At 37.6% G+C, this 144,179-nt stretch overlaps 2 protein-coding genes across 5 annotated transcripts; one reads left to right on the top strand and one right to left on the bottom strand.

Moving 5' to 3' along the window:
• Nucleotides 1–1,926: 1,926 nt before the first annotated feature.
• Nucleotides 1,927–18,916, top strand: Capn6 (calpain 6). Its single transcript, XM_028767499.1, has 12 exons — nt 1,927–2,091; nt 11,616–11,747; nt 13,132–13,340; nt 13,817–14,009; nt 14,583–14,776; nt 15,015–15,092; nt 15,188–15,374; nt 16,709–16,831; nt 17,000–17,202; nt 17,754–17,875; nt 18,070–18,206; nt 18,734–18,916. Exons 1-12 carry the CDS (start codon nt 1,927–1,929, stop codon nt 18,914–18,916), a joined length of 1,926 nt encoding a protein of 641 aa, XP_028623332.1.
• A 14,675-nt stretch (nt 18,917–33,591) lies between these two features.
• Nucleotides 33,592–138,781, bottom strand: Pak3 (p21 (RAC1) activated kinase 3). Of its 4 annotated transcripts, XM_028767475.1 has the most exons (16): nt 112,566–112,740; nt 97,802–97,902; nt 95,241–95,303; nt 93,651–93,695; nt 92,319–92,472; nt 91,440–91,477; nt 79,944–80,075; nt 77,673–77,838; nt 69,085–69,148; nt 52,241–52,289; nt 51,884–51,996; nt 50,382–50,499; nt 48,666–48,765; nt 47,989–48,185; nt 36,185–36,322; nt 34,058–34,147 (listed from the first exon to the last, which is right to left on the bottom strand). In XM_028767475.1, exons 1-16 carry the CDS (start codon nt 112,738–112,740, stop codon nt 34,058–34,060), a joined length of 1,743 nt encoding a protein of 580 aa, XP_028623308.1. The 4 variants fall into 4 exon arrangements, with proteins under 4 accessions (XP_028623311.1, XP_028623308.1, XP_028623309.1 ...); XM_028767478.1 differs by lacking the exons at nt 93,651–93,695; nt 95,241–95,303 and adding an exon at nt 138,749–138,781 and having other exon boundaries at nt 33,592–34,147; nt 112,566–112,767; XM_028767476.1 differs by lacking the exon at nt 93,651–93,695.
• Nucleotides 138,782–144,179: the final 5,398 nt, after the last annotated feature.

Genomic DNA, 144,179 nt, shown 5'->3' with positions numbered 1-144,179 from the left:
GGCTCTGAAAGGGGTGTGGGCAAATACTCAGATTGGCTCTGATGCTTAACGGAGAGTTATTACTGATGCAACCTATGCTTTCAAATACAACGCAACACACAAATATCTAAACCCCGGAACAGGCTTAAATCTGGTTAGCAGAAAGCACATTGGTGTTTCACAGTGTTCTCACAATACTTAATTTGAAAAACAATTGACAAAAAATAAGGCTATGGAAAAGTTGTGGTCACGTTCAGTCTCTAAATATTTAAATAAAGAGAAAGGGCATGTTCATTACACATATCTTGCAAATAGCCTTGCCATAAAATAACATTGAGAAAGTAGTTTTAAAGGTGTATAGTTTTCAAGTTGGGAAAGTTTCATCATGAGGCAGTGCACTGCAGTACTAAAGGACATGCAAGGACCTGATCGACTGGTGTTATTATTAGTTTTAGAAAAGATTAAATGCAACAGAAGGGTCTGGAATATGAATTGGTAAGTAACAAACTTGCTATGAGGAGTTGAATTAGAATCTCCAGGACTCATAGAAAATCAAGTGTAGTAGGGGTAGACATGTTGAATTCCAGTGCTTCGAAGACAGAGATAGATTGTAGAAACCATGGAATATGCTCCTACACATACAAACACATATATGAGTGCACACAGGAGCACTGCACTGCACTGCACGCACGCACACCCACCCATCTCCTTCACACATCCGCAGTGCTAATGTAGCCAATTTGGGGGTTTGCTTTAATTCTTTGTTTTTGCAAATTTCATGAAACTTTTTTTTTTTTTAGAACTCTGAGCCATAGGTTTTTGGTTTTAATTTTACTAAGCTCATAAAATCATAGGAATAAAGGTTTAATGTAGCCGACACCATAAAAATTTCACAACACTTTTTCATTTACTATTAAATGTCAGAGGAAAATTGTTCAGTCCATTACAAATCTATCCTTCCTTGTGGATCAAGTCATGACATAGAAAGATCTATTATCACTACAATAAATATCCTTATTTATTGATTTTATTTGAAATCAAATTTTCCTTTTAAATTATCTTCATACAAACCAATTGTTAAGGATCTCTGTATGTAGGGCAGTCTGACAGACTTTGTGTGAAAAGCCACTGCATTAATTTTGTTTAGCTATGTGGGATTTCCTTCTTTTATTTTTTCCAAAGGAAGGGAAGCAATAGTGTATTATATTGCTATGGGATTAAAAACCTATAGTCTGTCAAATTAGTGTAATTGAATTTCAGTCTGCCTTTTGGTTTTGGAGTCTGCAAATGATTCTACACTTTGAAGGGAAAAAAATCATATAATCTTTCTATGTTTTTATGTGTGTTTGGAGGCCATCTGCCGAGCTCTGTTTTATACATTAGCCCTCTTGGCCAATAGTAATACACACAAACTCTTTAAATAATAAAAAGAAAGTAGTTGTGTAAACGGACTTGTTAGCATTGAAAGAGGCTGTTTTTCCCCTCTGCACCAAGTATGTAGCACTGCAGGACACTGACTCATTCTGAACACGGTAAAGTGATTTTTCTTTCTCCTTTATCATCAGATTTCAAAACGGTACTTTTCTCAGCTGTTCCATGTCTGTGGAAACAGAAAATTACTTTTTACATTATAATGATTTATGCTTAGCTGGCAATCTTCACATCTGTTACCTATTTTCCCAATGAAACTATTAAAGTGCATTTTGTCCCATTTGGCAGATGAACATACCAAGGTCCTAAAATGGTTAGATGCTCACCCAGGATCCAACATTTATCTGAGCTTCGACTCCTCTTTTCTTGAAAGTAGTGACTTTTCCTCAATCTGAAGGCTCTGGGAGTAAGCCACTGCAGCCGCTGCCATTTGTGAAATTGTAGGTAATCCTCGAAAGCTCTGAGAAGTTCCTCCAAAGTAACAATTTTTGTCATTCTAGACCTAGTTGGATAATAATGGGTCCTCCTCTGAAGCTCTTCAAAAACCAGAAGTACCAAGACCTGAAGCAGGAATGCGTGAAAGATGGCCGGCTTTTCTGTGACCCTACCTTCCTACCGGAGAATGATTCTCTGTTTTTCAACCGGCTGCTTCCAGGAAAGGTTGTGTGGAAACGTCCTCAGGTACCTCATTTTTCTCCCCACTTCTGTCTCCTTGATTTCCTTTTAATTCGAAACTCCACGTGACCCACGATTTCACTTACATCAACTTACTATTCAGAAAATTTAGAATTCTGTCTGCTTTCTTCCTAGCTTTCACCGTTGATCTCTTTCTCTTTGTTCAGTTATAATTAACAAATTATATATATATATTACATGATGTTTTCCTATGCATGTACAATTTTAAATGACTAACACAAAAGAGATGATGTATCATCTGCTCACCCAGAGACAGTTTTAAAGTAGGCTTTAACTTGAAGAGACTAAAATTTGGTCAATCATATAAAAACGGTAACAATAGAATAGGAAATATACTGTACTTTTTCTTTTTATAACTTTGAGTAAATAATTGAAATGTAGAAAGAAACTATCCTCTTGTCTCTTTAGTTAGCTGCCTGTGATTCTGCCTTAAAGATTACCTCAGATCAATGAAGCCAATATCCTCTTAGACAGAGAGCATCAGAGAAATGATTTCTGCTTGAAGAACATAAAGGATGCTTTGGAGGAGGGAGGCTTTTCATCTGTTTATTGAATATCATTCACTTTGTCATTCTAGTATAAGCTAATGAGATTCACATATAACTGCAGTCTTTCCATACCCATTAATATTAGCTACTAATAGTTATTATTGGTCTTAATGGAATATCTATGTGCTGTGTCTCAGCAGAGCTCAACACATCTCCATAAACTGTATATGAACTAGACTCCAATATATAATAAGATACAGTGATAGAGTCTGGAAAATAATTAGCAATCTTGATTTATAGTTATGGTTGCAACTGGAAAAAAGGATAATTTAATGAAGATGTTTCCCAATGATAAGGTAGGGAGATATCATAAAGTGCAAGCTCTTGGACCTGAAGATTCCCTTTGCACAGAAATGTGTTTTAATATGTGGTTGTGAACTACCTTAGTCACTAACTCAGTGTTTGTCATCCTTAAGGAATCAACAATCATTTTGTTGCTGTTCTTGTTGCAATTTTCACATTAAAGTCTTAAATGGAATTTTAAGAGTTACTTTAGTTCATGTACATTGCCACCAGGTGGTGCCAAGATACATTGATCTCAATATCTCTTTTCTATACTTGAAGAAAGGGATGGGCCAGCTAAAGTTGCAAAGTACCTTCCTTAATATTATGGAAAATATTATATGTTTTTATGAAGAATCAAAGGCATCAGACCTGGATGCCTAGTAGCTAGTGTTGATTCACAACGAACGATACCTAATAAAAGCATAAGGCTGGAGCCTGGAACTGTAACTCAGCAATAAAGCAGAGGTTCAACCTTTAAGTTATTGGCAGATAATTTTGCTTGCTTGTAATAAAAGAAATCCAGGAAACATGAATAGAATCTGTTAACATGTTTAGGAATCCAAAGATGTAAAATATTTGAAAATAATATTTTCAAATATTATTTCAAATATTTCAAAATATTTGAAAAAAGGAGAGAGAATCAAACTTATGAATTGATGGTAATAACAAGTAGCAGAAGGAGCTAAAAAAGAAGCAGAGAAGTGACAGAAGTGTACATTGGATGGGTATCCTTTAAAAAATGAGCAGACTTGAGCGTAGTCACTGGCTAAGGAGTAAAGACCATAAAGAGTTTGAAGATGCAGGAGAGAGGATGACTGGTGAGGGTGAAGTCCTAGAGAAGACAGAAGGATATCTGGTGGGTGGCAAAGGTGGAAGGCAATTCAAAGTCATTTCTCAGATGTGAATGAAACAGACAGCATTTCTTCTGCTACTTTGGCTTTGGATGCATCGTCTCCCCTCTCTCTTGGCTGGGTTCTTTGTACTTTGTCTTCTTCTTCATCCAAATTCTGTAGATTTTATCCTAGATGGCTCCATAGGGATAAAGGAAGCTTCAATGTTAAGGACTGTGTGTATGTGTGTGTGGAGGGGCAAAAGAAATTGCATTCATGACATACCTAGTATGGACTGGATTATGTGTTGGACTTCTCTATGTATGATTTCACTTCATCCTTACTAACCATGGTTTAGCAAGGTAGGTATGTTACAAGTTCTTTGATGTGTAATTAGTGTTCCTGGTTTTAAAAAAAATAGCCTGTAGTAGGGCATGGTGGAACATGCTATTAATCCCAGCACTCAGGAGACAAAGGCATGCAAATCTCTGAGTTCCAGTCCAGACTAGTCTACAGAGCAAGTTCCAGGACAGACAGAGCTATACAGAGAAAGCTTTTCTCAAAAACCTAAACAAACAAATAAATAAGTATAACAGGGGTCTGCAACATGATTCATCAGGTAAGTACTTGCAGTCAAACTCATAGACCTGAGTTTGGTCTCTCGAACCCACATGGTGGAAGAAGAGAACCAATTTCCACAGGTTGTCAATCTGACTTCCATGTGTACATCATGGATGTCATGCATGTGCCCACCCCATCCCAAATAAATGTAGAAACAAAACAAGACTCAAAACAAGACTAAAAAAGTAGATATTTTGCCTTTCATATTGATGAGGAAATCAAGTCTTCCAGGAGAAGGTAAAGATTTACTCAGGTTCCAACCTCCACCAAGCTAAGATTTGACTCAGAACTTGACTTCAAAGCCCAAGTAAGTTTTATCTCCTATCATAATATTATTTGGGCTAGTTTTTTTTTTTACAAACACGCATTTATGTGACTTCCTTTTAGACAGTACTCACTTCATCTTCATTGTGTTGCTGCTGTTCTTCCATAAACTGATCCGTGTTCTCCCTTTGAAGAATAAGGTGTGAAAACAGAGTTAATAAACCCAAAGGAGCCAGATACTTGAAATGTTATTTTATAGCCTATCGTCAAGAAGCTACATAGAGTTTTTAAAGAAGAGTAGATCATCATGTAAAAATAAGGTTGTGGGATATTTTCTCTGAAAGCTATGGATTTTTTTTTGTTTGTTTTACAACTAGAATGGAGGGTAAGCCTGGGTTGAAGAACCATGCGACTATTCTCTGGCCTCCCATCAGGAAAGCTGACACACAGTAATAGGCTTCTCTGAATTGACTCAGGAAGAGCAGAGGGGTCGTTGTCTTTCATTGCTTTATTAGGGAAATTGAGATACTGGCTTGCTGGGAAGGGTACAGACATTTTCCCGTTCATCTTACCACATAACAAACATCACACTCAACCAGGGTTTCTCTTTTTCCTGGAAAGTTTCAAAATGGAGATGGCATGATAAACCAACTTGCCTCCTGGTCTGTACTCTACGTAAGTATAAGTGACTGGACAGGGAGCTCCATTCCACAGATTTTCTAAAATTCTATTTTGAGAAAAATCTCAATTTGTCATTCCCTTGACTCAGTCTGCAAAGTAGCTAGACTACAGGTGTGTGCAACTAAATCTGGCACACGTTTGTTTCCAGCTCTGGAGTTCAAACCCACACCCTTGTATATGCTGGACAAGCTCTCTACCATGATCCTTTACCCAATACTCTAATCTGGATGTCTCTGTTTCTTCCTTGTTCAAAGCTTCTACATTCTAAGACTACATACTCCTGAATACCATTGACATTTGAGGAAACTTAAGTCTAGGAAGCTTCCCAACTTCTTTGAGGTACAAGTGTGAGTTTCACATTATTCTTTCCCATTTGCAACTTTTCTTCTGTATTTTTTTTGAGACAGTCATGTTATGAATCCCAGGATAGCCTTATACTCATAATTCTTCCGCAGCAATTTCAAGTGATGGAATTGTAGGCCTGTTTTACTACACCTGGCTCTGGCTTGGTTTAAAGAAGCAGTAGATACACAGGAAATAAAAGACATTTTAAATTCGCTAATAGCAAATAACTATCCATATCCTCCATAGAAAACCTCTGTTTCTTTGCAAGAAGCCAGTGGCCCGATTTTCTCCTAGTTTTCTGGGTATACAAATATTTTCCATGTGCTCTTTATCTTTCTTTTATGCCTGAGAACATAAATTATCATCTTAATAATTCATGAGAAGTAAGTTCCATAAAGTTTCAGTGTAATAGTGAGTCTGCAGGTACACGTCCTAGGCTGAATTTGCATGCCAAATTCCCACAGAAATCTTTTCTCCAGTTTTCGTCTTTTCTCCAAGCACTCTGGCTTTTTTCCTGACTGACTCATACCCATCCACAATAGTGTCCCAGAGTCAGACACATCTAATCCCTGACTTACATGAAGCAAAGACTCATGGGAATTTGCACAGCCAGCTGTGGAAGAACAAAGGGCCCCTACACAAGATCTTCTGTCAACTCTCATGGTCAACTTCTAACTTCTGCAATCTACTGCCAATGGCCTTTGTTTAGTATGCCTTCATGGAGTACTCTACCCATTGGCCATTTTGTTACATTGCCTGGATTGAATGAGAGGGTAAAGAAGTACCAGGTTAAAATTATGGTCATAAGATTGGCAGGGGGAAATTTATGAAGGAAAACATACCAAGAAGAATATACCTGCTTGGGTAAAAGATATCCAGTGATGGAATAATAATAGAAGCAATACTTCTCTGTGTTAATAGAATTTCCATCTACTGGTGAACCTGGGTACAGTAGTTTGGACTTAGACTGCTCATGAGTTTCATCTGGTGTCCAGACGTTGTGTCTTTAGACAGAAAGTAATTCTAAGTGTGTTCTATTGTTTACACATCAGAATGTTGAATAGACTTGTATGCTTTATCCAAATGTTATACTAATTTTAAATTCTGTATTTCAGATAGTTTTCATTTTTCTTGAAAATGCAGTTTATATCACATGAAATTTACATGTTCGAAGTGTACAGTGTGACCATTTTTGGTAGATTGACAGAGTTGTCCAAATATTACCCCAATCCAGTGGTACAATAATAGCTGCATCAATCCAGTAACACTCTCATGTTCTGCCCAACTGAACAGGGGAAAACCCATGAGGCCTCAACCCTACACAAGTAACTATAGGCAACTGAGGAAACCTGGGAGTGGAAAAAGTAGCTTTCCCCAGGGAGCATTGAAAACATACATACAAATCACATTATACAGACTGAACAGGTTATATTTGGGAATGTATGTGTGTATACATATACATGTATGCATGCAATGACAATTAGTAAAAAAAAGAGGACAGAAATTTGAAGGAGTGAGGAGGTGGATATACGAAAGAATTGAAGGGAGTATGGAGAAGGGATAAATGATATAATTGTACTATAATCTAAAAAGTGAGAAAATTAAAAATAAAAAATCTCCAAGTTATTTCCCAGTAAGTTACTCCTTTCTCACCAGCTACCACTAATCTACTTTTATTCTGTCCAGATTTTTCTATTGTGGACTTTTCCACTAAAATGTATTCTTAAAGTTATACAGATTCTTTCATTTAGCATCATTTTACAGGTCATCCATGTTATAACATGTATCATGTTGGTCCTTCTTATTGCCTAAAGTTAACAGATATATACATTCTGTATACATGATGTATATATACATAGTGTATATATATGTACATTTATATATTATTATATGTACATTTATATATTATTAGTATATATATGTACATAGTATATATATATATATATGTACATTTATATGTAAATGTACATATATACATTAAAAAGACATATCAATTCTTCCCAGTAAAGAAGTTTTGTGTCTGTAGCTGAGTCTCATCTCATACCAGAGTTCAAAGTTTCAGATACAAATATCATTGGGTAATGATTTGTTTCTTTAGACTGGAAGTTGAAGTTGAGCGTTTGTCTGTCTGTTTGTTTCTGTGTTTTTGATTTGTTTGCTTTTGTTTTTGCTTACTGAGACAGGGTTTGTGGACCAGGCTGGCCTCAAACTCAAAGACCCACCTGCCTCTGCCTCCCAAGTGCTGGGATTAAAGATGCGCCACCACGGTCTGGCTGAAGTTGACTTTTTCTGTTGTTCTAGGTTCCGTACTGAGTTCTACTTGGAAGGAAGAGAATGTTGTATTGGTGCTAAAATGTTCCCATAGAAACAAACATTCCCAGTAGGTGAAGGCTAGATTCTTGAGAGAGCATGCAACATTGCTTTGTGAGCCTAGGTCTACCTATGAACTCCCCTTCTGGTTCAAGTTTCCGAGAATAAGATGATGGCTACTTGGGCTAGCTCACATGGTTCTCAGGTTCTCAATGGAAGTTTTATGCCAATTAGCTCCTACTCCTTCCAGGAATAGTTAATCATCAAGTACCTATTGAAGGACTGGCCGTATCCCTACCTGCTCCCTCAGCTAAACTGCACATGGTGCTTTTGAAATTGCCCCTACTCTTCTGGATGCTGGTTATATAAAGAATATTTGGTATTACTGTGGTTCCTGAAGGGAACCTGAATCTCTATGCTTTCTGCCTTCAAATGTTACTTGCATAAACAGTTGCTAAAGTTCTGCATGTAATTGTTGCAAGTAGAGTGAACTTTGGAGGGTTTTAGATCTCATAATGGAGATCCCATCAGGAATTTCTGGGAACAAGGATGAGGTGAGACTAATTGAGAAGTCCCTCAATGCTCAGCCAAGAGAATATATTTCCTAGAAAAGATCCCTTCTCTGCAGAACATTTATCTTGGGGTGATAGTATTTGGGAAGCACTCCAGTTTTTCTTATGTTCAATTTCTTAGTATTATGTATACTCTACCTAAGAAATTGCTTTGCTTTGCCAAACAGCTCAGTTCAAGAATCCCTTTAACTGTGCCAGCACATCTGGAGCCATTAGGAACACAGCATCTCCTACATCTCTCCCCTACTCTCAAGTCACCCTGATATTATGGATATGTGACCTCTTGCTGAACCTCATTCTTACCACACCAGAATGGCTCAGGCTGAAATGTCCCATCTATGCTCTGCTTCTCAGCTTGGAGTTACAGAAAAATGCTCTCAACCATCCTTCTTTAACTTCAAAAGGAAGCTATCTAGTGTGTCCCAATACATATTAAAAGTCACTTAAGAGCCTTTTCTTTTCTCTTTAATTTTCTGTTTCTTTTCAATCTATTGCTGAAAAGTTCTCACAGTGTTTAGATTTGCACTGGATTCTTCTTATCTTTTCTAATTCCTTGGCTGTTTTCTAGTCTTTTAATGTACATCCTAGGGCTTTAGTAAGGTTTCTTTCCCGTTTTCCACATCATGGTACGTGTATGTAGAACAAGCCTGATTTATACAGTCACTTGAACTCTGGAAATCAATACATCCTGGTGATTTTTTTTTCTAAAACGAGGAGCTGAGAAAATCTCGCAAAAAAATGGAGTTTTGAGCAAAGAAGAGAGTACAATATAGCGATGGATATCTGTGGGGGAGCTGCACAATATTATTCCCTTACACAGGATCATTTACAAGCTTAAAGAGAAAGGGATGGAACAGCCGAAATCTTAAGGTTCCTTTAATATTATACTTTTCTGAAGAATTAAAGGCTTTAGGCCTGGATGTCCTGGTGATTAGATAACCAGAGACTCAAGTGTCTGCCCCTATCTGATGACCCTGCTTCTTCCACTACTTTTAATATTTGATGACTGTTACTGTGTCTTAAAATACACTATTAGGTATTTGACATAAAACTTTAAAGTAATATAAGATTGTAAAGTATGCTATTGATAATAGCTATATCCAACTCATACAAGGAGGACAATAATTATCCAGTTTCTCATTTTGAATATGCTTATGTGTCTCTTTGCTCCCTTATGTGAGTAGAAGTTCACACATTCAAAGTATTGACTGGGTGTAGATTCCTGCTTATCTAAATTAAAAAATATTACAAAGTAACACCAAACCATAGTAACTCTCAATAAAACCAGCAAGGAATTTGCCTTAAAATATATAAAAGCACATTTTTTCACCTATCAATATTCACTTGGCTACTTTCTATACTAGGAAACAATCCTATATTTCATCTGTATCTGAGAAATTGGGGCATAATTTCATATCTTTATCCAAATAAAATGATAATGTCTGACTAAGGGAGGCGCAATGATGCTTCTTAATTTCATCTTGGAAAAAGCAGAGAAATAGAGAAATAGAGAAGATGCATCAGGATCTGACTCACCAAGTGCACCTGCTCCATGCTCAGTAAATGAAAAGACAAAGCAGCCGATGACCCATAAATTACTTAGTATGATAGAGGTAGTCTCCCAAGAGAAAAGGTGGTGATAAGGCACCAGACATGCGACTAGAAAATCCGAAGCTGACAATCCACCTAACCAACTCCTTTTGGCAGGTTGATGCACAATTAATCTTCAGTTTGGATTTGTCTCTGCCCAGAATGCCAATTGCTTTCCAGAGCAATCTTGGCTTTTAATAGGTATATGGAATGCTTCATTCTGTAGACCAGAGCCTTCACGAAAAATTATATCCATTAAAAATAGACATTACACACCAGAAAAATATAGCTGTTTCTATTTAATAATTTTAAAGAGTGTGCACCTAGATTTTCCTTCCATTTGCAACTGGTGTTTATTTCAACAGGATATGCAGAATTTCAACTTACAGGCCAATAACCACTTCCATGAAAATGTTTCCATTTATCAAGATTTATTGGGATTTGATATCTTTGAAGTCTTCTAGTGCTGATGCTCTGAGCCACATCATGTCTGCAATTATATGATGTCCCATATTTCTTTGCTTATGCCTGTCTCTTTTTCTGCTATGCCTCAATGTTTCTCTCCTGTCCAGTGACCTATCAGTAGTCAACTCAAGCACTCAGTCATTCATTATAGCATCCAGTCCACCACCAGATGAACTTTTCTCTAGTCACTGAATATACTTTCAAAGTGACTCCATTTTGTTTTCATTACATTTTGCTCTAGTTACATTATTTGGCTTTCATTTTTCCTACTCACAGTAGGAATGACCCAGCTAATGATATCAGAAGTAAAAATACATGTGTATTTCCCTAACAAATACTGCCCCCACTATGGGCCAGATAATTTGGAATATGCCTTGTGGGGAGAGTTTCTGTTGAAATATTCCTGTGAATGATCTATTAACGCCTGCTATTAAGGTTGCTGTCATTTGTATTCATATAAAGGTGAGGGTTGGGAAAGCTGGTTGTCACGGAAACTGCTTTGCTTTCTGTTAGAAAAGGACTTCCTGGATGATCTCCTAGCTCATTTGCCTGGAAAGGCAGATGCATTAATGTTATCCTCTATCAGACCTTGTGTCTTGAAGGTAATCACCCTTTTACAAGCACGGGTACTTCAGGGAAATATCATCCTGACAAAAATGAGATCAGAATGTATCATGCTAAGTCTTAGTTCTAGTCTTCCAATGTTCACTGCTATAGTGAAATGCCAATGACAAAGGCCTTCCAGCTGCAGATGCTCTCCTATCTTACCCTTCTCTCCTTCCATTTCTTCACCTATTCTCCATAGGGACCTTTCTCTGTGCATAGGTTCTCCACTGCTTTTTGTTTTCGCTAGAAATCTCCCCAACCTTTCCTTTATCCCATCTATAAAGCACCTAGCCTCACTCAATCGCTTCTCCTCTATAAAGGCTTAGCTCAGCTTGTAGTAACTTGAAAATCTCCTCCCTGACTACTGCATGACCAATTACTGTATTCCCCAGGACATTTCTGATGACCCCCATCTGATTGTGGGCAACATCAGCAACCACCAGCTGATCCAGGGAAGACTGGGGAACAAGGCAATGATCTCTGCATTTTCCTGTTTGGCTGTTCAGGAGTCACACTGGACAAAGGTATTACCCTCTCTGTGGAATCTTACTCTATTTCTGCTTTCTTCTTGAATAACTTGACAGCAAAAGAGTCAGCTCATAACTTTTCTAGATCATTCTGTTTCTTGAAAACAGAAATAGGTAACTTATTTCCATCGTAGGAAATTTTACAAATAAAGACAAGCTCAGATTTACAGTGAAAATCCATGTATGCTAGATTCTAACAATGACATTTTGAATAATAGCTTTGTGACATATACCAGTTGCTCACTTGCTGTCATGTCGTGTTTTGACTCAATATTTCTTCATATTGTATTCTTTGTACCAACTTGTTATTAAGCCAGTAGGAGCCAGAGAATCATTAACACATATATACATAACGGAAAAGGTGAAAAAAATAGAAAAGGATCCTTGAAAATGTTCTAACAAATTATTAATAATACAAAACTTCCTCCTTACTATTCAGATAAAATTCAAACAACAAAGAACATTTTATTTAGGACAATGAACATTTTTCAATAAAAACTGATTTGGACTCTTTATGTGAAGTTGCTATAAAAACAGAATTCCACAATTGTGATTTTTATTAATGATGTGACTAAAATCTGAATTATGTAGAATAAATCTACAAGAAACTCTAGATAGGGCAAACCAGAGTAAGGATTGTATTTGTATTGGTTTTAGTTTTTAAGATTCATTTGACTCATTTTATTGCTTATTTGTGTGAATGTGTGCAGTATGTATGTGTGGGTGCATTCTATGTGCAAGCATTGAGACTAGAAGAGGACATTTCTTATCTTCTCTTTGCTCTCTTAACCTAGTCATTTTGTGGCAGGGTCTATCTCTAAAGCCAGAACTCATGTTTTCTCCATTAATATGGAGGCCATCAGGTCCCCTAAATCTTCCTGTTTCTCCTATCTGAGGAGTTGGGGGAGCAAGCATTTACAGAGACACCTGGCTTGTTGCTTGGGTGTTGGGATCCGAACTCTAGTACTGATGATTATGGAGTAAATGCTCTCAATCAGTGAACTATTTCTCCAATCCTGATATTACTTTTAAATGTCTTGTTCATGTATTTAAACATTTGACTACAAATTTATGTAGATAGTCTCTTATCTAGTTTACTGATTATCTATGGGAACCCTGCTGACTGTCTCTTCAGAATCCTACACATTTAGGGTGGGAATGACAGATATGGTTATATTGCACACAGCAAAACTGCCCTATGGAAACAGAAGTTGTGGGGGGGGAAAATACCACACCCTAGGCTTTTCTAACCTAGACTCAAAAGCACGTGTATTTGAAAAGTTTCTGTTTGCTATATAGTTTTCTTAGGACTTCACTGTATCCTCTACATCTGGATGTAGTCTTGTAAGTAGTACTTGACTAACTGTTCTTACCTTTCCAGGCAATTCCCAACCATAAGGATCAGGAATGGGATCCTCGGAAGCCCGAAAAATATGCTGGAATCTTTCGCTTCCGTTTCTGGCATTTTGGAGAATGGACTGAGGTGGTGATTGATGACTTGCTTCCCACCATCAATGGAGATCTGGTCTTCTCATTCTCCACCTCCATGAATGAGTTTTGGAATGCTCTACTGGAAAAAGCGTATGCAAAGTAAGGAGGGGGTTGACTAGCCTGTGGTCATGATACAGGAAGAAAGAAAGATCATATTTGTCTTTTGGGCACTCATTTTGCCCTATTCAACACCACAGATAAAATTGGCTGCAGCTCAGTAAGATTAAAGACCTTTCTTTAGCCCTGGACAAGCCTCTCAAAACTCATAGATGCTTTGGTTTCTGTTAATTCCTGTCTCCTATGAAAATTTTCAGGTTGTTAATCTGAAATTCAAATGGAATTCTCATCTCCTTTTAACCCTGCCTGCAATCTGCCTGTAGGAAGAAGTTTCTACATGAACTAGCATTTATCAACATAGCCTATGCTTAGAAATTGTTAATTGTAATCTCTAAGTATTTCTCACTTCATATCCATAGAAAACCCAGCTTGTAAAGGCTGCACAAGAATTGCTTTAATTTTTGGGAGCATGTTGTCCTTAACTAATTTCACTGAGATAACTGCATACTTGCTTTCAGGCTTCTGGGCTGTTATGAGGCTTTGGATGGTCTGACCATCACTGATATCATCATGGACTTCACGGGCACATTGGCTGAAATCATTGACATGCAGAAAGGTCGCTACACCGATCTTGTTGAGGAGAAATACAAGCTGTTTGGAGAGCTTTACAAAACGTTCACCAAAGGAGGTCTAATTTGCTGCTCCATTGAGGTTTGCATTCACCCTAAACAATCACTTTATGCTCACATCTGGCACAAAAGATAACAAAATTTAGGAGGGAACATTGTACTTAACCCAGAAACTCACAAAAAGAGCCAATAATGACACTCAGAAAGCTAACATAGGCAAGGAGTCCTGGTTTGGAGACTGAGAAGATTGAATTTTTTTTATCCCTTTGAACCAGTCATTCCATTGAGGGCCACGACACTATCAAAGGTGGTGCAAATAACTTATGGTAAGCTATTACCATCATCTTGGCTCCTGGATATTGAACTTACAGCTGTTCCCTCAAAGAATGAATCTGCTTTACCACATGTTTTAAAATCACAGTTCATATTAATATAGGACAGTGATTATTTGGAATTTGATTGTTTAAAGTAAGTTGTTACGTTACATTATTTTCTCTCTTTCACTTGCTTTCACGGTAGATTAGACATTAGGATCAAATTTCCACCTGCGGAGAACTTGAATCAATCATACTGGGATGAACCAACCAAAATAGAGGGGAATCAGAACTTGGCTCTCCCAATTCCTATGACCTTACGTATCTTTATGTGCTATCAGTCTCCCAGCCAGGAGGAACAAGAAGTTGAAACAGACTGGGGTCTACTGAAGGGTTATACCTACACCATGACTGATATTCGCAAGCTCCGTCTTGGAGAAAGACTTGTGGAAGTCTTTAGTACTGAGAAGCTGTATATGGTTCGCCTAAGGAACCCATTGGGAAGACAAGAATGGAGTGGCCCCTGGAGTGAAATGTGAGTTATATTTCACTTTTATTGTTACACCTCCTTAGCTCTGTAGTTCGCCCAAATCTATCCCTCTCAATTGTTAGTGAGCTGTCAAATAACAGAGACATTTCTGGGCTTTAGTCAAGCATGTGATCTGCAATCCAGCCAGAGATAAAATAAAGAAGGCCTAGTCATCATGCATTCTCTTCTTTTGATGTTCTGGCAAGAATAATGACTTATTTTTTTATTCTTTATTTGTTTTTAGTTCGGAAGAGTGGCAGCAACTGACTGTAACAGATCGCAAGAACCTGGGGCTTGTTATGTCTGATGATGGAGAATTTTGGTGAGAAGATTTTTCTGCAACAAGGAATTTGGGTCTCTTATTAGAACTGCATATTAAGTACCATTTTCATTTCTTTCCTTATTCCCTTCATTTAGGATGAGTCTGGAAGATTTTTGCCACAATTTTCACAAACTGAATGTCTGCCGCAATGTGAATAACCCTGTTTTTGGCCGCAAGGAGCTGGAAACAGTGGTGGGATGTTGGACTGTGGATGATGACCCTCTGATGAACCGATCAGGAGGTTGCTATAACAACCGCGATACCTTCTTGCAGAATCCTCAGGTTAGAGTCAATTATTTTCCTTTGCCTTCAAGCTATCCAGCCAGTAAGAATCAGGACTCACTTTGCTCCTCTCTGGAGTATTCATTTAGCAGTAGGTTTTCAAATCTATTGCATAATATTCATCAACCATAATCCCCAGAGATTGACTCAGATGCTTGTGAGACCCAGAAGACAAGGTTTCTGCAGAAACTTACCTTGGTAATGTTTACAAATCTGAATCAATTTCTCCAGCTGCCTCTCTCTAAATGTTACAACTTAATTCCTGTCTTCTGGCGATAGTCTCAACACAGCAGAGTGGGGATCTGCTTCCAGATGCTGTCTCAGTTCTTCCTCCTTTGTCTTTACTGCCCAGTTGTTCACCTGATACATCGCACACATCATATCTTGTATTCTTTTTCATATAGGTTACCCTTCTGAAAACCATCATCATAACCTGCTTTTTCTTTTCAAGAATGAGGTCATTTTCCCCCTCAAGATGTAAATCGCTGCCCTGTCTGCTTCGAATTCAGTCTATTTACCACCACACTCATATTATATTATATGTCTGACCAGGCACATTTCAAGAAAACAACAAGACTCTCTCAAGCACCCCAAGCCTGAATTTATAATAGCCCATATGAGGATGTGCCAAGGCATAGCAGATATAACTCTGCCTCACTGTCCACGGGCATATCTCTTCTTCCTATAGATATTGCCTAGGCATTTTGGAGAACACTAAAGGTTCAGAAAACTGGTTTACTTAACTTATAATTTTCTTTTCTCTTTCCATCTTAATTGCCCGTCAGGAAACTTTATTATCGTTACCCCTTCCCTATGTAGAAAAGTTTCAGTACCTACCAAGCACCTGTACCAAACATGGAGAATGTTCAAGATTGACATTTGGAGCCCTTGCCTGGGTTGCTCAAATATCTGGGTTGGCTTTATGAATCTACCAAGGACTGTGTGGCGAAGTCTGGTTCAGTGGGATAAGAATGCTTTCCGTCTTTATGAATTCTGAAATGTTTCTGCATATAGCTTTGAATGCAAGGGTATAATAACAGGACGAAATGAATAACTTATCAGGAACATACGTATTAAAACTTACCCTCCTTGGCACCAAAACCCTAAAAATAGAGTTTTCAGTACATGCCAGATACCATAGGGAGAAGCAAGTATAATGATCTTTACTTAGTAGGGATTTAATTTTCCATTACATAATTGTCTGGTCAATAGTAAAGTCCAGAAATTAACCTGAGACTCTGCTTCCCATAAAAGAATTTTATTCCATAAAATATCAACTAGTTTATCTTAAATGAGATTGCTAATTCATCTCTTTGACTGCACCTTTCTCTCAGTACATCTTCACTGTGCCCGAGGATGGCCATAAAGTCATCATGTCACTGCAACAGAAGGACCTACGCACTTACCGCCGAATGGGAAGACCTGACAATTACATCATTGGTTTTGAGCTCTTCAAGGTAAGAACAGCATTTGGAGCAGAAAGAATACAAACATCAGAGTCTAAATTAGGAGATTTTAGAGTTAAGAGAATTATGAAGGGATAAAGAAGAGAACAGAAGTGGGATCTTCTAATATAAAAGCTCTGAGTTTAACAGAGCGCACTGCTTCATCTTCTTTGCTTCTAGGTGGAGATGAACCGAAGGTTCCGTCTTCACCACCTGTATATTCAGGAACGTGCTGGGACTTCTACCTATATCGACACCCGTACTGTGTTTCTGAGCAAGTATCTGAAGAAGGGCAACTATGTGCTTGTTCCAACCATGTTCCAGCATGGCCGTACCAGCGAATTTCTACTGAGGATCTTCTCGGAAGTGCCTGTCCAGCTCAGGTTCAGTTTTATTGTGATGCTCTTCCAACCCTTGTCCTCTTCTTTCAATTCTTGGCCTATATTCATTCCTCTATACACATACTCGATGAGATTATATGCTCAAGTCAGACCTCACTAATTGAAATGAAGGTAGTCAAAATATTTCTCAGAGTGGAGCTATGGAAAAATCCTCCAATGGAGATCTGAGATGTAGAGTCTTGATCTGGCTTGTAAGGGGAAAGAGCCAGTCTCTTAAGCTCTGCCACTTGTATTTTAACTTCAGTTCTCAGATTGGTACTATCTGTTACTGAGCTGTTGGCACTTTTCCTCGATCTCCTATCTTGTTCTCAGTGCTGGGGAGCCTAAGCTACTGTTCACTCCAGCTGTACCAACTCTAGTGTTGAAGTCCTATAAACCCGAGAAAAGAAAACCACCCTCAAAAAAAAAAAAAGCCACATCTGGGGAGGAATGGGATAGGTCACCCAGCTTCTTACATGTTTCAATAATGAATTCTATTTAGACAGGTTGGTTTCATCATGAAGTGACACATGTTTTTTTAATTAATGTTGTAGGGAACTGACATTGGACATGCCCAAGATGTCTTGCTGGAACCTGGCACGTGGCTACCCAAAGGTGGTTACCCAGATCACTGTCCACAGTGCTGAGGGCCTGGAAAAGAAGTACGCCAATGAAAGTAAGAACTGCATATATGGTTAGAATACATTACCAGCATTTATTATCTCTATTGATATTTTCAGTCTGGAGATTTCAACCCTCATAGAGAACAGAATCAGACTATGAAATCATAGCTTCTTGCCTCTCTAGAAAGGAAACTTAATCACTAGGTTTAAAAAACAAAACAACTGCCAAAATGTCACTTTCTTACAGCTGTCAATCCATATCTGATCATCAAATGTGGAAAGGAAGAAGTCCGTTCCCCTGTCCAGAAGAATACTGTGCATGCCATTTTTGACACACAGGCCATTTTCTACAGAAGGACCACTGACATTCCTATTATCATCCAGGTAAGACTGAGCAAGGGACCTTAGGCAGTTTATGTTCTCTACCACATATTAGCTTTTCCCAAGTATATCACGTTTGGAGGATACAGAGCAAGTACTAGTATTTATTTGGTTTATATTCAGAACATTTCCAATTAAACAAAAACACCAACTTCATCTTTGACTTAAAGCTCTTGACTTTATATCCCTTAGGCAGAGGACCATATGCTCATGACTATACTTGTGAGCACATGTACTATAAAGTCCCATGAAAGCACGTATTTGCTAGTTCTGTTAACCCCTATATTGCTAGGTCAATATGGATAATGTCAGTCTGGCAGTATTTCTGGCCTAACACTTTTGACCAGCTGCCTTTATGTAACAAACCCACAAATAAAAATGATCCCTAGTCTACTTTGATCTATATTATTTGTAACATTATCTTCCTAATCAAAGGGTTATCAGGAAAAAATAAATATGTCACTTGATGTACATCCTAGATGTCACTGGCTGCATCAGTCTCACAGTTGGTTGTTGATTTGTCTCTTCAGGTCTGGAATAGCAGAAAATTCTGTGATCAGTTCCTTGGGCAGGTTACTCTGGATGCTGACCCCAGCGACTGCCGTGATCTGAAATCTCTGTACCTGCGTAAGAAGGGTGGTCCCACTGCCAAAGTCAAGCAAGGCCACATCAGCTTCAAAGTTATCTCTAGCGATGATCTCACTGAGCTCTAAGTATTCATCATCAGTGAATCCTGACAGCTTTCCATCTTCTTTTGTCAGGCACTAGGTCTCAACTAGGATTCACAGTTACTGAAATTCCACATTTATTAATGTTTTTCCCTTTTCTGATATTTCCCATACCTCCTGATCCAAGTAGCATCAGTAGCTACATAACCTATATACCTCCAGCAGCTGGACAGGGGAGGTGACAATCCCATCTGGAGATCATATATACATTTACTGAGAAAAGATCCTTAGGGCTTCCAGGGGTGCGATTCAAACGGGACAATAACAAGAATCTGGACAGCCTACATGTGTCTTTGCTGTTTTCACCTGGCCAACAAATCTTCCTTGTAGGGCATTTTGATGGAGGAGAGAGGTGATCAAGGCCAAGCTGGTCTAGCCTGACATCCCAGCTCCTAACTGACACTACAGATTTTTCAGCAACATTTCACCAGTAGCCAGAGCTGTCTTTTAACAGTCCCAGCCCTTACCACCACCACCACCACCACCACTACCACCACAGTCACTACCACCACCACCTCTGGAAAGTGTGGTCCTGCCCTAACTCAAGTAACTCCCCCACAGTGTTTTACCTTCATGTTGAGGAAGCTTCCTAGGTGCTTAATCAAGAGCTGGAGTTCAATGCGGCTGAGACAGTGAGAAGGGCTTGAGCTTTAGCAATTTGGAAGCCAGCTGTGTGCCATAAGAGGGAGAAGTTGAAGAAGCTGCAGTGGGAGACAAAGCCTCGGTCCCCCACCCATCCACACACACCTACACTCACACACGCGCATGTAAGCGCGCACGAACTACCATCCAGTCAGTGGGCAAGAATAAGGACTAGTGAAGTATCATGCACACCAAAAGATGGATGAATCTATTCAGTAATAGGACAGCCAGTTTGGGGTCCCTGACTACAATGTGAAACCTCTTGCTGCTGCTAGATTTATAAACAAGCCCATTGCCCTGTGCTTCCTAATATCATTGGTACTGAAAACTCTATATGGGAACTTGAGAGGTCTGGATCCCACCTGGACCAATCAGGCTTTTCCCTCTGTTGGGAAGCTCCACTCCCCAGGGTTTGTTTTTCAGTATGTCTACAAAATTTCCTTGTGAATCAGTCATTGTATGTTCTTCCCTTCAATCTCATCTATCAGTATTCTGCCCCTATTCAAGGCCCAGCATAAATTCCACCTCCTCCATGAAGTTGTTTCACATCTTACCCGAGCCCCATCTCCAACAATATTTCAGTGCTTCTGCAATGATAAAAAAAAAAAACATAGTTGTAGTACTTAGTCTAGTTCAGCATGCATTCATTTAAACATACATTTTGTAGCTCTCTCTTTTGTAACTTGCTCATTTTCTATCACATTTTTGCAGTCTTTGTAACTTTTACAGTGCCTTTGCCACACTGCCTTACAAACAAAATCACAATAAAGTTCATATTCAATAAATTGACCAGTCTCGACTAGTTAATGGTATCGGAGGGATGGCAAGGGTGGTTATCTATCAAGACATGCTTCAGAGCTATTAGAAGCATCACTGGTGGGTGCTTTGTGAAACTGTAGCCCTGGGGTAAATCTGATGATTTTAGTCCTAACCCAAATGATCCCTTTACGATGTGGAAGCTTACTAAGTTTTTAATTAAAAGCTGGAATTCAGTGAGATTGAGACTGTAAGAGCCCAAGATCAGCTGCACTCTGGTGGTGTAGTTGTTTCAGTAGATGGTGGGTGATTGGTAGAATTGTGAAGGGCTTTCTATTTTTAGGGTGATAATTGGGGATACATATTATTGAGTCCTCCTGGAGCTATACTCAAGACCAAAGCTGTCCAAAGGAAGATCTTCTAACAAGGGAAAACAGTACTCTTCTTCCTAAGTCTTTTCCCAAGTCAAACGGATATGGATGGAGTCTTCGACTTATTTGCTTGTACCCTCAATTGGTCTTCTGCTCATCCCACGACAGGCTAGGAAGGAAGTTCTCCTCATTGCCCTTATGCTATGCCTCTTGATTTGAACAGATGCTTCTCCAGGGGAGGGGTCTTACTCAGCAAAAACAACTCTGAAAGACAACCCTCAATGTTGTTCCTTATGATGTGATCCCAGAACACACTACAGTTTTATATAGTGTATAGTTTTATTAAAAATGATGATAATGTAATCATTCTATGTGGTCACCAGATGGCACTATGATATTACAATTAAGATCAAAGAAACAACACTCTTAAGTATGAAAATTTTCCACAAATAAAAGAGAGAGAAAGAAATCAATCTTTTTGAGTATTTACTGTGCACTTCATCCTATGTTCAACTCTTTATGCAGGAAATTTTATTTTAATGTCCACACAAAGTATCAGAACTCTTCCTTCTTTAAGATAAACAATGTAAAGAAAAGAGACATTAAAAAAAAGTTGCTCACAGTTACTCAGCTAGTAAGCAACAGGTTACAGAAAATATCCCTTTGACTATCAAACCTGGGCCCCTTTGTAATGAAAGTAGGTTGCACATCAGAAAATGATATTTCATATTATCAGTGATGCATCATCAGCTTTGCATCAAGAATGGAGCAAAAGACATGCTAAATATGTTCCTGTGGAATCTTTATTCTCAACTGATATTTCATATATATTTATAATGTTTAAGTAGATTTGCATAAATGTACTAAAGACATATTGGGATGAATTTATGCAGGGTAGAATAACTATGCTGAGTGAAAAAGGCTAGATTGCTTGATTTCATCTATACAAAATCTAGGAAAAGCAAGCTACTATGATGGCAGATTAGCACCTTCTTCATGAAGTAAGGGAGGAAAGGAGTATAAGCAGCCCGAGTAAACAAATTCAAGGCAGCTTGCTGCAGGGATACCTTCCTGCGCTTATTGCAGCACTAATCACAATAGTCACACTATGCAGTTAGCATCTTGATTGCTGTGCTGACTACCTGAGTATATGTAATTTTCTGGGTTCAACTGAATATTGCTGAAAATAAATGTTTATAAAGTGAAGCCTCATAGCCATTTCATGCTCCCTCAGTGCTATTTTGAATTTCAGACATGTATATCTAAATACAAGCTCAAATGAGGGCTGGAGAGATGGCTCAGCCAGTAAGAATGCTTCTTGCTCTTCTAGAAGACCCATGTTTGAATCTTAGAACCACATCAGATAGCTGATGCTCCTGTTCTATAGGACCTAGTGTCATCTTCTGGATTCTACTGGAATTGCATGCATGTGGTACACATATATACCTGCAGGTAAAACACTCATACACATAAAAATAATACTAAATTAATTTTAAAATAATTAAAATTTCAGGGCTGGAAATAGCTTTGTGTGTGTGTTTGTGTGTGTTGTGTTCTTTCTTTTAAAATTATCGTTTGTATTTTTGTTGTTTGTTTTCCAGAGAGAGAAGGCAAGCCTTGGAGTTGGGTGAGGAAAGAGGTGGCAAGGATCTGGGAGGAGTTAAGTGAGGAGAAACCACGAGGAAAAGATATTGTGTGAAAAAATTCAATTGAAAATTTAAAAAGAGCACTTCCAGCTTTCTCAGAGGGCATGCTAGGGATCTCAGCACTGATTCAGGAGGCTCACGACAGTCTAAGGACAGTTCCACTGACAGTGATGCTCTTTTCTGGCTTCCACAGGCACCTTCCACACACGCAAGTGACAGACACTTCCTGTGATGGTTTGAATGAGAATGGCACTTATAGTTGATTGCCTGAAGTTGGTAGAACTGTTTGGGAAACATTAGGAGGTGTGGTCTTGTTGGAAAAGATGTGTCACTGGCTTTGAGGTTTCAAAAGGTACTAAAATTGTAGGAAAACGATCCTTCAACAATTCTTACTCTCTTTCTGAAGGTAGAAGTCTACCTGTATTTTATTTAAGTGATTTGAAGCATGCTAATCCCACTACTTAAAACCATTTAAATTTGAAAGAGGCTTTAAGTTCATTGGCTAATATTTGTCCAAGAGGGGTGGGGGAGAGAGAGAGAGAGAGAGAGAGAGAGAGAGAGAGAGAGAGAGAGAGAGAGAACACTCACTTATGCTTATTATAGAATTTAGTTGTTAATGACCTCATTCTATACTATAATATTGTTCAGTGTAACATTGTCTTCTGACTTGTCAGATAAAGCAATTCAGTTTTACAGTTTCTAAAATTAAAAGCTGTTTCTTGTTATAAGTTTTATACTTATATGACACTGTAATCCATCCATGCTCACAGGGGAGAACTCAAGCTATTTGAATGTTCTCTGTCTTCTCAGCAAGACCTTGGAAGCACAGAAAGACAAATCTTATTACTTAATATAGTTGGGAATGGTGACATGTGGAATTAATACGGAAGTCTCTGACAGAAAGGTGATCAGGAGAAGCAGTAGATCTGGCACTGGGGCTGGGCATAATATCCAGCCTATGTCAAAAGAGAAGTGCCATATAATGTTTATTGCTTTGATTACTACACACCCTGTTGAGATCTGCATGTAATTGTAAAAGGTGATCTCCCTCTCCCTCCCCCCCCATTCTCCCTCCCTCCCTTTCTCTCAGCATTTCTCTTTGATGTCAATGTAGTCTTGCTTCTTTTTTTGTGGGGGATGTATATTTCTAGAAATTAAGACGTGGTGGTTTGAATGAGACTCATCCCCACAGGCTTATTTGTTTAGATATGTATAAATCTATGGATACATATGGTGGAATTGTTTGGGAAACATTAGGAGGTATGGTTTTTTTCTTTTTTTTTTCTTTTTAGAGGGTGTGTGTCGCTGGAAGCAAGTTCTGATGTTTCCAAGGCCATACAGTAACCCAGTTAGCTTTCTCTGCCTCACACTTGTGGATCAAGATGTAATTGCGCAGTGATGCTGGCTCAGGATTGGCAGATGGCATTAGTAGTGGTGGTATTTAATATATGTGTGTGGCAAGCAAATAGATGCCAACCTGGCACCTTGGAGCTGATGCCTCCAAGAATATACAGTACAACCACAATTTGTAGTTAGCACTTCAGGTTTTAGACACATTCTACTCCAGTACGATGTGAAAGACACAGACAAGACTCGAGTACCAGTATACAAACTAGCAATACTAAGCCGCAAATGAAGCTATTTGTTATTGTTTATGCTTTATTTGTCTAAGTTGCTGTGGTAAAAAAAAAGAATGCCATTGATTTTGAAAAAAACTGGTAACTTTTTAGCTCATAAAATATTCCATATATTTTTTGTGGCTTTGATTTTGGGTAGGCCTTCTGCTGACACCTCATTTTCAAATTCTCTATCTTCCTCCACATCAGAACACTTATTCCCACAGTACCCCGCCCTCTCAACTTCAACTATGCCTGCACTTTATTATGTCCTTAAGGTGGCCAGTTTCTAGGTCTTGGCTTTCTCAGGTTAAACATACAAAGGATTCAGAGCTAGGATCTACATATAAGAAAGAATAAATGACATCAGTCTTTCTGAGCTAGGATGATTTCACTCAGTACATACTTTTTCTAGTTCTATTCACAGATGTGCAAATTTTATAATCTGATTTTTCATTCTGGTTAAGTCATATTCCATTGTGAATATGTTCCATATTTACTGTATCCATCCATCAGCTGTTGGTCATCATCTTGGTTGATTCTGTTTCCTAGCTGTTGTGAATGAACCATTGATTTGCAGGTATTTCAATAGCAAAATATAAAATCCCTTGAGCATATACTTAGGAGTGATATAGTTGGATCATGTGGTATAGATCTGTTTATACTTTTTCAGATGTTTCTTGGCTGATTTCTTTAGTGGCCTCTCTCATTTACATTCTTACCAACAGTGTATAAAGGGTTCTACTTTCTTCACATGTACGCCAGCATCTGTTGTCAGAGTCATGACTTGGGCTATACTTTATCTAATGAGATGGAATCTTGAAGGAGTTTTATCTGCATTCCAACCCAAGAAAAATTCAACTAAAAGGAATAGCAGAAAACAAGTGACATGAAAGAAGAGGGACTTTATACTCAGGGTTAAATGTTTAACTGGAGCTAGGAGGCTTGGGGAGTGGGGAATATAGGGTGTGTGAGCCAAAACCAAGAATAGACAAAGCCTTATGGAAATCCACTAGTGTGTAAGCATTTATGTATGTAAATATATATATGTATATATATATATGTATGTATGGGTGGAGTTGGATAGAAGTACCTGTATTGGTAGGCAATACTGGTCCTAGAATATATAGACTATTAAATGAAAATGTCAGTGGCAGGCACACAGGCTACCTCTTTGTGAGCTGCTGGTCAGAACGGCCCCAGCACACCCCTTACTCTGCCAAAAAGCACAGGATATTGCCATTGCTATTGGTTTTCCATTATAAAGAGATGAGACCCCATTGCTGAAGATAACACTTTGGATGCAAGGAATGGAGAAATCAACCTCAAACTTACCAAAAAAATTCTCTACAAGTTGGCTAGCTTACAAAGTGTCAGAAAGTCTACTTCCTGTGTGCAAGCTGCTGAGAGAGAAAAAGGCATCAGTGGGTTTACTCAGTGCTGGACACAAAATGCTACACTATTGACCTGCTGGCAGTGGCTCCACTGCTTCAATAGTTATAATGAAGGTTATAGGGGTGACCAACTGCTTTTGATTGGTTATAAGGTTTCTCCACTGGAGGGATTTCATGGCTTGCACTGTAAACATAGCCAAAAGATCATTACTAAGGAGATCGTAGCCTCTAGAAGGAACCAACTCTTACTGATTTTGCTAAATGACAATGCTGTCAGACTGCAATTCTAAACATTTATGTTCATAGCCATAGATGTGTGATCCTCTCAACTATGGCTAGAGAAACTTCTTTTTGCAGTGAATAGAGGTAAATGCAGAGACTCATAACTAGTCAAAGTGTCGAGCAGAAGTAACTATGAGTTCTCATTTGTGGATAGGTCATTTGTATCAACTTCCCTCTAGCCAAGGCCCACTGAGCCTCTCAGAAGTTCTGCTTCTGTTTGCAGAGGCAAAAAGAGTGTTGAAACCTGGCAGGTGGGGAATAGGGCTGTGAGATACTGACTTCTGGATGACATGGCAAGATGTGATGACCTGCATAAGACCTGAAGAAAACCAAGGCAAGCAAAATACCACCACACACTGGGATGAGGATCCCAAGGCCACACCCATATGGGAAGAGCTTTTGGCTGCTGATGGCTGCTGAGGGAGGGACAGTCGCTCTTCTTTGCTCATTCCTCTGTGGAGAGTTATCCACCCATGAGTTTGTGATCAGCACGAATTGGATGTGGGGTTAACAACAAAAACAAACTAGAAAGAAGATGAACTTGGGAGGAAGATAAAGTAAGGTAAAGTAGGAGCTAGGGGAAGGTAATGGTGGATGGATATGATCAAACTACATTGCATAAGCATATGAAACTTACAAATAACAAAAATACTATTTAATATTATTTCTATTTCACTAAAGGGCAAGGGGAGACAACTTGCTTTAAAAGACGTTTACAGGGATAAGAAGCTAACAGTGAAAGAAGCAACACAATGATTCATACACATTCTTATTTATTCAAATTTACAGTAAATGCCTCCAACCGTCCACATAAAAACAACAACAAAAAAATGAGGCCTGTATGTAAGTAGCAGTGCATTAAAAATCAGCCAAGTGGCATTTTAAAATTACATTTATCTATCTGTGTGCATTTGTGTGGGTGTGTTGGGGCACCCCATATCATGGGAGTCCAGGTCTAGAAAACAATTTTGGGGAGTTGATTGACTCCTTCCACCACATGGATTTCTGAGATCAAAGTTAGGTCATTATGCTTGGAGACAGGTGCCTTTACCTTAGGAGTCATCTCAAAGGTCATCAGCTAGCATTTGTGAGGAAGATGAATGTTGTTGTATCGACTTACACAAAGGTATAATACTTCGCATACCCACTACAGCAAGAACAATAAATGCAAAGAAATGTGTAAGCGAATGAATAAAGATTCTCAGCGAGGCTGTTTTGGAATTTCTTTAATCCTTTGAAGACTTTGATATGAGGAGGAGCTAGAGAGGCGGCTTAGCAATGGCAGGTGCTTTCTGCTCTTGCAGAGGACTGGAATTCAGTTCCCAGCACCCACACCTGGAGGCTCACAACTGCCTGTAACTCTGCTTCCGGGAGTTCTCATGTGATTATTTGGCACTCATTGGCACCCACACACATCTGTGCACAATGCAAACACACAAACACATGATAAAAATCTTAAAAAAAGATGTAAGGCAAATCAGACCATCATGAACATGGTATTGCATATTAAGAAATTTCCAAGCAGAAAGATGATCAAAATTGACTTGTTGGTTACCTGTAAATTGTTATGGTGATTTTCCTTCATCTACCTTTGAAATCTACCAAGTTTTGCTTTGTTTTGAATATACACACTTACTTTTTGAGCTAGTCTATGTAAATGTCAGATAGAGAATCTGAGTTATTCAGTGGAAGATTCCTTGAGGCAAATCTTGTATTGGTAGAACGTTGGCCATTTTATCACTTCTATATTTTTAATAGAGTAATGCCTTCCAAGATGTGAAATAGGCAAAACAACAACAACAATAACAACAAAAAACAACTGATGAGATCAGGGTCTGGTGGGAGAGTGACAGAAGAAAGAAACAAGAGAACACTGATGTTTGTCATTTTATTTGCAATACTTTAGGTCCAAGTTTCAAACTGCAATATTTTTACACTCAAGACACAGTCATGCACAATCCATATTTCAAATTTCTATTGCTTCAACCACAATTTAAAATAACAATATCAGAAATGAAAATCCTCAAAACGGTCAGCAGCTGAGGGCAGAGGGATGGAATCATACCATCAGCAAGTCTACAAAAGAAACAACTTACTTAAAAATCAAACAAACATAAGACCATAAATATCATTAATCCAAAATTACAGAAGAATTTCACTACACATGGGTTAACAAATAACAACACATTTTGACAAAAGTAATGCACAGCCAAATGAGATACAACTCTGATAAGTGGTGAAAACTGAAGATCCTCCTCAATCTAGTTTATCTGGATGTTAGGAGTTCAATCCCAGTAGACATCAGCATCCATGTAATCTGGCAGCTACTGTCAGATGTACTGAGATTTGTAAACTCAACCCATTAATGGTGAAAGATCTTACCATCACTAATGAATATAGTATATGCGGGTCCAAAAAGCACACCACACACAAGCACACACATTGAACTTGAATTTCACACTCCGGGCTGGTTGGCACTCTGCTGTAGGCAGGCAGTAGGGACCATCCACCAAACTAACTCCTAGTTTCTCCTCTTTTTCAGCGGCATACTCATATAACTAGCCAATTGCTGTGGGAATTTTCATGAGAAATGTTTTCTTTGATCCCAACAGTTAATTTGTCAGCTAAAAGCATGCAATTGCCTTTCTGTTCCTCTTTTTGCAACTTGTCAGTACATAGGTCCACTCTGTGGTCTTAGCCATTAAAATGTTTGGGTTCTGCCATCTTGTGCCATTTGTACTTTAATGCTCTAAGCCCCATAACTGCTTAATAGGAATAGAGAGGCCCAAGTACAGTTTTATTCTATGAAATGTGACAGTGAATTTCTGTTTTAGTAGCAAATGCTAGCCACAGTTTAATGGAAACCAGACTTTACGTACAGTGTATAGAAAAGGAAAACTGGGAATGTTCAGTGGAAAAAAGACATTAAAATAAAAACAAAACAATTGTGAGGAAGTTGGAAGGTTTCCATGAGTTTGATCAATATTCCCTGGTGCTGTTAACTTCATTTACTTGAGTTTTTCCATTGTACATGGTTGTATGGAGCTGCAACGTAAGAGATCCAGGCTTAAGCTTGTGATATTTGCCATCACTTTGGCAGGCTGAACTTGCAAGGCAAACTGTTGCCCCACACAATGTTAGAGCTTTTGGAAAGACGTTGAAGAACAGTTAATTCAATGTCCTTATTTTATAGATGAATAAAATAGAAGGTTTAAGTGATTTTCTCGAGGTCACACAGCAAGTTAGGTAAAATACCCATGTTAACATCTAGCTCTCCTTCCTGGGGATGGTTACTTCTGTTACATCTGCCTTATTCTCTAGCATTACTGTCAGTTTTTGCCTAGGTACTGAGTCAGATGAACATGATAATTGCCTTACTGTTGGTATAATAGGACAGGATTCGCCTGATGGTAGCTTCTGTGGAGAATGTGGTGGCACTAATTAGATTTTCTAAGTTGACCTTGCAAGTTCAATGGACTTAAGTGGCAGTCAATGCTACAAGTTGGTAATATTTGTATAGTCAGAGGTGTGCACATGGCGATATCTCAATTCCCACATTTGCAGATTCAGTGAGATACTGTTTGATGATAAACAGACATTCCCATGCATGAGAAGTTGGTTAGATATATTTGTTCGCTGAAGGAATGTAAAGCAGAAGAGATAAAACTGAAAGCCAAACAACCTGAAATTATAGTAGAAATAAATCTTTTATGAAAAACTCTTTCGTAGGAGAAACATTTCCCTTATTCCCAAGGCCCTACTTATTTCCTTTCCAATCCACATGCAAATATATGTTCAGTATTGTGTGTTAATGTTATTCCAAATCCCAGGCCCATTAGACTGTCAGTTTACAAATGCTGAATTTCAGGCTTCTTCTTCCAAGACTGGGAGATGTTTATACCACATGCCATTCGTTTGTTTCAGTGAATATTAACTTCAAAGAGCTCAGAAAAGGACAAGATTCAACCAGGATGGCAGGGTTAAGATTTCCATATGTATTATGAATAGCTAAGTAATTCCCTTTGAGTTTTCTGGGGCTATGGTCTGCTTTTGATGACACTGTGTAACATACATTAGTAAAGTTCTCACCTAAGATTTCTTTGGTGGGTTAGAAGAAAATTCTTCTCCTTTGATGGCTGGCCTCCATTTCTCTTAAGCACACACACACACACACACACACAATTGCTGCCTACATGCTACAATCATGCAGCATAAGAGCATAAAGAGGCCATCTCAAGCCAAAACTAATAGAATTGGAACTGAATGTTAATAGACCATCTTAAATATTTCTCTTAATAATTTTGGAGTTAGGCTTAATTGAATATGATAATTTCCATGGTAACCAATGGAATTTGTCTATGGTCATTTAAAAAAGACTCCTATCAGAATTATAGGTCCTGTTGTAATGAACTGGAGGGAGCTAGCTCTTTTATCCTTCTATCCTTCCAAAATTGACCTTGAAAACCTTTTAAAATGAGCTAGAAAGGTGGTATCTAAAACAAGTATTATCAATGGGGCTAATTAAGTTGTCAGCCCTCCAATCTAAGGCAAACAAAATAGACACCTGGATGCCATACTAAAGCTGAGGGCAGCCTGTTTTGTAGCAGAAGAATGCATTTGGAGTTCTAGCAATGATGTCTCCTTAGCTTGACTTAGATAATAGCCTCATAAGAAAGCATGTGCCATACCTGAGCATGTGCCAACCTCAGTACCCAGGCAAGTATTAAGCCTACAGAATAATTGTAACTAGGAAATATCTGTGCCCTGCATGCTCTGGGCTCTGGCCAGAAGGCATCTGCTTCTGGTATCTCTTCTATGTTTCTATAGTTCCCCTTCTGTTTTTTTTTATTTATTTAAACTATTAATATATCAATACCAAAGAAAGAAAATTTCTGAAAGAAAAAAATTCACAGAACCCCACCACCCTAACACAACTGATTTCAGTTATGTGTGTTCCCAGTCTTTATCCATATGCACACTTCTCTTTACATAGATGTAATCCCTGTCTGTATTGTTTAAAAGCGACTTCATAGACTCTCTCTGAGAACTGGCAGCCTCATTAGAAATAAATGACCCATTGAGGAAATGGATATAATTATTTACACAATCTTTGAGGTGAGAAATATCCATTATAGACAAACATCTTAAACTATCAAAACAGTTATACAGAAAACAGGAAGCAATTTATATTTCTTTTTTTTTTTCTTTTAGCAATGGAATGTGCTTCACAGGGAGGAGATAGATGTGAGGATTAGGTGGTTCAACTAAAACATTGGAGGTGCAATTCATATGCCTAAAAGAAATCTGAAGAACACAATTAAAGAATAAATACTTGAGTTAAATCTTTTAAGTGACTTGGCCATCCAGTAGCCAAAATGGAGCATGGATGCGCAAATATTTACAATAACACACAGACATGATCAGCAAGAACGAAGTCATTATCCAACATGTTGATTGATTTAGAGCGATTGCATCATCCCCAAATCCACATGGGATTATGACAACAAACTGGATCCTTGCTACAATATTAATGTTCTATTCTTTCTTAAATAAATAATCTTTACTGTGCTTCTCACCCTTCCCTGACTTTCCTACTGCCCTATTCCTACCTCAGGACATTTTTGAATCAACATTCAAAAATGCGCCCACAAATGTCTCAGGGGACACTAGTAATGTTAAACATCTGGATAGCCTCACCTGGATTAAGATGAGCTCAAAACAAAATCAAGGAAAGGGAATAAACTACTAACCATCTGGAGGCTGTTCTTCAAGTATAGCAAGTATGGACCCTTCAGCATCATTTTGGCATGAGAAATAGTTTCTCTCTAATACTTATTAGAAATATATGTAACTCTTCAACACAAGTAAAAGACTTTAGAAGCTGTTCACATTTGAAAATGTACACAGGTATAATTTTGTACAAGTACTGCCTACTGGAATAGACTATTAATTCTTGGTACAAAGTAAGTAAGTTCCTGGCCCTTCACTGTTAATATGCTGAGTGGAGAGCATCAGGAGCAGCCATTTCTCTGCCAACAGTGAACTGAAGGACCACAGCTCCAGGATATTTTAAATAAGTATAACAACAACAACAACAACAGCAACAATAACAACAACAACAGCAGCAGCAGCAACAACAACAAAGGCCTTTACAACATGCAAAGGATGTTAACTGGCATCCTGGACTTCCCAACCAGGGTTTGGGTTCTCTCTATTAGCCGAGCATAGCCATCAATCAATTGAATTTTATTTACATCCCAGGTATTTTGTGAAATTCCCTGGCACTACAATTGGGAAAAATCCTTAATTTAAAATAAAATAGAATAAAAAATTAAGGTTACTCCTTTCTCACTAGAGAGATGTGACATTTAAAATTTTAGGCCCAGATATCTCTTTGCAAAATAAACTTGAAATTAATATAATCATTTGATTTTCTTTTCACATTTGTCTTTTATTCCATGGTGGATATTTTCAAGGAAAGGATAAACCCCTCCTTAATTTTATAATGTAGGAAAATAGGAAATCCACCAGTGGTACTATCTCTCAACATAAACATATGTACTATATGATCAGCAGAAACTCTAGAGAAAGTGCTTTCATTTGAAGGAATGGATGGATGCTTAAATGGACAGATGGACCTCACAGAGCAGAGAGGCATATGCCTCTCATCTTGCTACCCCCTCCCCCACTGAATATAGGTAAAGTCTATTTAGTTTCTCTAACTCTACAAATTAAGAAATGCCATATAACATAGATCGTTGGCTTTTCAAAGGCTTAGAGAAACAACTTTCTAGAATTCATACAACTGACTATACACTCAAAAGAGACATATTCTTTTCTATGCAGACACCTTCCAGATGTTTTTCTACATGTAGATTAATAAATTTTCAATAACTACAAGTAATGAAATAATAGTCAAATTTTGGAATTTTCCCCAAGCCACAAAAGGAATTCCATTGGACTATTTCTTAGGAAATACGAGTATAGATCAAAATTATTTTTTTTGGTGAACTTCCAACACCTTTATGAACATGCTTTTAAAGGACAAACGCCCAAGAAACTAAATAAGAACATACCACAATCAAATACCAAAAAACAAGGGAGAGAGAGAGAGAGAGAGAGAGAGAGAGAGAGAGAGAGAGAGAGAGAGAGTGGAGATAGGTAGAAAAATCAGTTTCAAGTATTGAGAGCTAAGTGTTGACTGGGATGTAACTTTCATTGACTTTCCATTTCTTAAAGAGTTTATTTTACGATATCTCTGATCTCTAGAGCTTTAAAAAATTCTTATGTGTTACAAATTGCCAGAAATGAATATTTTTTATCATGAAGAACATTGGCTAATGGATCTATTTCCTCAGAATGTGCCTATTGTACAATGCTTATGTTACAGGAGCACAAGAGAGGATTAAATTCACTATTATCTTTGCTTATTTACTGCCCAGTGAGGAGTTCTGCATTTTCCTCTTGGCTCTCAGAGAAAGTCCCATCTTTGTGTAAGTAAGGTTTCTCCCATTAGGATAGCTTAGGTTTAGGACCTGGACTCAACCAGCAGCGCTGCCACATTGTCAGTGTGTCCTTTTTCTGTTATCACAGAGGCCAACAAGCTGCTTTACATGACAATTCAACTACTACATTAGCATCCATGCGAAATGTGACAGAATCTCACAATTAGAGCTTTGTTATGACACAACGTTTAAAAGCCCATCCTGAACACTCATATTCCTCTCTGTTTTTGGAAAATGTCTTAAAGGAAACCTTTTCCAATACAAATGCAGAAAAATAGATACACAAACCAAGCCACTACTACAGAAGAAGAATAAAAACTTGCGACTCTATTAGGGCATGGACGTCCACGGCTTCACACGGCACTTGTTCTATTTTTTTTCATTTTTGTTTGTTTTTGTTTTGTTTTTTTCTTTGCTTTTTTTGCTTTCTTTTTTTTAAAAAAACATTTTGACATCTTTTATTTTTCTGGACATCTAATGACAATGCAAGTGAAAAAACATCACGTTGGGTAAGGGATTTTGAAAGAGGTTCGAATGGAAGAGGGACTACTCTCTAACTTAAAAACAAACACAGCACTATGAAGAGGGAGTGTGCATCTTTGAGAAATCTTTTTTTCTTCAAAGTAAATGCACAAAATGAGGGGATTCACTACTGGCTCTTTCGCTTCACGGTGGAAGTGGCCACTTAATGGCTACTTCACATTGCTGCCCTGTGTGGGCTGCGGTTCAGGCTTACAAATAAATTACATAATCTGAGGGAGTAGGAAAAAGGTTTATAAGAAGTTTCTATTCACTTGAAAGTTAAAGAACCCCCACTCCATTTGACTGTCTTTTCTTCTGTGGATCCTGCAGCAGAGTTTTATTTCAGTCTTACTCATCCTGGAGTCGGTGAGGGAGGGGTAAGGCTTGCAGTTCTAACGGCTACTGTTCTTAATTGCTTCCTTTGCAGCGATAATCAGAGGAGTGAGGCTGGAGAGAGGCTTGGCTAATTTTAAAAACGGATGCTGTAAAAGGGAGAGGAAAAAAATAATTACTAGAATGCCCCCTTCCCATTAATACAGTGGTTGTCAACTTTCCTAATGTTGCGACCCTTTAATACCCTTCATGACCCTCATGTCGCTCTGACCCCAATCATACAATTATCTTGTTCCTACTCCATAGCTCTAATTTTGCTACTGTTATGAATTGTAAATATCTGTAAATATGTAAATATCTGATATACAGGCTATCTGATATGTGATCTCCAAACAGGTCATGACCCACAGGTTAAGAACTACTTTTTTTTTAAGTAGATTCTTTTATTTTATTTTTTATTATTTTAATAATTTATTTCTTTTTTCAAATCTTAATTCATTCACACAGGGGTTATAAGCACAGAAAGGCAGGATGTGGGGAAGGGGATGACACTGGAGCATGGGAGTTCAGGGAGAATACAGATATCTTTCAGAACAGGGTATTGGCTGGGTGAAGGTTCAGGGGACAGATCACTATGACTCACTGTGATTCACTTGTTTTTATCTAAGTTGGTATTGTCTGCCAAGGCTACCTATTTACAAGGTCTATGACTATTCAGGCTGGTAAATTTCCACAAAAGCTGCCTATTTAAAGAACTACTTTTGTTAGTGTGACTTTACCTATTCCAATATGCTCCTTTGCATTTAATTGTTTCAAGTACTCATTGAAACACTATTTTATTTTAAAATCCCTGCCAGCTTTTGTCCTTAAGATTTTCTTTCTCTTTTTGGTCTTTCACTGTCAAGAAATTCTATGGAAATTAACTTGGCACAGCTAGAATCTCTTCAGTATAGAGTTTGGAAACTTTCACTTGGTAATGGCCAGACACTCTACATTTCTTAAATTGAAGAATGGTGCTGGATCTGCTCTCAGGCTTGAAAAAGTATCTTCAACTCAGCATTAAAATCAATTTGACTCTGAAACCATTGGCTCCCTAGCTGCCAAACCCAATAGCTGTGTCTCCACCACTTCTATTGGCTCATCTGCAAAAATTGATGCAAGCAAATCTCTTCTATTTCTTTTAAATGGTTGCTTTCTTTGCAGATCTGTGACATTCTACTACCTCAGGGATTTTCCTCCTTTTTTTATCTTTCCTTCCTCTTGTTTACCGCAAAGTAGCTCTCATTATCTCACTTTGCTGATTAATTTCTAATAGATCTCATTTCTATCATAGTTTCAACCCATCATCTGCTTTATGGAGATAATTCACAAACTCAATGTGTGTGTGTGTGTGTCTCTCTCTCTGTGTGTGTGTGTGTGTGTGTGTGTGTAAGAGAGAGAGAGAGAAAGAGAGAGAGAGAGAGAGAGAGAGAGAGAGAGAGAGAGAGAGAGAGACCTTCTGCCGCTCTTCTTCTTCTTCCTTATCAGTTGTCTTCTGAATATTTCCTCTACAATGTTTGCTTGCCATTTTAAATTCAATATTTTGAAAGGTATGTTAAAATTGCCACAACAGAGTTCTTTTGTGTGACATAAACTACAAGGACTTTGGAGTAAGAACCGTGAAGTTCATTTCTCCCAGTATTATAATTACATAATTGATTCTATGCTTTATTTGCATGGTTACATTAATGATACTGTATCTTTGACATCTTAGGAAAAACTGATGTGGGGAGGACATAGATGTGGTGATAGGTATGGAAAGATGTGGTAGTTATGTAGAAAATCACCTCTGGCCAAGAGCACCTCCATATAACATCCAGAGGTACAAGTAAAGTTAAGAACATAAAACCCCCAGCAATACCAGAGAGTCACATTTGGGTTAGTCTTTCTTTGTAGAATCAGATTTCAGAAAGAACAAAAGAGAATTATAGATTAAAATGCAAATTCTTCTTTAAAAAGCAAGGCAACATAATCAATCAATGATGTATGTAGTAGATAAATGCCTATATTTAACATGCCCAGGATCTAAAATTGAATGGCAACAGCCCAACTCTAACTACATATCTTTCAACAAAGATCTCTTCCTGCCACACATTAGCATGGAAAAGCTCAGCATAACTTTGTAAGTTGCCTAATTGTATTATCACCTGCAAAAGCTCCTTGGCAGATCCTCGTCTATCCACATCCATCTCAAGACAGCGATTTAAGAAGTCACGGAAAACAGCTGACAGTCTCTCAGGATTCTGGAGCTCTGGGGTTCCATTAGTGGCTATCAGATATAAGGCCTATAATGAAAAATATTCAACTGTAGTCAGCATATACATAGTAAAACTTTCTATACAAGTCAATTTTATTATTTATATTTTAGATCTTTAAAAAAGCCCATTTTAGAGAATTACATGGATATGGTTTCTGTTAGAATGTGGGATTGAGACTAGGTTGTATTGATAGATAGCTTAACTGCTGACTCCTAACCTGGTTGGTTATTGATCTGATTATTTTTTGTTAATAATAATAGTTATTATTGTTGTAGTAGAAGTTCATCATGTGGATACACCTTAATACTATCCTTAGACTGATGGAAGGAGATGTAAAAGACTAAAGTAATGTCATTCCTAGGAAAATGGATGGAAATAGAGAAGGTAAAAAAAAAAGCCAGAGACAGAAAGACAAACATTATGGGTTTTTTCATGAATGAAATGTAGATTTCACACACACACACACACACACACACACACACACACACATACACACGTATATGTTTTCGTGTGTAGATATGACATTGAAGTAGAAGAGGAGCTACTGAGGAAAAGGAAGGGCATGGGCAGTGACAGACAGGATAGACAAATGGGGGTCAGAATTATCCAAGTACACACTAACACAGGAGTCAAAATGCCTTTCTGAAGGCTATCACTTTGTATAATGAACATGCACTATACAACTATACAATTGCATATTTTAAGGAAAAAGTTAAGACAAATCAACTTGTCACAATTACTGGGGACTTGATTTTTAACATATAGTTTGCAGCTTTCAATTTTTTCTATGATAAACACAAGATTGATTTCATTATTTTAACCCCACCCTGAAACAGTAGTTAAAGTGCATCTTCAATACAGTGGCATCCAATCCCCATGTCTTTTACTTCATTTTCCTAGTATTAAACATGTTTTCCATTAAACACTGCCCCTTCGAAGAAAACAAAACCTTCAGACTATTTCTTTTTCAATGATTGTTTTCAGTGTAACTGCAATAGTATTATTTCTACTCAATTTCCATGGCAAAAATCCACCCATTCACTTGAAGTATGGACTAAACTGGCCATTGTCGACTGGCCTGGGAACCTAATTACTATGTATAAGGCTGTTTCTATGGGCAAACGCACTCTAGGTTTCAAATAGTTACCTTAAAAGCGAACTTTTAGAACACATCCTGTGTGTGAGCTGGGGGCTGTCTTCATTAAAAAAAAATTGCTACCCACTGTCTTGCTAATGAGACACAAATACAGCTGTCGCTAACACAAAAATGGCAACCAAATTTTTTTTTTCAGCGAAGCTAAGTCTGAGATGAAGAAGACTGGGGAAAATTAATGATCATGTGATACTTTTAAAAAGTAATTGAAAATTCAAGCAAAAAAGCACAGGACCGTTCCTGTGTTTTCCTTCTTTATACCATCAGCCTCCTAACTTTTTACAGTTATTCCACTAGGCAACCAATGCAACATTTATATGGCTTTCATAGTCATCCACTTCTTTATAGCACCATTATCTTTGCTTAAGAGCAGGACTTCTCTCAGACAGCTTTAGTACAGTCCTAGTTGACTTTCCTTATTTGGATCCCTTTGCTCTTAAGCATACCCACTTGAACAACTCTATCTCAACACGTGGTATTTGTCACTCATTTATCTACTTAAAAGCTCTTAGTGGCCTCCTATTGTCCAAAGATATGGGACTCAGATGGTGTTGCCCCAAATTCCTCTCCAAGAACATTTGAAGGGAGGGCAGGAAGGAGAAGGTAGAAAGAAATAGTAGAGATTTGAGAATCCTATGCTCACATAAAAGATGACTCAGTCAGAGGAGCTTTGATTTTCTTCCTATTTATCATTCCTAACAACACTTCATTGGTCCACAAGTCACAGTAAGGATTTGCATGGAATGTGGTATGGGCTTGCTTCCTGCTTCCTTTGTCAGCTTTCCTCTGTTTGAATCTTACCCTAGGCATTTTCTCTTCCCACGCCCACACATACACACTAGTCAAAGCTCATGTAACAGTCACACCAAGTACCACTGCTCACTAGGGAAGAAACAAGAATGTTCTATGTGTAGTATACATAAGGATACGCTATAAATGGGCGAGACATCAGGATCAAGCTAAGCACATACTAGATTGAAAAAAATAGATGAAAGATGAAAGGAACTTGAGAAAACTGTGTCAAGAAACATCACAGTTTCAAAAATTTATCTTTTCTAGCTGACAGTGAACAAGGAAGGTCCTTCTAATAGAACATTTTAGAATAGTAAGTAGGCTATATTTTTCCTAAGGTGAGGCAATATAGGACCGTGACATAAACTATGTTTATATTAGAAATATGATAAGCAAAAACAAAATGGTAGCTGTTTTCCACTGAATAAACATTAGCTAAAGTTTTCTAGTCTTGCAGACATCACCATGATAATTGTAAATATCTTGACAATAACATACAACCACTAAACTTTTCACTAGCTTCAATGTGCAACTGAATTTACTCAAACTCTAAGAGAAAAACAGTGTATCTAATTGGGGAAATAATTGAATTTACCTTATTGGCAATTTCCGCAGCTGAGAAAGATCAAAGCCTTCGCCGTGGAAGTTACCACATTTCTCAAAAAGAGTCTCAAGACAATCCATATGTAACCCATAAATTTCCATTAAGGCAGTCTTGCAATAGGACTATTTAATTAAAAAGCTTTAGTTTGTGACTCGAGTTCATTATAGCAGTTTATAAAGTTTACATTAAGTCATTGAAAAACAAACCAGGAGACTTTCATGGAAATATGCTTGTAAGCATATGAAGTCTCAGCACCAATATAATGAAACACTTTACAAAGAGGATAGGGTATGGTTGAGAAATCTCTTTGTAAGCTGAGTATTTGGGACTCAGAAGACCATTTTCCCATGGAAATTACTTTATACATGGTGCGTGAGTGGGTTCTCAACCCAATCCACACAAAATCTACTGAATGTACAATATAATTGAAAAACAAATGTCTATATCAGTATACATATGATCAGAAGCTAGTATGACTATGCAAATTTGATTTCATAATTATTATTAGCTCATATACTCCATACAACTACTTATTATGACTGTTAGCTTACAGGTAAAGAAACTTCCCTGTGCACTTAAGAATAATAACTTGTCCAGTGCCATACTTCTAATCAGTTTTTGATTAGAAGTAGTCAATATTTGAATTCAGGGAGTATGGGTTCAGACTCCATGTTCTCAGATGCTGTATGGGTTCAGACTCCATGTTCTTAAGTGCTGCATAACAACCTCTCTTGCTTTTCACAGTCCCTAGGCAGAGGCAGACAAGGGAAGTCAAGAAATGAGGCATATGATCCGTGAACACCTGGCGTACTTGATTCAGTTTTTCCCTGTACAGAGGAAATGGGCCCTTCTGTGGTCAATCAGTCTCTACTAATTTGAAAATGGAGAACAAAGGACACATACATAGTTGGAAAGGGAAAGAGGGAGGAGTGTGTGTGTATGCACGCATGCGTGTGTGCGCATGCGTGTGTGTGTGTGCGTGCGTGCGCGTCTGTGTGCATTCATACTGTGGGTTTATATTGACAGTATTTATGTACATCTGAATTCACCCAAATACTAAGAGAAAACCAATGTATCTAATTGGAGGGATAATTGAATTCATGCATTCTGTATTCTGGCCTTTATTCTTGCTGGTTCCTGCAATCTCTTGCTGTTGGGATTTTTTTTTTTCATTTCAGATTTTTTTTTTTATTCAATCCTCTATGAGCAAAATTTGGCAATGGGCAAGTCGACACCTTATGATCTAGTTTACTCATGACCCGGGATTTAAGAGGTTAAATGCCAAAGAATATTGCTGCTTCTACTGTGTTTATGGATTTTGTGAAAGGCTCTGACATTTCTTGTTTTTCTAGGAGAGTTAATAGAATCCAGTCTGCAAAAAGAAACCACTAGACATATACACTTTGTCTCAATGTCACACTACAGCATGGTATAGCATTGTGGTCTAATTTATCTCTATATTGTCTTACTCACAAACTCTCAACTCTCACCAAATTATGAGGAGCTGTTTTTTTTTTTTTGTTGCTTAACCCTTAAAGAGCCATTTAAAATGAACTTAGGGATCTATCCCCTTATAGGTTGATAATAAAAGGTAATTAGGTAATACTGACTGATTAGGTGCCAGGCTAGCTTTGGCATACTTCTTTTTCCCAAGCAGAAAGCTTTGGCCCCTGCCATAAAATAAACACCAGATGACTCTCACAATCCATGTGCTCATTCTAATGTCTTGTTAAGAAATGTGTAGCAGGCAACTTGAATTCACGACATGACCCTGCATGACCTTAGCACTACTCAAGCTTTGGAACCACAGAGCATTTGAAAGTGGAAGTCAGGATAACCACATCGATTTTTTAAAAAGCAGGAAAAGAGAATGATCCAGGAAGTCAGGGAAAGATGAGTAGTTGTGGGAAGGAGAGGAAACAGAAGAAAGGCAAGTGGAGGAGCCCAGGGCCAACAGTGGGAAGGTAGTTGGTAAAAAGAGGAGACAGAAGTAAAAATAAAGGCCAGAAAATAGGTGATGTCAACCAGATCTGACTTCTGCTATTGTTCCATTTCTCTGGTCCTGAAATGATAAGGAGATAAAAATGCTAATTACTCTGGTTTGACCAATGCATTGAAATACCTCACTCTACTCCAGTACTACATATATATCATTATTGTTTGTAAGCCAAGACATTTAAAAGTTAAAATGAAATTAAAATGAGAAATAACTATCATTGAAAAGTGACTATATTTAATAATCACCTTCTACACTGCTCATTTCATTAGCTCACGCCCAACTTCTGACTTAAGTTATTATTTAAATATTATGCATTTATTTGTATATCATTTCATCCCTGTGAAGGGTTTATCATGCAGTGCTTTTTATGATTCATATTAGTGTGCATCATGTTTCACACCATGGTACAAGTCTTTTGTTTGGTAAGGCAGGGAGTGTGGTGTTCTTTATAATCTAGATGGCAGGTTTCCTGTGAAGGTGATGAGCTAGGAGTGTCTGGGTTGTTTTCTGAAGGTCGCTTCACTGAAAGCACACTTCAGGACAGCACTAGAGTACTCCTGGCAAGGCCAGTGAAATCTATAGCTACCTAAAAAGCAATTTAAAAAATCCTAAAACTTAGGTCTTTCTTTAAATGAATCTCATTTGATAGCACAATGAAGAAAATGAATTAAAGAGGAAATCTCCAGATGGAACCAAGAACTCTGTCAGGTGCCCTCACTCCCTTCCCTTCAATAAACTCCAAGGAACTCCATGGATTCTAGGCTTTTATGCTTTGTGGTTCACACTAGGAAGGCAACAGATTAGTCGAGCTGTAATCATCCAAAGCGACAAGGAAATACAGCCACTGCAAGAAGTAACCTATACAAGGTAATAGATTCCTGTCTGATAGACTTTGGAATAGAATTCACTGTTGACTCGCATAATCAATAATGTTGGTAGAGATGCCAGAAAGCTCTTTTTCTAGTCTTTCCTCATTCATCAACATCTTCTAGATGAGCAGTGCTATTTCAATTTGTCATTTGAGGATGATGTGATTCCTTCTTTCCATTACCAGAAACAAAGAAAAGGAAAAGAAAGGGAAGCAAATGCAAATGGCATGGCAAAAAGATCAGCTTAAGTCTTGGAATAAAGGTTAAACCAATGGTTCTCAACCTGTTGATCATAACCCCTATGGCATCGCATATCAGATTCCCTACATATTAGATATTACACTATAATTCATAACAGTAGCAAAATCACAGTTATGAAGTATCAATTCAAATACTTTTATGGTGGGGGGTCACTACAACATGAGGAACTGTATTAAAGCGTCACAGTATTAGGAAGGTTGAGAACCACTGGTTTAAACTCTTGGTTGTCCCCTGGTATACACTGCTTTGATGAAGATAACTTGGAGTGTTGTGCAACTCAGCAAAGAATTCCTGAGGATCTAAAATGATATTGTGACCAAGTTAGAAAGGACATAAATCAAAACGACAACAACAAAAAAAGCATAACTAATCTTCAGTTTCAGGAAAATGCTGATTTTCTTGGTGAATTCATATTTCAAAAGCCATAAGCCATTTCAGTGGGGAAATGTACAACCTCAACCCAAGATTCGTTTCTTTACAATGATCTTTGATTTTGATGGACTTAATTCCTTAGCCAACAGTGTGGTACTTATTAGAGGAATAGGCATATGCATCCCTGGGTTATACCCAAACCATCGGAGCCTGTAAAGTTTTCTGAGGAATGATAAGAAAAATCACAGGATACAGGAATCTCTCTGGGCCAACAATGGTTTCCTGATCACCACATTTTTAAACTTTCCCTTTTCTTCGCCTGGTTAGTCTCTTGGATTTTAGTTTGCTATGGAATCAATTTCTCCCTTGGCTTTCTTCTGGGTCATAATTCACCAGTTTGAACTGTCTGCTTCTGTATAATCTAAATGAAACTTGCAGCTTTCATATGGCCAAGTCTCATTTTCCGATGCTGAATTCTTAACAACCAATGATTCTTAAGGGCTTCCTATCTTCTGACAGGCAATATTTTTTCTTATTAAAAAGAAGCACTGTTACTATTCTATAATTATTTTACTTGCAGTTATCCCAACTCTCCCCTTCTTTTAGGCATAGGTTAAGCCTTCAAAGGAAGAAGAGTGTCAACAACCCATCAATAAAGCTTGCTGCTCCACAGTGGCTTATGGAAAAAGAAGGGAGTGCTCCCAGCTCTCCCTGAAATACATTCAAAACAATATTGACAGAGTGCTAGCAAAGTATGCTTGCTTCTCTGGTGTTCAGGAAGTTTATGTCTGACTTTAATTCCAAATGAGCACGCGCCATCAAACCCAGACATTCCAAGCCACAGCACAGGTTCCAGTGGTTGGAGGGAACAAGATGTAGTTTGGCCCTTAGTTGCTGTTGTTCAGTAGGGCTTCTCTCATTATGGATGATGTTCTTGAGACATACAGGCGCTCTAGAATTTTCCTGATCATATGGGGAAAAGAAAAAGCAAGAAAATTGACCTTTGTATGATAGTTTAAGTATCAGTAAAGAGGTAGAGAGTCTCTAAATGCAACAACAGGCGCCTTCATTTGGATTCTATCCTTCTTTCTCCATAGTCACTGAGGTAATGTACTCTCTCCCACATAGTCACACCCATGGCTACATTATGCTCTAATATATGCGAGGAACAAAGCTGCTAGCATATTTTTAAAGATGAACACCATTTTCAGAAGAGACAAAATTAAAAAGAAAAATGCATCTCATCGAGATGTATGCTGAATTAACATTGTTCCGTTTTGAGAATGTGATAATTTTAATTGTTCATTTGGTATAATCTAGAATAATCTAAGAAGAGAGTCTCAGTGAGAGGTTATTTGGATTTGGCTGACCCAGGGGCATGTCTGTGGGGATTTTCTTTATTACATTAATTGACTGGTGAAGACCTACCTACTCTATTGTAGAAGAATGAAGACTGCTAACTGAGTGCTAGCATATCATAATTAATTCACTGCTCTCTCGTATTGACTGTGGATATATTGTGGCTGGCTGCTTCAAGTTCCTACTGCCTTGGCTTCCCCAAAACAATAAACTGTATCATGAAATTCTAAGCATAAATATTTTTTCCCCTTAGGTTGCTTTTGTCGGGATATTTTCATCTTAGCAACAGAAAAGAAACTATGATGTATAGTGTTTCTAGATTGCTGGGTCTGAAAATGAAGAAGTGAAGAAAAAGACTTCAATTAGGCTTTGTTGCTGTTAGTTATGATTCCTTAAAGGAAATGGGCAAGTGTAAGCAGACTAAGACTGCCCATTCCTGGTTAAACAACTGTGTTCAAAGAGGTATGAAGAACTATATTTCATTGCAGACAGTACTCTATTATGGTCTTGCCATATAGGTTTGCCTTTTGACTAGTCCCAGTTTCCAATTTTTCCTAGGGGATGGAATCCAGTAGCATTGATTCTTAAACTCCACAGAGGGCTCCAATGTAAAATCAAGGAGGAAAACTAGTAGGCTATATGGTTCACATGCCATACCTCTGACTGCTTCTAGCACTGGTACCAGTGTCTTCCAGTAGCTCAACACTTAAAAGGGGCTAGAAATTGCACATAAAGCAGGACTATAAAAGGTTCTATATAGACTTCAAGTGAACATTATTGAGAAATTTTATACTACCAAAAGCCATTACAGCTTGATAAGAACAAACCTATTATGTGTGCTAGTATACTTACCTTTTTTAAAAAGGTAATTTATTTGTGCTGGTAAGCAGAACAAAATTTTGTTTGTCAGAAATAACTGTCTCCTTATTTAGAACAAGTCATTATGATAACAGTTTTTAGCAAAAAATATCATCGATTATTAGGAAAGGTGGTATCAACAAAAGATAAATCTTTGATTTGCATATTCATAGAGAAAGCTGGATTGCTTTAAACCCCAGTTCCTTTGACAAACAGAAGGCATGAGGCACTTAATTACTGGTGGCTACATAAAAATGTCCATGGGTCACAGAACTTCTCTGTCCAAGGCCAATTACATTGAGCATAAAGACTTCAAGGTCTGGGGTCTACAATGAGAAGGTTGTCTCCTCTGTCTCTGGAAGGGTTACCAACATCGTATCATTAGTACAGCTAATAACCCCCTGAGCTTTTAAAAGTATTTCATGAGCATATTAGGACATTTATTTATATTTTAAAATCTTCATCCTTTTATTACTAGGCAAAAGAAGTATTCATTTTTTATCAATAGTTAATTTTTTTCTATCACATATATATCTGCAATCAATTCTGACAGTTTGCTCAGATGAATCAAGCACAATAACAACAACAAAAAATGTAAGTCACAGAGAAATGCAAGCAACTTTGTAATGCACAGCCTGAGACTTTACCTTGGACTTGTTCTGTTTAATGCTATCTACCTAATTATGGTAATTCCATTGAACTCTACACAATTCTCTCCTCCGTGAGAGGTATTGGGCCATGGGGTAAAAATTCCTTGGAGAAATGCTGAATTCATTCGATGAGTGAGTAAAAACCACTTTAAATATCTTTTCTCCTCATGTTCATGAATTTCTACATAGATTTTCTACAGTGAGCTAAGCATGGAGCTCTGTGATCTATATAAATTATTCATGACTTTGATGTGGATTCCACAAGATGGATATTATCCATATTCCCAGAAAGGAAATGGGGTTAGAAAAGTTTGAAGTGACTTGCAAAATGTTCCTGAGCTTTTAAGTTACATAGCCAGGACATACATGGATCCGCCTGACTACTTAACTGAGGTTTCTTTTTTTCCCCACAAGTACATGCCACCCTTTAGAGTACAGTTTTATCTTCTTTTCCTCACTCCCTTCTCTCTCCATCTGTTTCAAAGCCCACAAATAGTGAACTGGTAGCAGATTGGGGTAGTTTTAATGAAAGACTTGAGAGCTCTTTCATCCCGCTCCTAAAGTTGCATGATTTTTCTAGTTCCCAACATAGTGTGCAGTTACCAAAATCCAAGAAAAAGTAGGCTCCCTACAGTGTCACACTATCTTTCTGTCTGTAATCTTCCCATGGGTTCAGTGAATATGGTTTTGTTTTTGAATCCAAGATAAGAGCATCTAGGCTAAGACACTGTGTTTTCTCTAAGAAAACACCAGGACAGCAAATTTACAAAGAAAGCTTATGGGTATTTCTGGTGTCTAGAAGAGAAGAGCTTCAGAATTAGGCTGGCTCAATATGGACTTGTTGATTAATCTCCCAGAGGCTGGTCAAGATCTCTGATGAAGAGAGTAAGGCACAAAGTTAGTCCATTCTTATCAGTGGAATTGAAAAAGGTGGTCTTTCTGACAGCTCTTTTTTGTTCATAGTATTAATGTAGGCTTCCTGAACTTTGTGGTTTATTAATCTGCAAGTACTTGTTTTGATAGAAGCCCACGGATTCTGAGAGACAAGCTATTAAGTATGAGTTCTGATCTCAGGCTAGAAGATGCCTACAGAGGTTAAAACCTGTTTCCTTTTTTTCCCCCTAGTAATTAGCAGTCTAGATAAAGGGAGATCAGTTATGACTGGAAAACAGAAGAGAGCAAGAAATGCATTCCTGAGTCCAGTTACCTTCCAGAGCCATTTATTTAGTCCTTAAATTCTCCAGGTTGTAAATTACTCAGCAGAAAGCAGAAAGCAAACTAGCTGTGATCTGTTTAGTGCCACTACACTTCGAAGACTTAGAGGAGGAAATCCATAGAAACAACAGACCTGATGTGTTCTTTCAGTGATGTTTCCTAATGGGCAAAGGTACTTGGACAATACAGAAAAGCCCTCCTAATTATCCTGACGCGTTGTTCCACAGGTCAGAGGTGGACTTGATTAAACTCATGGAGAGCTGACCCACAAATGGTGAGAATGTCCCTTCTTTTCTACTCAGTCCTGCAGGCAGCTAATCACTGCACACATCTCACTTCCAGATTGTTTTGTGAGACAAGTGTAACAGCCCTAGAATTCATTAGGGCATTCTCTCATATCTGTTGTTTTCTAATCAGTGTAGAGATGAGGACCAGTAGCCACGTACCAGAGTAGAATCTAAAGGAGGAAGAATTAAAGGAGGCTTCTTTCTATATATTAGAAGCATGGCTCTCAATTATACAATTTTCAACTGCAAAAACAACTAGACATTTAGTTCACAGATTTATTTACATATATAAAGAGTCACATAGATTTGGCTTGAATATAGATTTTCCAAACATAATGAGAATACAGTTGACTAAGGACCATGAATTTGTATAATGACACAGACAAGGCTTTTGGCACTGATGCTGTGTATGAATTTTAAGAGTAGATTTCAATTTGTGGCTATTTCCTTTTAAGAACAATCTCATGTCCTTTATGCATATGAAGTACTGCTTCTGGTTTACTGTGAGGCTATATACCCAGCCTAATAGCTTCTGGCTTACGTCTATGTTAAGCAACTGCTTTTTTTTATTTCTTTGACTTTTATCCTCATTTTCAACTGCCATCTCTGAAAAAAGACAATGGAGGTTAGGCTACAAGGTGGGGGTTCTCATTTTAATTTATTTTTCTTTACAGAGGTAACTGAACCATTTGAGGATCAAACTCCCAATTATGTAGTAGGAAACTGATTCTCTAATTCAAATAATTTTCATTTCTCTTGTATTTGATAGTCTTCTAATTAAGTTTGTGATTTCACCATGCTGGTGCTATGACTATGTCTGTTTCATTCAGTGTCAACCAAACTGTTCTTGGTCAATGACTTGTTGCTGATAGCAATGAAAAATGCAATTTAAAAATGATAAGTGTTCTGGAAATGCATTGTTTTACTTTGTTAAAGTAGTTACAAACCAAAGGTTTCCTTAGCGGATCATTTAACCATAGCACACGATAAAAACGCCTGTTGTTCTTCCCACATCTTTTCTTTCACCCATTTCTACAGTTTTATAGCAGACAGCTGTACACTAAAGAATATTAAAGGCTCTTGTTGTTAGAGGGACCGAGAACAAGGCACTTCGCTCTTAGAGCGATTTATCCATCATAACTCGTTGTCTTTCTGTTACTTGTTCCAAAAAAGTGTCAGTTCTGACCAGTTTTGGGGAATCATAAAATGGTATTTTTTTCTTTCCCCCATTTATGGGGGGTGGGGTAAGAAGTACCTAAATTTTCCTGACTTACCCTGAGTGGATTTTCATTAAGGTAAGGGGGTTCACCTTCCACCATTTCAATGGCCATGATTCCCAGAGACCAGATATCAACTTTTGGACCATAAGCTTTCCGAGTTACCACCTCAGGTGCCATCCAATAGGGAGTTCCCACCATAGTGCTTCGTTTACTTTGCTCGGGAGTGATTTGGGCACAGAACCCAAAATCAGCTGTAGGGAAGAAGAAATCTATTAAAATGAGCCCAAATACAATTTTTGCAATAGCTTATTTTCTCACGTTGCTAAACCTTCCTTTAATGTTAAAGCAAGCTCTCTCCCAAATGCCTAATTCATATCCTGATCCTTTCCTGACCTTTCAGCTGCTCCTGAGTTTAAAGGGGTCTGAAAAAAATTAACAGAAGTGCTGCCATTTTCTGTAAATTTCCATAGAATGACCTCCCAGTACTTTCCATCTTCCAGTTAGTTATTTGCCATCTGTTAATTTTAGATGCCAGTAGAATCTAAAATCTAAAATATTAAATCTAAATCTGGTTACAATCTATAGAAGGAAAATACGAAACCAGTTGTTTAATTCAAATCAAGCTCTGTTTTCAGATAAATCACTTCTAGTAGCCATTTTCTTCTCAAGCTAGAGATTACAACAGCAGAAATCCCCTAGCACTTTCTTAAATTTCCGAAAAAAATACCTACTCAGTTTGACAGAACCATCCATTCCGAGGAGAATATTGTCACTCTTTATGTCTCTGTGAATCACTTGGTTTGAGTGCAAGAAATCCAAAGCTTGGAGGCACTATTGGATCAGAGAAAAAAATTCTAATTATATCACAAAGATTTTTTTTAATTTTATATCTCATTTCCAGGCAAATTTTGGAAAAGGTTGTGATTACATACTACTAAGTGAAGTTGAGTACTGAATGCAACAACACCATTTTCAAGCTGTGTTAGCATTTACAACAGCAAGGATACTCAATCTTATGTATTTGAGAGCTCCCATGCCATACTATAGACCAAACCATGAAGAGGATAAGGCAAGGAACAGTACTAAACATCACTACAGTACTGTTGACCAGTTAATATAACTATGCTCTGCTCTTGTTTTCTAGGTGATGTGGATTCAGCTTGGTTGCATACAGATGTTGTAACCCTCAGTGTGCGTGCTGAGGTTTGATTCAGTAGATCTAGTGTGGGAAACAAGAATGTGCAAGTGAAATAATTTACTTAGGGTATTTCGGATAGGTTTGAGAATGGCTTCCAGTTCTAAAGTAACTAAAGGTACTTGTTCGGAAATAACTTTGTCGTATAATACTAAACAATACAAAATTCAGGCTCAGGTAGAATATCCTATAAAGAATATCCACTCCATTTCTGGTATAGGAGAAAACATAATTTGTTGCTATATGTGAATGTGTAGAGTAGGAGAAATGGGAACAAGTGGGGAAAAAGAACAAGGAAATTGAAGAGAACCATGTTAGCAGAAGGATTACCTAGTATTATTTAGCTTAGTTGCACTTTCATTAGTTTTCATGTTTCGATTTCATTTTGTAGAAAATTTCATTATGAGACACCACTGAAAAGTGTTTGTTGTTAAAACAATATTGATCAAAATAATAAATCAAAACACCATCAAATTGTTTTGAAATTGAATGCATTTTTATCTTTCTTTATAAGTGACAGATTCTCAGGCCCACTAGAGGGCTGTAAGGAATATTAACAGAATACTGTGAAAGCAATTACTTTCTGTGATTGGGGAAAACTGGTTAAGCGGCTTTCTAGGGTCCATGAGATAACTCAACAGGTCACAACACTTGCTGCCTCGCTTTACAACCTGATCTCAACTCCTGGAACCCACGTGATGGAAGTAGAGAACTGAGTCCCCAAGGTTGTTATTTGATATCCATATGTACACATACTGCACGGGCGCGTGTACACACACACACACACACTCACACACACACACACACTCACACACATATACACACATATTAAAATTAAAAAATAGCCTTCTAGAAAATAATGAGAGTATAATGCAGTCTGTATTCTATGGGACTTATATGGAACATGCAGAACATAACAGTTATCTTGTATAAATTCCCCACAGATCAGAAAGGCATGCCATGAGAACATAACAACTGGCCATGTTCACTGACACTCTTGCATATGAGCTTAGATGCAGTGTCTCCTGAACGGCATATTAGAGCATGTAAGAGCCACAAAAACGTAACTAGATAACGATCTGGCAAAGGCGAAACAAGGGCATGGCATTAAGTTATAGTTTTAACACATTTTCCATTTTTTTTTCAGAAGAAAAGTATGCTGTTATTTTGATGCTAGAAAGCTCTGAATAACCAGTAAGAAAGCATTGGCAAATTTTATTTCTCACCAGTAAGAAACATTCTCTTTTCTTACCTCTCTACAGACAGCTGCTATCTGTCCTTCATCCATACAGGTTTCTGTGACCACATCAGTCAAAGAGCCACCAGCCAAGTATTCCATGACTACCCACAATTCATCACCCACTAAGTAGCTATAAGAAAAGAAAAAAACTACTTTGACTTTGGACTAAGGAAGTAGAGATTCTGATATTCTCAGGCCTTATTTGTAATGAAAGTCAATTGTGAAGAGGGCCACACCAATTATCTTTAAATGATTATTGAGAAACAATCTTCAGTGCTCAAAAATAGGAACAAGGTCACTGGATAGCCTCAGCATTCAGGAAAACAGTAGGAGGTTATTAAAATCAGTTAGCAAAATCTTCTTATAACCCCAGTGACTTCACTCTGCCTTAATACACATATATCTGCCTGGTATGGTGGCATACACCTATAAGCCCACCTACTTGGGAAGATAAAGCAAGCATGACAACTCAGAATTTAAGGCTAACCTCAGGTGTGTGGTAAGTTTCAGGCCAGCCTGAGTAACAGGGATATTTAAAGAAGAAACCAGACAAAGCAAAAGCCTCTATCACTATGAAATAAGACTTTCTATTCTGTGCTGCTCAAATTACAGTACTTTAGGGATCCACAAGGCAGAGCTCTTAAAATTCAAAATTCACAGGTTCCATTATCATTAATTATGAAGAAAAATCTAGAATTCAGGACTTCTTAAAAGTACAAATACAATGTTTTACAAAACTATAAATACAAAAATCTAACTGATGTCACACTGTTGCAGATGGGGCATAAAAGGGCACTACAAAAACAAAACAAAACAACAACAACAAAAACGCTGATTCAAAACTTTAAAATTCAGTTGTCCTTCTCTACTACATCCATGTCTATTGACCTAACACTGACAGTGAGCCCTTAAGCTCACAGAGGTTGAAACCTAATTTTCTTTTCTTTGCATCCCATCAGAGAACTCAGGAGAGTGGTCTAAGTGTACAATGACTGAAACTCAGAAGAAACAGATGTTAACCCGGGGAGAAGAGTTAGCTCTGTCTTTAAGTGCCTATTTGTAACACACTCTTAATACCACGGATGAAAGAGACATTAATTACCTGCTTTAGGAAAAAGGTTTAAGATTAAAGTCTCAATTCCCCCAACCTCACTGTCAGTTAATCATAAAGCACCCACTAAAGCAGGGCTATTGTCTGCCCTCTTAACTCAGCCTCTCAGGGGCCATATGGCTCCAAAAAGACACTTGATGAAATGTTTCAAACATCACTGAGTTTTCCTATATGTAGTAGTGTATTTCTTCTTAACATGGAGCCACCGTTCTCCACAGGAAACCATACAAACACTACTGACTTTTAGAACCAGGTCCATCAAACATATTTTCAGGTGTTTGATGGTTCATGAAGATTTGCTTTTTTGCTTTGTATCATTTCAGAAATATTTTAAAATAAGGAATTAGACAAGAAAATAACATCTTAGGAAGAAAATATGTAAATAACAAGATAAAACACTTACCTATCTAAATAATTGACGATATTGGGGTTCTTATTTTCCCTCATGACAAGAATTTCATTAATAATTAATTCCTTTTTGGGTTGCTGTTGAAGGTTCATTTGCTTTATGGCCACCTGGATAATGAATAAAATACAAGAACATGACTTAAAATATACATGAATATAAATGTACAAATTCTTTATCTACTATTTTGTATCTATTCTACAAACCTGCACCTTTTCTTTGGTCAGTCATTCTCTATTTCAGATGTTTTCGCATACCCATTGTAACCTAGTGCTACCCATTAGACACAAGTTATCAACAAGATAACTTGATAAACACAAAATAAAGTAATACAGATCAATTAGTAACACATACCTCTTGTCCAGTCGCAATGTCTAGTGCTGTGTAAACAGTTCCTGATGCCCTGGAAAAGTGAAAATTGCCCAATGAATAAACAGTTCAGGTGTTACTGATATTTTCCCATGTATGAAAAATGTGATTCTTTAGCAGATGAGTTAAGTTAGCAAGCTCAAGATTCAGTGATGAGGTAACACAGGGGCAGTTTCTAAACAATTATTGAAAGAACACTTGATACTAGATCTACTGTCTTAGCAAATTGTAAGTGCACAGTACTAAAACGACTGCTTTATATAGTAATTACATCAGAGTCTAACACAATGAATCCTTTGTGGTGGACTGGGACCTTTCACTCGACTTTCTGGCACCAGTTCCTGGGCCCTGCACTATGCATTCGTGAAATTAGCATACTGGCCTTGTTCTTCCTAAGGAAACCCTGTACTATTTTTCATATTCTTTATGTAGTTAAACAACCAAGATTGCAGGCCTCTGATTAAGCTAAAGTAAATTTCAGAAAAGAATAGCTCATCTTTTGCTTAGGCAACTGTAACTCAGCCATTATTTTTAGCATATGGACAGAGTAGCTATTTTATGCATCTCTAACCCTTCATTTAATGAATCAGTCAGTTTCAGTGTTTGTCAGTGCTGTACCCATACAAAGGAATAACATGGTGTCTCAGTTACAGAGTTTCTGTCTTTATTTTTATTTTTGCTAAATTTCTCAACAATTTCTGCGAGTTTCCACTCCTGTGAAATACCTATCTTTTTAAGCCTATCATTCCTTAAGTCTTTGTAGTAGTTATGCTTCTATTTTAACTTTACTTAGATTTCCCCTTGCTTTGCAAAGAGACAATGTATTGTCTAGCTGAGATTCCAGTATCTTTCTGTGAATCACATTTGTTTTCTGAAGGTCTTCTTATACTTATCTTCAATTGAGGAGGTATCCACTTCATGGTAGCAAGCAAAACAGCTGGAAAACAATCTGTCTAATGATTCATTTATTATGTATTATAAAGCTATAAGATTTAGGTTGAGTTTAGAAAAATATTCTATATCTATCTATCTATCTATCTATCTATCCATCTACCCTCTATCTATCTATCTATCTATCTATCTATCTATCTATCTATCTATCTATCTATGCATCTGTATCTCTCTTTCTCTTGTTCCTCTGTAACTCAGAATGGCCTTGCTGTGATCTTTTTACTTCAGCCTCTCAAATATTGGAATTACTGTCAGGGCCATAACTCTGTCAGACATTTCTTTGTGACTTTTCTCCCTTGATAAGCCACACTATTTCTCAAAAGCCTGGGAGGCTTATGTCACCTGCCCCCTGAAAAGGAAAAGGGTAGTGTAGTATAAGACTTCATTGAATAATAGTAGAGATTTGAGACTGCTTCACCATCACAAGCTGTGAAACCCCAGACATGTAATTTCCCCTCACTGAATTTCAGTCCTTTCAGAAAGAAAACAGTGACCACAGTAGCAGTAAGTGTGTATTGAATGTGTTCTGTGTGTCAGACACAGTGTTGAGAAGTTTATAGACTTGATTTTATGAGATGCTCCTTATATTTATATATAAGGAAACTCTATTATTCTCATCTCATAAATCAGGAACCTGAAAGTTAGAAAGATTGAGTAACCTTACCAGGCTATTCAATGTATAAACTACATTCTGCTTAGCCTTACAAATAGGTTTTGAATCTAGGCTAAATATCAGACTTGATCTCTAGGTGGTACCTGAATGAGCACTTGGTGATTCTCAACATGTATGCTTATATCAAGCGACCCTGTTTTCAATATTGTATATTGTAGACTCTATATTCAAACCTTACAGTGGGTGGCCAATAAACATTTGTTGAATGAGCACATTAATAAAAACATTCTTAAGCAAAAATTCAATTGCAACAATATCTTTCGTTTCAATAAGGAAAGTATTTCACCCAACTGAATCTTATATATTCTTCTTTTTTGGAATAAGAGATCAGACGTTCCTGAATTGGGAACCAATGTGTGATTTGTCCTTTTGAACTGAGAATTAGGTTGAATTCAGAGGAATAGATTGTCTCACTTAATTTAGTGCTTACTTCAGCAGCAGTAAGCCCCAAGGAGCTCTTCAAACCTAATTAAAAACTATATTTTTTAAAATTTTTATTCTATTTATTTCCAGATTCCTAAAACACATGCATATCTTCACATGCAGAAGAATGACAGTATCTGTGAAACGCAATACTAGAAATTCCTCTCGTTACAACTTCAGAGTATCAAATGACACAATCTAAGAAAGCATTTGGCTCCCCGAGCCCAGATCATCCCTGAAGCTTACTATGGGCACTGTTGTTACTGTTCCTTATTGCTGCTGTAGCTATTCTTTTTACAGCAGAAGAGACCTGATTTACTGACTGGTGGTTAGGACCTCTCAATGCCCCAACCCTAGCAACCTTGCTAGCATATCTATCCTTTTCAAAAGCAGGGGTTTTTAAAGGATGATCTGTAAGAACACTTTATAGAGATGTTTTAGCCTCTCCCCTTGAGAAATTGTTTGGTGTTTTCCTTTTTTTTTTCTCTTTTTACCTTTAGAACACATTAAATAAAAATCATATATGGGAATTTATAAAATAAGTAAGATAGGAACTAGTCTACTTAAAGCTAGGGTGACAAAAGGCTAGCCTGCATGGTGACTCTTCCCCATGGGTGTTCCTCCAACCATTGAAGCACATTTCTGATGCCCGAGGGAATAAAAGTATGATTGATTGGAAGCACAAGAGGGGTGAGTGTCCAGCATCTTTGGAGATTTACTTTGCCATCCCATTGTTTCCTTCCTTTTCTTTTCTGCTTTGTCCTTCCATTTCCTTCAGCATTTTATTGTCTTAAAATTGCTAGAGCTCTAACCTTGAAACCCCAGTATCCCAGGAGTTACAACATCCATTTTTATAGACTTGCTGATTTAAAGGCACTGACATCCTAGAGCATAGGTTACTAACTAAAACTAAATGGCTCACCTTCATCTGTCCTTCCCTCACTTTAATGGACAAATGCAATTGTTCAGTGGGAGACATTTTCCCCTTTCTCCTCCTCAGTTTTGTTCTGTCTTAAAATGGGTTCATATGAGCATCCACAAACCTACCATGTTATATTACTGATCAGCAAGTTACTGTTTTGACCAGCCTCTCTATGGGACCTTCAACTCAAAATGAATAAATTCAGATACTGTAGAGAAACTTTGTACCTTCTTGACACTACAGCTAGCGTACCTAATATATCACTGAATCCCAAGTATTTTTCCACTACAAGAATCGTAGGTTGACTTCTGACTTGGTTACATGAGAAGTCTTTGTTTTGTTTTGTTTTGTTTTGTTTTTTCTCCAAGAGATCTCATTATCTTCAAGATTCATCCATAACCACTCCCATTGCCCACTGCTGGGCTGAGGATAGCATTTCTCATACCTATTTATTCTAATCTCTGCTGGTTTAAATCCTACAACTCTCTAGTGCTGTGACTCTCAGTAATTTACCTTCGAACGTGGATTAAATGTATGCTAAGCCTTAAAACTCATACAGATCTAGCACATAGTAAGTGCCAAATAAGTATTAATTATTATTATTTTGTTGATTGTTTTATAATATAGCAAGTAACTTCCCAATTGTAGTGTATAGGTGACTAGGAAGCTCTTTACATGCCTGGAGTTTTAAAGATATATAATGTTTCAAAATTAATAATATAAATTCAATATTTACCTAAAATAGTGGCAATTTAAATATCACATTTATTTCCTTTCTTGGTAGGATTTATCATAATGTGACTATTGAATATCACATTATGATAAAAAATCTCTAAACACTAGTAATGTGTAATTACTTTTCTTGATAAAGTGTAAGAATTCAACTATTAATAAATGCAGTTTGTCGTCAAGATTGCATAGCCTAATTCACAGCAACAAGTAACAAGTTATTTGTTTGTCGGTGGTAAAGCAGTCCTCTCTTCATAATATTTAAAGCACAGTGGTATAAAGAAGACAACCTCTATGCCAATCAATTCCCAAAAGATGAGCCTTGTAGCATTTTGGAGTATGCTGAAATATCTCAATACATATGCTTACATTGTAACATGATCAATATATATATATATATATATATATATATATATATATATATAATATGCTTGCACAATAAAATTTCACTTCGTCTTAATTTTAAAACTATCACCTATTGGCATCTTAAATGACAGAAATCAAACCGATAAAGATGGGGATAAAACTTGTTATTCTCTGACATATTAAATTTATCAATTTGATTGTTTTATATTTTTTAGCCAGCCACTTAATTAAATTGATTCTTTTATTCTTTCTATTCTCATCTTATAGATCTAATGCCATAAGAAGAATATTTATTTATTTATTGATCGATTGATTTATTATAATAATTTTATTTACTACAAATCTCAGTTCTTCAGACGGAACAAGAAAATTATATATTAGTAGACCTGAGGGGAAAACCAGATCATCCAAGTTTAACCTCCTCATTATAGATGGGAACTCCAAAGCCCCAAGAGTTGGAAGAATACACCTGATATGAATCAATTAAGTCACAACGCACTCCTAACTAGGAAGTAGAACTCTTTTAAACCTCCAGCATGGTTAAAGAATATTAAACTAACAGAATGCTCAACTATGGGCCCTCATCAATTACAGCTCTCAGCTTTGCACCAGATTCTTTATCAGTAGGTTGTCCTTGATGTGGTCAAATGCATAACCATCAAATGGAAATATTGCTATCTAGCCTGAAGGGTCTAGAAAGAAACAAATAATTCACAATCTCTCCCCTTTCCCCACAAGTCAGTTTATCACTTTTCTCTAATGGTTTTCTTTTTTCTAAGAACCAATGTCAAACCATGCTAAACAGTTGCCAGGGTAGCAACATGGAAAGACTAATAGTTGAGATAAATCACTTTGATGTCAACATGCGAATGAATTAGAGGATGGGGGTGGGGCAAGAAAGTAAGGCTTAAGGGCATCTTTGCAGAGTGCATAAAGATAAGAAAGCAATAGGAAGCAATGTCTTGTACTATGAGCTTGGTGGGAGTGAATGAGGTCACCAGAGGGATAGGTGCTATTCCCTTTTACTATTTTACAAGTTTAAGCATGGTGCTAATGAGGTCACAGTCAGGAACATAAGCCTCGTTAGTATGGTTATTTTTTCTGTCTACTCTTCCTTTTCCTGCTGCTGGTATTAGAAATCTCATTACCATTTATTGAGACTGTCCTTTCTGCCAGCTCTCTAGAAATGCATGAGGTCTCTTAGTGCCACTAGGTGCAACTCTAGTTGTCTCATTTTACAAAGGAGTAAAATTGTGACTGGGCAAATGGTGAGTAGCTTGCTATGGTTATACAGCTAATAGCTGAGTTTAAAAATACACCAGTTTAATGCCATTGCTTAATTTTTCAGCTACAGCTTTTGCATGCACCATTTTCTTTACATTTTATTATATCTTAAGTTACCACACATATTAATAAGCTTTGTTATGGCATTTCCAGATATATTTTGCTATTCATCTCCCTTCACTGTGACCCTCCTTTACTCCTGATCTCCTCTTTCAACAACCAGATTCTTTCTATTGTCATGTTACATATATGTCATTATACTTTTCCTCTTCTCTTCCCTTTCCCTTAAGATCTCCTTTTTTTCAGGGGTGGGAGAATGAGGGAAAGATTGTGGGAGGCAGTAACCAGGAGGGGAGCAGTGTGAGGGATACAAAGTGAATACACTAAAAAAGTAAATAAATAAAGAGAATTTAAATGAAAAACTAACTCCCCCCACACACAAACACCCTTAAGTATAGGTTTCATATATGAGAGAAAATATGCAATATTCATTCTTCTGTGTCTGGTTTATTTTGTTCAACTAATGATTTCCAGTTGCATCCACTTTCTGAAATATGATTTCATTTTTTGTAAGACTATCTGTTCTTAAAACTTTAAGCTTTAAACTAGATCCTAAGCATTTTTGCTAATGCTAAGTGCAACTGCGGTTCTTCCTCAAATTCATATTTGTATCTGTTATGTTAAGTTGCCACCCCCAAATACGCTCCTGACCTCTGTGTTTCCTGTGTATGCCATCCCCATGTCCATGTAAGCCCATCCAGTTTGTCCCAGGGCATCATGTGTTTTATTCTTTTTGACATAAACATGCATAGTAGTTCTGATTTTCTCACTCAGTTAAGATATTCTGTGTGACTAAGATTTATAGGAATGATCCTGAATAATTAAGAAAGCTACTACTTAATAGGTTCTTATATAGAAATTGTTTTGCTATGTAACTGCACTTGACCTAAAGTTTCACAAACACATGTTTGATACTATTTATTACACAGGCCCTTGTTGTGCTGAATGAAATATGAGGGTAAGTGTAAAACATAATCACCCTGAATGAATATAAAATTCCTGAATCAGACTTAAATATCCATTAAGACTTGTGAAGAATATTGTATGCAAAGATATTATGAGTGACGGTTCAGTGTTTTCTTTCAGGAAATTTATTTCTTGAAAAAAAAAGTATCACTAAGGGAAAAAGGAAAATAAAATAAAATTACATAGTCACATTGCCTGATGACCTAAGTATGTAGAATAGTAAGATTATAAAATTCAGTGGGGGGACTTTTCTGTTGTTTAGCTAGGACATAGCTTTTCTCAGATCATTCACAGTCATCTGTTTCTAAATAGAGCTATAATACACTATGGATGTGAGGCCAGAAATCTCAGTGGGTTATAGTCCAGTGATAATGAGTCCACAGTTACAGAGCTTAATCCCTGGAAATGTCAGATAACTCTCAGTTACTCACTTCAACATAACTCTAAGCAGCTGTTTCAAAGTGTGTGCCATTGGTTTCAAGAGGGCCTGGACGGGAAAGGGGGGTAGGCGGCTTAATACAGGCTCATTACCATAGCTGAAAAAAACCAACTTAATGTGTAAACTCTGCTAATGGCATTTGAATGTGTGGCATCATCTTCCTTTAAAAGGGACAGCATACAACACAAGCATTTAAGAGCATTAAGTAGAACAAAGGGCATCTTCCATTGGCCTATAAACACTGTTTTTCACAAACACTAAGGTATTTCCAATCTCCTCCATCACAAAGCCTATTATAGAGCTTAGATTATGTCTATTTAGTGCTCCATAGAAGTCTTCTGCCTTGTGTGGTCCAAAGTAGATCCAAAAAGGAAGCAAACACTTTTTGGGTGGGTGATCCAACACAAAGAATAACACACTAGACACCACTTCTACTCTTACTCTGAAGGAGTATGACAACAACAAATACTGGGTCAGAGGTTTATTCTCAGCACTTATCCATGAGTTCTAAGCAACATACTGTTTGGTAGATTATCTAAACCAAGGAGCTACTCATTGTCCCCTTTGACAAAGGAGGGCATTGGGGTGGACGCAAATTAGAGCAAAGTATACAAACGTATGTATGAACATGCCATAACTAAATGTATTCTTTGATATGTTAACCTAAAAGTTAAATAAATTCCCCCCAAAGAAATAAGATTTAAAACTATTTATCTTCAACATGGAAACTTCACCTGAGACTGTAAAGAGGACTCCTCATGGAATATTAGGAAAAAATCTGAAAAATGCATAACATAATATATTGACTTTTAAAACATTAAAACAAATATAAAGGGGCCAGTATTGGGTGTCTGATTGCATGTGAACTAGTAATAGAACTTAATCGTCGTTATAACGAATTAGTTACATTGTCATTAGGTTTGATGGTACAATTGACAAATATACAGAAGTTGCCTAAAACTCCTTTGTCCATATGTATATCTTAATGTCTAGAAGTAACATTGTTCTCACTGCCACTTTCCATCAAAGCTGGATGTACAGCTAAGTTATTCCCTAAAGAGATATGGCATGACATGGACATTATATACATATTGAATATTGGCAAATAAATTCTTCAGCATAGACACATTTTGCCTCATACTTATACACTGCATTTAAAAAGTCATGGTGGGCATGAGTTTTTATAGTTGTACTATAACTCTAAATACAACTGTACTTGCAAACAGACACATTTATAAGCTACTGTTGGACTATGAAATTTAGCTATCTTTACAGAGAGCAACTTGGAAATTTTAAATGCATATATTATTTGATGCAAAAATTCTACTCTTATGAAGTTATCCTAAGTTTGCATAAATGTAAAATGATTTATTTGCAAAGATCATTGCTGAAGCTTTGTTTAATATATCAGAAACAACCCTAAATGTCCACCAATGAAGGTTTACTAAATACATACAGTATTTACATACATACAAATGTAAAATACCAGGCACATATTGAAAAAAGGAAGATACTTATATGTAACCACCTCTTAAACATAGGCACATAACAGAAAAGGGGTTACATAGTATATCACTATTTAAGCTAAAATATATCTATAGCAGATAGGTAAATGTTTCTTCTCCCAAAAAGAGCTGTCTTATGCTCAAATCTCCTAAAATTATATCATGTAATAATGTTCTTAAGCATTTGTTTTCAGACACTTAATATCATATATGAAATACATATTGGGTTAAAGTCTATTCAGTTCATATGAGATTTAGATACTTATATAGAGTGACAGAATTGGAAAGGAAATAAATGAATAATTTCAGAGCTTATGTCCTTGGAGCTCAAGTGTTAGATATCATAAATTTGCATTTTCTAGAACTCTTTCAAAACCAATTCAGGGAAAGGAACTATCATTAGCCAAAGACATAATCTAACTATTAAAACCAATAATGAATTCAAATAAATGAAATAGACTGCAAATATAATACTCTATAAATTTATAAAAATATTTTAAATATAAAAGAAAGCCTTCTTGATGGAAGTAATTTGAGTACTGACACATTATATTAAAATTTGATAGTTAAGAAATGAAGTATTTATCTTCATTTGTATATTTCCATGCAACCAGGGTTATAGGTGATTAAATGTCATTCATCTCAACAAAAGTATGCAAGCCAGTAAGTGCAGAAGAAATGATAGATTTATGAGGATCAATTGTAGCAATAACCGTCAGTCAGCATTCTATTATATGAAGGACTGGTATGAACTTGAAGTGGGAGGGAATAGTCATGGTTTGAATCTTCCTACTAATCCTCATCAAAATAGGGGAAGTAGTATAATATGAAAGAGCACCATCTATGAAGAATATTGCCAAAAACTGAACCTGAATCTAAGCCTCTTAGAGCTGATTTCCATTTGTAGGAAATACGGAGATGGTACTTTCTATCAGACGATGACCAGTTTCTTTAATAAGTCAATCGTGCTGGAAAGCTAAAACTTAGAAGACAAAAGATGATTTTAGAGTACAGAAATGTAAGTGCAAAATGAACATGATGTGAAGATTTTTTGATTGTTAACTTTAAAAGAACTTTAAAACTAGTATTGTGAGACAACTAGGAATTAGGCAATATAGAACAGTTAATTTTGGGGTGTCACAAGTCATTGTGAGTTTACTAAAAATAGCTGATAATTATGTTACATTTAGATGAGTGAATATGGGTATTTTCTCTACTTTGTATATGTTTGGAAATTTGCAATAAAAATTTAAAAAGTGGGGTAGTAGATCTGAAGATTTATATAAAAATTAAGGTATAGATATGCATATAAATGCTTAGTGAGGGTACAGATTCAGAAAGCAATCATCTTAATACTACATGACTGTGTAATTGTGCAAAAGGGTTAACATATCCACAGAAAGAGCCGTGTATGGATTTCACATCTCAAATATCTTAGATGGATGTCAGATGATATATTTATATAACTGTCAGGGGACTCCCAAAGGAGCTCTAGTAAATTATAAATGCAATGATGTTAAAGATATGTAGGAAGATATTGAAGTGAAATGAGAAAGAAGAAAAATATACCAAATAGATATATAATTCTATCTAATGTATAGTTTTAAATCTGTACGTAAGAGCAAATGAACAAGTAATCATTTAGGCAGCTATATTCCTAATAGCAGATGTATTCAGGAAAGTCAAACAAAAAAACTATTTTAAAAATTACTTTATAGTTCAGCTTATATTCAAGTGTATATGAAATCTGTGTAAGCATGTGCTTGAGTGCACTTTTAAACAGTGAATCAAAAAACAAAGAGAAAATTTGTTTCAAATGAAACAAATAGTAATTTATTTCTGAAAGTTTCCTTTACGTAGAAAAACTGGAAATCTGGGGACACATGCTGTAATGACACACACTTCATTGTGTAGTCTTCTATAAATTCTTGACATTAGACTGCTTTAATCAACTTAAGCTCTGACAAACAATTAAATCAAAGTGTTGTACTTTGGATATGAAATCTATCTCCAAAAGCCTCCAATGTTGGAAGCTTGGTCTCAGCTTGGAAGCAGGTGGAGGTATTCAGAACTTAGTAGCTCATGAAAGCACTGCCCTTTATGACTAGGTTGTTCTATTGACAAGTAAATAGCTGATTGAACTGATAAGAGATGGGATCTGGTTGGAGGAAGTGGTACTCTAAAGTTCTGTCTTTGAAGGGTTTTCATGTTACTGGGTCCATCTTATAACTCCGTTTTCTGGTTGCCATGAGAAGTGACCAGCTTTCATTTGCCATACCTTTTCATCATGACTTCTGTCCCACATAAGAGCAATAAAACTAGCTGATGTCAGACTAAAACCTGTGAAACACTGAACCAAAATAAAAACTTTCTTTCCTTTTTTTTTATGTCAGTTATTTTGCCATAGCAAAGAAATGGTGATTCACACACATTGCAATCCATACCTCTCATTGTTTTTTAACCTATGCAACATCTATTATTCTAGCATTATTTCAACTGTGAATCCACTGTCTAGGTTTTCTTCTTCTGTCTTTAATGAGGGTTCAACAAATAGTGAGTATTTATAACAGGCACTGTTGTAGAGATAAGGACAACAAGATGATTAAATGGAAATTTGTTTATTGCCTTGCTTGTTCTTTGATTGTTTGTATTTATTGTCTTGCTTGTTCCTTGATTATTTGCATCTATTGTATTGCTAGTTTCTCAACCTAGAACTGACCTTAATACTTGCATGTAATTAAAATGGTATAAAAGCAAAAAGGAGGAGGGGGGATAAGATAGGGGGTTCTAGATAGGGGAAATGGGGAAAGGGGATGACATCTGAAATGTAAATAAACAAAATAGCCAATAAAAATAAAATATGTTAAGATTATACGATAAAATATAAGTGTTCATGGAAAAAAGAATCTAAAGCAAATATTGTTGTAGTGTACTTCAAGTGTAAGTCCCATGATCAGCACTTCTTAAGTTCTTATACCATTTCAAATCATAAAATGGCCCATCTTCTAAAAATCCATTTTCACGGCCCCTTCTTTTGATATAAATCATGTATTCAACCTCTTTGTCCCCTATCTCTTTGTAACTGCACTGTAATATTCATTTCTTCTGTTCCATGTCATAATGGCAACTCATAATAGGTGAGTCACCCCAAATAATAACTAAAAAGTAAAAGCTAACATAACAGAATACTTAAGCACATGACATGTGCTGACTTAGGTACTTTAAATGCCTTCTCTTGCTTGTTTTTCAATCTTAGGGAGTGCGCATTCTGCTTTACCATGAACAGGAAATCTTGTATTTAAAGACATTAATCCAGACATGGCCTTTTTACTTCAAAAGGTTATCTTTTTCCCCATTAATCGTTCCAAAATTCTCCCCTTTTTCTTCTGTTTTTAAAGTTTTATGACAATTTGTAAGTACTAGATACAAGCTGTTACAGGTATAATCTACAGGAGTTAGAAGGAAGGGAGAAAAGGCCAGTGGAGGCCTGGGCAGCTCAAGAAGGAGTCAAGGGGAGATAACAAAATGAAAGTGTAGATCGTTACAGAGTAAATGGTCATCAGTGGGGATGAATCTGTCCCATTTCTTCACCTTCATGATTTTCTTTTCTTTTTCTTTCCTTTTTTTGTTTCTAGTGTGAATGGAACCTCGATCTTGTAAGCAAGTGCCATTGTGAAGCTAGAGTTCCAACCATAAACTTATTTCTTAATACAAAGAACCATTTTTTTGTTAGACATTCAGAGAGTTGATAAATATAAGCTCACTGTAGGCTAGCAGAATCTGGTTCTTTAAACGGGTGTAGGGTTGAGACAGGATCTCTCTATGTAGTTCTGGTTGTCCTGGACCTTACTATGTAGACTAGGCTGTCCTCAGACTCAGATATCCTCTTGACTGCTGGGATTAAAAGCACTACACCCAGCCCACAACCCACTTCTTATTCATAGCTCTACATTAAGCATAGTGAGTGCTCAATTACTGTTAACTAAATTGAAATATTTGCTTAAGCAGGCTCTAAACCAGTTTAGATCTGTGAAGCTTCTTTACAAAACAAACTAATCCACTAACATTGTTAAGAAAAGGCATTATGGGTTTGAAAGGAAAGGTGATCTATTTTTCAGCATTCTCATTTGAGGAAAAACTTTGAAATGAATTCAATACATATCAGTGAGACATCCACCTGGCAGCTGCCAGCCTTACTAAGTCCCTCGATTTTTCACACTGCTACTGCTTATTTAGGAACTACACAGAATTCTGATGATAGTTCTTGACTGAAGAAAAATATGTGATTCAGCTGTCTTACCAAAATCCATTTACCATCCATGTTCTTTTATAGAACTCACATAGAGTGAAAATATTTTAGTTTTTCTCGAGATAATGACAACTTGGGGGACTATCTGACTCTTTCTCCTTCCTTTCCTCTTTCTCTCTTTTCTATTTTTCTCACATTCTCTCTACATATCTGATCAAAATGTCTAGATTTGGTAGCCACTATCAGAGAACACTTTTCATAGAAAACTCAGTGAAATTCTGTCATTTTAAAAGCTTAGGCTTAAAGACATGGCTTCTAATGATTAGACTTGAAATTCTGAGCTTGATTTATGGTCAATGAAACTTAATTCTATGGCCCTAAGCCTGAATGTTGGGATGGCAGAAACCCATACTGGAAAAATGCAGTTTTCCAAGTCAATGAGGGTGATTAATGATGAGGTTTTTCTTAAATTCCGCCCGGAAGATTGAGCTCTTGTGCTCCCTGGAGCTGAAAATGGAATACTGAGGTTGATTGTTTCTAGCACTAAATGATTAGTGACTGGATTTTAAAAGTCACCATAACAATAGGTAAAGTGAAACAATAAAAACCAAGACTTAATGAAAAGAAAATAAAACCACTGTATTTTGGAAGTAAAGACTAGCTTGCCTAGCTTAGGGCAATAATTCATGGAAAAATAAGTTGCGAGCCATTTAAGTAAAAATAAAGTTAATACAAGTGCTTTAAAAAAAAATCTAGAGAAAGTATTTTCTTCATTCACCCAAAACTTTAAGAGAGGAGAATGATCCATTGGGAAAAAAAAAGCAAAACAATGATTAATTTAAAATTAATAAATTATAAAGTATAAATTGTATAAATATAAATTATATTTAAAAAATATAAATTATAAAGTACCAATAAATAAACATAAGCTATTGAATTATAATTTAATAGCTGGTTTTAAAGTGTACATTGATTTTAGTTTTTAAAAATGTTGGGTTTTATACTAAGATTATTTGTGCTCTGTGTGTATCTGAAAATTTTCAGTGAAAAGTGGAGCCAACAGGCATGAATAAGATAGATGTGCAGCACACACCAGAGGAGCAACCTCGCCCTATGACCAGGGAAAACCGAGTCATTGTGAAAGAAAAAGGGATGAGGATGGACTGAGAAAAGGAACGATAACAACCAAAAAGACTGAAAACAGATGGATAGAAAGGAGAGCTGGACAGGAAAACACTTTCTTTAGTTCAAGAAAAGAATCCCAGAGAGATGGCACCAGCAGACAGGGGAAGCTCTGCAAGTAATCTTTGAGTCTGGCTGTTGTTCATAACTGTATAAAAAAATCTGAGGGCCCACTAAATAAGCTTAGCAGTGTGCTGGACACTAACAGAGACAAAAGAAGAAATACAGTAGACTTCCTAATCTCTAAGAACTTATTATGGCTGAAATGTCAACTGGCTTCATCATTTTAAAAATCATGCAATCTCTCAAACAATGTAAAACAGATGTTTCTGCTGCACCAAATAAAAAATATGCTGTTTATTTTAAATTGCGAATGATTTTTTTTCACTTGCTTTTCATCCTCTTCTTCTTCAGGGTTGTCCAGGCCAACATCAAGCTTTCTATGTAACTGAGGGTGACTTTGAACACCTAATCCTCCTGTCTTCACCTCCTGAGCGCTGAGACTAGAGGTGTGCCAGCATGTCTGCCCATCCCCTAATTTTAGATGATAAATACTTTATAAAGTTATTCATATATAACTTTCTGTTTTACTTTCACAAATCCAGGTGTGATTAGCACTCACAGGTGGAAATCTCTTTGGTAATCAAAGTCACTCAGTGGTGGCCTAATCTTTGTTTTTGAAGCTATTAATTTGGCGCCATTGTATTAAGATATTTGAAATCATCTCTTAAATATTTTTGGTTTGGTTTTGTTTGTTTTACTTTTTAGTGAAAATAAAACCGTATCTTCCATTCTCACCTCTTAGAACACAGTTATATTATAAAGCACATTATTGAAACTCTAATTTAGAAAGTGATATTTCAATAGACACAGATTGGATTGTAAACAAAGTCAAATATGATTCTATAAAATTAAAAGCTTCTATATTGCCAAGACTCAATAGAATGAAGTAAAAACTTGCAGAATATATATAATGTGGGAGAATACATGTGATACATCAAGCTTAGGATCTAGAACATATAAGGAAATTAAAACCTCAACAGCAAAAAGGAGGCTCAAATCATACTACTTACAAATGGTAAATAGAGCTAAATAGATTTTTTTTCAAAAGCTGACACACATGGACAATGGGACAATATCACCAGGGAAATTCAAATCAAATCAAACCACAAGAAGATATCATCCTACCAGAAGAAGAATGGTTAACACCAAAAAAATCAGAGGGTAGCAAATACTGATGACAATGTGGAGAAAGGGGGAACTCTGGTGCAGTAGGGGGGAGGGAACAATGAAGGAAGATAGGCCATCAACTAAATAGGAGGAAGAAGTTTCTGTGTGCTATTAAAAAGTAGGATACCTACAATGATAATATACAAATATATTTTTTGAAGCTAAAAGGCATCTTTTGAATGTTTCAATAGAGAAGATTGTTATGTTTATTTGAACATCATGTAATATATTTTTAAATTTTATTTTATTATTATAATGTGTGCATGAGTATATGGTGTGTGGGAGTGTGTGTGTATTTTTTGAGGATAATGTTTTGGAGTAAGTTCTCTCTTTCCACCATGGATTCTGGCAATTGAGCTTGGGTGGTCAAGATTTTATGGCAAGTGTTTTTACCTGCTGTGCCAGCTAGCTTACCATCCTACCCATGTGTGATATCAAAGCACCACATCACTACCCATAAATATGTATAATTAAGTGTCTGATATGTGACCCCTGGGAAAGGATCATTCGACCCCTAAAGGAATCATGACTCACATGTTAAGAACTGCTGGTTTAGACAAATGCAATCAAAATATTATCCCAAATAGGCAATCAATACACAAATTGTCTATGAGATATTTTACAGTATTTTTCACATGATGGACTTAAAATTACATATGTATTTTATACTTCCAGCACATTCCAGTTTGGACAGCAACACTGCAAATGCCCAACCACCAAAGAAAAGCCAAATGTAGCTACCATGAGGAACAATGATGATCTGTGGTGTTGTCCCCCCCCCAAACAGTGCATATCCATCCTTTAAACATGATTTAATTATATGTGGGTGTGTGGGTTTGTACACATGAGTCCACGTACCTGTGGAAGCCAGAGCGAGCATTGGATCACCTTGAGTTGCAACTACTGACATGGATACTGAGAACTGAACTGTGTCTTTTGTGTTCACACTCTACCACAGAACCATCTGTCCAGCCCTCATCATTTCTTGCTTTTAACCAAGCAGAGAATAAAATCTAAAAGCCATTTTTCTATGTTGCTGTAATATGTAATACTGTCTTTTTCCAACTTGTCTTGTGGTATTTTCTACTTGGACATAAAGAAAGTTAATTAAACTTGCTATATAGATGAGAAAGCACATCTCTCATTAAGCATTATTGCACCCTCAGGGCCTGTGGTTTAGTTGTACACTGAGGCTTGAGATACACGTATCCTTCCAGTTGAGCTGCAGAACAGGTGACTCCTACATCTAGCGCTAATGAATGATTCAACATTGGTTCGCATGTCTAGCTGATGATGAGGATCATCTGAGGACTGTTTTAAAAGAAGATTTACTTTCCTGGAGTCTAACTCAAGTATCTGTTGAGTTGGGTCTGGAAATCCACATCTTTAACAAGTACAGTAGAGGAAAATGAAGAGCCTGGTCTCATTTCAGGACTGTTGATTTATTTTGCCTGTACTCAGACAGTCAAGCCTGCCCAACCCTCGATCACTCAGTAGGACTTTCTCCTTTTCATTCTGCCAATGTTCAGTTTGACAAAGAAGTAGGATCTAATCCACACATGCATTTGGATTTAGGACAGAATGCAACAATCCCATTCAAATAAGCTACTTCTTCCTCTAACTCTATTGCTTTTCTAGATAAATCAGTGTGAATGTACACATGAGATCCAGGTATCAAAATGTTCCTCCAAAGCACCACCTCAACCCACTAGCAGGGAAAAAGCTAATATTGATTATATAATACAGAGAACAGGAGTGGTGAATTGACGGGATATCTGAGATGGCAGTAAATTTGAATGTGTGCACATTGTTGGCATTCATCTTGATATTTCAAATAAAAAATTACTCACCCTTGGCCAATTTTTTCAAATCTTGTATATTTCTTCTTTGGGTCCCCAACACTCACAATGCTTCCTGGGGGGGGAAGAGAGAGAGAGAGAGAGAGAGAGAGAGAGAGAGAGAGAGAGAGAGAGAGAGATTTCCTTTAGCCGTAAAAATTATGAGATCAAATTCAATAACCTTCACAATTTATATGAGAAATATACTTAATTTGCTTAAAATACACTGAAATATATTAATTAAAGTGGTGATAATAATCCATACTGTTTATATTAAAAACTGCTTATATCTGGGAAACAAGGAATGGACTAACAAAAGCTCAGCATTTATTAAAAAAAAGAACGGTCATCATAAAATCAATATTTTAGATTAGGAAATTAAAATACCTAAAGATTGTACCCATGATTTTATAAGATAATTTTTCTGAATTGGTATAAAGACAAGAATTCCACTACATTTAATTTCACAAGATGAGCACCTATCAAGTAATTAATGTTGGCTAGTTCCGTGCTAGGGGGATGGTAAATAGGGATGGGTCTGTTGAGTAAGGCTGGCCATACAGTACGAAGACTCATACTTTCCAAAATGAAATGTCTCTTAACTTAGGAGTCTACTGGAGCTCAAAATAATTGACCAGCATTTTTGACATATGATGTAAACATCATAAAACTTACCCATTTGGAATGTACTCATTTTCTGTGTATAGTCCATGCATATGTACGAACATGTATGTGTGTGTGTGTGTGTGTGTGTGTGTGTGTTCATGCACATGTGTGTGCATGTATGGAGATGACAGATTCACATTAGGCGTATTCATCTATGGCCTTCCACCTTGTTTCCTCACATGGGATTTCTCACTGAACCTAGAGCACACTGACTTGGCAAGACTAGAAGGCCAGCATGTCGCATAGATCCATTTCAACATCTCCAGCATTAGGGTTACATGCATGCACCGACACATCCTTATTAGATGTATGCTGATGTCCTACTCTCAGAAACAGTAACCACTTTAAAGAGTAAGTAATTACTTTCACCCTTCAATGTTTTTTAAAAGTGTATTTGAGATTTTGCACACATCATATGTATGTATGTGTATATGTATACAAATTTTATATACATATATACATAAATAAATAATTTGGGGGGCTAAGAAGATGGCTCAGTATTTATAGCACTTGCAAGCATAAGGACAAGAGTCATAGCCCCAAGAACACACATGAAATATCAGTTGGACATCGTAGCACACTTGTACTTCCTGTGTCTAGAAGGCAGAGATGGAGTCCTGAAGGAAGGGGGTAGCTAGATTACTTGTATTAAGGAGCTCTGAGTTTAGCTTAGAGGCTATGCTATGATGAATGAGCTGAAGAGTAACCACATAAAACTCCCTATTCTACCTAGAGCCTGTGCATCTGTATAGACATGTGTATTGATACTTATGTGGACACACTTATATACAGATACAACATATGCACAGACAACAAATAACAAACATTCCACAAAGAAACACTTTATGCATTGCCAGTTACTTTTGTTGTTGTCTGAAAGCAGAGTCAGGGTATCATGAGGCTATTTTAACACAGGCTACTGCATGAAGGTTCATAGAAAAGAGTCGGTTTGCTCAGAAACAAATGTCTGCTTCTCTAAGAGAGAGGCATATTTCATTGTCATTATGATAGTCGTCTGCAAGACTTGGGTGGAATTCTGAAGCAATTGTCTTCCATGGGTTCCTAAGAAACGTAAATGAGATTACAGAGTGGTTTCTGCAAGGCACCTAATGAGATTGCAGTTGATAAGACGAAACTCTAGATGGTAGGGATGCAGGAAGATAGGAGAACTTCACTGTATTGCACATCCCTCTTACCTCTTTCTAAATAATCTTGCAAAAGTTCCTCCTTGCTACAAAGTGAAGCCCAGATTCCTTAGTTGAACACTGAAGGCCATTCACCATCCAGCCTCATCTGGCTTTTCCCTAACCAGGCTAAGCAAATGTTCTTCTCCTGTCTCCTTCCCTTCTGTTTTAGGATCATAGGAGTGTTCTCACCATCCAGTAGCTATTCACATATGCTTTTCTATTCCCTTTCCTATCTAAGGTATGGCTTCCTAGTGTAACCTCAGGGCACCAGCCTGTGAAAAGTCTTCTATGATCACTAACAAAACAGACATACTTTTATTTCAAGTCAGGAAATCTGTGATTTTTATCCCTTTAATTTTGGTTCCCAGTGCAGTGGTTACACTGAACAAATAATTGAATTAATGTAAGAAAACATATATTCAAATAGAGTACCATGTATTATAGATAGACCTTACACTAATTTAGATGACTATTTTTGCCCTGTCCTAGTAGAGAACCTAATTAAAACCTAATAATTGACTATGCATTCAAGGAAAATCAGCTGAATGTTTGAATTATGGACTATATATCAGGTTTGGGATTTATCATTGCTGGGATTTGTATGGGGGTGTTTGGTTGACCAAGGTCAACATTGAACTTCTGACCCTCTTATGTTCATCTCCTGGAATCTGGGATGACAAGCATGCACCACTAGACCCTATGAGTGTGGTGTTGGGGATAGAACTGACAGCTTCATGAATGCCAGGTTAGCACTCTACCAATTGAACCATACCCCAGACCTACTGGGTTTTGTTCTTTATTTTTTTCTTTATTGTTTGACAGTTTCATACTGGCTTTGTTTTATCCTTTTTCCCCCCTTTCTCTCTTCTTTCACTTTCCTTTGGAAATGGATTCTCGTGTTTCAGTTGGGTATAGTATGACAGATACTGTGAGAGTTGCTATGATCCATTGTCTCAGGCAGTGGTGCTGTCAATCTATCCTCTAAGCAGTCTGGTGAGACATCTGAGAATTGTCTTTGAGTCATCCCGTGCATTCACTTCCTGCATATGAGGTTTACTTAGTGCTAAGACTGTATCTGTTTTCTTTCTTGACTCCTTTTTTTTTTCAACTCACTCCTTCCTTAATTCTACTACTTCCGTTAGAATCTGGTCATCTTTGGTTCTAACATTCTGCTAATTACATTTCCTTTTTGTCAGGCACTGTCAGGTCCACCCAGGTTTTGCACCTCTCTTACGATGCTTTAAGTACAGATTTTGTCAGATGAGTCTCTAATTTTGATACCAGACACACCTGACACCTATAATTAAGGGTCAAAGTCCTTGGCACCAAGTTTAAGGATCACTATATGTTAAAATTGCATCTTTAACAGCTAGAACCTTATGCTCTGACCAAATATTAAGCATAATTCCAGAGGAGCCCCTGTTAGTAGTAACCATTAAGCTGCCTCTTCTACACAGCCAGTAAAAAGCTTTAAGAGTAATTCTTCTAAGAGTATTATTTTTACTTTTTATGTGTGAGTATGTGAGGCAGAGAAGGTGTGTGGTGTTTCTGTGCGTGTGCGTGTGTGTGTGTGTGTGTGTGTGTGAAAGAGCGAGAGAGTGAGAGAGAGCAAGTGAGAGAGACAGAGACATAGAGAATGTCACATGTGCAAGAAGGGTGGGTACCCAAGGAGGTCTAAAAAGAACACTGGATTTCTTGGAGCTGGAGTTTCAGACATTATAAGCCACTCAATATGTATGCCAGGAACCAAACTCAGGACCTTTAAAAGAGTGACATTTTTTCTTAAACTGACAAACTATTTCTTCTAACTCTGATTCTTTATTCATTACAGTGTCTAGCTATGTACCTTCAAGTCTGCATACATTGCTTCTTGGTGTTTTGGCTAAGATCAAGTGAAGTCTTTGCATCCTCTATTCCTCCTGAAACATACTTCTTGTGTTTTCCCCATTAGCAAGCTCCCTGCTTTAAAGGCTTTCTTAGATATTACTTCTTCTAGGACACCTCCATGATCCCTTTGAATAAAGTTAATAACTTCCCTTTTTCTCTCTCTCTAGCATTAGCTCTCTTCCATGGTCCTTAATGTGTCTTAGATTACTTTGGCATTGCCTTTTAGGCTGTTTTAATGACAGGAACCTAGTCTTATTCACCAGTATATCCTTTGTGTTCTTATACAGCATAAGCTATATAATATATCAAGTACTCAATAAATGCTTGTGGAATTAAACACAAGTAAAATTAGTCATTTCCTTTTGCAAAAAAAATGTCCATGGTACAAGAAAGGTTGAAAAATGCATTTTATTTTATTTGAGTTATGTCTCTAGAATGTCAGCAACTTAGTGATATGTGAGTTGCTTTTCTAGTTTTCAAATTGTCTAATGGATTTCCACATCCCTAAATTCATCTTTCTTCAAGTCAGTTATTAACGGGCAAGTGCCTGGATTTTTTCTTCTTTTGATGAAATGATGATTTTAAAGTTACTTGAAACCAGAGTGTTATTAAATGGCTTATACTTTTTGGAGAAAGTTTTGCTATGAAGTTACTGAGCAAACTCTTTTCCATAGACTGATCAAAAAGCAAATAAGCTTTAGCTCAAACCACTGTCTGAAATGCAACCAATTTCAATTGGCAGGGTTCAGTTAATGAGGCTTTATGGTGGTAAATTATTCAACCATTATTTCCACGGTATGTGGTGTTAAGAAATCTGGAAATGGATCTTTTCATAAGGATTACTAGGGGACAACCATTTTGATGAGATTGTGCTTCAGAATTTAACTGTTGTCCAATTAAAATGGCGTCCCCACACTCTCTATCCTTTACCAGATAGTCTGTGCTGCCATCTACTGATGGCAGGCAAATATACAAGAGGCTTTCCTTTACAGTTCTGGTAACAAAACAAGACTTTAAAATGATCTCTCTCCTTAGGTCCATTACAATTTGCTTTTATAAATTACAACAAGGAAAGGTAAAGTATGGGAACACAGTAGGGCAAAAAATTAGGCCAACAAATAAAATTCAGTGAAGAAAACTGTCATAGAAATAGCAGAACCATTTCCAACCAATTAAGAAACAAACCACTCATCTTAAAGTAAAAAGTTTTAAGAAATCACTAAGTTCTGGTATTTGAAGATGGGACTCACGTTGTGGTTCCAAAAGAAACAAAAATGCACAGCAAAATATTTTCTGTCATATTGAGCTAAGCTGATTCCTGTCATTAACAGTTTATCCCTTGAGCACAAAGGAGGTTATGTTGTTTTATTATTGTTTTGTTTTGTTTTCTTGCTTAGGGTTTCTTTGAGTAGCCTAGTACTCAATCTGAAGACAAGGCTGACCTCGAATTCAGAGATTCTGCCTCTGCCTCCCTAGTGCTGCGGTTAAAGCTATGTGCCACCACCACCCAACTAGATATTACCATCATCATCATCATCATTGAGGAAGAGCTTAATAATTCTCTAAATTAACTTTGATATCTCTAATAGTGAATTGAGAAAAAGAATTTGGAACTTAGAATGCTAGAGAAGGGGAGAACAAAGTGGAATAAGTGGTCGTGGGGCTTAGGAGAGAGGTAAAACAGAATTTCCTGCACTGCACAATTGTGCTGACTGCCCATGCCTTTTCAAAATGTTTGCTAGCATGCAGGAGTTTCCTTTTTCCAACAGTTCCAGACAGACCACAATGAACAAGCCAGACCCAAGCTATCTGTCTGTGTAAAACTGAAAGATGATCTGTCCATTTCAGCTATTAATGATTCCTTGGTCTGGCCCCTACCATCAGTATCTGAATGGAAGATAAATTGCCTGGTAGCTCTGTGGTTTGGCTTGCACAGTTCCTAGCAATCACATTCTTGAGGTTGAAGATGATGATGATTAAGTAGAAGCTGCCATTTCTTTCTCATAGTGTTCACTCTCGTGGAGGTGGCAGGGCATCCTTGTACTTCTCTGCCTCCTTTGGCCCACCCCCATTCCTTTGTCACTCAGCACAGGCTCCTCTACTACTTCCTCAAGATTAATTTACACTTTGGATTCCAATGACATCAATGACTTCTGTGTAGGTACCACACTTATGAGATTGGCCTCAGTTGTAAGCATCCTAACCTACTGGATGATTGCTCTCATTCTGTCATGATGGCACAACAGAAATAAAATAATTTTAAACTAATTATCTTGCTGGATATCTAACCTACATGAATATATTTATTTAGTCTTCAAAAAAGTATCTCATTACATTGGGATTATTATTATTATTGGAAGTTCAGAGAAAGTAAAAGACTTCCAAAGGGATACAGAGTTTGTGATATGGGTTGGACCTCGTTATCATTTCAAAGCTCACTTGTACATTCACATTAAGGGTTTGTACTCCTAATGAAACAATGAGCATTTGTTGAGTCCCCCACGGTGAGCCAGATATATTTGCTGAGGTTTTCATTGTCATAATGCTATGAAGGTGGTATTATTATTGTTGTTATTATTATTATCATCATCAAAACTTTTGTGGATGAAGAAATAGAAGACAAGCAAAATTAAATAACAGGCTGAAACAGACATACCATCAGTAGTTCATTGCTTTGAATCTAGGTCTTTCTGTCTTGAGTATCTGTCCTCTTTTCTACAGAAAAAGTTTTAAAATGTACTTATGATTCTTACACCCATGTCATAGGTAAGAGACCGAGGCCAGGCAAGGTTAAATGACTTCTTTCTGGTAGCCAGTGTGCAAACACATTGAGGGGGCATAGAGAGGATGAAGCATAGAGGGCCTGGGAGGTCTGAACTTAAGATGTGTACTTCCTAAGAAAGCATTTTCCATTTCTCTGTAGGTTTTCCTTGGCAAGATTCATTAGCATAAAGGAAAGCTGGCAGATCCAAGTGGTCTGATTGCTGGAGGGAAAGCGATTGACTCTGGACTCTGATAAAGTATAAAATCCAATAGAGAAAAACAGTCACTTAATTCTGTTTTTCTTTACAATTATTCTCATTAAAGCTTAGTTTTCATTAAAACAGATCAGCACCTTCTCCTGTTTGTCCTGTTGTTCCTTGATGCAGAGCAAAATAAATAAGGCAGAAAGGTCGCAGCCAGAGCACTGTCACAGCCTATAGGGAAAACTGTCACTCAGAAATGCAGTGCCTATTTCTCAGCTTTCTTATGAAATGTATAAATCAATGTTCATGACAATGAATGTACTGAGGTTCAAAAGAGACACCAGAGAACAGTCATTTTGACTAATGCATGACTGTCTAATGTAATCTCTCTCATGGTTCATGTCATATGTACACAACAAAGGAAGAAATGGAGTGATTATCTGAATCACTGAACTTCATTTTCCTGGTGATTCTTTTTATCTCTCCGTTCTGTTTGGTACACGAGCAGTTGCGTTATGCAAAACCAAAGTGGTTAATGGGTAAAAGTGCAAGCTTTAAAGGCATACAGATGTCAGGTCAAACTCTGGCTCTACCACTCATTATTCTGGTGACTTGGTCACTTAAGCTTTTTAAAATTGATATTCAGTGTCCTGTAAAATGTAGACAGTAAAATCTACCAGAAGCAACTATAGAGAAAATAATATATGGAAAGTGGTCACTCACAAAGTGCCGCTCATGTGAGAATTATTATGGCTGCTATTAGAGCAAATATGGGCACTAACGCTAGAAGCATCTTTAATCGAGTATGGCAAAGTCAGTTTGCTAAATTGTAGGAATTCCAGTTCCAAGTGCTGACAGACGAACTTCAACCTTGGCTGCCCCAAACATCTCTACTTCAAATGATGATAGTGCTACATACGAAGTATTTTGAACGCAATAGACACAAAGTAATTATTCAGTCCAAATCACAGTTTTTCCATGAAAGGGAAGGGAGGGGGTGTCGTAGCCTATAATTCCCAGCAGCATTCCTAGCTTCTATCATCTAGTAATCCTATCTCAATTGGGAATCTAAAAACTCGGCTAGCTGCTTGGTAGTGAAATGGCCCCGTTGCCATGTCTACAGTGCCTCCCTGTGGCCAACAAATGAATTTTCTCTTTTCCTTTGCTCTGCTCTGTTAGCTGAAAAAGAAGTGCAAAAAGTGATGGCCCTTTTACTATCTTACTATGCTACTAAATCTTACCATACAAAGAAAAAATGGAATAAGAGTCAAATTTGGAGCACTGATTACTAATATCTAGCCATTCTGTGTGAGCTTAAAAGATACAATTCATAGAACCTTGACATTTTTTCCGGGGGAGAACCTATTTCATAATCTTGAGTCTTGAGTATTTTGTCAAATTGGAAACGGTGGAAGCATGTGTGCGCCAACGACATCTTGGAAGCAACTGCTGCTCCTGCTTCCCTCCCCCCAGATAAGGGGAAGCTATTTTTATCTGTGGCTGCAAGTTTTTATTGTACTCTATTGGACTTTAAGGTTGATTTTTATTTTTAATCACTGTCTATCAATAGGGACCTTCTGCTATAGTCATGACATACTTTAATCAGGGTACTTTGATTCTTATTAGTATTGTAATCTTAAAACTTACTACCTTAATATATTTTGTCTTTTACATCTTCATTGACCATTTTGACCACTCTAAATGAAAATGCATAGTTTCTGTCAGAGTAGGACTATGAGCGAGAGAGTAACCTCTCTTAGGAACATTAAGCCCTAAAAAATTATTTAATAACTTAAGGGATCCTAGAATCCGACAAGAAGATTTAAACATCTAAAAGGTCAAGTCTCCTTCTAGTCACAGTATGAGAACAACTTTCTGATGGAAAAATCCTCACTTAGCTTCTCGAGGATCTCCTCATCTGTCATCTTGGATTTTTTTCTTTGCCGATCTGTATTCCTGTACAAAGTACTGGAATTGGCATTCTCAGCAGAAGGTGGGGTGGCTTCTTTATTTGGTGCAGCTGGTGAAGCAATTGAGTCAACCACAGAACGAGTATAGATCTGAAAGACAAACACACCCATCACAATTCCACAATTAATACAGTAGATAAGGAAGAGTATGGCAGGAAGGGACTATCCTAATGTTAAAGAACATTACGGAGCATCACACATGCTAAAAGAAGTCTCTATCCATGACCTTGCTAATTCTGATCTTGCTGCTCCTCCCTTAGTAATTCTTCCTATCTGGTTATCATGGATTTATTTATTTCTACCTCTGGAGTTTTACAAACTTGAAGTTACATGTGGAATTTTTTTTCTGTATTATTAGCAAGTTATTGAATGTGATAATCTTGTACCTTCAAATCATGACTTCAAAACCAGACTCATTTAGTGTTGTTTCTTTGATTGTGCAGTATAAAACAACAATTATAGAAGGGATCATGAATTTGAGAGGGATAGTTGGGGGGCCATGGGAGGAGTTAGAGGAGCAAGAGAAAAGAGTGGAAATGGTGTAAATGTGGTACTTATTTATGAAACAAAAAATAAGAAAAATTTTATATTGATTTTAGACTCATAATAAAATAAAATGATTTATATTTATTTTAATTCATGTGTGTATATGTGTGTGCACTTGTTTATGTGTCTGTCATGTGTATACAGGTGCCAGTGGGGCCAAAAGAGTGCATAGGGTCCCCTAGAGATGGAGTTACAGGTGGTTATGAACTGCCAGCACAGCTTCTGGGAACTAGGGTTCTCTAGAAGTTCAGTGAGTACTCGTGACTGCTGAGCCATTTCTACAGCTCCCAGACTTATGTTCTATACTCTACCTCTGATAACACAAGAGATGCCCAATAGGTATTAGTTGCTCAACGTTATTCTAAAATTACATTCTAAATGGGACCTTTGTGTGCATATATGTGTGTGCATGTGTGTATTTGCACGTGCCCTCACATGCATTAATACACGTGTGGTATGTGCATGTGAATGCTAGTTGATGTTACTCAATTGCTCTCTTCCTCATTTTCAGAGACAGGATCTCTCATTAACTTGAAGATGGCTAGACTGACTTGCAAGCAACCCCAGGGATCCTCTTGTCTCTACTTAGCAAGCACTGGGATTTTAAGCAAATAATGCTGGAACTGAAAGATGAAACTCATGTCCCCATGCCTGTCAAACAAGCACTTTAAGAACCCAGACATCTCTCTAACCACAAAATGCCATCTTGTTTTATTTCTTCAGTCTTGTTTCAAGCCATAGTCTTACTATGTAACATAGGCTAGCCTGGCATTTTGGATCCTATCCCCTCAGCCTCTCGAATAATGGGATTAAAGGCATATGCTATAATACCTCTTCTAAAAGGGATCTCTTGAGTCATTTATAAACACCCACTGATTTTTTTCTTGCTTCAGTAGGATGTTACTAACTATCCTAAATAGATGAATGTTTAGATTTATTCAAAATACGTAAGTGTATACTTTAGGTTTGGAAGGTATTTCCAATATTGACATATTCTGTTCATTTTCTAACCTGATAGGTCTGTCTATTTATTTATTTATTTATTTATTTATTTATTCATGTCTATCTATCTATCTATCTATCTATCTATCTATCTATCTGTTCAAAATGTTGGTTAAAAACTCATTGTCCATGGTACCATATTACATAAGGGAGTTTTCACGCAAGTATACTTTTTATATAGAACATATGTTCTCCCATACTCCCACATCTACTCTTCTCTTTTGCAGCTCTTCTCTGTCCCATTATTCTAGTTTGTTCCCCTAGAGCAGTGCTTCTCAAACTTCCTAATGCTGCAACCCTTTAATACAGTTCTTCATGTTGTGATGACTGCTCCAAACATAAAATTGGTTTCACTGCTACTTAATAACTTCAATCTTGTTACAGTTATGATTCATAGTGTAAATATCTGTTATGCATGATATCTGATATGTGACATCTGTTGAAATAGCAACCCACAGGTTAAGAACCATTGCTATAGATAGACTTTTACTTTCAGAATATATTATTATGTGTGTATCTATGATTATATACTTGTTTATAGTTATGTATTATATATACTTATGTATTATATATTATTTATTATATATGTATATAATCAGAAAAGCATAAATGAGAGAAAACATACCATATTTGTCTGTCTGACTTACTGATTTTGTATGCTCTGGTCTTGGTGCAATGACAGGTGGGGGCTCATTGTCATCTTCTTCCTCTTCCTCTTCTTCATCCTCTTCTTCAGATACAGGAGGAGCCAAAGGAGGTTCCGAAGCTGTTTTGGTATTCTTAGAAGAACAAATGTTTAAAGACAAGGTATTAAATTTTGTTATTTTTCTTCAGAAACAAGAAAACTGAGATATAATTACTTAAATGTGTAGTGATAGAAAAAACATGTCTTTTCACAAATGGAACACAATGATCTACACTTAGTAGCCAAGACCAGAGCACATTTAGAGACAAATTGATTTCATGATAAAGTGGACCACAAAGTCTACATTATTATTATCTTTGTTTTTATTTTTTAAATCAATGACTACATTAAAAATCAAATTGACATTAATACTTTGAATATGTAGAGTACATTAATAATTTCCTGAATGATAGTTTGCCATGCTTTAAAGGCCTACTTTCTGATAGTGTAATGAGCATGATCATGAGGCTAGATATGGCTTTGCAAATAATAAGAGCAAAGAAGCTAAGAAATGCTTCTGCCTTGTTAAGCCTCCGAGAATGCATCACTCAATAACAGACACTAAGATCCAAGGAACACATTCGCCTATCAGCAATTGCTCAATATAACCAATAAAGAGGATACTGGTGATTTACAATGTATGGTAATAACAACTAACACTATATATCACCACAGTACCTAGTGTTCATTTTTTATTTGTTAACACAGTCGGGAAATGGTTACAAGCTTGTGAATTTTGAATGAATTAAGGTCATGGTTCTCAAATTGCAGTTACTAGCTCTTTAGCAGCAGCAGTATCCAGAGGCTTGTTTAAAATGCAAATTCTCAGGGTCCACCCAGATTTGTCAATCAGAAACTCAGGCACTTGGAAGTCTGTATTACAAAAATTTTTATAAGTAATCCTAACACAGGCTCACATAAACTACGGTATAGGTTTGGTACAGACAGATATTAGACATATGGATACTGAATAACACACCCAAAAAGCTAAGCTAGTCTGAATTGGTTTGTGTTATAATGGTATCGTACATCTCAGATTCTGTAAACTTGATATGAAAATGTCAATTATTTTACTAACGCATTAACAATTTTACATTGAAGGGATAAATGCCAGCGTTTAAATTTTTTGTATATGCTGTAAGATTATGGGTGTTGTATGGTGGATGCACATGTGTGTGCAGGTGGGTATGTCTCTGTGTGTATGTGTGTACCAAAGGTCCAAGGTAAGTGTCTTCCTATATCCCTCTGTTGTGTAGCAATATCCTTTGAGATAAACTTCTATCTTTCAAAGTTTTGTTAAGACAGGAGAAGTTCTAATGGGAGGTAAAGTATTCCTTCTTGTTGGAAAACTCCTTAAGCTCAGGAAAATATGGTTTTAGGAAATCCCTGAAACTAAGTAGATACACTAGGCTCTTCCTTCCTCGAGTGTATAAAAACAGCAAGGACTGCTGAGAGACACTTTCAAAGGAGCTGAGCCACCTGGAAGTAGCAGAGACCACACAAACTGTCTAGAAGCAACAATCCAAGCCAAGGTGCCTATACAGATGTCACATGGAAAGGATGCTCTACAATCTGTTGAGCTACCTGCAGGCTGTACAGTGTGCTCCAGGTTTCCAGCTTTTGTGAGCTGTCACCAATGTCAGGGTGGGCTTTGGTGATGCAGCTATCTTTGAGTCATTTTTACACCTGTAAAAAATCCTCCACCCATGCTCCTGTAAGTAACCCCAATAAAACTCATTGGTTCACAAGGGTAAACTTTGTTATGTCCCTACTTTGTTCTCTCATTTCTTCCCTACTTGGGGCACAGAAAACATTTATTTTCTCAGGAATGGTGCCATACAACACACATTCTCTAGCTTATTATTTGAGACAGAATCTTTTAACTGAACCGAAGGAGGGAGGGAGGGAGGGAGGGAGGGAAGGAGGGAGAGAGAGGGAGAGAGAGGGAGAGAGAGAGAGGGAGAGAGAGAGAGGGAGAGAGAGAGGGAGAGAGAGAGAGAGAGAGCACTTGCCAGCTATCCAGATTCAAGGATCTAACTGCTTCCACCTCTCAGGACTACTGTAACAATAACAGATATGTACATACTGCTCCTGAAGTTTACATGGGCATTGAGGAACAATATTCACGTTCCCATGCTTGCACAGAAAACACATTACCTAATGAGCTGAACTCTGGTAATATTTTTAATATTGAGGGTTTTTTGTAATAATCACTTTTAATTGACAAATATTCATTACACATAGCCTTGGTTTTCATAAGGACACTTTGACATAAGTATACTTATTTTGAGCACATCCTCTCTCCCAGTCCCCTTGGGACTCTTCCCCTCCCCATAGTTCTCTTGCTCTCATAGACAGTTACATTTTCTGTTCCTGGTAACTCCTACTTTTCACATGATCAGCATCCATTCTTGCTAAATTTTAGGTTAATTATTTTGCTTCTGCACAGTAATGAGGAACATGGTTGGACTTCTCCCCTTTGGTAACCACATTGGAAATACATCCCAGTATAGATAGACTCTCATTTTATAGAAAGCACACCTTTTATCAAGAATGTGTTCCCTGCATGGTTTTACACATTAACTAGGAAGGTCAGAGGAAATATCTGTCATCTCTAATCAGTCAGAACGTATTTTGCTAAGGCTAGCTGAGCCCACACTGTCCCTGTTTCATTCATTTTCTCTTTTCGTTTTTCTTTTTTAAATCTTATTTATTCCCTACCCATCCAACTTCTTGCTCTTTATATTGCTTTAAAGAAAAAAAAAGCTACAGAAACTCTGCCATGGATTCCAATTTGTGTTGCCACTACTGTGTCTGGAACCTGCCTTGGGATGTGGTTGATACAACCAGTGTCACTCATTGAAGAAAAGGAATGTTCCCTCTCCGAGCAGCTATCAGTTACAAATAGCTTCTCTGCTAGGGGTGAAGCTTTATGCCTATTTCTTCTCCTCCTTGCTGGAATTTCATCTGGCTTGTATAAAATATATCATTAATTAAATTTTTGCATTTATTTTTTATTTTGAAATGCAGTTACTAAATATTTCAATTATATATGTTTACATCATATTTCTATTGAATAGTGGTTACTGTGGGTATTTTTAATTATACTTTCTCTTTGCATAATTGTTTCTTCTTGTTTATGTTTATGTCACTGGTTTTGCTCCCCTAAAGTGAATTTTCACTTATTGAGGTCAGAACTCTTGAGGCATCCTATTAACAAAAGTAGTACACTAAAGGTCTTATATCTGGTTTTGAACATCGATATGAAAACTTTTTAATACTGTTAACATTTACAGTGTAGTAATATGTTGTAATTATGTATTGGACATGAGCTAGCACAAATGATATACTATGAGGAAAATATTGTATGAGTTTTACATAAGTATTTGAAAGACTGCTGATATACACATACGCCTTGTGCCTTAAAAGACTGAACTAGATGTTTACTTGAGGTTAATTTTCTTATTTATGCATACATATTTATTCCTTTCAAATTAAAATTTAATTCTATAAAAACTAGCTTACAAAGTAATGCAGTTCCCTCTGGCATTTTCATGCATACGTCACTTTGTAGCATAATATCCAAGCAAATGACAATAAGCCAACACCAATTTCTCTCTGTACCAATCAGTTTCCTGAAAGTTAATGTTTTGGTGGAATTCTATTAAGCTACAAAGAAAATAATGTTATAAAATTTTCAGGCAGGTGAAATAAAAAATGTTCTGTTAAGTGAGACAAGTGGTTCTCCATCAGCCTGATACCCATTTTCACTGTACCTCCAACTTCAGTATTGCTTCCTTTACATATCATATGTGTTTCATTTGCCTCTCCAGCTTCCTTCCTTAATACCTCTTTTCTATCTTATGTGCCCCTTTCAAGTTTCTTGGACTAAGCTCATAATTAACTCCTGCTAAATGTACATATTTAATAACTAGAAGCTAGGATCCACATATGAGAAAGAACATGTGGTTTTCTCTTTCTGCGTCTGGGTTACCTCACATAACAGAACATTTTTTATTTCCACTGTCCTGCAAATTTCATAATATCATTTTCTTTGTGGCTTAATAGAATTCCACTGAAACACTAACTTTCAGAGGATTGATTGGTACAGAAAGAAAATGCTGTTGGATTATTGTCATGTGCTTTTGTATTATGCTTCAGAATGTTTTCCTCTGTTTCATGCCTGCTTATCAATAACATCAAATATTGGAGTTGTGGAGACCATTCAGTGGGTAAAAAGAGCTTGTCATATAAACACAGGAACCTAATTTTGACCTCCAGTAATCACATCAAATGCTGAGCATGACGGTATACACGTCTAACCCCAGTACTTGGGAGGAAGAGGCTTGTGGGCTTCTTCAACTCTGTAGCAAGCCAGCCTAGCCTAATCTGCAGCTTCTAGATCCCAATTAGAGACAGTCTCAAAAAGTGAGGTGTGCTCCAGAAGAACATATCTGAAACTGTATTATGGTCTTCACACATGCTCTCTCTCTCTCTCTCTCTCTCTCTCTCTCTCTCTCTCTCTCTCTCCCTCTCTCAAACTCGCATACACACACACATCACACAAACACACACATATTCATCAGTGTGCTAATACATAATAGATAATTACTGTGTTGTTTAAAAAATAAAAACATGAAATTCACAGGTAAATGGATGGAACTAGAAAGAAAATCATCCTAAGTGAGGTAACTCAGACTCAGAAAAACAACTGTAGTATGATTTTGCTTATATGTAGTTGTATATGTAGCTGTTAGGTCATATACAATCTATAAAAATCACGGACGTTAGGTAGAGAGAAGGTAAGGGACTAGGGGAGAGATCTCCCTAGGGAGGAAATAGAATACACAAACATGGATGGACAGTGTGTGTGTGTGTGTGTGTGTGTGTGTGTGTGTGTGTGTGTGCGTGATAGGATCAAACAGGGATTGGGAGGGTGAGGGAGTAAAGGAGACAATAATTGGAGGGGCACATCAAACTAAGAGTCATTTGAGGAGTTATGTGGAAACCTGCTACAGTAGATGTTTCCTAAAACATATCCGCATACAAAGGGTATCTAAATGGAATTGCTAAATAATGGAAAAGATGAGCTCCAGTTGGACAGTTCTTGTTACCTAATGAAACCTCCAGTTCCAGAAATGGACTACTTCTAACTGAATTGTTGTCCAAAGGAGTCCCATGGAAACCCCCATACAACATAGGCTATTGACAAGGCTGTTGGTTGCTCTCCACAAATTGATGGAAAGGCTCTATTGCTGAAGATAACTTCTGCACAACTCATTGAACATAGAGAAGTCATGCTGGTGCCTACTCAGAACCTTTAACCCTACTGACACATATTCGTGTTACTTGAAAGTACTCTGTAAGGCGGATGCTCTAAGCTAACCATTGAACTGATCACAGGGTTCCCAATGGAGGAGTTAAAGAGAAGACTGAAGGAGTGAAGGAGCTGAAGGAGTTTGCAGCCTCATGGGGAGAGCAACAATACCAACCAACCAGAGCTCCCAGAGTCTAAACCACCAGCCTGGGTGCACAGGGAGGGACCCATGGCTCCAGCAGTATACGTAGGGAAGGATGGCCTTCTCGGGCATTGGTAGGAGAGGAGGTCCTGTGAAGGCTAGATGTCCCATTGTGGGGGAATTCAAGGGAGAGGAGGTGGGAATGAATTGGTGCGTGGGGGAACATTATCATAAAAGCAGGAGGAGGGGGGATGGGATAGGGGATTTCTGGGAGGAGAATGGGAAAAAGGCGATAACATCTGAAATGTAAATAAATAAAATGTCCAATAAAAATAAATAAAGCATTACAGAAGCCAGAAAAAGAAAAGTACTCTGTAAACTACAAAGGAGATAGGTAAATACTAATCCAGCTACAAACCATTCACTATATAATGGTGACCTGTTTACAAGATGTGCTGGTTCAGTAGTAGCACAAAGCACATAGGAGTAATCAACTAATCTCTGATTGGATTTAATGTCTACTCCATGGAATGGAACCCATTCATGTGTGCCAGTAACATGGGACTGAATAGTCCATGGTCTTAAATGAAAACAAAACACTAGTGTTCTGCTAAAGGAATGTCGTGATAAAATGACCCTTAATCACATTCTATTACACTCATTGATCGGTATCTGACTCAGCTATCATCAGAAAAGATACCTGCTGAGGTAGATGGGAACAAACACAGAGACCCACAGCAGGGCAATACACAGAATGAGAGGCCTCGGAACACTCTGTCCTAAATGAGATACCTCCATTAAATCCAACTCCCACCTCCCAGGACTCAGGGAACTGCAGAAAAGGAGGCAGAAAGATTATAAGAACCAATGGGAATGGTGGACACCATGAAAGCCAGGCCTTTTAAAAACAGCAGGACTTACATACAAGAGACTGTGGCAGCTTGGATAGGGCCTGCACAGCAAATTCATCTCAGATGGGTGGCAGTGCTGAGAGGGGAAGTGTAGGCGAGCTCCTATCCTTAACCCAGAAGCTATCTCCAATTGATAACCACTTGCAAAGGAAAAATTCTTTTTCTCTACATCAGAGTCTTCTTAAGGGCAGGTCCCATCTCTAGTAGTATATAATAAACACAAAACAAACTCAAATGGTATTTTTGGAGGTTCTTTGTGTAATAAGGTTTTGTCGTGGCTTTTTTTTAACCTTACAAGTCTTTAGTATTTATATTATACTTTTAATTTTGTGTTTGTAAGAAATATCTCTGTGTGCAAACATGTATGTCTATGCATCTATCTTTCTAGTACTTTTTTTTGCTCTTCTGTTTTTATTTGTTTGTTTGATTGTTCATTTTGCTCCATTCCTGCTTGTTTGCTTTTCATCTTATTTTTATTTTTAGATATATGTTTGTTTTCTAGTGAGAGAAAGAAAGAGTGTAAATTTGGATGGGAGAGGAGGTAAGGAGGACCTGGGGGAGAAGAAATGATAATCAGAACATACTGTATGAAAAAAATTATTTTCAATAAGAGAAAAAAGACTAAAAAATGTTGTAGATTTGAGATTTCTATTTAAGACTACAGTTAGAAGCACAGCCCTGGAAATTGCATGGTATCAGAATTTCTAGGCAACTCTGATGTACACTCAAGCAAAAGAGCTACTGATTTACACAAACAAAAGCAACCTGTGTTACAAATACAAATTGAGCATATGTCCTTGTTATATGTTGGCACATCTTCTGGATATAGGCCCAGGAATGGTATAGATGGGTCCTCAGGTAATGCTATGTCTAATTTTCTAAGGAACTGCCAGTCTGATTTCCAGAGTGGTTGTACCAGCTTGCAATCCCACCAAGAATGGAGGAGTGTTCCTCTTTCTCCACATCCTCACCAGCCTCTGCTATCACCTGAGTTTTTGATCTTAGCCATTCTGACTGGTGTGAAGTGTAATCTTAGGGTTGTTTTTGGTTTGCATTTCCCTGATGACTAAGGATGTTGAACATTTCTTTAGGTGCTTCTCGGCCATTCGAGTTTCCTCAGTTGAGAATTCTTTGTTTAGCTCTGTATCCCATTTTTAATAGGGTTATTTGGTTGTCTGAAGCCTAATTTCTTGAGTTCTTTGTATATATTGGATATTAGCCCTCTATCCATGGCTCCAGCTGTATATGTAGGAGAGGATGTCCTTGTCAGGCATAGGTGGGAGAGAAGATCCTTGGTCCCATGAAGGCTGGATGCCCAGTGGGGCGAAATTCGAGGGTGGGGAGGTGGGAGTGGGTGGTTGGGTGGGGGCACATCCTCATAGAAGCAGGAGGAGGGGGGATGGGATAGGGGGTTCCTGGGTGGGGGAAATGGGGTAAGGGGATAACATCTGAAATGTAAATAAAATATCCAATAAAAAATAGAAAAAGAAATGAATAAAAAGATTCCTAGTTAAAAAAAATACAAATGTCCCCTGAACCTTTACCCAGCCAATACCCAGTTCTGAAAGATATCTGTATTCCCCCTGAATACCTACACTCCAGTGTCATTCCCTTCCCCACATCCTGCCTTTCTGTGTTTATAACCCCTGTGTGAATGAATTACGATTTGAGAAAAAATGAATTATTTATAAAAAAAACATAAAATAAAGAGAAAAACAAAAAAAAGCAAAACAAAAAAATACAAATGAAGAAATCTATCAATTACATACCCAGGCTCTTGACGCACAACTGTGGCATATTGTTAGTATTGCTTTTTAGCTTCTACTTGGAATAGAAGCTTCATATTATAAATATATAATTTTATTTTGAACAACATGATCAAAGCAAAATATTAGAGTTAAAATTTAGATGGAAATTAAAGGTGAGATTCCTGAGCAATACTTGAAATACATCTATATTAAAAAGGTGCTATTTAGTGTTAGAGAGATGGCTGTTTTGGTAAAATGTTTACAGTGAAAGCATGAGGATCTGAGGCCCAATTCCCAGCACCATGAAAAATGTTTGACACGACAGCATATTCCTGTAAACCCAGAGCTAGGGGATCAGAAAAAGGTAGATCCCTGAAAGCCACTAGCCAGCCAGTGGATCAGAAATGAACAGCGGTAAATTCAGTTAAATACTCTTGTCTCAAAACGTAAGGTGCACCTTGGGTCATATTTGCCTGGCATGGACCTCTTACCCCTACACATGTGTACATGCATATGTGAACTTGCTCACAACTATATACCATGTACACTCACATAAACAAAGGTGAGCAGTAAAGGACATGAGACTATAGGATATGTCACCAGATTCTATACTCAATACACAGTCAGCAATTTAAAACAGAGAATACAGCAGTGCTTGTATTTTATTTTCCACCCAAGATACTAAAAGATGCCAAACATTTTGATCAATTCAATCTGTATATAGAGTATCCTGTTCCAGTTCAATAACTCATATTCCATTTAACACCCAAGTGCATACAGAATACACGCTGTGAAGTATACTCTTTCTAATAAGTGACTGTCACTGAAGTGAATCTCATTGAACTTAAGGGTCCTATTCAGTTCATTCAATCAACAGAAACCTTGTCTAAGAACACAGCTTTTTAAATCAATTACTGCTACTTGATTTATCAGCCTTTCAAATTCTAATTATCTAATAGGAAACCCAACAGCATTTAAAGGAAATCTGCTTCTCTCTCAAAATAACATCCTACCTTGTCTTTCCAACTACCCATATATCATTAAGCATATCATTAACCTTAAGGTTTCTATTAGCATATATTAATTATAAAGTAAATAGGTTTTGACATTTTCACAATGCATGTCATGTAACTGTACATATTCACGTCAATACTTTATTGTCTTCTTCTTCTTTCTCCAGCATTCTTTTCCTTCCCCAATAGTCTCCTGTCTACATTCATATCTTTTGAAATATAAATTTTTCATATGAGAAGAGGATGTGATGTTTGCCTTTTGTTCCTTGTCCTTTTCTTCTATGTCCAAATAATAAAGGCATCTAGGATTCAAAACTAGTCTTCATTCCCATTGCCATAACTCACTTTGGCCCTCATTACTGCCAGTCTGGAAGCACACGTTATTTTTCTAACTAGCCAACCTTCATCTACTCTTACCTTCTGTTCTTAATTAAGTTTGGACAATTTCTGTTAAAATTACTCTTCATTAAAGCATAAGCATTAATCATCTAACTGCACTGCTCCAAAAAATTTGACGGACTTCCCACTGTATATAGAAAAAGCTAGAATACTTAGAATTCCATGTGAGAACCTCTGAGTGTTGTCCCCAATTTAACTTTTGTGGTTAAACTCTGTGATTTACCCTTGCATAATCATCATTCAAACCCGCATGTCTTACTCCCTTGGTCTCTTCACCAACATGATCTTTCTCCTGCCTTTCTTTTTGTTTAGAATGCTTATCTGGATTTTCATATACCAAATTCTCATTTGTTCTTCAAGATTTTGCCTAAATGTCACTTTGGGGAGGGGGAAGAATTGATGGGGTAAGGGTGGTCAAGGATACTACAAGAAGACCCACAGAGTCAACTAACCTGGGCTCATGAGGGCTCACAGAGACTGAACCACCAACCAAAAAACATGCAGGAGCTGGACCTAGGTCCCCTAGACATGTGTAACAGATGTACAGCTTGGTTTTCATGTGGGTCTCCTAACAATTGGAGTTGGGGCTGTCTCTGACTCTGTTGCCTGCCCTTGGATCCCCTTCCCCTAGCTAGGCTGCCTTTCCTGGCCTCAGTGGGAGAGGGTGCACTTAGATATGCACCTGCTGCCACTTGATGTGCCAGGGAGTTTTGGTACCCATGGGAGTCCCCTTCTCTGAGAGAATACAAGGGCATGATGGGGGAAAGGGTTTGTGAGGGTGGAGATAGAGAAGATGAGCAATCGGGGCTGCAATCAGGATTACAGTAAATAAATTAATGAAAAACAGAGAACAAAACAAACCTAAATACCAGATTAGTGACTAATAGGGGCTATGTTGAGAATGGATTATGGTGGGAAGCATTCTACAGGAGTACTAGATGTCTTATAAACCTTGGTTTTCTAAAGTCTGTCCCAAATGGCCTTGGCTGTAAGTTTTCATACCGTTTCAAGAGCATTTACTATTTCTTTGTCGATCTGAGTAAACCAGAAATAAATTTCTCATTAAGGAGGAATCTCATGTAGACCTCGGTGATAACTTTCCTAAGGCACTGCTGAAAGAGCTCCAGAGAATACCTCTCATCCTTATTTCTCCTTCTAAAACAGGAAAGTGTTAAACTTCAGCAAGGTCCCTCCTAACATGAGCATCCTGTCACTATTATGATGCATTTATACATGACTGCCCGATATGGTAATATCACTGAAAAGACTATGTGCTTGGGCTGTCTTTGCCAAAAATGGGTTGTGGTAAATAGTGGATACTTTGAACATGAAAATTACAGTGCCTTTCAAGTTTTAGCTGAAAGTACAATAATAGTGTAGTATTTTCACAAATATCACAATATAGTCAAATATTTTCCTATAAAATATTATATATATATAATATATATATATATTATATATAATACATACGTTTTATTTTCGAGACAGGGTTTCTTTGTGTAACGGCCCTGACTGTGCTATAACTCACTTTGGAGACCAGGCTGGCCTTTAACTTACAGAGATCTGCCTGCTTCTGCCTCCAGAGTGCTGGAATTAAAGACATGTGCTACCATACCTGGCACAAATGTTATATATTTTTAGACTTGAAAACTGATTGTGAAGATAGTAACACTGGTGTATAAATTTACAAAAATACAAGGTACCTTTCATAATAGATAAAAGGTATTTATAGCTATATATTAACTATATTCATATATATATATATACATATATATATAATAGGTATTTATGTTTCTAAGTTGTACTTTTTAAATCTGCTTTTAAAATTTATGTCTGAAAATTGGACATATGAAACCAAATATAAGCAATTATACTGTTAGATCTTTGATTACAATGATTGTGAGAAACAATTTTAGATTTTTACTTACCGACTGATGTGCTGCTATATATCCGTGGGCACTTTTGTCTGAAAAGTCACAATAAAGAAAGTTACCTTTGCTTCATAAATCCTACCTAAGAAACAGCTCATCATCAATTAGAAGGGAATTTCAGCATCAAATCTATGACAAGTGGCATGTTTCTGCTCTCTAAAATAACTCATATTAGGTCATAACCATATTTTCAGCAAGTTCCTTTATAAATCTTATTAAAGTCCTCATTTCGACTGGAATAAAGATACAGTATTTCCTCCTTTCTCTATATGCTAAATGATTTGCTCTACAAAGCCAACCCAGATGACTTTTTTCCAAAAATAAAATTGATCAACTAAATGAACTGTGTACATAAGAGTGAATGAATTCACAATTTGAGATTAACTTGGATACTTACACACCAACAAATGGAGTCACAACTTGAGATTAACAATGCCATTATAGTCTCTACCAATACTAAGACATTGATGGTTTCTTTTTTTTCCCCCTCAACTTGGGGACCTGGTGAAAATAACCTAATAAGCACAAAAGTTGTCCTACATTGTCATGACACAGGTGAATTAATATATTTCTAGAGATCATTGTTCATCCTTATGCTCTTACTTCATGACCATATTGAAGACCTGATGCTAAATGACTGACTAGATTCATACTCTTGAAGAGACAGAACTGTCATTGCTGATCACTGTTCCAACGAACAATTTCCAGCTAAAAACAAAGCTTCTAGCATTGATGTCAGATTCCCACCCCATCAGTAGGTTTACTTTGAAGCCATTTGCAGAAACTACTGAACCTGACATCGATATGCTATAGATAGTTTGGCTTCATCACGAGGCTCTGAGAACTGGCTGTTTGATACCATAGAATTTCTCTTACCTCCTGATGTGAAGCTCATGTACTTCTGATTGTTGACCGTTTCTTTGGAGTCGTAGAATTTGAGAACATCAAGAACAGCCTGTGGGTTCTTCTTCTGTTCCAGTTTTGTTATGTTGGACGTTTGGAGTAATCGTGCCCATTGCTCAGGAATTCCCTGTGGACAACCAAAGGGAAAGAATGGCTGCTCAGAACATTCATCAGAAGCATGTGCATGTTCCAGTAAAGTTCTGCACCAAGAAGCCCATGCTACCTGTTGGATTACACTTGGGAAACTGAAGTTACATTCTAGATTTAACGTTAGTAACTTAATAATGCAATCATTCTCTTCTCTAATCAAAACACATAGGTAAAACTAGGATCGAACTTAAAAAGGGTGGGTGAGAGTATGATTGTGATAAAAAACAAAAAGCGCATGAAAATCACCTCCATATTGACTCTGCTCATCCATGAAATGATGTTTACGGCTTAGCTTATTTTTTTTCTGGCGACTCAGGGCAGACATAGCAAGACTTCTCTAAATTTGTGCACAGCTTAGTATAGTGCAGATCAATGTTTTCTTTTTCTTTAATGTCTGGAGTAACATAAGCTCTTTTTTAGGTATCTTTTAAACAATATTCAAATAAAAGGAAAGCCTCACCCTTGGTCAGTTTCAACCTTTTGTTTACAAAATGTAATTTAGGGGCTCTAGGGCTTTATAATGAGGTCAAATTGGGAGGAAAGAAACTAGAATTTCGGAGGAGCAACGACCACTGAAACACTCAACAGTAACATTTATGCTGCTTTTGGGTGTTTTTCTTGCAGCTTTCTCCAGGGCATGCCTTCCTCCTTTCCTCCCCCTTGTCCTCCCTCCCTACTTCATTGGCCACATAGAAGTTGGGGACTATAAAACCATATCAAAGCCTTGTGAGAATTTGCAGTGAATAATATGAAGCACTTAGAACAGAGAGGGGGGAAATATTGAGAAAAATAACCAAGGAAAATCATTCAAAATTCCAGAGAGGTTAGCTTTACACCAAGCATTCAGTATTCTTTCCTGCACGTTCAACCTGCAGATGTCCCCAGTTTGTAATTATCCAACCTCCAAGAACAGCTTGGAGAGAGACATGGATACACTATTGCTGAAGTGCACCCAGACACAATTTAGATGACTTTGTCCTTTGAAGTCTCGGCAAAACAATGTGTGACGTGGGCCTCCAGAGTTTGGGAATGACAACAAAAAAGTGAGATAAGCCAAGCAACGACTCTACTGCACACACATGAACCTGCTACTGCAGTGCTATGACATCTCAAAGAAGCACTTTGATGCAAGCTTCTTTTGGGCCTGTGACGCACCTCTGGGAGCTTCCCTGGGCACATCTGTGAGCCATAGAGATCTGGCTGTAATGGACGTAAATAAAGAAAGAAAAGAAAGTTAAAACAGAATGTGGGACAACTTAGAAGGTGGGAAAAGATGAAACCAATGGGTCTGAATGGGGGAGGGTCCCTTTTAAAGTGGGGCAGTTATGGAAATAGGGGATTATTGACTAGACCAGGGACAGAATAGGATACAGATTTAAGAGAACAGAGAAAACAGCAGTGTTCCAAAGTTTGCATATATAATTACACTTTGGACCAGATGGTTCCTCCATAAATAGGCAACAGTAAGAATTACCATTAAGTGATTGGGGGAAATTACTAGAAAGCAGCAACAAGAATTTGGAGGGATAAAGGATGGCATCATGAAAAATTTCAATAATAACTTGTAAGTTGCTTTTATAATTGGGTCATTATGGAGAGCCAATGGTCATGGGATAAACTTACAAATTTCAGTTTCCAATTCTGATTCTCTAAGTTTCCATTTCATATTGGACATATGTGGCTAAAATTCAAAAGATGCCTATGTAACAATATTGAGCTTTATTCTTCTATATTTTATAGCTGAAGTCATGGGCAGCTTAAAGGAAATTATACTAAAGCCATCCTTACAAAGCCAGACACTATGCTTAGGTTTAGTATGCATTTATATCAGGGAAAGGGAAAACATTTCATTTCAATTCTTGCATGAATAATTTCCATTTAATGATATAGTCCCAAACCCCATATCCCACAAATAAGATCAGATATAAATTAACATATTTGTCTAATTTAAGATATTTCAAACATGCTTTGATCCAACTGCTTTGATTTGGGATACATGTCCTTGATTCCTGGCATTTATGGTTATTCCAAGCACAGTGAAACAACACTTTTACATGCATTCATCATCACGCAGTTTGATGCTAAAGCCTTAAGCCAAAAATTGGAACTCAGGAGCCCATGCATGATCCTAGTTCTGATTCTAAGTGCAATTAATAGCATTTGGTTAATACTGTAATGGCCAAAGGAGTTATTGAGTGTTACAAATACAGGTATGCATTGCACATAACCACTAAAGCAGACTTCACTGGCATGATCATTACCATAATCATTAGAATATTTATAGGTATTACACATTCCCATGGCCCTTCAAAACTTTTGGAAAAGTTGTGTGATAATGACTAGACAGCAAAAAATGCTGTCAGTTGAAGAAGTTCCTCCAGATAATGCTACTTACCATATGACTACAATGCTAACATAATTTCTCTTTTCTAAGGTGAGACAAACTAGTTTCTCAATGAGACCTGATTAGTGTAATTTGAGCATATGCCACAATGGCACATAATCAGAGTCATCTCATTACTCCAAATTGAGGAAATAATCTAAAAAGGTAGACAGCTAATGAAGACCTAAGGGTCTGAGCATCAGAAGCAGGAGCACATATCGATGCCTGTGTAAAATATACAATCACAAGTGGGTGTACATCAAGCTGGGGAGTGTCCAGTGTAGCCCAGGAGAATGGCAGCATGATATAACAGGCCAAGCATTTATCTTATCATAAGAAATGATAATTTATATCACTCATACCATTTTTCCCTCTGATTGACTTGAAGCGACCGTCACAGGTCTAGAGGTCTGGAAAGGGGAGTTCTGAAGTATTTGGGACAAAAATGGCAATATAATGGGTAAGGACTTGTAATAACTTAATACCCCAAATCTCACCTCCCATCCTAATTTTAGCTTTAGGGTCTAATTGTATGCCCATGTAGGTATACAAGGTTATATGAGCCAATTAGCCTTTAGGGTAATCACCAAGCAACATATCAAACTAGTGTTCAATAATTCAAAAGAGCAGACTCTTGTAAAACAACTTATCTATAGTTCAGCAAATTGCTCAAAATTCAACAATAATCAAATTTCACAGTATGATTTCCCCAACAGACAATAACCTAATGGTATCTATGGCAATTAAGATCCAATTTTAAATCCTAGCAATAGAAGTATTAAAGACTGATTATTTTTGTTAGTTTAAAAGTTAAATATGCTAGAATATTAATTGAAAACTGTAGGTTAAGATAATAAAGAAGGAAGAATTTGTGGTTATTTAAAAATGTATGTAGAATTAGCTGCTAAAGATCATCATGATGACAACAAAGTACTCCAAATTTCTAAATTTTTTGTCTGTCCGAAATGTCAATAAATTCCACTTAGTGGACTGTAAAAAGCCATTTTGTTTCAAATGAATTTTTAGAAGAGGATGCTGTTTGATTTGGTTGCATCAGGATTAAAATGGCCATCTACCACCTATTATCCTCACTCCACTCAGATTGGTCCATTGGGTTCTAATTCAGACCACAGTAGACAAGGCTTAGTTCTGCAGTCAGCAAGATGGTGGTGATTTAGTTTCCCTTTATTTCCATTCAGAATCCAGAAAGAATAAAGGGCTAAACATGAGGGAAACATGGCAAAAGATACCAAATAAGGCAGGAGAATAAAGTGTAAGTTAACCACAATGCTAAATGAGAGAACATTCATAGCAGAACCTCCAAAGGAAAAGAACAAGAAAAGAAATCCAGGAATAAAAGCAAATAAAACCATGAGAGGTTTAAACAGAAGAAAAGCATAGAGGAACTGAATAAAATGAAGCTCTTAAAGTAAAAGAGACAAGTTGCTTTTAGAGAAAACTATAAAGTTTGAGGGCTTTTCCTGTTTCAAATATCAGAAAATTAGCTAGACTTTCTTTGGATGTTTTTAAACACACAATGGTCAGATTATAAAAACTTTTTTTTAATCCAATGGGAAAAACAGTGGGTGGTAGGGTTGATAATCAGTTTATGGTTTCTAAATGTAGCCAAGAGAATGTTCTAGCAATGAAATAAAGGATAGCCTCAAAGTAAATGACATTTGAGTAACGTCTTTGACTAAGATAACAAAATTCATTAAATTGTAACTATCTCAATTTCAGTAGTCTCATTATTTTTGAACATTTTTTTCCTGCTTGCTACTGAGAACATAGAAATAATCAGCCTACAATAATTTATGCGGCCAAGACACTTACTCTGTTTCTATTTCATTCTTGCACTGCTTAATTCCAGAACTGAACAAATAAAATAATTTGGCTGTCAATTCACTAACGTAGCATAGTTCGTCAAATCAAATTGTCTTGCTTCTTTCCCCCTACTTAACCACATGACACAGTCCATTCACTAACCATTATGCTACAAGACAGGAAATTGGATTCTCCAACATCTATATTTTTTCTAGCTTAGCAAAACCAAGAGTTATTGTGGTGATTTTATCAAAGTTTTAGTTTTCTAAATTGATTGGGAGCTCTTTACTGTTTCAGAATGTTCATGTTGGTTGAGTTGCTTACTAGTATAGAACCATTAGCTGAAATATGGGGTCATATTTCTAGCAATATGCCTTCCCTCACTCATCTAATAAAGGGGATGACATTGTGTTTTTTGAGTACTGTAATTATTCAAAGAAGAAATAGATCTAGACCAGTCATATTCAGAGAATTCATGTTGATAATTATTATAGATGATCCATACATAATACATATGTAAAATAATCACATAACTACTAATACATATGTGATGTACAATTAACAATATTTCTTCCTAAAGCATGAGGATTGTGGTTTTGAATGTTTATAAAAATATACCTACCAATTATCTTTAAAAAATCTACATTTTTAAAATCAAAGGAGTGACTAGGAAAATTTTACAGAGTTTTGGTACTGTAGTTAGCCAATCTGTGTAATTCTGGTCCCACTGGAAAGCTTGACTTATATGAACTGCCTTCACTAGCCAAGGTGAATAAAGCATTATTTGATTCACTTCACATAATTAAGGAACAGGTTCAGGCAGGGTCTCCTTACCATAGCTACATTTTCTTTACCCTGGCAAATAAATATTTTCAAGTAAATTGAAAATTATGGGGTAATAAGACACTTGTGTTAGGATAGACAAAATAATTTTGTCAGTGTTGTTGCTCGTTTTCTATTTCTATGTATGACTGTCCAGGAAAAGTCCATCTTCAGACTGACAGTTTGGAATACAGCAATCCTTACTTGAAACCTATTTCGTACAAAAAATAGGTTTTCTTTTTCATGGCTTACAAATCAAAATAAGGAGCTTACTTACAGTGAACTCCCCGGTGACTGCATCAAAACCCACATGAATCGTATGCTCAAAGTCTGAAGGAAGAGAGATCTCTGGGCGTTCTTTCTCTTTCTTCTTATTGGCTAAAGACAAAATGTTAACATGTATTTATTTGAGGTATAGTTTTGGCTTCCATAAACTGCATCAGAAGGCTCATCAAAATGATTATAGAGAGACAACTGACTGATTGAAATATTAAGTTTAAAATTCAAGACTCGTCATTTTCAAGTATATATGTACCATGTATTTTAACCTCAGCAAAGACTCTATCGTTTATAGCAAGTTTACTTTAATAATTGATAATTATCCTTACTGAACAGTGCGAGGGGACTTCTTGGTAAGTCCAAATTGCTCTGCAGGTTTATATACCTTAGTGGCCATTTATAGTTCTTCAACTGTCAATTGTACTTGTTGAGAGAGGCAAATGGAGCAACCTCCCCTTGTTCTTGTTCCACTGAAGTTACTCCTGTGAACTGTCTTAGTTTCCATCATTTCTAATCTCCCATCCTTACCAGACATGGCTAACCAGACATCTCTCTATTTCCTTAACAATATGCTTTGCTTTTCTTCCTCATCAAGTAACCATTATTTCTTTGAGTACCACTGTGCTTGTTGTTTTACCTTTGATAATGATGCTTTTGTCCTTCTAAAGTTTTTCTCTACACATATTCTTTTCTCCTAGACACAAACCTTCCTCAAGGAACTCACTAATCTGGCTGACAGAGATAGATCAAAATAATGTAGTATCACATACTTTATAAGATTTGAGAAGAAGGCTTTTATTTAAGTAAAGAACAATAGAAAAATAAAAATATATAATTCATAATTTATCAAGATTCCCCAGAGCTCTGGAAGTGGTCCAGTTGGATGCAGAAGCCTGTTGAAGTCGTTTCATTCTTGTCAGAGAACCCAGGTCTGGATATCCTCTATAGAGCCCAATTCTACTTGAAGAATCTGAAGAAATCTATAAGACCTATGCTCATCAAAAAGTAGTAAAGATGTATACACAATTTTGCATTTTCTTACAGAAGTTCATAATTCCTCTGGATTCCAGTTGAAGAGCCCCTGTTATATGCCCCATGTCTTTATATCAACCTTCATCCATGGATTCTTTGCCAATAAATAAACTCTCCCCTCTTCTCTACTGGCTACACATTTATGACATACTGTCTAGATATAAATACTCCATGAGAACAAATCTCTATATAGATTTGACTCAAAGGGTCTTTCTAGAAAGTTGATTGATAGCTATGGATTTTTTTTTGTCTTCCTTTGAGGTCAAGTGTAAAAGGCAGTAAAGCCAAATTTGCTCCTCCTCTGTTTTTTGTTTTGTTTTGTTTTGTTTTTTATCTCAGGAATATGGTGCTGCTATCCAACTCGATTGGAGGACTAGCATAGTCTTAGACTCCTCTTTGGGGAGGAATGGAGCAAAGAAGAGATTATCCCGTCCCAATAGATGATTAGAAGAAATGATTATAAAATATACAAAAATGAGGAAATACAAAACATACTGACATTCATAGGACGGTATATCTGAGTCATTAAAAGTGTATTTTCCTTTGGTTTTTTGTTGTTGTTGTTGTTGTTGGTTGGTTTGTCATATAATAATTTGTTTGTTTTAGATTTATCTCATTTTATTATTATTCCTTAGATAGCTATTTGTTTTCTAAGGTATAGAAAAGTGGTGGATCCAGAATGGGAGGGGAAGGGAGGAACTGTAAAGGGTAGTACTAGAAGAAACCATAATCATGATATATTGTAGGAAAAAATACTATTTTCAATAAAAGAAAAAAACTAAAATAAAAAAGAGTTGTATATCTAAGTCATAATGTTGCCACATAACTACTAAGTAATCTTACATTGGCCTAGATAACAAAACCAATACTTTGGGAGCCATCTTAGATTTTACTGTGCTCATAATTTTTCATTTTATTCTATCTCCTGAAATAGTTTCAGAAGTTACTATCTTTGTCCAAGGCATTGGTATTTCCCTCCTGCCCCACTGTCTCCAATTTTGACCCACTGACTCATTTATTCTGTGACCCAATTCTATTCTTACTTTTAAGATTCTTATATGTTCAACTAATGACTTATGTATTAAAATTCACTCATTCAAACTTGGTATCTAAGAGATTTCATTACCTGATCACAGTTTACACATCTAGGTTCTACTGTTGCTATAGAACCCACTATCCACACTCATTTTACGCTTCCTGGATAGCCAGATTTTCTTTTACCTCGAAGCTTTTATTTGTGCTAGGCTATGACTTGGAACATTGAATTTATCACTGTCTCCATCTTCTGCCAGCTCTGTATGGATTACTCCAATTTGATTGTTATTTTTATTTTATTTTTGTTTATAGTGTTGGAGATCATATCAAAGCTTCAGAAACATTGGACACAGCACTTTACCAGTCCTTTTCTTGTTGAAGACTCTCTCTTGGACTTCCTCCACCCTATACTATTCTCAGTGTACAAACTTCAATGTCCCTCGTTTTATGGTCTCAGGGTACCACCTAGTATATATTCTAAGTTTATTAGTAAGCTTAGCACTTTCCAAATACTAGATTATTATATATTCTTTCTTTCTAGCTAAAATTCAAAACCCTTAACAACAATCTTCACCTTAACTCTTACATTCTCTAGCACCTGGATCGTGCCTGAATATTCAATAACCATCTTTTATGGAAGGCTCACCAGGAACAAATTCCATTCTCATTTAAACTATATACTCAGGTTTACACAGACAACAAAAGTCAGAACTAGTACTTGAACCTAATTCTCACTATATTCCAAGAACCTAAGCTTGTAATCCACATAACTGATGACTTCCTGGTTTCTCAAGAAAAAAAAAAAGCAACTATTGCTCTAACCCTGAGCAAATATGTAGAGATTTAATGGAGTTTAGATATCTGATTTTTATTTTACTTAACTTCTTAGGAATTCTACAATGAGTTTATCTCCCCTAAGAATTCTGGGAAACTTGGTCATGTATATTAAAACTCATGTCAACTTAGTTGGTGAGCAAAGATTCAACCTGGTTAGCTCAAAGTTTGCATTTGCAGGGAACAGAAATTCAAGTGACCATCACTTTCTATGTTTAGCCCCCGTATTCTGCCAGACCAGAGAGCAAAGCCACAGATTACTGGCTGCATCACAAATTGGAAATGCCATTTGGCTTTGGGACCATGTAAGTATGAATAAATTTTCCCGGTTACCTTAGGGCTAGCTAAACCTTCCAAAATCTAATATTTTGCCATCTATATCTATTCTATTAGCATACAAAGAAACAAAAGTCTCTCTTGTAATCTATTATCCCTTCTCTACACAATCCCAATATTCTGTATTCTCTCTAGCGCTAGACCTTAAACCATTAAGAAAAAACTGTCTTCTGCATTAAAGCTATTCATTAAATGCTCTCCTTATTTCTTGCCTCAGGCTCATAAATTTCTCTGTACATCACCATTATCTGGGGAAATCTATGCTAAAACTAATGTGTCACAGCCCTACCCTAGATGCGTGGATTGTCACTTATCTGATGAGAGTGAATGCTTCCTCAGATATCCTTTAGGAAGCTGTTTATTCGTTTCTATCCCATGTCCATTCCACCTGCCAGAATGATGTTATATTTTCTGTCATTTTATTCCAAAGTGTTTATTTGAGGTCAATAGTTCTGAACTTGCCTACAAATTACTCTCCTTTTGAGGTGATTGCCACACTCGCTTCCTAATCATGCCCTTGCATTCTTTGAAGAGTTTTGACTTCCTGGCTTCCATTCTAATCTCTATACTGGCATTACTCTGAAACAGGAGATGTCAGTGAGTAACTTCTTCATGCCCTTTCCTTTGAGGGATCCTTGACCTTCCTCAGATCTGTTCTGTGTCATTTCCTTTCTATTCTTTCAATCCACTCTCTACATCATCTTTTAAAGGAATGGTTCTCAATCAGGCTTTACACCAGAATACCATGGAGATTTATATACAATTTCAATGACTGATGTCTACTTAGAACTGTTAGAGATAAGGTATGGCTAGAGTGGAGAATGCCTAGTACTCTGGGTGGTTTTATTAGCCAGAATGACCTTTTCTCTGAAATATTCAATCCTGTATTCTCATGCTCTAAATCGAGCTTCCGTTTTTACTAATCTTAAAATTTTGTCAAGCCCATATTCCTATATCATTTCTACAATGTTGTCAAGAAACCCTACATTCTCTGGCTCTCTCTATTTTGAGGCAATTTTACCACCTCCCTGGCCTAAAGTTGATGTAAATGGCCCCTACTCTATAGTCTTAGGAACTCTCACCCCATGAGCTCTTCTAGCAATTGTCTGACAAAGCTCTACCCTGACTTAATACAACCCTAAACTCCCTCCATATCTATCCTAAAGTTTCTAAGGACTGCCAACTGGAGGAATTACATGACAGTATGGATTGTATTATTATTAAGATAACAAACCCTAGTCAGGACACTAATAATTTTTGGACGATTATTTTTTGTCTTCCTTCTTCAGTCTTTCCCTTTCCTCTGAAACTTTCCTTTAGGCTTAAAAGACATGTTGAGATTTCTCCATTCAAAAATAAATAAATAAATAAATAAATAAATAAACAAACTAACTCTTCAACTTCCTCATTCCCATAGCTTCCTCTTGTAATCACTCAGCACTTCCTTATGTGGGTTAAATGTCTACAAAAATCAATTTATACTTTATCTCTTACTTGTCCAACAGCTTTAATATCTCCCCGAAGGCACACATTACTCTCTCCTTTTCCCAAGTGCTGCTTTTCACATTATAACCACTGTCTTCTCAATAAGAACCAACATCATTGATCATAAATGTCTAGAAACTCCTCTACACAGCTCTTTCATAGAATCCAGTTCTATATTTTGGGTTTCTCCTTTTAAGGACTTATTATAAGAGGGTTTTCCTGTTGGTTGTTTAGATCACATTCACTACAAACTGCCTTAGGTCACCTCTCCTCATCATCTACTCTCCCTTGAGTCAACTCTTCAACACACCTCCTTTATTTCAGCATCTACACTATCGATAGGCTATAGGTACTTTCAGCTTTGCTTCAGCACAATCCCAACCCCAGTATAGTTAACTAGCACTTAGAAATATCCAGTTAGCTGCCTCTCTGGCTCTTTATGGCAAATATTTCTGAAACAACATGAAACTACATTTTCTTACTTTCCTACTTCACCCTTCTCCAGCTCCTCTTTTTGCTACCTGATCCAGTCCCCACTTTTATTAATGCTCCTTTCTAAATACTGCATCTGTATTTCTTAGACTATTTCTAATGGCACTGATCCCTAAGTTAGTCATTTCTGATCTGCATTGTTCCTCCAGTTACATCATGCCACCTCCCCCTCCCATCCCTCATACTAGTTAGTCTGAGTTTCTAATAATATCCATGAAACGATGTGAAGCAGTGTTTCATGCCTACTGCCTTTGCCATGCTGCTCTTTGTTCTAGAAAAGCTACTTATTCCTTACATGTATGGCTAGCTACACTTTTTGTATACTTTTAAATACTTTTTGTCTTAAGGCTAACCTCAGTTATCATCTTATTCAAGAAGACTTTTCTAACTGCTTTAACCTTCAGTCTTCAACCAATTCCCCTTTCTACTACTCTTCTTTTTCTGTCTACCATAGTAAATTCTAATCATTAACCAACTTGCCTCTTACCAATCCATCAATTTCTTAAAGGCAGGAATTATAATTATACCTTCTTTGCCCCTGAACTGTACAAGACTCAATGTTTCATAACAGATCAAATGAATGCACAAATGAGTGGATGGCTAGATGGCCTTTATTGCATGAAATGACCCTATGGAGACAGACCATGATTATATGCTGTGTGTTATTAACGAAGAAATAATGACTCAGCTCCACCAAGAAGACCAAGAAAGTGAAGGTTATATTATAAAGTTATTTTTATAAAAGAATTTGTTGATAGTGTCATTGATGTAACCCAATTGGAGAAAATGACTTTATGTTCACCTAGTCACATTTCTTGTGAGATGTCACTCGTGTTAAAACATATATTGGTAACATAGTGGAGTAGAATTCAAGGGACAGAAACAACAGCCTCCCCTAGGTAAAAACCCTCAATAACACTGTTTACATTCTTTGATTTGTTTTAGAAAAGTGTCAGGTGAGTCTTACTTGTTCTAGGACCTACAATTGCTACACAGAATAACAATCAAGTTCCTTTCATTTTCTTTGAATCAGTCAAGGCTCAGATAGGAAGTAAGTATTTAATTAAGCTTCATTGTAGTGACAGATTATGCTAGTTGATATATTAGGAACTGAAGCAATACTTTAAAGTTGCAAATTAACTGGGAGATTGAGCTTAATAAAATGGAACAATATTACCAGACTAGAGAAAACTAGGAATTAAATTGGAATAACAGAGAATAAATGTTTTAGAAGAAATGTATCTTTATGTATAATAAATGTATCTGAGTGAACTAGAGGTAGGAGTAAGAAACGAGTCACAAGGACCAGATCGATAAACAGTCTATAAGGAAGCAGGAAAGACGGTAGAAGTAAAAGGTCAGAAGAAAGCATACAGCAAACTTAATAAGTGAAAAGACAACAGTAAACACATGGGGAATAGTCTTGAAAATCAAGAAAGACAGAAAGATGAAACTAGAGATAATGGTAAAGAATGTGTGGGAAACATTTCTCCACAGGTGGGTGAGCTAATGGAGCTTTTCTGAAGACAAGTAAGTGCTGTGCTGTTAAGGTACTTGGTAGTAGCAGGCTTTGCTCAGGCTGAGAATGAATGGTGGAGATGCAATGGAGGAATGGAAGGACCTACCTATTACTACATCTTTCACTTCTAATGTCAATTACTAGGTATTTCCTATAATCTCTCTCTGATTCTCTGCTTTCCTCTGTCCCTCTCTCCCTTTGTGTACGTGTGTTTGGGTATGTATGTGCATGCATGCATGTATTGATTTTGCAGTTGGAAACTTTGTGAGGATAAGGAGCTTGGTCTCTTACAATGTTCACCACTGTGCTGGACACATAAAAAGCCAACACAACTATTGTCTGGGTGAAAGACACGAGCAGTTTAGACATGCTCCAGACTGTCTTACTTCTGAACTGACACATCAGTAAATTACATTTGTGTTTAAAGTCAGAATACAATTCAGATCTATGGATTGTCCACTCATGCCCATGTCTCTATTTCATGGTATTCCATGAAGTCCTTTGAGATAATGGAAATCCAATAAAGCAATTTAATAGTCCACTTGAATTGGAGTTCCCACAGATTTGAACATTCCTGGGAAATAGCTCTATCCAATAACCATTGGCTTGATGCAAGAAATCTCTCCCTGTCCCTTCTGCTGTGTATTAGTGAAGCACAAATAGCCTGTGCAAGCAGGAGGAGCCACTTTTGGCAAGGGAAGTGGGCATGACCGGGTTAGAGATCCACCACACTCACAAGCTATTTTATAACTCAATGTCCATATTTTTTTCTGGGAAAGTTAGGATGGAAAGACATAAAGACAATTTTTAAAATTTATTCATTTTTATTTTACGTCCATTGCTGTTTTGCCTGCACGTATGTCTGTGTGAGAGTGTTAGGTTAGATCTTGAAGTTACAGACAGTTATGAGCTGCCATGTGGATGCTGAGAATTGAACCTGGGTCCTCTGGAAGAGCCATTTTTAAAGTGTTATCTACACTCTCTGGATAATAGCATTCATTTTTCCTAACAGGCAATTCTTCGTGAGTTTCTCCTTCTTTATCTAGGTGAGAGACGCTTTCTATAAAAAATATGGCCTTTGTGGTTTGTGAGATTTAAAATACTTTATAATTAACTACGAAGGATAGGGCATTAAAGATGAAATTGCTGCTCTTTGACTTCATTTTGCTATCATTTTGTTTCCTCTGATTCACAGTCAGGGAGCACGGTGTGCACTGTGTTGTCACTTCCAAGTGGAAAGCCTTCTGAAGCTCTTTTTATACTTGATTAAGTATCTCAGACTAGTTCTTTCTAGGGCAACAATAGGCCTACAGGTGGTGTCAAAGAAGCAGGTGCTCTTTGTGAAAGCAATAATCCCAGGGGGACTGATTTCTGCCAAGTGTCTAGTTCCTGATGCTCCAGCTCTACATACAAATATCTTATTTGGAGGAGACCCACAGGAATCTCTTACCTCCTGAGTTCATGACATGTAAATCTTTCCTGCTGACATGTAAATCTCTCCTTACACAGCAGGAAAAATAATTGTCTAGTTTCCCATTTGGGAGCCTTGAAATTTATTATTTTACAATTGAGAATATTTGAAATACTATGTGGTAATCGCAGTGGAAAATCAGGCATAAAACACCACTTTTTTTTTCTTCTAAGGTAACATTTAATCATTGATTTTTTTTCTTATCATTAGCATTGGTTACACAAACTTTAATAAAGCAAAACTATTATTTTGAAAAACATGTCATTTGCCGTTATGCGTACATTCTAGTCTGCACTTTAATGCAGGTATAAATTCGATAGATAATTGCAACTGATTTCACATGATCTTATTAACGGGCTAGGAGACTTACTTCATTTCATTTGGGAAGGAAAAATGGTTTTGACCACCAGAGGTTAGTTGTAGTGGTGAGATAAGATATGAAATATTACAAAGAGCAAGTGTTTGCAATCTGCTGTTTTTTTTTTTTTACAAATGACTATTTTTTAAGTGTTTTAAAATTTAATGTGGGTGTGTGCATGTGCACACAGTTATGGGTTGGTAGGTGTATATCTTAATTGGCATGTGGTGATCAGAGGACAACCTACAAGAAAAAGTTCTCTCCTTTTACCACAAATGTCCCTCAAATGGACCTCATGCATGGGAGCAAGTGCTTTTATTTGTTGAACCATCTCATCTGCTAAGTTCTTTTTTTTAGTTTATTATTTTGTTAATTTATTCTCTTTACATCCCACTCAGTGCCCCTTACTGGTCATTCCCTCTCATAATCTTTCTCCTCTGAGCAAGTTCGGGTCCCCTGGATATCCCTTCCACCCTGGCACTTCAAGTCTCTGCGACTCTAGGCACTTCTCCCTCTGAGGCCAGACAAGGCAGCCCAGCTAGAATATACCACAGACAAGCAATAGTTTTTGGGACAGACCCCATTCCAGTTGTTTGGGACCCACATGAAGGTCAAGCTGCACATCTTCTACATATGAGTGATGAGGCCTAGGTCCAGCCTGAAAACATCACTTTTAATGTTGGCTCCAAATGCTTAAAGAAATTGACTTTGAAGTGCAGGTAAAAAAAAAAAAATTTAGAACGTTTCCACGGAACTATTTCTTGCTTAAACCTAGCATTTTGGGCAAAATGGACAGTGAATCTGATTAGAAAAGCAAGCAAGGAACACAGCTGGCTTAGTGCAAGAGAAAAAAATAATTGGCATCCCTTCTAGTCTATCTTAATACACTTATCCAATATTTTAATTTTATAAGCATCAAACAATTCAATCGTTATAGGAAACAATTTAAGTCTCCAAAAGAACTCAGTAATGGCAGGAAAAAAAATGTGGATTAAAAAAATCTAGTTGTGTACTGCTAGTAAGGTGGGCTAAAAGCAAGACAAGCCTGTAAGGAAAAAAAACAATGACCAAGGTATATTGTTGCTAATTCACCTGTTTCTCCTTTTCTTTCCTTTAAAAAAATTCCACATTTGTATATTCCACTGGTTAAAACATATTTTCAAAACAAGTTCGATTGCTTTCATTTCTTTGGACAAGAATTCATTGAACTAAGGCTTGAGTGTTTACTAGGTCTGTCAAGTTTTAAGTACTGGGTCAGCTTTATGGAAGTCATTTAGTGTTTCTTGTATAAAGGGGCTTCAAGGAAAGCCTTTCCTCACAGGAGGATTGAGGAACATGACTTTAAACCTCAGTATGTAGTTGGAAAAGTATGTAAAGTCTCTTCTCCATTTGGTAAGTTGCTAAAGTAATTCATAGGATCTAATTAGCCTATTTGAAGTTTCTTTATGTATAGTTCACTTCCTTGGGGAAAAGATTCAGCCATTTTCCTTCTGCCTGGTCTTCAATGACTATAAAGACAGTATGTACAGATGAAACCTCAAAGTGTTATCCAATTCTGCAAGAGTAGCTACAAGCTTAATTCATGAGCTGGATGTTTCATGGACATGATCAGATGAGCACAAGGAAATGACAGCCTTATGTTGGCGTTCATAAATGGTTCTGGCTTCCTGGTTGTCCTGGACTATATATTTAAATGCTTTAAGCTTATACTCTCATAGCTGAAAAAAAGAGTCTAAAACAAGGAATGTTCATGTGTGGTCCCTGCAGCACAGACTGGTACCCAGATAGTAGTCAGCAATGAGTGATCATTCTCTGTATAATATAATTTGATTTTTATCCCACTGTTTCCTCCAAGCAAAGGGCTCATCATATCACTCCCCAGATCACTAAGCCACAGATCTCTCCAAATTTCTCCCACAAAAAAATACATATTAAATGGGTCCTCTAAAGATGCAGCCCTTCACAGGACATTGTGCCTCCTCCAAAACATACCCAAGGTTCACGAGCAGTATGAGACTTAAAACACAAATACATGAAAAACAGATGTCATGAAGAAGAGGCCACCTCCAAGTGTCACCTTGCCTGCTTCTCTTTCATGTCTTCTTCCAGCTTTAACTCCCTAACATTGATTGCCTTGGGTACACTGTTTCATTTTCAGGGTCCTCGTTGCATTTTTTGTCTCATTGCTTTTGCTTTCTCCTTACTGGTTTATTTATAGTTATGTATTTATTAATTCGCTTACTTATTGACCACCTAATTCCAAAATGGATGCCAGCTGACACACAAAAATACACAAAATGCAACGTGAACCCATATATTCAAAATAGATAAGCATGTAAAGAGAAAACAATGAAGAACCTAAAATGAAGCTGGACCACAGGTGGGACAAAGTGCATATAAACCAAGAAGTGTCATTGTAACTGATATGTATGCACCACATATTTGGCTCCAAGCACTCTAGTAGTCCACAAAAGAGAAACATCAACAGCCTCACACTTCACACTGTCTAGAGAGTAAAATCAAGCCACTTATTTACTATATTCATTTTTTGGTTTAAATCCTTCAAAATGTGTATAGTATCAATAAACAGTGCCAAATTGTGCCTCCTACATTGTTTTAACACCAAGACTCAGCTCATAGAAGAGTCTCCAACAATGACAGCTCTTCAATCTCAAAATGAAATCTACTCCATATTTTTTCTTTTACCTATCTCTTGTTGCATTTGGTCAATAAAATGTAGCTATTAAAGAGATTTCAAAAAACAACCAATCTATAGGTGTTCTCTAATACAGACAGAAATTTTCAGATTTCCCAGTGGGTCAACCAAATGAACTGTTTCCAATTAAGTAATGAAGTATATGCTGTGCCACCATACAGACCATATAAACATATATAGGCTTTCAAATGGAGGCAAATATTCTTGAGAAAATGATGACCAGAAAAGCAGAAAACAAAGCTGTATATATACATTGTAATATTAAATATGCAAAGATATAAACAAGTAACACACACGTACACACACACGAAGAATCTAGAAATAAATCCACCAACATGTTAGTATAATTTCTGGGGTTTATGATTATGAGTGATTTTTATTTTCTAAACGCTTATTTTTATTTTTCAAGTTGACAGTGATGACTAATTTTGATGATATGATGAGCAGAAGAGGGTCTATGAGGAAAAAATTGATTCAGTTACGATTGGCTTAATACAAGTATAAGAAAAAATTCTTTTCTTTTTAAAGTGCTCTATAATTGGCATATAGATTCCAGTAGGGGCAAAAGTTACTTTAAAAAAATATAAATTCAATAACCTAGGTTATTGTTTGTGGAAGCTGTTAAACTCCACAAACATAACTCACAACTACCTGGCAGTAGTTAATTTTGTATCACTTAGGCAATTACAATTACCTAAAGTCATCACAAAGATTTAGTAAGGCGAGGTAAACCATACCATCCTCATTTAACAGGTGGTAATAATTCAGGTGCATAGAAGCTACATGACTGAGCCACAGTCACAATCATCCTTGCCTGAGCCATGCCTCCAGAACCCAAGTTCAATGCATTTTAAAATTATTATTAATTCAAAACTGTGATGTTATTGAAACTGTCATCAAAAAACATGGACAGAGAAACAATATTCTCTCCTCACCCACAAGGGTCGTCAGGTTTCTAGAGAAACCCGAAGCTTGCAAAGTTTAACTGAGGAAATTTTGGAGATAAAAGAGAAAAGCATGGACATTAGAAATGAGGTCACAAGTGAACTTTTCAATTATCTTATAAATAATTTACGTGCTATAATAATAACAACAATAAAACACTAAATAAAAAGAACAAGAAGAGTTTTCATCATTTAAAATAGTAATAATGAAAGGCTCGCCGTTGTTTAGTTTAGATCCTGAGATGATTTCCAGAGGTGATAAGAATATACAGATTACTCTTTACGAGACTGAAAATGAAGATGACAGTGGTGAACTGTTGGTTGAAATCATGTATAGAAATGTACTCAGAGTCATTGACATCGCATCTTGAAGCTGTATCAAGAAGATGAATATAAACAGCATTATTTAATTACTTTACCCCATTGTAAAGAAGACATGTGGCTTATGGCTCTTTGGAAGAAAGGTAGCCACTTTTGCATTAAGTTCAATGAACTTGTTCATGCTGTGAAGGCAACTTATCAGCTATTCAGTGCAGGCATTTAAATTAAATTAAACTACCTTAGTGATCTTTTTGACGTTAACTTCTTCTTATTACAATCTTTAAAAAGAAAAACCCTGCTATAGCACTTCTTTGTAAGTGCAGTTAAATCATCCAAGCTTTCTCTGAAGGTAGCTTGTCAGCTGTCCAGTAATATAGTAAACTATAATTAAATTATAATTGATGGCTTAAAAGTTTTATTTAAGATGCTTTCTGGTGATTCTTCTTAGCATCTGTTTATAGAATTCTTCAAAAATCAATGTTTTGAGCAGGTAACATATGATATGAAAAGATTCCAATGTTCATTAGTTTCCTTGGAATATTTTTCAATAATAATAATAATAATAATAATAATAATAGCTCCCCTTCCTTCTAACTTTATCTTCTAGTCTCAAAACCTCCTAATTATCTTTACTGTCTCTTAGGATAATCACTTCTGCATAGAAGAACCTCTCTGAAGATCATCCTATAAAATACCCTATCTCACATTAGTGTGAACAAGTTCATAGTCTTGAATTTCTCTAAGAAAGAACTATTCAAGCCATCCCGGAATGAGAGATGAAGTCATCCAGGATCCTCTGTTTGCATGATAGTTCAAGAAAATTTGGCTCAGATATTTCTTTTCCCTGAGATTTGAGGATACTATTCTGGAGATTAGCAGTGGTTTCACCATGAGGTCACTTGAACTATTGACACAAAACAGAAATGTCAACTTCTTGCACTTTCCTAAACTCCTGCTCTTCAGAAGGACAAGTGAGATTATTCAAAGACACCAAAAGTACTCACTTTCAATTGCACCAAAGATGTGTGTAGAGCCATCTATTATTCATCCATTGTCTGCAAATGTAGCAGATGTATTATAGGGATCTTTTCTTTGGCATGATTACTATAAATGACTTAGTTTCTAGATAGTGCCCTTCAATTTTCAATCCACTCTTTACATTCAGAAAATAGTTTTTAAGATCTACTTAAGTATTTGCAACATGATCCCCTTATAAGGCCACGGATCCCTTGTATAATTTATTCTTTTACTTCTCTTCAATCCTTGCACCATGAAGGAAAAACATAAACATACGAGAAGCAACAGTTACTAACAAGAATTTCACCTCTTCCTATGATACAAATTATAAATTCATTAATACTGCATAAACACTCTCAAACTACTTATTTTACCTTGCAGATACCGATCAATAATGACTTTTTCCCCCAAAGACATTACCTTTCTTTCCTTTTTGGCCAATTTCAGTGATGAAAGCAACCTTAAGCTTACTGTACTCATATCCTGTTCAATAGTTACATCTACAGACGCCATGTTTCAGATTTATGGCAATTAATACAACCTTATAAGCTACTTACTAAAAAAATTCACAGAATCAAGTATCATAAAGTGGTAGCATACACTATTAGTTAAGCAACAAGTTGTATTATGGGTATCACGAGGGCAAATGATAATATATTGTATCTTTCATGAACATGGAACTGACTATGTAGGTGACAACTGATAGAGGAATAGAAGAAACAAAGTTTTCTTTCCTCCCTTGTGATTCACACAGAAAATGTTGTGGGTAACTGGCACTTATTCACATATACATAACTCAGAATCTTCAGTTACCAAGAAGATATACAAAAGTCAATCTTCTTAAATACTCAATTATCACAGATGGACAACTTGGAGTTGGGGATAACTTGCTTTAAATTCTACCTTATGTTTTCAGAAAGCCAGCTGCTGTCTATACACTCAACCCAGTGCTCCTGCGGTGCTTTCCCTTAACTTAAATCTACAAATTCAATTTCTGTGAGAGGCAAATACAGCACATGTATTTTCTGTTACCACACAGGAAGTCAATCACACATGATCCTCTGACAAAAAGGCAACATCTCAAGATGAAAGGTCAAGCAGGCCCGGAGCATCCAGTGCTCCAGAACAGACTAAGCAAGTAAGACACTGCCAACCAAAGAATAAACTGGCCCCTTTTGAACGCCCGGCCACTGATACTTTACTTTTATCCCCTCCTCCTGGGAAGATAGAGCGAAGCCTGGCTTTCTTATTCTTCTCTTCCGGGGCCATGGGCAGTGGTTTGGAACTGTGGTTGAGTGCTGAAGAATCTCGGTTGTTACTGTTCATCCTCAGTGGGGGAGCTGGGGGTTTCTCTTCGTTATCCAAGCTGTCAGACATTTTCAGTTGCAGCTGATTTTACAGCTCCTATGGAAAAAGCAGTGGCAAACAGGAGGTAAGGGAGGACATGTTTAATGCAAGTCTGGTATACACCAAGAGTCTATCATCTCAGACAGAGCATTGGTCTCTCATGTATTCACGCAAATTTACCAAGCAAAGAGAAGACATTTGCCTGTCCAAAGGCTAACAAGACAATTTAGCAAAGTTCAAGTAAGTGAGGACATTAACGACTTTCAATATGCATATGCGAATATGTAAGCTCCCTTGACATTCCCTCAGTGAAACTACTGTTTGCTGTTCACATGTAATCTCCGAATGAGTAATTTACAGTCCCTTAAAATCCTATGCTGATGATCATAATGGTCAAATGGCACAAACTTTTTTTTTTCATTTTTTTCTCTATTACTTTTATTTATTTTTTCGTCCAGCCATTGGCACAAACTTTTTACACTTTTAAGTTGACGCAAGCTTAGATGTTGATTGCCAGTGGCCATCAGCCCCAATTTCTTAGCTGTTTCAACACTGGCATTTCTTGGTATCTGCTTCTTACTTCCGTGTTCCTCATTTGCGAAGTGATTTCGGCTGTTTTTACATTACAAAATCAAGAAAACTTTTTACATACACGCCAGTTTCAGGAAAGTTGGGGTATACTGTCTTGGCAGACAGTGTCCATCTTTTGCTAAGCAAGTAGCTAAAACAGGTAGGGTGAATGTCATTATGGCCAATGGCAGAGCTCTAGCACACCGAAGGATATCGTCATTTTACTCTCTGTATATTTCATGACCCAGAAAGGTACTTTTTGATAGCACAGTCTAGCCTAGATTTTAAGAATTTAAATTTATTTTGAATTTTACTGTTATTTAGGCTCTTGTGTCAAAATCTGGGAATATTCCTGTTTCATCCAACTCAAAGAATGAACTGGAAAAAGTGTCATTTCTAAAGAAATGTTTATGTCCAAGTGTCCTCCTATTCTCATTCTAGCCCTCCCCTTATATGAGTTGACCTTCACAGGTACAAATGAGGTTCTAAAAGTGTCTTTTGAATGAATTCCTGGTTTTCATATAAACAAAATCAAACCTAGCTACAATGGAATCTCAGTAGAGTTATCAAGTATCACTTAGTACTAATTTAGCAATATGTTAATTATCCAAATACAAGTTATCATGTCACTTTATAAAGGGACATTTACTGTAAGTGAACATAAGTATAGCAGTAACAATAACTGCTGGAATAAGAAATGGTCTGCTGCTAGGTTGTGGTGGTACATGATTTTAATCCCAGCACTGGAGAGGCAGAGGCTGGTGAATCTCTGAGTTCAAAGCCAGCCTGGTCTCCAAATAGAGGTCCAGGATGGCCGAGGGTACTTAGAGGAACTCTGTTGCAAAGAAAGAAAGACTGAGACTGAAAGAAAGAAAGAAAGAAAGAAAGAAAGAAAGAAAGAAAGAAAGAAAGAGGAAGAACAAAAAGAAAGAACAAAAGAAAAAGAATGAAAGAAAGAAAGAAAGAAAGAAAGAAAGAAAGAAAGAAAGCAAGCAAGCCTGTCATAATTCCTTTTAGCTTTAGTAGTTACAGAATTTTTATTAAATTTAATAATTATCTATAAGTTATATCATATGAGGATAATTTAAACTTTTTACTATATTTTGTGAAATCATGTTTATAGAAAAATGAATGTAACTGGAAAGTAACAAAATAAATTAGCCAGACTCTGAAAGACAAGTATTATGTTTTCTCTCATCCGTAGAATACAGGTTAAATAAAAAATATTAAAGTAGAAAGGAGATTTTAGGACAAGAAAGAGGACCAGAAAAAGTGATGAAGGAAGACAAGAAAGAGGCAAATATGATCTAAATACATTATGTACATGTATCACATAGCATAATGAAACTCATTATTTTGTATAATTAATATATGGTAATAAAATTTTAAATTACTTCTCTATATTCTACATTTAATCAATATATACAGTCCATGATGCCCTACTCCCTTCCTACTGAACTACTGGCAATTAAAGGTTGTTGGGTGTGGCTGTTTGATAGCTATGGGAGGCCTGCCATTTTCTTAAGAGAAAGGGAGGAGGAATGGATGGGGGGGAGGGGAAGAGGGAAAGTGTGGGTGGGGCTGGGAGGAGAAATTGCAGAGGAAACTGTAGTATTAGAGCATAAGGTACAATGAAAAAACACAGTGAAGTATATACTAATATAGCAAGTACCACATGCTAATGGAACTAGTAATTATTATACATGTGAAAGCAGGGCTAATGAACTACATTCTCTTTTACATTTTGACCTTTGATTCTTCTAAATCTCCTCTTCTTCAGACTGACTTCATTATGTTTTACTGGCTCAGCTCACAGTTTTCATTTAGCCACTGGGAATAATTTGGTCTGAGACTGATTGTTCTGGGCTTGATAATTACTGTCCAAATGTTAACTTATTATTTATTATTACAGAAATCTCAGCTATGCAACATCTAACTTTATAAAAACTCAGTGTGAACGTTACTGGACAGGACCTGAGTAGTTAGGTAGAAATATCTATCAAGAGACAGATTTCTGGAAGGTTGTGTCCTACATAGATAAAGAGCTACCATGTTGCAGATGATACATATTTTCTGATTACGTTATTACTCAACTTGATATGACAGAAGTCAAAGAGACAGTCATGCCCTCTTTAGAACAGATCTGATCTTGCATAACCAGACAAGACAACAAGGGTTCCAGGCCAACTACGTAATTTAACATACTGTGCTCCTTTGTTCTTCATCAATAGGTGTGGCTTCCACACCTATTTACGCATTTCTAATTATACTCTCTAAAAAGGCGGCGTGTTTATGTGCTGCTTCTTTTCTGGCTACCTGATGACCCTGATGCTATCTGACCAGGTATGTTTTAGTTTGAAGATTTAAGGATTACTTGGGATAGAAAACTGAAACTAAAGTCTTCTACGCTGTACTAACAACCTACATCTCAAATTTCAAAAATACATATACAATGAACGGATAAATAGATAGATGATAGATAGACAGATAGATAGATAGATAGATAGATAGATAGATAGATAGATAGATAGAACCACATTCATTGTCTGACATCTCAGGAACTCTGTAGAGAATCAAGCGTGTATGGAAAACTTTCTACTTCTCAACAAACTGCAATTGTTTTGGCTTCATTTGTCTCATCAGGGGGTCATCAGAAGGCTTGGATCAACCTTTACAGAGATGAAGCTGAGACTGAAGAATGTATGCCCAGTTCCACAATGGGAATGTGAAGTATGACCTAAATACTCTCCATTTGCATAGATATTACAAATTTTATTTTGTTTAAATTATCTTGACACTACTTCAGTTCTTTGTCAAGTTTTTTAAAAAGTAAAATCAGAATTTATCATCTTGACATGGTTAACCCACCTTTAAAGCAAGTGGTTCAAAGTATGCTTTTGAGAACAGTGGAGAAAGGGAATGTATTCACAAGGAAGCCTTGGTGTTAATATATTTTTTCCCAAGTGGGAGGGATCTTGTACTCTTCCATAAACGTAGAAAGAGAGAATCCTATTATGTTATGCTTGTAAAGAATACCAATTTACTATGTCAGGTCCTCTTCTGAGATAGGTCTCTACAAAGGACACTATTAATGGATCACTGCTTCAATCTGCCTATGATGTCATTATTTCCAAGATCTTATAAGAGACTATTTTGTTTGGGATGGATGTAGGTTCCATTTCAAGTATTATACAAAAGCACTATTATTCTCTAGGATCCCAATCAAACAAATAAAACTGTTGGTTTTCACTTCTACGACAGAAACTTTCGAGTGGCACTTTAGATCTAGTTATAGGACATGTGTTTCCCTTTCAGATACTGGCCCTAAGCATTGTGGAAAAATAGGTAACACTAGTGTACAAACAGCCACAATTTATATCTTTTTGTAACCTGATTACAAAGTTACTACATTTCTTCACAAAGAATTCTAATGGCTTTTGTGGATGTTATATATTTTTGAGCTATCCCTTGAGAGTTAGTGTTGATGTATTCTCTGGAATTGCAATTGAAATGCATCTACTATTTGTTTCTAAAAAAAAAATGATTTTGGCTTTACTATGAACAAGGATCCTAAACAGTCTATTTTAATGTATCCACTAGGATACATTATGTCTATTTTTCATGTCTCTCTCTCTCTCCTCTCAGTCTCATATACAAGTGTGAGAGTGTGTGTGCATGGTGACTGTATGAATGCACACAGCTTCTTGCTGATTCGCCTCTTGGCAAAGAATCTTGCTTAAAGCATCTGTTGAGGAAACTAGCTGTTATGGTGCAGGGCAACTATAGATGCAAGGAATAGAAAAGTTCAACAACTGTTGCTATTCTCTCATTTTCCAGCATGCATTCTCCTGCTATGCAGTATACAGTACCAGAATAAACTCTTAGGAGGTTAAAAAATAAATTCACCAATCTACATGAATCTAAAAGTCAAGGAGAATGAAAAGTAATCAATTATATACTAAATAATATGATCAAAACCCACACTACGATATATATTTTGAATTGGATGCAGTCAAAATGCCAAGTATGCCCATTTATTACAGGTGCTATATATCAGGTACATGAAGAATGAGAAACCAGAAATTCTGGTTTTACCACCACTTACCAGATCATTTATTAAGCCATAAGCAAACAAAATACATATTTTAAACAAATACCATGAGAGCCATACATAGAAATAAACATCTGTGTACTTTTAAATTTTATGTAATTATTTACTTGCATACTTTTTGCAATAAGACAAATATGTTGTCTGCCTTTTAACCAAAATCTGAACCTAACAAATACACAGCCACAATCAAATGAAAGCCACCCCTTTGAAAACCAGCAGCAACATAAGCCTGTTACCAGACGTTGGTGAACACACCAACACTGTTTAATATCCTTTGGATGTGAAACTAGATGATACAACATAAGGCTAGGAATGAAATATCCTAGAGCCTAAAGGAAATGTCCAGGCTAAACTGTAATGTTTCTGGTATGTAGATATTGAATACACTAGACTAGACTGGACTGGACTGGACTGGACTGGACTAGACTGGACTGGACTGGACCGGACTGGAATAGAATGTTCAAGAAACTGTAATGACATAATGACCATTTAACACAAGGACACACACACACAAAAAAGATGGATTTTAGGATTGCAGAAGTATAGTAGACTTGAAACAGAATTCCGTTAAAATGAGAGTGTGTTAACTAGAAAATCTGTGGGGGAGGTTCTGTATGAAAAGAATTGGTGCTAAAGATCAAGGATTAAAACTTAAAGACAGTCTTTAGACTTCAAATTATTGAATAAGCATAGATTTAAGGTCATCATATATCTCCTTAGAGAATTATAATCAATACAAAATCAATTTTTGTGTATGAAGATAAGATTGCTATCTTTATTGGAATGATGTATACACTAAATTATACTTTGGTGGTAGGAAAGAAGATTCAAGAATTATACTTGCTGGCTTTTTTTCCCTACATTCCCTTATAACCTAAACATACATTTTCAAGATGGCTATATGTGTCAGATATAGACCTCAGTGGGAAACAAGCTGTGTTTTGATAATTAGCCTGGGCCAATATCAATTCCACTCTATTTTGTATGCATTATTAGCATATGAATTTGAACTTGCCCAGCTCAAAAATTCATGATGGACAATATGAGGAAATATAGTAGATATTTTGTAAACTGTTTCCTCCCTCCCAACTAACAAAGAAAGAAAGAGAGAGACAGAGACAGACTCAGAGAGAAAGGAAAAGGAAAACTATGCAGCCTTTCATAAGGCTGCAATACAGTATGAAGAAAGTATTACATATTACTTTCCATTTCTCTAACAACTTATATCTGAGTACTTCTAGGCATGTTTCAGACAGTAATTCCTATAATATGTTATGTCAATGAAGGCATTTCATGAGAAAGATAATGAGCTAGATCTAAGTCTCGAAGATATTCTAGATCCACACTGTTACTCTCAGATTAGGTGAACAAGCAAGAAGCCATCCATTAACCACAGGCAGCTGTGTGGGCCCAATTTAGGAGTTTTGTCATCTTGTCTCAAACTGCATGGATCCATTATGTATTCCATTCTCCCCCCACCCCCCGCCCCACCCAATAGAGCATAACCTCCATGAGGGTAGCATTGTAAATGCATACTTTCATATTAGCTAGTTCAGTATATTGTTCCCAACAAGCATTGCACTTGAGACAATTAAATGAAGTACTATATATTCTAGGCATTAGTTTCAGCTCAGAATGTTACATAAGATTACATTCCTACTTAGAGCAAGTTTGAGCCAAGAAAGGCATGCTTGCAAATACAGCAGTAGTCTAACTACAAAGCAAATGAGCATCATTTCAAAGACAGCCTCTGGTTAACGAAACAACATATCTCTATCTATCTATCTATCTATCATGATTGTAATTTCTAAAAGTAACTTCCACTTCCTACTCTGGTTTGTGTCTCACATCAACACATTAAAGAAGTCAGTATCATGTCTTTGTCCTCCATGAAGAGTATAGGTTAAGTGACAATGTCTAGGATACTTTAAACTCCTCAATGCTTACCAATTCCCTTTCAACAATAGCCTACAACACAATATATATCAAGGTAAACAGAAAGATTCACATGCTTTTCATATACACATTTTTAACCTCTTGAAATAATAACAGAACAAGCACAACCTTTTCATATCAAACTCACTTCAGGCTGGGTACTTACTGAGTTCATTTGCATTTCCCATCCAAAGACCCAAGGCTATTCGATTTATTGATAGAACTCCAAATTTTGTTGACCAATTGTACCAGTTCTTAGACGGCCTTGTTTGGGAGCTTGCCTCTTCTGAGAGCACTCACCAAGAGAACTCTGCTATCGGAGACAAGGGTGTGCTGTTTCAGGGAGCCTTGCCAGGAAGATACCATTACAGTGGATAATGGAGGGAAGCCATTTGTAATATCATTTGATCAGGACGAGCTGACCTACTTGTTAGGCAGGAGGTTTGCAAAAGCAGCTGGACAAGCAAGGGAGGCGCTAGCTCTTTCTACAGCCTTCTAGTTTCAATCTTAGATTATGCAAGAGATAGCTCACTGATGACACACATACAAGCACGCTCACACAGAAAACAGTCATGTTCTCTGTCATTCACACACGCAAATGAGGTCATCTGTATAGTAGTCCTGTCCTCTGCTAAAGTTCTTATGAGAGGCTTCCATTGTTTCCAGCAGGAACCTGGCATTGAGTCCAAGAAATCAGCAGATTATAGTTACAGATTTCAGTGTCAGGCTGTAAAAAAAGGGGAAGTCAATAGGTATAGGCCCAGCATCTGGACCTCATATTCTGAATGTATTACGAGGGACAAATAGTTCTCTTTCAAATGACTTCTTAAGGCTCTAAATAGATGCGGTGCAATACTTTATTATTTATTGTATATGCTGCATGAGCTAATGCCAAGAAATTGCTAATGACTATCTGATGTGTATTTATATTTACAGACTAATGCATCCTTACAGGATTCAGCTGTTTGTTGCCAGCACCAGAATACCTATGACAAACTCAGACGCATAAAGTACAGAGGCAGAGATATTTTTAAGCATGAAAGAACAGAAATAATTAACACTAAAAGATACCTCAAAGGAATAGGTGGGGAAAGTAAAAGGAAAGCAGCATCCTGTAATAAAACATTTCCAGGTTCTGAAATAGAAAATGGAATATCCTTGGAAACATTCAAATGGAACAAGTTAGATGCAGAGTAACAGCCCTAGGGAGCAGGGTGTGGTGAGCCAATATCTTGGGTCTCCAGTGTTCTAGCTGCTTCCTCTTACTACGCATAGCTTATAATTATCCACCACAGTGAACCAGCCACACATGTTCTTCAATTTAAGCTCAGAATTTCAATTGCTGCATTTCTTAGGGCTTTTTGCATTAGCATGGAGATGCCTGAATGCTGCTTTTCAACCTGTGACTCATAGCTCATTATCTTAGCTCCTTGTTGTGTCCCTAGTTTCCCCTGCTCCCACAATGACGCCCTGTAAGGTAGATGTCCATGCATGTCTGAAGAGGGCACTTGAGACCTGGTCTTCTTTCTATACCAAGAACTTAGATCAACTTGGCACAGTTTATATTTCAGCAAAGAGTGATTTCCTATCAGATCTGGCAGCTAAGCAGTTTGAGCCAGCATAAAATATAGCAACTTTCTCCTGGCTCTGTCTTTTAAACAAAGTTTAAATATGCACAATTTTAAAAGGTTGAGTATGTGTTTCAAAATCTTATTTGAGAGAAATTAGGAAATATGAAAAAGTATCTATGTTTTAGAAAAAGGTTGTGGCTAGAGAGATGGCTCAGTAGTTAAGCACACTTGTTCTTGTAGAGGACTGTGGTTCAGTGCACAGTACTTTTTTTCACAACCAGCCAAAAGACCAATTCAAGGGGATCCAGTAGAAAAACACAGATAGAAATAAAATAAATCTAAACTGAGAAAAAAATTCCTAAAATACTGGAGGAAGATTGGGAGGTGACAAGACCTAACTTTCATCTATCCCACGTCAAAAATAGTCAAATATAAACATCTACTTGGTTACAGCCCTAGTTTAGAAATTCCCCATCATGGTTGCCTCCTCCCCCCTAACTACCACCACCAATGACAAGTATTTTACTTTGAAAAAAAATAGAACTGGCCAAGCTTGGTATAGTGGTGCACTCATGTAAACCTAGCACTTGAAAAGCAGGAGTAACAAGATCAGTCAACAAACATTACATGAGATGCTGTCTCAAAAATACAAAACTAACACAAATAAAGAAAGCCATGGGGTTCAAAAAGGATCATAATCCACACAAGGTAATTGTTTAGAAGCAAAAAAGCTTAATCTGAATAATAACTTCACAATTGTTTACACTGGGCTCTCTATAGACTTCTCATGACTTACATAGGCTTTTTAATATCAAATTGTCAGATCAAATGAACTCTTTAATCTCCTTGCTCTCCATCATTATATTACTTGATTACAGAAACCACTGCCTGCTTATAGAAGACATAACTTGTGATTGGTTTGTGTTAGAGTGGATCCTTACTATGGCACACAGTCAGCTTTGCTTCACCAGTGTTCACACACATAGGAAGAGGAGACTGTTATGTACTTTTCTATGGTCCCTGCAAACCCCCAAACTGAGGTTAGTATGCCCTAGCACTTATCCCGAAGGAAAAAATGGGTTTGGGTGAGAAAGATTACAGATGAAACAGAAGCAGAGTTTGGTGCCAAAAGAGTCAGGCCTGAGGATGAACCAGTGAGGAGTTTCCAAGTTAGTATTGTGGAACATCAACGATGGCTTACAATGTATCATGACAAATGTACTGTGGATAAAGAGAGGGAATCTGGTTCCTCATAATAAATATACACAGATATATGAAATGATGTTCACCCTAGAATATCCTAACTCCTTTGAAAGTAAGCCTAGCAACTTCTCTATGGCGTATCATTCAAAATATTATCAAACAACCATTAGCTAGGCTGATGGCCTTGAGCAGATCACCTAGGAATGCCCATATCTTTGCATTCATAGCTTAATAGGGATCTTTAAGTTATAAGGATGTATATATACAGGGAAAGAAAAGAATCTTAAACCATTGCCTTTAAGAGGAAAACACACCAGTTAGTGCTTTATTGTTGTTAATCTGAGGTTGATTTCGTTTCAAGAAAACTTGGGACAAAACCAGACTGACTACAAGTTGAAGAAATGAATATTATGACTTTACTACTAAAAGCACCCCATAAGTGTACCACTCTTATTTATTTAACAAACCTTTGTCAGTTCAGTATTCCATAGGTATCATGATAGGTGATACGCATAATAAATAAATAAATAAATAAATAAATAAATACATACATACATAGCTCTGAGTAAGGTTGGAAGGCTCAATCAGTGGCTACCTATTATCCTTAAATATATACCAAATGTATAGACAACAATGTAACTGCAGAGCAACTAATGGCATATAAATATTAGAGGTTATTCTTAAAACCACAGCTCACATTTACACCTTCACCCATGTCACCAACCTTCCCATGTCTATAGTGTGGTAGTGGATATAGGGAGAATACAGAGATGGATCCGGACCAATTCTTGTCTTCAAGGAAGGTAGACAGTAGGGTTGCAATATGATGTAATCCAAGTAGGCATAAGATGCTTCAGAAGGAAGAAAAAAAACCCAGAAATGTTAATGTTCCCAAAGGAGTCAAGATAATGAATAGGGTATGACCAGTGTGTGAAAGCTGAGCAGATTTTGAAAAATAGGAATCAACATGTTGTCAAAAGATATTATTCAGTAACATACTCTAACAAATGAGTAGTCAGCATGTTAGCTTATTTTTTTCTCTGCTTTGGGTACTTGTCTCTATTGAGCTGAATGATTGGTGTTGCATGAAGAAGAAGAGATGTCAAAACTGTGTAGAAAGCAGTATTTGAAAGTCTAAAAGCTCGGACTCTGTTTCCAGTTCAGCTACAAAAAAAGAAAACAGTAGGGTCTTACACAAAACATTTTAGTACTGGATTCATACATATACATATGAACAGAGCAGACATCTGGGAAAATGTTAGTAACAAAATACTTGGAAAAATAAACTGCTCTTGTGTGTTACCTTTAAAAACTACATGGTGTCATTTTATGTGGCTTTCATTGGGAGATAGCTGTTCAGTTAGTAGATCTTTTTATAACCCTGAAAGAATTCTCTCTAACAGAGGAAACAGATTGATTGAAGCTCTAGTTCCGGATTATTCTACAATGCTTAGGAAATCATTAAATATTCACAAATCTATTAATTCATTGAACATTTCCACCATGTCTGTTCTATGCCAAGTAACACAGAGGATACTCAGGAAGGACAGAAGAAAATGGCTAGCTAATACTGTCTAGATAAACAAGGAATAGCACTGTCCCCTTGAAGATTCTTGAAAGGACAATCATGACAGTTGAGTTCAAGGATGAAAACAGGACGTTACTGAAGGAGGAGACTGAGGAAAAAAAAACTCGGCAGAAGAAGTATATTTGAATTACGTTAGGAAGAATAACCAGATTAAAGGAAAGGCAAGTTGCAGGCACAAAGAACTATATGTGTTAATGTCCAGAGGTGATCAGAGAAAGAAGGGGAAACATAAAGTATGTAGATATAGATTAAGAAAGGTCATATGTGCCTTTCTATTTGGTTTGGCCTCTTTCTGCCTACACAAAGACATTTCAAGTAGTGGAATGGCAAACTTAGATTGTAGTTTAGAACTAATACATAGGTGCCAATGTGGCGGTTCCCAATTGAAGATAAGACTGTTTAAAAATTTTTTCAGGTTGTAAAAACAGAAAAATGGAGTAAAATATTATGATCATGAGTCAAGGGATAGGAAGCAAAGTTAATACAGAAAAAGGAAGCCAGGAGATACGAGATTTCAGGAGGGATGGCACCTATTTTGGAAACTGAATTGAATTTGTTATAAGGCAAAACATACACAGTTACACTAGTGTTCCTCTTTATAACAGTCACTGGGCTATCTGAAATAAGTATACTCTTAAGAATAAGAAATTATCCTCACGTTTTTGTCCAGTAGGATATCTCTTTTAATGAGTTTTTTAAAAATGCATCTAAAATTGTATAAGGCTCTTCTAGAAAGACAAAACACAAACATCTCCAATGCACAGTGATAGAAGACCAAAAACAGTGACACCGTAAAAATCTCAGTAAAAGTGAATCTAGAAATGTCTCTGGGGGAGCAAGATAAATGTTTAAATGTTTAAGCATCTTGCTCTTGAAATCTCAAGTAAGAAAAAGTGGAAGCGAAGATCATAATAAGGACTGCAGTTCATACATGGTAGAAAAATATATCTCTTTGTATGTCTTCTGATTAGAGATAACACTTGAACAATAACCACAATGGAAGCATAGTTATGACACATTCATTGGTTTGGCTTGTGGAATTATTCCAAGAACAGCTGGACATATGAGATCAAGATTTTAACTTGGAGGCCATCAATATGAAGAAACTACTCAGAGCTGAATTGTATGAAGCCAAAGAAATTAAGACGGGAATGCTTCAAGCTGAATGTATTGATCTTGATGCAAAGTTGCAGGTAGGTCAGAAACGTTCCTTTCTATTGTCTAATCTTCCTGCAACGTCAACCTAGCTTGCTTTTTGCTGTTTTCACATTAGAAACAAAATGTCCAGCTGCTACTACAAGTCTGTGGATATGCTTACATATATTTTGAGAATTCTAACACCCTACAGTCTGTTGTTACTGGAACAACTTGGAAGACACCATAGATTACATAACAAGAAGTATTCTTCTTGGTTGTGGCTGTTACCACTGTAGCTATTAATACCCTGTCCTCTTCTGAAGAGCACTATAATGATGTCACATTAGTTGCCATCTTGTATTATGCTGGGCATTGTGTAATATACACAGTCAGTTTCAGATAATAGATAAACCTTTAGATCTATTTTCCATGGGAAAGAATAATTTCTGTTCAAGTAGTTTCCATTTGGTAACTGTAGCACCAAAAGACTTTTTCATGTGAAAATGCAAATATTCATTCTGGACTAGATCCGCTTAGTCTATACCGTTGGTAGTGCTCTGTACATTGTTTGGCTCCTCTGTGGCCACGTCTTTATATGAAAAATGGGACCACTCATCAGAAACATGTGATGACACAATAGTCTACATGTGGACTGTGCTTCAAAATAATCGAAGATGTCCTACTAATAAGATGGTTATCATTACTGCTGCATAAGTCACAAGCTATAAATACAATTACCATTATTCGTGGAGATCCTATCATATCCTAGGTACTCTGCTTAAAAATGACTCATATAAGTTTATATAACTTGTATCTATAAGGCATTAGTGTTCCTTCTATCTGAAAGATGAAGAAATCATTGACATTTAGAAACATTAAGTCATTTGTCCAAAGCCATAGATCTAGTAAACTCAAGGTGAAGACTTTACAACACCATGTCTGTGACTCCCAAGCCTATGTAGTGGATTTTATTTTGTGTTCTCTGTTGAACACACATTGGGGGATCAGCCCAGGGATTCATAAATTCTAGGCAAACACCCTACCACCAAGCTATGTCTCAGGTCCCTATGTTCTCATATATACCTCTTCAGCCACACAAAAGCTTCAAAGGGTCAGTTACTCTCAGCTAATCAATTTCTATGCTTGCTCATGAATATCTTCACAGTTTCAAAGTAAGTGAACTGTGCTTCCACTGTGGTGTCTGAGACCAAACTTTGGAAAAAAGCAAATGCTCTATCCACAAAGGAGATATTCAGTACTAAAGGAGGCAGGAGTGTGGTGACTGTTGGCCCTACCAGCATTAGGAGTTTTTCCACATTTGCTCCTCCCTTACTTTCTTTCACAGCAAGTGAAGGTACTGCATTGAAAGTTTCACAGATTTCTAGAAAGCACTTATATCATTATATCAGATGCACATGAATAAGAAACACTGATGAGGTGGCAAGCCTCACATGCCCTGGTGTAGCAGGGATTGAGGAAACTTAAGGATAGTCATGTTTTCCAATTGTTTCTTTGAGTAGGCATAACACTGACAGCTGGCTCTTGGCTAAGCTAAAATAAAAGATTCAAAATGAGTCAAGTAAGTCCAGTGAACCTCAGGCTTTGGCTGCAAAGGCTTTGGCTTGACACCATTTCTCTGCTGTCTGGGAGTTCTCTCCCTTTGCTGGAGCCTTTCAAAGTCAATGGAAAGATAATAATAGGATCTATCACTCGAATGTTTACTATTGGCAGACACTGAACTATTTTCTTAAAGTATCACATTTCATCCTCATAAGAAGTCCATTTCAGGCCTGGAGAGATGGCTCAGTGGTTAAGAGCACTGAGTGCTCTTCCAGAGGTCCTTAGTTCAATTCCCAGCAACCGCATGGTGGGTCACAACCATCTGCATTGGGGTCTGATGCCCTCTTCTGGTGTGTCTGAAGACAGCAATGGTGCATAATTTTTTTTTTAAAGAAGTCCATTTTACAGATTAGGAGGGCTTAGTACTCAAACTAGGTTACACAGTTAGAAAGTGGTTAAACAAAGATTCAAATGCTGATCTCCTCCTAATGCCTTGTTCATTTTTAAAAGAGAGAGATTATGAGGATTTATAAAGGTATAAAATAACACATAAGTTCAGTAGAGTCGATATTCTTACTAAGCAATTATAATTAAATTGATAAGAATCCAGGCTTAAAATTGCAGTTTGTCCCATACCCTGTACAAATTGCCTATAGTGAGTTTCAGGTATCAACAATGTAAATGTAAAATTGCCAGGCTGTTTCTCAAATGCTGTCTCCAAAAGGAAGTGGCAACTTAATCTTGATTAAGTGCAATGATCTCATTAAGGTTTGTAGCTCTTTCTTTACCTTATGCCCAGTGACAGAGAGAACTCTATTACAGAATCATCTGGAAAGATGGCACGGCTCAGTGTTGAGCAAGATGTCTATGAGAAAGTTTACTTTGGCAAGTGGCTTCCTTAAACCATTTCTGGGCTTTTAATTCCTTTGCCATCTGAAGACCACTGGATGACACAATAAAGATATCTCTGATGCCAAGCTTCAAGATTCTTACCTTTTATGACTGTTTTATGTACAAACGAAAACAAAATACCTCAAAGGCACAGATACGTGTCTTTCACCCATTTGAATCTTTCTTTGGCTCTGACACTATGTAGAGCCTGTAGAAGGATCCTCTGATCTTGTAAGCCATTAGAATCCTTAGGTGAGGAAAAGGGAGAGACTAGATCTGTCCTGACAACATACCCCTGCCAACCTTTTCCTTTTAGTTCCTTAATTGGATCACAGAAGTAGTTCTAGGCCTAGCCTTCTGCCGGTAGGATTTTTAAAAGGCATTATGATGGACTTACTGCTGTCCAAGACATTTTCAACTTAATGATGGAGTCAAGGGTTGACTGATGCTCCTGAATGAAGACATGCCACATAGACACTATTTCACACTCACCTGTGCTCCACACTATGTCAAGTGGTGGTATACACATTGTTTGACACTCACTTGTGCCCAGAAAGACTCCAGTGGAGGAAGCCGTGCACAAACAAGATTACTGTGTGGTGTCCTCGTGTTTCTAAATATCTAGATCCCAAGTTCATGTTCCCCTGGCTCATTCCCGGGCCTGTGTTTCTTTCTACTCTATTACAGGAAGATCTGCAATCTGTCTGGAGTGTAAGGAACTTCCATCAGCTTATCTTTACCTACGCCTACAGAGAAACCTCCTCTGGAGACTTGTTAGTAACAGCTGTTGAAATTTCAGCAGGGTCTACATATGTGTGGGCACACTCACAGTAGAAATGTGTTTTATCATCCAACTATCTCATTAACCTTTTCTTTCCCTTTCCTCCTCTCTTTAATGAAGCAGAGGTTGGCGCTATTAAAATGTATTTTTAGCACACACTGTAAGCACAGGGGCTAATTAAAGGAGGGTTACACAGGGTACCCATACACCTGAGTGTGGGTACAGGTTTCTCAAAGGAAGAATTGCCTTCTATCACTCTGTAGAATGATGTGCTCCGGGTTAACAGAGTATTAATATATGTGGGTAGATGAGAGGTGCCTAAGTGGAGCAGATCTGCCCTTTCTGTGTGTATAACCAACAGCAATTTTATATCATCAACATAAAACCGTAAATGTGCTACTATCCATGGCACAGCATTAAGGAAATAGATTTTTCCCTTACCCTCTTCTGAGGAAAAGAGATAGGGTAAGGAATGATTTTCTACAAATAATCACACCATGCAAAGCTCACCACTGTTACATGGGATTGGTTAATGTTTTCTTAGACTATACATCATTGAGAAAGTGTGTAACTACAAAAATGTCAGTTTGTGAGTGCATGTAAGACCTTCAGAACAATATGTCTGAAGTTGAATGTGAGGGTGGGTCGTTATCAGTACTTGTGAATCAATGTGGCTAGATGGGAGTTGCTGTGCTTCTAGTGGAGAGAGAGTGTAGGTCAGCGCCAATGTGAAGATGTGTACTGCCAATGTACCCATGGAAGAAGCTGAGAGTGTGGAGAAGTTTACAGGAGTGTATGGGACTGCGCAGGCATATGGGTCAAAATGAGTAAGAGTATCTATCAGTATTAGTGAGAATGTGGTAGGGTGAGTACATGAGTGAGTGTAAATACCAATAACTGACATGTATGGTGTTGGCAATCACCTGTGTGAGTACATGTATGTATCTATGTAAACTGACTATAGCAATATAAATTATGCACGTATTGTGGTACATACCAGTAAAATGCATGTTAGTGGTAATGAACACTGCACATGTCACTATATGTTCCCTTGTATGATATATGTAACAGTGTGAAGGTGTATCCATATGAGACTAGGACAGTGAAAATGTGTGCAAGTACTAGTATGTGGTAGGCATAACAGTGTTTGTGTGAAAATGTGTGATGGTATGTATTAGGATTGTTATGTAAGAGGGTGTTTATGTAAGAGTGTACAGGAGAGTTATTGTGTGCTCATAAGAATGAGTGGGAATGTGTAATTTGCAATATGTAGTTCTGGAAATGCATGAGTGTAAATACATGGCTGTGCATTAAGTATGGCTGTATTTATGAATTTTATATGAGTAGTGAATGGACTATGTACATGCCAATGTGTAGTTCTGTGTACATATCTGTACATAAGCGATTGTGTAAAAGGAGAAATGGTGACAGCAGGTGAATATGGCTGTATTTATAAAAATAAATGCATGTATGACTGTAGTTCTTCAGGTTGTGTTTCTGAAGAGATAGTATTGAATGTGATGATCATATGCCAGTGTGAAATGAAAACTCTTTAGTGTAAATATGTGTCAAAATATCTGCCTCCATGTCTAAGTGTGAGTCTCTGGGAATATGATGTGCACGTGAGTGAAAGCAGATTTGTCAACGGTATAGAGCAGGAGAGTGTAATACGTCAAAATATACAAACAAGAGTAGGTGAGATACTGTCTATATTGCTATCATCTTTATATATGAATAGGGTGAGGATGTGTGTACACCTGTGTGTCCCTCAGTTGTGTGTAACTGTGAGGAAAAATGATCCTATCACTGCAAACATGCCAGAGAATATAAAAGTGATGTGTTATATATGGCTATGAGTATGAAAAGTTTGAGTTGGGCATGGGGAAAGGTAGGGTATGTTTGGGCACAAAGTGTTTGATTTCTAGGTGTGTTAGTTTATAGGTGTGTTAGTAAGTAAGGGTATATATTATTATATTACCTACCTGTCTAATGTAAGTAAATATAAAAGTGTGTGAAAATGTTAAGAAGGAATAAAAAGACATGAGGAGGCGGGAACGTTCAAGCGGGGGTAAGGTGTATGTGGATCATAATGAAAATATGAATTTATGAATATATCTATTCAGCTGTGTGCAATAGGTTTGTAAATATGATGATATCTGAGAGAGGGGTAAGAATGATAAGTGAAGGGGAATCTGGGGAGGGATGTGACTGGGAGAGTACGGAATAATACTGAGGACTAGGAACCTGTCCAGAAAATGTCTTTCCTTCCCAGACAGACATGTTGTTCTAGTTCTAGAGTTATTGAATCCCTCCCAACCTCTATTATAGAAATGACAAAAAATGCTTATAGATTTAGAAAGAGAAGTGTGAACTAGTTGAGAAAAAAAAAAAAACCTCATTTGCAAGGTGCCTAGCTCAGTGTTGGCAAGAGTAGATAATAAATAGAACTTCTTCTTGTAGCTGTCATAGAAAACCCAGGAGAGATGCCAAGGCACACTAATTATTCTCACCAGTTCTAGTTACCTTCTGTCAGTCAAAGTCTCTAGAGGATCCTGGACCAGACCATTTCTAGAAAGTTGAATGCATCCGTATCAGCAAGGCTGTAATTTCATACCTTCAATTCCAACGGCTGAAACTCTGGTGCTTCCCTTTCATGAGAGCACATCACACAAACTCCTGCTGCTGAGATGCAGTTCTACCATCTTCTAGGCCCAAAGTGTGCTCACGGTCAAAGAGAAGTGGCTTGCATATTCTCTGTATGTTTGTCTACTTGAAATTCTTGGGGGTGGGTGGGTGGGAATGTTGACTTGGGCAACAGGATAGATGCCTAAGCAGCCAACAAAGAGACAGACATTGGAACAGGCAGAGAGACTCAGGAACATCAAATCTTAAATAGCCATCTAGGCTGTGTGTGCAGTATATAGTACAGAAGAGCATGTGGTGCAGACAGAGAAGGGCAGATGACAGGCATGCACAGAGGATGAGAGGCAGGCCCCCTGTGCAAAGCTGCTTGTAAGACTAAAGACCTGCCCTTGGTAATATAGTTTCCCTGTTCAGAGAAATACTTCAAGTGGTCCTTAGGGAATGATTTATGATGAGAAGAAAGCAATGTATGCTACAGACCCACGCTGGAGAGCTGGGGGAGGGCATCTGCCTTTGCTGCCTGGTTAGGTGGGAAGGTAGAGGGAGGGATCCGCCAAATTTTGGTTCCAAAAGCAAGGACGAGTGGGTTGGGAATACATTTGACTCTGAAGACCAAATTAAGATTATGGGGCAGTGGAAAGTGCGGGATCTGATTGGAGGGTTTCTGATGTGTGGCTGAAATGCTACTCCAATATCAAGAAAGGAGAGAAAGGAATGAGAGCTTGAAGGGGAGCATTTTCTGGGCTACACTGATGTTCTTAGATGATGCTTAACATTTGCAAAGGACTTGCCAATGACCGCTATGTTTATCTCTCCTCCTCACCTCAAAATGTAGGTCAAGGTTGTCTGTCATTCTGATATTAGAGATGGAGGAGCCAAGAGATGAAGGATAGCTGACTGAACACCCCAGAAAGTAGGGTCATACTGTAAGGCCTAATGTGGGGCCCGAGTTCAGATAAGTAGGCAAGATTTATTTGGATTTCAAATACTCCTATTTCCATGCCCTGAAGTCCATTGCTCACCTCATACAGCCACCATTGCAGGATCTCAGCAGAGGTGTATGCTGCCCATGAGAGGGGGCTGGGCTGCCTGAGCTCAGACTGACTCCGTACTGTGCACACCACCTACTGCAAGACGCAAGAACTCAGCTGCTCCTTCTTGGAGGAGCCTGTAGAGGAAAGCATTGTGGGGAATGTTGAACTCTTTCTACAGCTGCCACTACTCCCTCATCCTACCCCCATATATGTTACACAGAGAGAAAGAGAGAGGGAGGGGGAGGGGGAGGTGGAGAGGGAGGGAGGGAGGGAGGGAGGGAGGGAGGGAGGGAGAGAGAAACAGATGGAGGTAGGAGGGAGGGAGAGGGAGAGAGAGAGACAGAGAGGGGTGGAGTGGTGTATTTCAGAAAATCATTTAAGAGGACTAGTGAGTCAGAAAGGTAAGAAATGTAAAAACATATTGCTATGGAGGATTTTGGAAAGAGTACTGAGCTGGGAATTAGGATATGAGAGTACAGATTAATAATTGATGCTTGCCACCTCACCACTCAGGGCATACTTCTTATCAGCTATAAGAGATCTGTTTCCCTGGTCATTTTGGACACATACTAGGAGGGCTAAGTCAAATAAGATGCATGTGAAAAATGTACACACCTTTCCTAATTAAGGGTAAATTTGCACTTCCCAGAGATGGCACAGTCCAGTGCATGAGTATCAAGTAAAGCTCACTGAGAAGGTCTCAGCTGTCTAGCAACCTACCACAACTGTACAGTTCTTTCATCCCTCAATTCCGAGTCTCCACCTCCATTTCAACTCCTTCAGCCAGTAACCTCTTTCTTTCTGTAGGTATCTAGAGAAAGAGTCTCTCAGGCAAGAAGGCCTCGAGTTTCCTTCTGCCTCACAGCTGTGAAGGTTCTAAACCTTTGACCATAATTTCAACTTCTGGCCTATCTTCAAAGAAATGTTTTCCACAGCTTGTCCCAAATTTTGCCAAATACACACTATTTGTGGTTATTTTGGTGATGATTTGCCTTCTTCATCTCACAGAAGTTTCTGTGTCTAACTGTGTTGGAAATAGGTTCTCTCTTTTTCCATCTCCTTTGCTCCTCCCCCATGGTGGAGCTGGAATCTAGAACCACATTGTCTTGCATACTAGGCAGTCACTCTTACCATGCAGCTAAACTTTCTGCCAGAGACAGGGTCTTTTTAAAACCTCTAGTTTCTGCTTTTTCCACAATCACAGAGAAAAATTGATCTCCCCATTTGTAGAACTCAGAGTTCTACAAGCCGTGCCTGCTCCCCAACATTCCCACCCATATACACACAACCATATTTACCCTGCAAGGAAAGCAGCAACTACATGTTAATTCAAGTAGAGCATGTCCCAGGGTAGCACCTAGCTATTAGAAGACAACAAAATTCAAAGTTCTAACCAAAGAAATAGATTGATGGATATCTAAAGAGAACCCAAAATTCAAATCTTGGGGAGCCATGATCTCCAGTTTCATCTCTTATGATAATGCCAGACCCCGGGTCTATCTTTTCCTCTGGTACACATCCTAGATCACAGCATCCCCTAGCATCTGTAGCATCCCTATGTATTTCCCATAGGCTTCCCTATTAGTTTTCCAAATCCCTCCCACTGCATCACTGAGCAATGAGTCACCTCCTCCTTCTCTGCAGAATCTCATTTTCTTTGCAAGAAGGTGAGGTGAGGTAGGGAGGTAAGAACTGTCAGAACTGCCACAAGTGACAGGACAGGATGTGAGGAGGGTCAGATGTGGCCCGTTCCTGATGTTGAAGCCAATTACTGGAGAAGCAGCAACTGATTGTGGGGGAAGAGAAAGAAATGCTAGAGACACTGGGAAGAGGGTGGGTGCACTAGCCTGTACTAACCAAAAATCTCCATCTTTTTTAGTTTTCCTTGAGTATACCTCACTTTCTCCACATATTCCCATTTGGAGCATCAGATAGTAACTTAGTTTGCCTTGAACCCACCAGCTTTGTAGCTTGAACCAATGCAGAAGCAACTGGCAGGTCAACAGGTTTCTACACTCACTCCTTGCTTACTGAGAGCCTATTTTGAGCATAGGGTATTTTGTATCCTAGCAAAAGCTGGGCCCTGTATATTTGTGCTATTCCTTACATGGTTAAAGGTGTCTGTGTATATTGATGAGTCATACCTATACTATGTTGTGTTTATCCTGAACCTGCATTGTATTATATTTACGATGCTGTGTTTACATCATGCTGGGTATGTTTATCTTGTCAGTATGCACTGTATTTCTGTAATGTGATGTATATGTTTGGATCTCTACCATGCATGGTACATGCATGTGTATATGCCATGTGTTTAATTCATAGTGTGCAGCGCATATAGTCTGTGCCATGTTGTTCGTCTGTACAGAGTGGTAAGTGTTGCATAGCTACATTATACTGTTCAGTTCTGCTGCCTTGCTTTTTGCCTATAGTTCAGACCTCTTGGAAGCTGGGAAATATGGATGCACACATCTTATAATATCTAACTTGTCTTTCCTTGACACATTTTTAGCTTCTTGCCGGAATTCCTGTCTAAGGACTAAAACTATCACCTTGGGATGCAGATCAAAGGAAGTTATGACAATTATGCTCTCTTCCCCAGAACCTTTGGCAAGTGTCTTATGTAGCACTAAATATTTCTGGGGAAAGCTCCTGGTTCCTTTTTCAGGCTCAAAGAAAAAGAAGAAAATGGGAGGGGGGAGAGTGGTACCCCTCTCTTTAAACCAGCTCACACTGAAGAAGAACTCCCTAAAGGAGGCTGCACATTCCTAAATTACTCCTTCAGTCTTAATAGAAGGAATGTGCCTTTGCTTACCAGTAGTGAGAGCTGTGCAAGAGTAGGAGAGATCATGGGATAGCAATCAAGAGCTGAGAAAGATGTCTCTAGTGTGGCCACTAGAGGGCGATATTGTGCTGTCAGAGATAGTGGTCTGTATAAGGGTGCAGAATTCCAAAGCATTCTCAAGGCTCAGATAGAGATGAGGGAAAAGAACTCCCTCTGGAAGCCCTCCCCCCATCTTTATCTTCAGTCCAAACCCCTTCTGTTTTGAGACTGCATTAAGGAGTTAAAACAGTAGTGCCTCTCTCTCTGATCTGTCTATAAAAAGTAAGATACAGAGCTTTTCTGGGGCTTAGTTATAGGTTTCCCAGCAAATACAGAATTGGGCTTCTCCTTTTCCACATGTTCCCCATTCACATGAAATAAAAGTAAAGTTACACAGATAAAAGATGAAATGTGTGGATACCTGTTTTGTATTGGCTTTCCCTAAACTGGAGAACATACAAAATGCAAAGTGATATTAAGGGCTATTTTCTTTTGTTGCAGAAGGTCTGTACTTCGGCAGTTATCTTAACCACTAAGTACAAAAGGATCCACTTCCTAAAATGTTCCCGCCAGAGTGGAGAACACCCGATGTAACTACCATCATTTGAAGGTCAAGGAAACAGGACTTAGTACCCGATGCATTCAGCCAAGAACATCTGATTTCTGATTTCCAAGTTTCAGGCTATACTAGCTTCTGCCTTGCCCACTCCACAAAAAAAAAAAAATTCTTTCTCCATATCCAACCCGCTTCTACACCACAGAAAACCTTGTCTTCCCCTCAGTTCTGTGAGCTTCTGGACCATTTGCCTCATGATCCAACCTCTCTGTGAAAATACATTTGAGATGATTCTTCTCTCCACCAGTAAATCATTTGTTTCTTCTCAGTCTTCAGGGTCCACTTCCCCTATTTTGCTTCCCACCCCCAGTCCCAGCTGTAGCTGTACCGTTTTACCCCCTGGTTGCATCCCCTGGGTGCAGCACAGATTGTCCCAACGTGCAGATAATTGACCGAATGTGCAAATCAGACACGGATCTATTGCATTGATTAACATTTCCAATTAAACTCCCGGTTAGGCTGTGCATATTAGTGACTCAAGTAATCACAAGTAAAAGCATGTGCCTACGCTGCAGAGCGCGGCAGGAAGCACCACATTTCTGGGAAGAAATGGGAACACATTGACCTGGAGGTTCGTTTAGTTCTCTGACACTGCTAAATCAGATTGTAAACCTATGGCTCTTAGTTGATCTGAGGCTGGGGCTTCACACCTGAAATGGAGGACTTGGGTTCTGTAAGTCGCTTTGGTTACTTTTCCGCCCCCTGCTGGCAAAGCTATTTAGTGAGGATTTGGCCTGGAACTCTACCCTGGCCCTACCAAGGGAACCACTTAACTCCTGAGAGGTGTAGGTGTGGATGTGTTTGCGGGGTGGGGGGAGCTTAGCTAAAGCTTAAGCTGAGCCCCAGGTGCCTGGAAAGCCACACTTATCCTCCACAAGATCCCAGAGAGCCCTGAGAAACATTTCCTCTCTCTCTCTCTCTCTCTCTCTCTCTCTCTCTCTCTCTCTCTCTCTCTCTCTCTCCCTGTCCCTCTCCCTCTCCCTCTCCCTCTCTTCTTTATTCTTTCCTTTTATCTTTTTTTTTGTCTTTTTTTTGTCCCAAACCTGGCCCTAACTCGTCCTTCATCCCTTGCTCTCTTTCACCCAAAATGAAAGCACAGATTCTTTGTGTGTGTGTGTTTGTTTGTTTGTTTGTTTGTTTAAGACTGTTCCTCATCAAGTTTCTTCTCATTTCCTTGACTAAAATTACTGGTTCCTGGAAATGGGTTACAAAGTTGGGAATGGTATTGATTTTCTAAATAGCTTTAAAAAAGAAAAAGGCCCCTATAATCCTTGATTGATTCATCGCTGTCTTGACTACCAAAACTTTTCCATTCCCATTTCACCAGAGAAAGTAGGACTTGTGAGCTCCAGCATTGATGCTGGCTTTTTATCTCCCACTAAAGCTCTGCTCCTACCAACTCCATTAGCCCCAACGTATTCAGTCTGGTTTCTAGATCTGATTTCTCTTGTATTAGTCATCCCTTTTGACCTTGTGCTTAGTTCTGACTTTATAATAGCAGAATCTCTAATGGGAACCCCTGCCATCTTTACAGTCATTTCCCACTTTCCTCATGTATCAAATAAATCTACTACCCAGTCTCTTCCAAACCCTCAGTAAACCTGTATACTGCTCTGTATATCATGCCCACCTTTGAATAGGGAAAAAAATCCCACAACCTGTAGGAATGATCAGCACTCGGATGTTCATGGGGTCTTGTGGCCCGTTGCTTGCAGTCTCATCACAATGTCTACTTGTCTGTTGAGAGATTTAAAGAACCTGCCTTTTGACATCCTGAGGTCTCTTTGGATTCTGGATTACCAACAGCCAGCTGTAACCCAGCATACCATCCAGATTCTTTTCATGTTGTGTCTCGCATGGACACAGAGGAGTATGACATTTGTATCCAGAAAGAAAAGAGGAGGGGGAGGGCTATTTGGCTCTCGTCCCAGATCCCAGCCTATTAATCATCCATTTACGTCCATTACCACAGTGAGCCCCTTTACTCAAAGGTGCCCGTGATTGGAAGCTCAAGCGCCAAATCACACATCCTGACCAATTATAATTTTACACATGGCCCAGTGAAAACCACACTGACCTTTTATACCTGGCTCATCCTAGAACAGGGCCACAGTGCTGTCACCAACAGGAATGGACCTCCTTCTGTTCCAACACCTCAGACAGCCATACAGTTGGCCTGGCTTTGAGTCTGCAAAACCATTGGGGAGGGGAGCAAAACTAACATGGCTAAGGACTTTCCTGGTGAAAGCCACTTTTTTTTTTTTAAATAGCACTGCAACCATCATGCTTCCCAAAGCCCAGGCACTCACCCTTCCCTCTACAGCCCACACAGCCCAGAAACCTCCAGGCTAGAATTTGGAATTGGATTCTGGAAGGTGGGAACAAACAAGCAAAACCCCAACCCAATGGAGCCTCTGGTTCCTTCTTTAGAAGAACCATCTACTCCCCCAACACCCTCGCTCTATCCTCAGCCACCACCTAGGGAAGGAAAGCCTGCCAGAGCCTGAATCTAAAATGTTCTGTTCACTCAGAAGTATGCCAGTCATCATGCCAGGTCACAAACTGAGGGCAGTGTCTTCTGGGAGCTACAGAGGAATGGGAAGGGAGAAAGCAGCAAACTCAATGGCCCCCACTCCTCAGACAAAGACAGGGGCTAACGGGGCGGGGGGGGCAGCCTTTTCTAAGGACCATATTGAATCCATTCAGTCCCCACAGAAGAAGAAAAAGAAGAGGGGAAAAAAAGGTCCTCCTGTCATTACCATCCCCCCAAGTGAAAGGAGGAGGGGGATAATTTTTTTTTAAAGAAAGGAAAGCTCCCTTTTAAGAAATTTGGTACTTTTCTGGTTCAGTCGGTTGTTCTTATGCAGACTTGGCCAGACTGCGGCCACACCCCCTCCCCTTCTCTGGAGGGCTGCTGTCAACAGTGTGGCTGGGGCGGGGTGGGGGGTGCATGGAAAGAGGGTAGGAGACTTACAGTCTGACATAGCTTTCACGGTGGATTTTGCCCCAGTCGGCCCAAACCCCAGTAAGCTAACCCTAGGCTTGGCCAAGGGAAGAAGCCCAGGTCTTTCAGGACCAGCCCGGACACACCCACTCATCTGCCTGAGCAAACCCCATCAAGCACTGTGCGCTGGGTCCCAAGGCTTGGGCAATGGAACCAGGAGAGTCAAAAGCTGGGGCACAGCAAGAGCAGAAAGGGGGACACAAGAAAGAACATCTGCCCGGCAGCCTCCCCTCCCCCGAGCTAGCCCGGTACAGTATAGACGTCGCGGGATTTACCTGCCAAGGGTCCAGCCACCCTGCCAAGACCTTTCCAGTACCTCGGAGCACGCTGGCAGTTGGGCTGGGGAACTGCAGCCCAGCGGCCGCAGCCGCAGCCCCGGGCCCAGCTGCTCCCCCCACGGCTCTTCTTTCGCCCAATGCACTTACTCCCAGAGGAGAAAAGCTGCGGTCCCCAGTGTAAGACCCCAGACAGTTTGCGGCCACAGCTGCCTGCCTGCTGTAGAGCCCCTCTGCTCAGCAACCGCTCCCTAGCTCTCCTATGCTATGACGTCACCTGGGCTCTGCACCGTACCTAGGCCAATCAGATGGTGAGCATAAAAGTAAAATCGCCCTGAGTGGGCTACTGGGGACCAATCTTTTGTTTCCAGGCAGGAAGCGCCCTAGGAGGGGGGAGAAAGTGAAAGGGGGGGGAGAGAGGAGAGGGAAGGGAGATGGAAACTTCTACACTGTCGGGATTGTCTAAAGAGGAAGGTGGAGCCATTGAGAAAGACACCAGACAGGAGTGGAGAGGGAACATTTCATGCATCTTTCTGGCTTGCCACCGTTAGAGACACTAGGTTTTGAGATGTATTTCCAGGCATCTACTGGAGAAGGCTTTCTTGAGGAAATTTGGATTTGGGACACCACCTGTCAGCCTAGCAGGTTACATAGACAAGTAAGGGGGCGGGGGGGGGGGGGAGATGATACAGGTGGAATTAAGAAGGGTAGCAATTTAAACAGGAAAAATAGTTTTCTGCACATGAAACATACATTTTAAAACAGGTAGCATTATGCAAAAGGAATAATTATTCTTCCAATTGAGTGCATTGATTTCACACAAATCCCCTTGCCATCTTTTTCCTAAAGCCTTCTCTTGTCTTTACGAGAAGCTTCAAATTTTTACAGGTGTCCTAAGCCATTTAAAATCTACCTCTGAAAATCATCACCTCTTGCACCCACATCCATACTCCCTAGAATTTACTCCCTAGAATTTTGGCAGAACATACAAATTATGTCAAATCTCTGCAATGAGACAATAGGCTGCACAATAGTATGTATGTTCTAACTATAATGATGTAAAATTTACCTCCCAACACAGAAGGGAGGGAACACAAAATTGTAACGGTTAGGTTAAAGTACTGGGATTATAGGCTATTTTGTTCTCTACTTTTAAACTTTTTGAAAATAACGATAAACGTATCATTGCAAAAGTGAATGGCCAAAATGAACAATGACTCTTTCTGATGCCTCTTTGATTTAATTTTCTCAACACTGCGTAAGAAGCAACATCCATTTCTTCACAATTACCACACAATGCATTTTAACACCCAAACTGAATTTCACCTTTTTTCATATCCTCTGAGGAAGAGCCATGCGAATGATCTCTGGATTGACAAGAGAAAATCACTCAGATAGCTGGGAAAGTGGGGGTGGGGGTGAGAATTAATTCACTTTGAATAACATCAGGAACTAGGAGAGAGCAGTGATCAATCTCCTACAAAATAAGGAGAAGGACAACAGACACTCAACAAGCCGACATGATCCAAACCATTCTTATGTATGAATTTGCAGCATTTTCTTTCAATAAAAATACATATTTATTCATCCATAAGTATTGATGAAGACGGTTGAAAGTAGTAGAACTGGGATTCATGTTTAAATCTAAGTACAAAGTTCATGGATTTTTTAATATGCTGAAGTGTACACTTAATGAAAATTAAGCATAGTATCAATGGCTATGAGAATATGCACTGGCCTTATAAGGAAAACGTATCCAAGGTAAGGCTTGTTTTAAAATACAGTATTTTTGAATAGCTTTTAAAACACATCCCGGTGTTCCAAAGCAACACAGACTCTCTCTCCCATTCTTGATTAATAGGTTGAAATCAGAATGATTCTGCTTACAATGACTTTACAGATATCTTTTTAATTAACTTTAGGGTTAAAAAAGTAACTACATCGCATTGATTGTTTTTTAACACATAATGGTGGAAGTAATCTAAAAAACACTGATGTAAATGTCATTTACTTAATGGTAACGTATCTTATTTGTAAATTGCATTTATGTTGGGTTCTTTCAAACTAAAATACTTAAAAAAAACAAACAAAGAAGCGTAACAGGATTTTCCTGGTAATGATTCAACTACGGTTTCTGAGGTATTGATTTAAATTGTAATTAAAAGGTATTTGATTTCACTTTAATCCTCACATATACCTCAGCTATAACTTGGAGCTATTTATGCAGTCACTTCACATGGTTATTTAAACATTTTGTGTGTGTATTTCTTCTCTCCCCAGTGATTACAGCAACTAAGTGTGGGGAGGGGCAAAATCCTATTAGGTACTTGACAAATGGAAGCATAGTAATGTCATTCAAACAAGGCTGTAAGCCTAGAAGGAAAGACTTGGACCCTCATGTAAAAAGGTGATAACCTACATTATTCTTCGTATCAAAAGATGGACTTTTGCTAGTGCGGTTTGTTCTCCAAAAATATAGAGCAAGAGGAAAGGGCTATGAACCGTACAAGCTTAATGTTTCATATCTGTGTAATTTTTTCCTAACTCCCACTATCTTCTCCCTTGCATAGAATCTCCCTGGTTTAAGGATATGACCTTAATAACCACTTGGGATGTGTATCATATTTCTCAGATTACAAACCTTTATATCTCGGCAGTAAATTCTCACAATACTCACAACAATTTACCCCAGCAAGCATTGTGATCTGAATTTCATAGTATGGACAGTGGAATCTCAGTGCTTTGAAGTCACCAGCACATTGCATCATAGAAGTACATGGTTATATAAACCAGGCTTTCTTCTCTGTCTTCTAGGACCGTTCAGTCATACTATGAGGCAATTTAAGAGTATGTTTGGGAGATGAGAACATATGAGTGTTTCTTTTATATACAAACGGAGATGGTCACTTAATTTTGATGGTACAACTAAACTTTTTGTTTTGACATTGTGGTACCAAAAGTGATGTGCCATCAGAAATGACTAATTTTGCTCAAATTTTCCATTTTAAGTTTGTGTTTCTGTGTTAGTTCCTAGCAACCAAACCACACCTATGATTTACAAGTCTCTGATTTACAAGACAAGAGAGATAGCCAAAGTTGGACTTTTATAATATAAGTAAAACAGTTAGTGTCGTCACGTCAGTCAAATCCTAAATAAAGGAAACACTGCACATTCTCATAATACCATACAATTGATGAGATTGACAAGTGAGTAAGACTTATCAAATAAAAAAAGGTATATGTTGCTTTATCTAGCAATTCTAAGTCAAGGAAAATGTTTATAGATATCTTCAAGACAGCATATCAAGATATATGTTCAAAAATATTCATTGTCTAATCTAATGTAAGAGTGTAAATATCATATAAAAGATAGCTTAAATATCCCTCAGGTAAAAACAATCATGTGCATTCCCATATGCTAAAGTAAGAGCACACCTTGACACATTTTTAGGTGAAAAAATATCTTGTGTGTGCACTCGCACACTCGTGTGTGTGTGTGTGTGTGTGTGTGTGTTTACACTGAAATTACATACAGCTAACTCAGCAAACTGAAAGAGTGATCATGGGAATAAATAATGCAAATTAAGACCTCCAAGTATGTGTGTTTTCTTTATATAGACATTCTCAAACGTACAATGGTGCATCCGTGTTTTGTTTTGTTTTGTTTTACTTTACCATGGTGCAAAAGTGACATGCATTCAATAGAAGCTTTCCTTCGCATGTATGTACTAAGATACTCTCTTGGAATGGTAGGCAACAGCAGCTGGCCAGAGCCCCCAGTTAGCCACAAAATCCCAAGGAGACGTAATCTATTTTTAGTGGACTGAATGAAGTTAAAATGGTTAAGTGTAGTCAATGCATTTGCAAGTTACAATTATTTTCTTGATGTGACTGTGTAAAAAAATAAACAAGCATCTGTACAGTTTGAATGCACTTTATTTTCATTTTCATGTAAGTCAGGCTCTAAAAAGCTAAGAGTACTCCAAACTCACCATGATGCTGAAGATGGCTTTGAGCTCCTGTTCCTCCGCCTCTACTTTCCCAGTACTGGGATGACAAGCCCATGTTAGCATGACTAGCTTTGTTTGAATGAATGTAAATAATAACTACATACTGTGTTTTGCTTGTAAAATCAGAATTAGAATAAAAAATATAATTCAGGAGTGTGCTTAAAACAAAAGCAATCAGTACCTTAACTATCCTGAAAGATATCTGAATGCCAGGCCAGTGGTTCAAATATGACAATCAAAGATACAGTGACCTTAGACATTCCTGACAGTAAACTGGATGCCATAAAATAATAATATGTAATCTACAGGGCAGAAATGGCCAGCATGTTTTGATTTTCTTTACATTCCTACCTTAAATCCCGTAGTCAGAAACTGTTCCTAGTAGCTGATGCTGAGAGTTTGTAGCTCCCAGTCTTCACATTATTTTCTGGAACAGGTGCACTTGAAATTTTTATTTATTTATTTATTTATTTAGCTCTATGGGTATTCTGCCCACGTGTATGTCTGTGTACCACTTGCATGCCTAGTGCCTATGTTGGCCAGAAGGAGGCTTCATGTCTTCTAGAACTGGAGTTGCAAACAGTAGTAAGCTGCCACTTGGGTGCTGGGAATCAAACTCAGGTCCTCTGAAAGGCCCTAGGTGCTCTTAATCTTCACCCCGCAGGTACACTTTAATAAACTACCCTCCTATCCCAATTTGCTCAGCAACTGGTGTCCAGACATGAAATAGGAGAAAAGTGCCTAGTCCATCTCCACTCAGTGTCTAGACACCACCACGTGTTGTACTCACTGTAACTGATCCTCTTTCTGCTTGTCCCCCTGCGTACTATATTAGCATATGAAGCTCTCCTGAAGCAAACAGTTTTGTTGGTTGCATATGAAATAAATAGAGGGAGTTCAGATATGCCACAAAAGTTGTCTCCAAAAAACTAGAGACTGATTCACCATCTTCTTGAAACCAGAGTTGTGACACAGGACCCTGAAACTGGAGAAACTCTTGAACAAGAGTCCAATTTCTCCAAGGATTAGTTTTCTCCTCTGTAAAACCCACGTTGCCTATCCCTTGATTGTTGTGTGGATATAAATGGCTAATGACACAAAAGCAAAGCTGATGGATTGAAGAGTCACACACCTCCTTAAGCAATTTGATGAGGCCAAATACACGTGAGTCCAAAATGTGCATCTGGGAACAGAGGGCCAGTTCTAACCTTTGTTCATAATTAGGCCACACTAGAGGCCTGCCTTGCAGAACCTGAGAGGATTTAGAAGTTCACTGTCTTTGTTTCCCATCATTTTGCGAGGGAGTCGATGATGGAGTCGGTGAAGGAAAAGTAGATGATTAAATCCAGTTGGCTTGAAGTGAATTAATAAAAGTAGGAAGTTTCTCTCTTCTAACTTGCTGTTAATTACCTCTACTTCCACTATGGTCATACATATCAAACCACATTATTTAATTGAGCCAACCTCTTTGACTTTTCTCCCAAAAGAATTACATATTCCTTTTCCTGGCGCTCCCAATCACTGCGCTTGGATAATCCAAGTCAAACTACTGAGTGAATTGAATTCAGAAAACTTGGGTTTTGTTGTTGTTTGTGAGAAATTTGTGGTGTATGTATGTGGGCTTGTTTGCATGCTCCCCTGGGAGAGAGCAGGGAGAGAAGGAGGGAGAGGAAAGAAGAAGGAAGTTGGAGGGGCGGGAGAGACAGAGAAGAGAGA

Source organism: Grammomys surdaster, unplaced genomic scaffold, assembly GCF_004785775.1.
Source record: "Grammomys surdaster isolate TR1022 unplaced genomic scaffold, NIH_TR_1.0 173, whole genome shotgun sequence".
NCBI lineage: Eukaryota > Metazoa > Chordata > Mammalia > Rodentia > Muridae > Grammomys > Grammomys surdaster.
The sequence above is the reverse complement of the archived record's forward strand: the minus strand, read 5'-3'. Positions and strand labels throughout refer to the sequence as shown.

Bases quoted from the DNA above. Each gene is read 5' to 3' on its own strand.
- Capn6 (XM_028767499.1), top strand. From the start codon at position 1,927: ATGGGTCCTCCTCTGAAGCTCTTCAAAAACCAGAAGTACCAAGACCTG. The intron at 2,092-11,615 runs GTACCTCATTTT...TGTATTCCCCAG, and splicing joins TTGTGTGGAAACGTCCTCAG to GACATTTCTGATGACCCCCA. The intron at 17,876-18,069 runs GTAAGAACTGCA...ACTTTCTTACAG, and splicing joins AAAGAAGTACGCCAATGAAA to CTGTCAATCCATATCTGATC.
- Pak3 (XM_028767475.1), bottom strand. From the start codon at position 112,740: ATGTCTGACAGCTTGGATAACGAAGAGAAACCCCCAGCTCCCCCACTG. The intron at 77,839-79,943 runs GTAAGTCAGACA...TTTGTCTTTCAG, and splicing joins GACCAGAGCATACAAAATCA to ATCTATACTCGTTCTGTGGT. The intron at 69,149-77,672 runs GTGAGGATTTTT...TTCCCCCCCCAG, and splicing joins GGAGATCCTCGAGAAGCTAA to GAAGCATTGTGAGTGTTGGG.